The 105,350-nt window shown below is 39.9% G+C and overlaps 9 protein-coding genes across 14 annotated transcripts; 3 read left to right on the plus strand and 6 right to left on the minus strand.

Annotated features, from left to right (window-relative positions):
• The first annotated feature begins 7,578 nt into the window (after nucleotides 1-7,578).
• LOC140549874 (ferritin, heavy subunit) lies at nucleotides 7,579-12,269 on the plus strand. Its single transcript, XM_072673628.1, has 3 exons — nucleotides 7,579-7,993; nucleotides 9,354-9,500; nucleotides 11,090-12,269. The coding sequence occupies exons 1-3, from the start codon at nucleotides 7,826-7,828 to the stop codon at nucleotides 11,381-11,383; spliced, it is 609 nt and encodes a 202-aa protein (XP_072529729.1). The 5' UTR covers nucleotides 7,579-7,825; the 3' UTR covers nucleotides 11,384-12,269.
• Nucleotides 12,270-13,188: 919 nt separating this feature from the next.
• Nucleotides 13,189-15,621, plus strand: myod1 (myogenic differentiation 1). Its single transcript, XM_072673629.1, has 3 exons — nucleotides 13,189-14,185; nucleotides 14,399-14,477; nucleotides 14,626-15,621. Exons 1-3 carry the CDS (start codon nucleotides 13,676-13,678, stop codon nucleotides 14,859-14,861), a joined length of 825 nt encoding a protein of 274 aa, XP_072529730.1. The 5' UTR covers nucleotides 13,189-13,675; the 3' UTR covers nucleotides 14,862-15,621.
• A 4,857-nt stretch (nucleotides 15,622-20,478) lies between these two features.
• Nucleotides 20,479-27,210, minus strand: tnnt3a (troponin T type 3a (skeletal, fast)). 2 transcript variants are annotated; one of them, XM_072673630.1, is made up of 14 exons: nucleotides 27,191-27,210; nucleotides 27,012-27,022; nucleotides 26,256-26,267; nucleotides 25,292-25,456; nucleotides 24,417-24,434; nucleotides 23,375-23,393; nucleotides 23,199-23,244; nucleotides 22,981-23,097; nucleotides 22,791-22,868; nucleotides 22,563-22,676; nucleotides 22,266-22,375; nucleotides 22,083-22,173; nucleotides 21,895-21,935; nucleotides 20,479-20,515 (listed from the first exon to the last, which is right to left on the minus strand). In XM_072673630.1, exons 1-14 carry the CDS (start codon nucleotides 27,208-27,210, stop codon nucleotides 20,479-20,481), a joined length of 879 nt encoding a protein of 292 aa, XP_072529731.1. The 2 variants fall into 2 exon arrangements, with proteins under 2 accessions (XP_072529731.1, XP_072529732.1); XM_072673631.1 differs by lacking the exons at nucleotides 24,417-24,434; nucleotides 25,292-25,456; nucleotides 26,256-26,267; nucleotides 27,012-27,022 and adding an exon at nucleotides 24,836-24,860 and having other exon boundaries at nucleotides 23,375-23,391.
• Nucleotides 27,211-30,870: 3,660 nt separating this feature from the next.
• prr33 (proline rich 33) lies at nucleotides 30,871-38,514 on the plus strand. The gene is made up of 3 exons (XM_072669511.1): nucleotides 30,871-31,108; nucleotides 31,536-31,585; nucleotides 33,872-38,514. Exon 3 carries the CDS (start codon nucleotides 33,887-33,889, stop codon nucleotides 37,274-37,276), a length of 3,390 nt encoding a protein of 1,129 aa, XP_072525612.1. The 5' UTR covers nucleotides 30,871-31,108; nucleotides 31,536-31,585; nucleotides 33,872-33,886; the 3' UTR covers nucleotides 37,277-38,514.
• On the minus strand, nucleotides 32,655-61,493 carry lsp1a (lymphocyte specific protein 1 a). Of its 4 annotated transcripts, none has more exons than XM_072669544.1 (14): nucleotides 61,165-61,493; nucleotides 52,169-52,315; nucleotides 49,483-49,870; nucleotides 49,238-49,380; nucleotides 47,762-48,014; nucleotides 47,468-47,608; nucleotides 45,233-45,274; nucleotides 44,662-44,705; nucleotides 42,342-42,423; nucleotides 41,628-41,768; nucleotides 40,551-40,649; nucleotides 39,580-39,672; nucleotides 39,335-39,443; nucleotides 32,655-33,687 (listed from the first exon to the last, which is right to left on the minus strand). In XM_072669544.1, exons 1-14 carry the CDS (start codon nucleotides 61,221-61,223, stop codon nucleotides 33,662-33,664), a joined length of 1,767 nt encoding a protein of 588 aa, XP_072525645.1. In that variant the 5' UTR covers nucleotides 61,224-61,493; the 3' UTR covers nucleotides 32,655-33,661. The 4 variants fall into 4 exon arrangements, with proteins under 4 accessions (XP_072525645.1, XP_072525639.1, XP_072525631.1 ...); XM_072669538.1 differs by having other exon boundaries at nucleotides 47,762-48,017; XM_072669530.1 differs by having other exon boundaries at nucleotides 49,477-49,870.
• Nucleotides 61,494-83,172: 21,679 nt separating this feature from the next.
• On the minus strand, nucleotides 83,173-84,462 carry LOC140549879 (troponin I, fast skeletal muscle-like). Its single transcript, XM_072673635.1, has 5 exons — nucleotides 84,433-84,462; nucleotides 84,125-84,253; nucleotides 83,640-83,729; nucleotides 83,374-83,550; nucleotides 83,173-83,262 (listed from the first exon to the last, which is right to left on the minus strand). Exons 1-5 carry the CDS (start codon nucleotides 84,460-84,462, stop codon nucleotides 83,173-83,175), a joined length of 516 nt encoding a protein of 171 aa, XP_072529736.1.
• A 2,263-nt stretch (nucleotides 84,463-86,725) lies between these two features.
• On the minus strand, nucleotides 86,726-88,771 carry LOC140549878 (troponin I, fast skeletal muscle-like). Of its 2 annotated transcripts, none has more exons than XM_072673634.1 (6): nucleotides 88,764-88,771; nucleotides 88,626-88,662; nucleotides 87,813-87,941; nucleotides 87,330-87,419; nucleotides 87,061-87,237; nucleotides 86,726-86,812 (listed from the first exon to the last, which is right to left on the minus strand). In XM_072673634.1, exons 1-6 carry the CDS (start codon nucleotides 88,769-88,771, stop codon nucleotides 86,726-86,728), a joined length of 528 nt encoding a protein of 175 aa, XP_072529735.1. The 2 variants fall into 2 exon arrangements, with proteins under 2 accessions (XP_072529735.1, XP_072529733.1); XM_072673632.1 differs by having other exon boundaries at nucleotides 87,052-87,237.
• An 8,602-nt stretch (nucleotides 88,772-97,373) lies between these two features.
• LOC140549881 (troponin I, fast skeletal muscle-like) lies at nucleotides 97,374-99,393 on the minus strand. The gene is made up of 6 exons (XM_072673637.1): nucleotides 99,371-99,393; nucleotides 99,221-99,260; nucleotides 98,916-99,044; nucleotides 98,519-98,608; nucleotides 98,252-98,428; nucleotides 97,374-97,469 (listed from the first exon to the last, which is right to left on the minus strand). Exons 1-6 carry the CDS (start codon nucleotides 99,376-99,378, stop codon nucleotides 97,374-97,376), a joined length of 540 nt encoding a protein of 179 aa, XP_072529738.1. The 5' UTR covers nucleotides 99,379-99,393.
• Nucleotides 99,394-101,889: 2,496 nt separating this feature from the next.
• LOC140549880 (troponin I, fast skeletal muscle-like) lies at nucleotides 101,890-103,028 on the minus strand. The gene is made up of 5 exons (XM_072673636.1): nucleotides 102,999-103,028; nucleotides 102,696-102,824; nucleotides 102,437-102,526; nucleotides 102,170-102,346; nucleotides 101,890-101,985 (listed from the first exon to the last, which is right to left on the minus strand). The coding sequence occupies exons 1-5, from the start codon at nucleotides 103,026-103,028 to the stop codon at nucleotides 101,890-101,892; spliced, it is 522 nt and encodes a 173-aa protein (XP_072529737.1).
• Nucleotides 103,029-105,350: the final 2,322 nt, after the last annotated feature.

The raw sequence follows: 105,350 nt of genomic DNA on the forward strand, positions 1-105,350 counted from the left end.
TAAAGGTTCTTCACACTCACACATCTCTGTTATATCAATTTGCAGCATCTTTTTTAGGAGTGTTTGTTACACTGAAAGTCCAGTCTTCAGTCTAACCAACATAACACAGCAACATGATGTGTTAAAAGTCTTCCTAGAGCTTTTTATATGTGAGCAGTGTACCTGTTATAGTGATTGAGCCAATGACCTGAGCCAATGACCTGATTCACCACACCTTGTTTTTTCCCTTTTATTCAATTTCTTGATTTTGTCATTTGATCCAGCAACTTCTTAATAAATTGAACCTGAAAAACAACTATAACTCTGACTCTAAAAAAGATCCCACGTCATCTTCATCATCAACAACAACATGGTCGTCATTTATCATTCTTCAATTCGTGCTGCATAAAACAAGGTATTATGTTACACACACCCAAACGCAGTATTCTATATTTGTCTCTTTAATGAGGGGCCAGCATTCCAAGGGCTTTCTGCCTAATCACAGTGCCTAGGACAAATGTGCCCTGGCCAGAGTACACAGACACACACACTCATACACTACCCCGCTGCACATGCTGGCCGTCAACAAGGCGGCACGCATTTCACTCACAACACTTTAACGACAACTTTACCAGAACTACAAAAGCCAAATAAAGAGTTTGAAGGGCACACTCCGAATCCCTGTATACAACAGCAAATGACCCCCTTAACGCAGTCTTTCCACTGTGGATGATTCTAGGGAAGGTGTCAGGTACCACCTATCAAACAGAGGGTGGACAAAGGGATCAGTTTTCCAGCTTTCTTGTGTTGTGATCACCCTTTGTATTTTTCTTTGCCCGTCTCACTGCCTTGTTCGACTGGCAATTAGCAGACCAGTGGGTTGGGTTATGTTGTGCTGGTGACGTTACTGAACATTGCTAACAGACAGCTGCTGGCCCTGGTAAAAGCGCAGGCTCATTGATGTGTTTACCAGGTGTGCTTGTAAGCCCTGGGCGGCCTCCCATGATCTGTCATGGGCTAGGTCCTGCCTCTGTACGCAGTCTCTGCTCATGGAGCACACAATCTGAAATATCTTAATTAAGGATGCACTAGTACATGGTGTAACATTAAATTAAAAGAGAAATCCCTAATGTCAGCACTGACAGAACAGAACCCTGTGACATTTATAATGTATGTATACACACACAAGTTTATATACACTTAGCTTGGGCATATATGTCATAGAAATGTTGCTTTTTGGTGTAGAAGCTTTTCTGAAGTCAACACATATACATGGGTTAAGAATATACATACATCTGCTTGAATGAATAAATCAGTGGTACTGAAAGTTCCTAAATGTCTTACCTCTTAACGTCCTACTAGTGATCATGATAGACTACAGCTGGTAGCTAAAAAGGGGTTTGTTCAACAGCTATCACTGGATGGAATAACACACAGTACAATGAAAAAGTCAAGGAGCTCAGTGCAGATCTGAAAATAATGATCTTAGATTTAGTCAACAATGTCAATTCAAACTGCCAATTCCAATATGACCAGTTTAAATAGTTGTACACAAGTACATGTTATTGGAAAGTGTAGCCACTTTGGTGAAGTCTGGAAGAAGATCCAAACTTTCACCCTCAGTTTACAGAAAATTGGTTTAGATGGTCAACAGCTGGACTAAAAATTTGAGCTCTTTCTGCCAGTGGAACTGGTACTGGTATTGGTGGTTGCACAATGTGGATGGAATAATGAAGAAAAAGGCTTCAGCCAACTTAATCAGGCTAACATTAAGCTCCTGAAATGGCCCTTCCAAATTCTTGACTGCAACTCGAAAATGTGATCTGTGCTAAACAACAGTTGGGTTTATGCCATGAAGCCAACAGAACTCCAATTCTACCATGAAGAGTCGTCAAATACCCAACCAGAATTCTGCCAGAAGCTTGTAGATGGCCGCCAGTGTCTGGTCAAGGCTGAAGGGCATTTAATCAAACATTAGATGTACTGTGTGTATATATTCGACCTTGTATGTATAATTTTGACCCTGGGGTTTTGAAATATTATTGTATTTATATTCAAGATGTATGTTGTATTCTTATTCTGCCCAGTTTTGCTATTTGCTCAGACACATGTACTTTTGGTAGACATATTTTTGTACTTATTTTCAACATTCAAAAATTTACTTGGACTTTTATGTGCTTATGGGCGGACTAGTGCTTCGTTAGTCACTGCACCACACCATGCATTGAACCTTACCAAATAATCTTTATATTTTTGTTAAAACTTTCTACAACTATCTGTGTAGTCATCTAAAATACATGACACTGGTAGAAGAAGAGTAGTCTTCTTTGGCTAAAAAAGCAATTTGGTATGAGACTACATTCAGTAATGTTATGAAGTGAGCACATAAAAAAAAACATCTACAATTTCTACCATCAGAAAGTAAAAAATGAATTAAAAGGCTTCTGCACTGCATGAGCTCATTTTCTTTTGTCTCATGATGAGAGACATGCATTAAAATGGAAAAGGCCACATTCTGGCACTGGCATACTGAGAATTTACACAAACACTCCTTGATGCCTGGGATCAACAACATCAGAAATAGCACCACAAATGAAATAATAAACCACAGGAAGACAGACAGACTTTACAGATCACCTCCATTAGACTGTGAGAAAGTCACAAACTAATATGGAACACATTCTTTTCGCAATGGCTAAACTGTGAGTGATGAGAGAACATAGGGATGAATTCAGTTTAATGATGATAATGGGGCACAGATTATTCCTTTAATGTCTCAGCTAGAATTTTAATTACCACTATTTAGCGGCTTCCTCACTGCTATCTGTAGTGGTGCACAAAGTGTAGTCACAATGTTTCAGTGCCAAGATTGAGGCGGTACAAATCCAGCACAAATGGTGAGTTAATCAAAATCATTTAGCTTATTAAGCAGTCCCAAAAAGAAGCTGGTAAAATTCATTAAAAGCTGACAGCAGCATCCTTTGATTGGACAGAAAGTGATATCCCTCAGAGAGAAACAGCTAAGCCCCTCTGTCTAACTGGGGTATGTTTGGATAGCATTTAGAGGAGGGATGTCTAGCCCATATGAGTCATTCCAGACTATCAATAAGTAAAGACAATCCTGTGACTCCTTTAGCCAGGGCAGACACATCCAGCACAGGCCTCAGCAGAGGCCTGAGAGCAGCCTTGAGAGCAGAGGTTAGGCAAGTCACATCAGCTGATCTGACTGACTTCTGAGTGGCATAAACAAAAATCTGGGTCCTTTTCACTATATTCTCCCAAGTGAAATCCACTGGTAATGCAATCTAGAGCTGGGGCTGTCCTAGCACAGAGCTGGGCTTGTAGTTATAATGGCGTGTCCAGGAGGGTCACCAAATTTACAGCCCAAAGCAGGTGTGAAGAGAAGGGCTCTCCCCGTCACTCACAGCCACAGTTAAACAGCATGTATACTGCAAGAACACATTCAACGATTAGTAGACTAACTCTGGATTCAGTTTCGGTCTGCTAACTGCTATGGTACTACTAAGCTGAACTGAAATTTAAAGATCAACCTAAATTAACCAATTTGCTCACTATCACCTAAATCTAACTTAATAGTCTACTATCAGGATCAGCTGCATTGGAGTAAGTGGAGAGATTTATATGAATTGCAGTATAGAAATGATTTCATTATATAGAGGGTAGCATTTCAATAAGGATCAGTGATCATTCATTCCTATAATCAGGGATCACAAAAACTACTAGTCTAAAAACTACTTCAAATCACAGTAGCATAACAAAGCAATTTTTATGGATTTCAAATAAACATATTTATTAGGGGCTCCATGCCATACTGTAAATATATGTCCAAATGTTTGTGGACACCCCTTCTAATGAATGCATTCAGCTACTTTGAGTTGCGCCCATTGCTGACACAGGCAGGCAAATGTACACACACAGCTTGTCTAGTCTATTGTAGAAAAGTATTGCCAATAGAATAGGACTCACTAATGCCATTTGTGGGCTAGATGCATATAAAGCCCCCCAGCATTTTAACTGTGGAGCAGTGGAACTGTTTCTGGAATTATGGCACTCCACCCAATACTTCTGGGATGAGTTGGGGAGTTGATGATGAGGTGGGGTGGTGATCATCCAACATCCTGACCTCACTAACGTTCTTGTTGCTGAATGCAATTAGCATTCCAACAAATATCCTTGATTTCAGAAGAAACAATGAATGAGTAGGTGTCCCAATACTTATGTACATTTAGTGTATGTGGATACATACTTTCAAATGAATATGCAGGCTTTAAATTAGTTTTGTTGTGTACTGTATGAGCAGTTTTATTTATTTAGTCATTTTTAGGTTTAGAAGCCCAACCTGGGACAGCACATTTGTCTCAGCTAGAAGCCTTTTCAATTACATGTGCTTTATTTGTGTAGGGCCTTCCAAAAATAAATAAAAATAAATAAATATTATTTTGTATACAATTAAAAAAACAACTAAATTGTTTATATTAATAAAGTAAAGAAATAATATAAATACATAAATAAATAAATAAATAATTCTTGGGATGAGTTGGGGTGGTGATCACCTAACATCCTGACCTCAATAACGCTCTTGTTGCTGAATGCAATCAGATCCTTACAGCAATGCTCCAAAATCTAGTAGAAAGTCATCCCTGGACAGTACAGATAGTTACTCCAACAGAAGCAGGACAAACTCTTTTAATACCCTTGATTTAAGAAGAAACAATAAATTAGCAGCTGTCCCAATACTTTTGTCCATATAGTGTACATACATACATACATACTAATAGCCTCTTGTGGCAATCAGGGCCATCAACTAACTGCATATTAAATCAAAAAAAATTGCTTGATAAGCTGCACTTGAATATAAAGGGGCATTACCTCTGTTTACCTTGTTAAGCTCTCTATAGTTCTCTGTTTGCCCTCATTTTTAAAAAAAATGCCTGAAAGTGCAAACATGAAAGAAAGAGGATGACTGTAGAGAAGACTGGTTATAAATGTTGAGAATCTTTTGACAGCTGCACCCAGAGACACACTTCTCCAGCTCAGCCAGAGACAAAACATGGACAAAAGGCAGGTGGTGTTCTACAGGGAGGTCTAGTAGTGTGCTCCCCAACAGTATGACAAACTTTGTCACTCCGTTCTTCAAGAAAAACACAGTTCTACAGTTCTGCATACCACACACACACTCACACACACACACACACACACACACACACACACACGTGTCACCAAAAGCTGTTTTCCCTGGGTTGGATCTGTAATTTGTTGCACAAAAACCCGGACAAGGTGATTATGTATATGTGTTAAGGAGCAGAGGTCAAGTCAAGGGTGCAGGTTGTGGTGACCCTGGACTGACCATAAGCAGGGTGTTCTCCTTTCTTCCCTCTAGGCCCAACGGGCCCCCAGGGTCTGCCCAGTCCCTCACGTCAGTCATCCAAACCCAGGGAGAGCACAGGGACATGGCTGTGGTTGAAACAGGAGAGGGATCACTCTGGGTAGTGGATGGGGGGATACAGGCCACAGACCGCGACATAGGGCAAGTGTTACAGGGGTATATTATCTTTAGTGATGTGATTGAGGCAATGAGGGGCAATGCTTTGTCTCTTATTTGAAATCTGTGTTTTTTCAGTGTTGGAAGAGCACAAATATTTGGGTGAAGGATCATGGTTGCCCAAATTTAGACTATTAGATATCAGAGGGTTAAAACACAATGACAAGTAGTGCTCAGAGGTGGGTAGAGTCCTCAAGTAAAAGTATTGTTGCTAAGTGGTTGGTAGGTGATTGCTATGGAATTTAATGATTGTCATTATAGTACGCTAGGTGTTTGCTAAGGTGTTGCTAAGGTTTTGGCTGTTGCATACTAAGTGCTTGTCAGATGGGTGCTACAGTGTTGTAATGTGATTGCAATGGTATTTCAGGCAGTTGCTATGGCGTTATTTAGTGGTTGCTAGAGTGTTCCTCAGTGGTTGTTAAGCAGTTGCTATGGTATGTCAGATGGCTGCTATGGTGTCTCAGGTGGTTGTCAAGTGGTTGCTGTGGTACCTATGTATTACTAATGTTACTAATGTATTTGTATCACTGTGATATAAGAAGGGTGAATGATGCCAAAGCCCCCTATTTATTCCTATCAGGTAAAATTCTGCAAAAAAATACAATATGCTGTAAAACAATATACTTGCACATTGCTTTGCATTTACATTTATGGCATTTAGCTGACGCTCTTATCCAGAGCGACTTACATGGTTACTCATATTACAGAGGTGGGCCAATGGAGTGTTAGGAGTCTTGCCCAAGGACTCTTATTGGTGTAGTGCAGCATAGTCACCCAGACCGGGAATCGAACCCCAGTCTCCCACATGGTGTGGTATCTCAGTGGCAGGTAGTGGTGTTATCTGTTGCGCCACACCAACCACTTTGCTATGCATAACCATAACTAAATGTTAATTACTAAAATATCAGTAACTGCAGAGTTAAAAATCAGGAGCTGCAGAGTTCTGGAGCTGAAACTGAAGTAAAGGTGAACCAGTCAATAATATTAAGAGCTCTGCATACAACTGTATTGAAGGGGGTGGTGGCTAGAAAGAAGCCATCACTGAATAAAACACATCAAAGCAGCTCAAAAGTGGGATGCGTTTTTTTTGTGATTTAGCTTTTTGTTCAATATTCAAAACATCTGTGAGGCACTGTCTATTTCTCAACAATCACCATCCCATATGTGAAGTATGGGGGTGGCAGCATTGTGTGTGGATGCCTTTGCTCAGTGGGGACTGGGCATCTTAATAAAACTGAAGGACAGATGGATGGTGCAAAATAAAGGGAGATACTACAGCCTGCTGTAGTAAAAAAAATACTCCATCAGACTTTAGGCTGCTTTGCCGCAAAAGATTGTTCTACAAAATGCTATTCTAAAGGGGCGTATGTTTTTCCCTTTGATAAATGATTTTAACAGCATATTGGATTGGACTTTTAAGGGGACTTTTGTAAGCACTGTGTCCAAGTAAATGTAATCAGTTACTGCTCACCTCTACTGGTGCTAATGAGAATTCTAGAAAAGTGACGGCTGAATTAGAAACACTTCAAAAATTACAATATAGGATTAGATTATACAAAAATAAAAGTAGAAAAAATAAATACATTTAATATTAAAATGTAATATTGTGACTAGCCAGTCATTTAACAGTCGAATTTGATTGCTGTAAATGGTGCTGAGACGTACAGCACCATAGTAGATGTGGATCCAGTGAACAGCTAAGAGAACCGAGTACTACGAATTATTAATTATATTTTGTGAATAATAATAATAATAATAATAATAATAATAAAAATAACAATTAAACATTATAAATAAACAATAAAAAGTAAACAAACAACAAACAGTAATACTCTAAAATATCTACACTCTAAAACGATATGTTGTTTTTTTTTTTTTACTGTATTTATTTTTCATTTTTTAATTGATAAAGTCAAATACAGACACAGGTCTGCTTATCAGTGAGAGTCAGTATTTTGTGTGGGAGCGGTGGAGGCTGCGGCTCCGGGTGCGTTTTCCTCCTGCAGCGCCCCATTCGCTCACACGCACCGGATGAACTTGGCGGTTTGAACGGGAAACGATTTCACGCTGTCAGCTCGGTTAAATCCCCCCGCTGGTTAAAACCCATCGTCTTCTGTAAACACTGCAGACATTTTGGTGTATTTCGTAATATTACTGCGCAGTTCGTCACTCTTCATGTGAGGAAATCAGATACAGTGAGCTGCAGACCTGCGATACGAGTGTATTATCGAGGACGGCGGAGTTCAAAAGTGCAGAAGCGCCCCGTTAACTTTCGGCTCAGACATGTCGGAACCGGGAGGCAAGCGATTAAAAAGCAGTGTGCCCGTTTGTAAAACGCACCGTGTTTCAGTCGGGGGCAGAGCCAAGCAGAATCTGCCGTCTGTGGTGGAGGAAGGTCTGTGTGGAGTTTCCAGCTTGCTCATGGAGTTAGCTTACCGTCTCCAAGCGCTGGTAAGAGGAGACAGGAGACACACAAGCTTCCACACCTCCTCAGATTCAGTCCGGTTACGCCTGTTTACCTTCTCAAAGTTTCAGTGACTGCTGGGACTGATGGAGGGCCGCTGGCTCTCACTGATCCGTGTACAGGCTGTAGCTCCGTGTTTGCCTTGCAGCCTAATAGACAGATCTGACAGGGACACAGACTGCTGAACATTATTCAGCAAAAGAATACATGTTAATAAGGAGAATACTGAATAAAGTACACCGAAAAGAGCTCAAATACAGTATATGGATGAATTCCTAAGTGAGGAACCGTAAAATCTGTCATTAGGCCTGTTTACAGTATCTTACAGAGTGTATCTTACAGAGGTCAAAGCTGAGGGGAGTTCTGGGTTAGATATTGTTGGAATGAAGATACTTTGTAGTAATTGATTTGTCAAAGACTAATAAATGGAAATAAAAATACAAATGAAGTAGATTAATAAATAAAGCATGTGTCTAAGTGAGAATCGTATAATTTGAACATAATGTTCTGCAATACAGTGAATGATCACTACACATTTCTCTTAGGCCCTTGAGGCACTAGACAGCTTCTTATGCCGCTTACAGCAATGCTTATATGTCCCTGATCAGCTGAATTAAAAAGACATTTTAGTGGGAAATTGAATTCAATAATTTATCATTCGGATCCAATGACCCCCGTGTTCATTATGACCTCCGACACTGTTTAAGGCCAATAATAACTGCTGCCAACACCTCAAAGGGATGTCAACTGAAAAGATCCTTATCTGAAAATGTAAAATATCCAGCAAAATGCAAAACAGGCTACTTGTGCATTTTAATTTGTGCCACGTACATTAGAAGTTTAAGTAGGTAGTAAACCCAACTCAAGAAGCTAAAGTAGAAGCAGCAATCTGGGGCAATAGAAGTAGAAGTTACCTTATAGCGAAACAATGAGCAATGCCTTTGATTCTGGAGAAGAGGGCAATAGACCCACCAGCTTCCCAAAGGGTAGCAGGGCAGTAAACAGTTTTTTGGATGGGGTTTAAGGATTGTTCATTTTTGTGCATTTAACTATCAAAGGAAAAGAAGCCAACCAATGGATTGTATTAGATCAAGATCATGTTTATATAGTTAGATTAGATTATCAAATTTATATAGTTAATGTGGTCATAATATTGTTGATGCCCGATAGAAAAGCTCCAAAACAATCAAGAAAAAGGTCTGTTAAACTGACTTCCATCAAAAGCTGATGATTTTTTTTTCCTTTTCCTGTAAAATTGATGCTTCGGAGACAGTGACAGAATGTTTTTATGGTGCTATTTTGTGTACAGAATTGAGAACTGTACTTTGTGTGTATTGCACATTTCAGGCTAAGATCTTTGAGCAAGATGACATGGCTTTGCCACGTGTGGCTGCATATTTCTATCTGGAGTCCACAAGGGAGCAGGAGCAGGCGGAAGCCATGCTGCACTACCTGTCAGAGCGTGGAGGACAGTACTGCAACAAGGATATTCAGGTAACACCTGCTAATTCCATAAAGGCTGTCTGTGCCCAGCATTGCTCAGAAACTGCACTCTCATTCTGAAATGATGTAGGACATTTTTCTAAGACTTTTTCTATTAGTAAAATGCCACTTTTGAAAAGGTTCTAGCTTCTTCCACTCTTGATCGGCTTCCTGGTCTCGCTGTCGGGAACCAAAAGTTTTCACAGTTATCCAGGGTTATTTTAGTGCCCACAGTTATTGCCAAAATGATATCCTCCTCATATTACCGAGACATCCATGTCTCTCTATACCTTTAAAAATATTGTTTTTTGGGAAGGACTCTTGGCTGGAAAGGCCAGTGGTTTAGGGGGGAAAGGGTCAGAGAGAGAGAAGGATAAACCCCTGTGGGCTTTGCAGGGATCTCTTCTCTAATGCCTGTCAGGGTATACGTTTCCCCTGAGTTCCGGAAAATTGGGGAGATTAATGTGAAAGCGGAAGGACAGTGCATTAATTGTAGTTCCAGATGTACACTGTGGCACTGGCGCTGCTGCCACTTCACCCTGGGTCCTCTCTTTTTTCCAACCTCCTCCTCTTCCCTAGTTTTATGACTCATGTAAAATTGATCCGGAGTGAGGCTGGTGAGGGTCCATCAGCAGCAATTTGGAACACCTTGTTATCCGCTGATGCATGGAGAGTCTAAGGCATGAGTGTATTTAAATGTAGCTGGGTGTGTTGTGCAGATCACTAAAATATATTTGTGCAGTAGACCTCATAATTTTTATATATGTATGTATATACATTTTTTTAAAGCTTCCTTTAAGACATTTACGACAGGCCTGATGTTTAGTGTTGGTAATTGATAGTAGGGGCGTACTTGATTTTTTCGTTCAATAAAACACTCCAGCATGCATGTTTTTTGTCCAGTAGATGAATTTGCAGATAGCCTAGTCCTATCTGTGTATTCTCATATATATGCTGTGATCTGACTTTTTGTATGCATGTTAGTGTGCATGTGTTGCTGTTAATGGTGTATCAATTTTAATACATAATTTTTTTTAAACAAACATTTAAAAAAAACTTCCTTTCTTTAAAGACACTCGCATTTGCCATCTGTCCTGAAAACCAGTGTCTCTGCACCGCATCTAGATACATCTATCTGAGTATGGTAGTGAGGATGAGGAGGGGTTTATGCTATTTACGCACCCACATCTAAATCACTTTTGTTCCACGTGATTTTGGGGCATTTTTTGTTAACATCTAATCTTGGCCGTTGAAATCACACTTTGCAGTGAACCTCAGAAAAAAAAAAAAAAAATATATATATATATATATATATATATACCTCCAAAACAGCAACTTTACAAAAGAAGGAAAAAACCTTCCTAACTTTCAATAAATGTCAATGTAAAAAGATTTTAGTCTAAGTCGATTTGGAGCATTTCTATTGGTCCATTCGTCCAGAATTACTTACACTGGGTACGGGGCAGCTACAGGGTTTTAAGTGATGGAGAAAAATAAAAAGGACATAAATGGAAATACATGTTTTTTAATGGTTACTACACATGAAAATGTATACACTGTGTGTGTTTGTGTGTGTGTGCTGTGTGGGCCTGGGTTTGCAGAGACCAGGGACAGAGCAGGTGTGTGCGCTGCTCCCTGCCCTGGAGCTCCTGCTGGGCCAGTGGAAGGAGGAGATGGCCATCATGGTGGAGCTGTCTCAGCTAGCACGTGAGCATGGAGACCCCCACTCTGCCAGTGTGCTCAAGAGCCACTTCCTCCAGCCTCTCGCACCAAAGATCAAGCTGCTAGGTGACCTCTTGACCAATGTTCGAAGGGTGGGCTGTACCAGTGACGGTGCTGGAGGATTCGGAGAGTACCTAATTGACCAGCTGTACGAGGAGCTGACCAGTGCTTAAATGTCCTGATAAACATCTTATTGATGCATTAAAGGCCTGACTAGTCATTCTTTCTTATGAATGACGGTTCTTCAGTACAGTTTGTTACTGTTAGAGCCAGTGCCCAACCTGCATGGTGTGTACTCTGTTTGAGGTCTGATAGAAATGATTTGTGTGTTTCTTTAATAGCACAAAAATACTTTGTATGGTATTAGCTTTCTACTACAGCTGAAGGTATTTCTCAAGTGGAAAATGGTGTGAATTTTACATGAAGTCACAAACAATATTGAGGTTTGGTTATTTTAGACTTTTTATTCAAGAACTAAGAGACATTCTGACACGTTTGATAAGTTTTCATTGGCTGGGAATGTGTTTTTGTATCAAAAGCCTATAGTTTGGAACAGTAGCTTGCCTTTCTTAATGAAGAATTGTCCTATTTTTTAAAGATTTAAAGAATATATTTTAATGACAGAAACTGGATCATTGAAGTGGTGTAGTATTTGACTGATGCTGAGTGAGTCTTTTGATATGGATTGTGTTTTATATACTTATTATTTTTAAACTCACACTCCAGTTATTTTCTCTAGAGCTTTGTTTGAATGTATTTGTGTTGTTTATCTTGGAGAAGAGTGCAGGTTTGAAAGAGCTTTAACATGTAGCTTGTCATGAATGGTAAATGACTCTTATATTCAAAGGTTTTGTTCATTTTGAGCTTTTGGGTGGTCAAAGTTAGAAATTTGCTTTTAAGGCTGATTGTGAAACCGAAGTGGTCCTTTCCTCTGTGTCCTTTGTGTGTTATGTATTGAATTAAGCCATAAACCAATAAAATAAAATAAAATGTAATAAAATTGAATTAACCTATAGTGGTATTTATTGGATCTCATGTGTATGAAGGTGGGTCTGTTGTTTCTTAGATAACTGTATGACTATTCTTAAGATGCTTCCTTTCTGATGAAGAGTAGTAGAGGCTGTGATTCTGACACATGGAGATGGATTATAAACCAGGCTCACTGGCTCATTACTGCCATCTGTTGGTGGAGCCATGATACTGTTCAAGGCTATTTCTGAGGCAAACTAAATAAAGTAGGCTAGTACATGTTATAAGTAGCCTATGAACCGAATGAACCCCTAAAATTAGTTTCCCCTGTCAGAACTTTTATTTATTGATTTGTTCATGTAGTCATTATTAGAGATCCCACTGAAATAACAGTGGACAAAAAAAGATTAACCAGCAAATACTAATCAGAAAAAGAAACGAGGAGCAAGAGCTATCTCAGAGCTCTGGACTCACAATTAAATCAGTCACAGTCACAAAAGTGTAGCTCAGCTTTTATGCCTTAATTGTATTTATTTAAATACTTAATGAATGTAATCAAATACTTAACAAAAACTGGTTGGTCTCTGATTGGCTGTGTATGTGGTGGTTTTGGTGAGACAGTATTGAGTGTGTTGGGCTTAACCTAGATTTTTAATTGTAAGATTTTGTATTAAAACTCCAAAAAATCTACTCTACTTTAATGTGTTTAATAAATATGTATTACCTGATTATTCTAATACTGTATGTATATATTATTACTCCATGTCTGGAGAGCTGTAGGCCTGTAGGCAACTAAAGTAGTAAGTTCTGTGTTTATTAGAAGTTAGACTCTACATTGAGGTAGAGCTTGTAAGCAGCACTGAACTAATTTTGGTTGCCTACAGTGTTTGAAAGTCCATCAGATATGCAGTGAAATTCTTCTGATAAAGCACTGAAGATGTTTTCATTCCTTCCACAGTTCCTGTCTTTTTTTATTCATTTACAAAGTAAACTAATCAAGTAGAGACACTAAAAGATCTCGACATTATTTTGGACTCTGAATTCTTACAGTTTGGCTTTTTCAAATCTGACAGATTTCTCACTCTAACCTTCATTGTTGTCTTTAGTTTTCGTCCGGCACAAACGACCCCCTCTCTACCCCCCACAGCATCGGCAAGCACGTCTATTGGTCTGCGGGTCAAGCCCAGACCACGCCCCTACCCTGCCGCTGGCGCATATAAACTGGCCTTAAGCCTCCTCAGCAACAAGTGCCTGCAGGCTGCACTGGGACAGGACTGGTGGAGCCCTACCTGCAACACTAACTCACTCACTCACTCCCTCCCTCGCTCGCTCGCTCACTCACTCACTGCAGACATTAAGAGTGTGTGTTTAAAACTACAATTTGACAGAGAGTGTCTGAGCGCGTTGGAGGCACGCGGAGGTCTGGGCTGCACTTTTTAAAAGCATTTGAAAAGTTTTGGTTTTTGGAGGGTCAGAAAAAAAAAAAGAAAGAAAAGATGGAGCTGTCGGATATCCCGTTCCCCATCCCGTCCGCGGACGACTTCTACGATGACCCGTGCTTCAACACCAACGACATGCACTTCTTCGAGGACCTTGACCCACGGCTCGTGCACGTGAGTCTGCTCAAACCGGACGAGCACGGACACGCGGAGGACGAACACGTGCGCGCGCCCAGCGGCCACCACCAAGCAGGCAGGTGCCTCCTATGGGCGTGCAAGGCGTGCAAGAGGAAGACGACGAACGCGGACCGGCGGAAGGCCGCCACCATGCGGGAGAGGAGGCGCCTGAGCAAAGTGAACGACGCCTTCGAGACGCTGAAGCGCTGCACGTCGGCCAACCCCAACCAGAGGCTGCCCAAGGTGGAGATCCTGAGGAACGCCATCAGCTACATCGAATCTCTGCAGGCTCTGCTGCGGAGCCAGGAGGACTCCTACTACCCGGTTCTGGATCAGTACAGCGGGGACTCGGACGCGTCCAGCCCCAGGTCCAACTGCTCCGACGGCATGGTGAGGACCCAGAGATCTCTGAGGACTTTCATTGAGCTGGTCAGCAGCTGTCACTTTGACCAGCTCAGGAGAAAGCAGCCCGTAGTGTAAACTGTGAAGGGGTTCGTTGCTATGTAGACTGTAGTGGGAACTGCGAGGTGTTTCTGATGTTGTTTTGATGATTTAATGCAATTAGGAGTAATTAATAATTCATGCATTTACATTTTCCTTCAGATGGATTTCAATGGTCCTACATGTCCATCTAGAAGACGAAACAGCTACGACAGCTCCTACTTCAACGAGAATCAGAATGGTAAGATCATCTACACACCACGAAAAAAATGATATATGAATAATTAAGTGTTTATAATTAAGTGTTATTAATAATTAAGTGTTTTCTAAACATCATTTATTAAACATGTAAATCGAATTAACTGATTATTTTGTCCGGATTTCTCTAGGTGATGTGCGGAGCAGTAAATCAGCAGTGGTGTCCAGTCTGGACTGTCTGTCCAGCATCGTGGAGCGGATTTCCACAGAGGCGCCGGCCTGTCAGCCGCTCGCCACGCACGAGCCCTCGGACAGCAGCAGCAGCATCAGCAGCAGCAGCCCGCACTCCACGCACGACGCGCCCGCGCTGAGCGAGACGGGGCCGAGCGCTCCCTCCCCCGGGAACGCGGTGTACCAAGTCCTGTAGAACACACACATATGCACACATATACACACACACATACACACACATATACACACACGCACGCGCGCGGTGTGGAGGAACCTTCAGGACTGTGCTGTTCCTGTGCGGGAGAACAGAAGTGGGAGAGCAGAACCCCTCCATTCATCCTTACTTTCGTTCTCTTTCCTCACACTCTTCTTTTCTGAGTTCATTTAGTCTCTCCTCTTTCTTTCTTTCTTTCTTTCTTTCTGTCGCTCGTCCTCTTCTTTGCCTTCACTCCTTTGCTGCATTTTATTTATCCTTTCATTCTTTCTTTCATCCTTTTCCTTCATAATTTCGTTGTACTTTTATACATTCTTTCTTTCTTTCTTTCTTTCTTTTTTAATCTCTGATTCTTCACTATTTAATCGTCTTTACATTCTTTCCCTTTCTTTCTTGTTTTTCTCTGTAGAAAATATGTAAAATTCCATGGTATCGATGACTCTGCAGAAGTCAGTTTCTTAAATCCTTTATTTATATGATTGTCAGCTGCAATATTGTGACCATATCTTCCCTTGTTGAACCTCTTTTTATCTGTCTCCTTCATCTTTTATGATTTCCTAATTATTCACGAGAGTAAAAAACACTTCGGCTATGAGAAGTAGAGGACCAGTTTTGTACATGTGTATATAAGAGCTGTTTTGTTAAAAGGAGAAGTGATCCAACCTAACTGTGTATTTAATGCTGCCTGTGTGAGGAGTTTGTTGTGTCCAGCGTTTATATTTATACTTCTTCAGTGAGTGAATGTGGGTTAATAAAGATAAGACTTATTTATACACACACCTGCGCCCGTCTGCTCTTTTCTCGAAGGATGTGGGAGAAGCTAGAACTGCATTTCTGACTGAGCTCTAAGAAAGTCTTTTAATTAATAAACTTTTAATTCGGGTTTTTTTTTTATCACAGCATACAAATCTTTAAAAATGATATTTATTTAATTTAGTTTTAAGTCTAATTTCGATGTATCGATTTAATTAAAATAGTGCTTTAAATTATAGTTATTTAGTTTTGCTTATAAGTGAAGTTTTTTTTAAAGACAATAATCTTCAGTGCATTTTAAATATCATTCATCAAAAATACACAATAAATGATAAACGAAATGGAGCTCTACACACAGCGTGTGTCACAGCCGTTTAATGAATCCTGAGTTTTCTCACCGCTTTTCTTTTTTCACACTCTGGACGCGTCCTTAGGTTAACTGAGTCCGTCCTCACTGTACTGACGCGCTGCCACTGCCAAACGCGTTAATACATAAATTAATATCAATAATAAAAGTGTAAAAATAACTATATGTCGGTGTTAGTGTAGAATTCTAAACATTGCTCAAATTGAATGTTTTTGTTCTGTAATTCACACACACACACACACACACACACACACACACACACACACACACACACACACACACACAGTCTGCTCATACACACTCTTGCATTTGCATTTAAGTTAGTTAGTTTTCTATACACATTTTACACACGCTCTGAGTTTCAACTGAGAGCTGGGGTAATAATAATAATAATAGTAATAATAATAATAATAATGATACTAATAGTAATAATAATAATGATACTACTACTACCACTAATACTACTACTAAGAATAATAATAATTAAAAGAAGTTCACATTAAAATCTTAAAGTTAAAATTAAAAGTCAGAGCTGTCAGACTTACGGAAATGGCACCAGCACCACCTTGTGTGAATGCAGCACAACACACACACACACACACACACACACACACACACACACACACACACTCACAGTCTGTTTGAGAACTTGTAAAGTAGACTTGTCCGGCGTGATGGGCTGTATTTTGCTGTATTGCCGCACTGTTAACATTCATTTAAAAAGGTGAGGAAACAGATCGCCTCGTTTTTTAAGAATAAATGAATAAATAAATAAATGGGAGTAAGTTGTTTTTACAAACCTACTGTAACTGAGATAAACGCTTGACTATAAAATAATGTATGCACACATTTACATGAATTCGGATGTTCTGGAGGCAATATTTCTTATTGATGTCTTTATTATTTTTGCTGTTTAGTATGTTCTTTCTGAAAACCTAATTTATGTAAGTGAGAAAACGTGCTTATACTCGTTACTTACTACTTTGTCAAATTATTATTACCATATACCTTCATGGTTATTATTATTACTATTGTTAATGACATTATACTAATTTTATATTGAACGTTTATAGGGCAATTACTTACGTTGTGTGTGTACAGTTCATTAAAAGATTATCCAATTGAAAAGTTTTACAATAATTATTCAATTGAATATTAATGTTTATATATATATATATATATTATTTAAAATATATTCATATATTTAATGTATTGATATTATATTGGCTAGATCTATTGTTTTTTGGGGGGTTCATTACTTCATCCTTACAGTGTTGTGTAGCGTATCATTATAAATAGTTTAAATAATTGTTCTGTCGTTGTGTAAATACATAATAATGCATTATTCTGCATTTTTCTTCCCTTCATATCAGTGTGAGCAGACATGAATATGACAAAAAAAGAAATGTGTATTTACTGACACGCATGGTAGCAATTGATGAACCTTTACAGACTGACACATGCAGTGTAATTATTAATGAATTAGTTATTTTTGTTATTCACTCATATATTCATCTGTTTAATCACATCAGTGCATTAATTAGCCGGGCTGATTCTCGTTCAGTAGGGCTACACACACTAATGCACTGTAGCGGGCAGGCCTGCGATTAGCTGAACACTAGGCTAGGCTGTTTCTGTTTTTTTAAGAAGACGCGTCCACTGATTTCAATGTGCTTCAGTGAATACAGTGTGCTGCCTGGACATTCCTGGACAATTCCTGCAGGCTAGTCAATTTAAAGAAAGATTTTTGTAGATTTAACACATCTTTATTATCCACTGCCACCTTCCACCTTTCAATCACGAGAATAGAAAGTGCATTGTTCAGTGTAATTCAGTCAGGCCAGTGTTCTCACCCACCACACGCTATTCATTTAAATACTCAGTACTCAGCAGTGCCAACACGTCTCTACATTCACAGTATATGGACAGGACAGGGCGTTAGCACCTGCAGGAGGCGCTGTTGGTAATGTCAGTGAAAATATTGCAGTGTTTATTATAACACATATATATTCTCACTTCATCAAGATAGACGTAGAGGCAGCAGCTCCGAATGCCATGCAGGGGGGACTTTATAAATGTTATTATTATTATTGTTATCATTAGTGTTATTATATGATTATATGATAAGATTATTTGATTATATATGTTATATGTAATGTTTTTGTTCTCTAATTCTCACACGCACAGCTGCTCATACACACTCTTGCATTTGCATTTAAGTTAGTTAGTTTTCTATACACATTTTACACACGCTCTGAGTTTCAACTGAGAGCTGGGGTAATAATAATAATAATAATAGTAATAATAAGAATGATAATAATAATAGTAATAATAATAATAATAATAATAATAATAATGATAATAATGATACTACTACTACTACTACTACTACTAATAATAATACTAATAATAATAATAACAATATTAATTAAAAGAAATTTAAATAAAAATCTTAAAGTTAAAATTAAAAGTCAGAGCTGTCAGACCTATTCTATTCTATTCTATTCTATTCTATTCCAACTAGCTGAGGCTTTTCTTGGGTAAATAGCAAAGCACTTTGTAAGTCGCTCTGGATAAGAGCGTCTGCTAAATGCCATAAATGTAAATGTAAATGTTATTGTAGTTAATAATCCAAAATCTAAACCCAAATATATATTTATTTAACAATGATTTAATACAAATGTCATTGTATAACAATAATAAATGTTTAGTCTCATATATATTTATAACAAATACAGAGAGATACTCACCCCCTGTACCAGTAAATGCTACCATGCCTTAACAAAATCACAAAGAAAAAAGTTGTTTATAGCTGTTAAGGTTGAAGATTCTCTGAAATCTTTCCAGGTATCCTGTATCAATTTTATTTTTTGTTGTAAAAAACAAGAGTAAGAACTGAACAGTGCCTGGTCTGAGTTAAGCGCAGCAGTGACTGGAGCTCAGTCTGCATTAACCAGCCATGTAAACACGCGAAGAAAGAAAGGCATTTATTCAGCTCATATGAAAACTGCTAAACTGTGAGGAAACACAGCTAAAGTGATTTCCTGATTAAACTGGGTGAACTGAGTGCAGACGGATTTTCTTCTCTTTGTAATGCTGCTTTAAACAAATGAGTGAAGTGAATTACCCTCATCACAGCCACCAATTCATTGTCGTGTGTAATTTTTACACAGAAAAGAAAAAATCAGAAGCTCCAGTGACGTCGATCCCTTCATTAGTGCTGATGATAAAATCATCAGGACTTAACAGTCAATCAGTTGTTCGTTTCCCCATGGCCCACCATTCACATGGAAAGATAGCCCAGAACTGGGATTGGTGCATTTTCCTGAAAGTTGTGCTTAATTGTACTTCTGGTCTATGCATGATTTACATTTACATTTATGGCATTTAGCAGACCCTCTTATCCAGAGCGACTTACAAGGTTACTGGTATTACAGAGGAGGGTCAGTGCAGTGTTAGGAGTCTTGCCCAAGGACTCTTATTGGTGTAGCGCAGCATAGTCACCCAGACCGGGAATCGAACCCTGGTCTCCCACCTGGTGTGTGTGTGTGTGTGTGTGTGACAGGTAGTGGTGTTATCTGTTGCGCCACACCAACCACAATGATATGAATCATGATATGTCCCCGTTTGATAATGAACATGATCGCGCGCAGTGTTGTGGTTCATTTCTGATACTGGTGCAGTTCATCCTCACACACAACCCGCCGATATATAGTCTAATACCTATCGTTTGTGCCATCGCGGAATCTAAAGCCAATCCAATGCATTGACAGCAACTGTACATTTAGTAGCCTATGATGAGGGAAAGGACACAGACTTTTTTATGATTTTTTAAAATTAATTTTCAATTTTTACACAAACAATTTAGGTTGTAGATTTAATGTGATAAAATGGTTTAAAAATTAAAACATGAAAAAAATTGTGTATATTTACTTTTATTTTTTTATTATTTTTTTTTACAGATAGCTACCTCCGAGGGTATTTGTGTCCAGCCATGGCTATTCGTCCATACTCACAAGCAGACCTATAGGCTATAGGCTATAGACTGTAGGCTATTCCCAGCCAGTCCTAGTGCAGGGGGAGGAGGAGGGCTAACCGATAAAGAGCAATGATAAGACACTGGCTTGTGCATTTTAAAGGGAGTCGTTGCTGAGAGTCTAGCGAGGAAGGACCAGGGAGGACTTTAGTGAAGATCAGAAAGTCATCGCGAGTGACAGAACTAAACATACTTTATTGATGTTCGGGCTAAATGACAACAGACCTACTAACAAAGGCTTTAAAGGCAACATTTTATTTACATGGAAAAAAGGAAATGAGAACCAAACAGCAGTCCAAGACGAGAAAGCGTGAGTGTGGATCTTTGCCAGCAAGCAGGTACAGAGACCTGCAGAGCACTGAGCAGATCTACGGCTAGTAAATATGGTAATAACACTATGACTTGGCATTCGTCTCCGTGCCGTGGGCCTTGGAGGTGGGCGCTTACTTTCTGCGGCGAGCTGCGGCTCCCTTCTTGCTGCTGTAATGGGACAAGAAAGCCGAGAAAAGCCACGTGAGACAGTCTCCTTCTATATAGCCTTCAGCACTTATCGGTCTGAGTGTCACGTCTCAAGGGGTTTCAGTGCAGTCTTTGGGGACCCTCATTCAGTCCACGGTTTTCTTGTGGCCACTGATTTCTCTTTTCTTTACAGTTGTAGTTAAAGGCCAAGGCATGTTTGGTGCTTCTTTAGATTTGTAGTAGAGCTATGAGGCTAATGAACAAGAATTCTGGAAGACAGACCCAGTCTTTCATTACTATTTAGTAACATTGGCCTTAAGCTCCAGTTTAAAACTAAAGAAGCACATGTTAGACACCAAACATGCCCTGGCCACTATGTTTGGAGTGAAGGGAAACTGTAAAATGGTCTTGCATCTGGAATGGAAATGTGTACTGACTGAGGGGGGGTCCCCACAGATTGGTTTAAAATGGCCTGGATTAGGCCTCATGCTGCCCAGTCCAAATCACAAACAGGCATTACTTACCTTTGTGAATGAAGTCAATGCAGGCAATGGAGGTCTAACTACTGACTTAAGGACTGATAGAAATCTACATGTCCAGATTGTGTGTGTGTGTGACCTTTACCTTAAAATCTACAGTGTGTGTGCTGAATGTGGAATTTTGTACAAACTTACCATGCATGTCACCATAGTGAATGACACATGAGGGTTGAATGATATGTTTTAGCAGGTGATAGGTTTGCCAAAACATTACATTTGCAAGCAGTTTGTAGTTAGAATGGAATGGCATGGAATGAGATGGGATGGAGTGGGATGATGGAGAATCACAGATGCCACTTTACTGAACTTACTGTTTCTGCAGTTCATCAATGCGATTTCTGAGAGAGACAACCTGAAAACAACACATCAACACTTTTTTTTAACAAACATGGATGCATTCGCACAGTGGGACCCGGATCTCACCTCAGCAATTGGAGCATCTCTGGCCAAGGCCTGGTGGATTAGAGGGACCAAACCCTGTAGTCTGTTTAACTCAGGTTAATTACTATTGCTACTGGTTGGTTTGTTGTTCTTACTTACTTGATGTAAATGGACCGTATAGACATTCAAAAGCAGTTTGTTTTCTGTTATGGTAATCACTTTTAAGACTCATTGCCCTGATTACTTCTTACTTTCGCTGTTGTTAAATCACCTCTTGAATTCTTCCTATGAATTAATGGTGTTATTTGACGTGCTGCTATATTTTACAAGGAAGAAGAGAAATGTAATGGTCCCCTTGTATGCCAGTCACCTGTTCCTCTCTGGAGCTTCTGCCCTTTGACTGTACTCAGCAGGCAGACACAGACCATGCACAGCAGGGGGCACTGCCCCCTGCCTCTTACTGAACCTGTAAGAACTTACAATTTACTCAGCTCCTCCACTCTCTTACGCAGTGTTGTAACCTGGAGGAGATCGAAGTTGTGTTTTTACATGTATCTCAGTGTCTCAGAGGTAAAGCTTGTGAAGCAGGACTTTAGAAAAATTTCATTCACGCCCGGGAATACATGTCTCATGTAGGATTGTCCACTTGAAATATCTCAACTGCTCACCTCATACTTCTGTCTCTTCAGTCTCTCCATGTGCTCAAACTTCTCAGCCTCCAGGGTCTTCATCCATTCATGCAGTTCCTTGGCCTTTTCCCTGAGGTACAGGACACATGACACAAGTCAGTGAGGTCTACGCTCTGCCTCCGTCTGCTTACTAAGTCTCACAATGAATGGGGCTCTGCTTACCTCAGCTTGTCCTCATTGAGATGGTCAATGTTGAGTGGCTTGCGCCTCTCAGCCAGGATCTTCTTCTTCTTCTCTCTCTCTGTCTGTTTCTTTCCTCTCTTGGAATCAGCCTGGAATGCCACAAGGTGTACCCGAAGGTTAGTCAGCTGGCAGTCTCACATGTATAGTTTATTTGTGTCTATTCAAAGCTAGTGTATAGTTTTGTTTTTTTTTATAAAAAACTCACTTCCCAGATCAAATTTACCATTTTCTCAGATTGTCTAAGACCTTTGACCAATAGGAAACAAAAAAAATCACCTTCTGCAGGTAACTGCTGTACTGGGAACCCATGCTGGACAGGGCAGACTTCTTCTTGGCCTCCTCATCTGCCTTCTTCTTAGCATCAGCCTCCTCCTTTCTCTGCCTCTCTTCCTGTTGAAGCCACCAGGACATAGTGTCAGTGTACAGTATGTATGTGCACATTAGAAACTGATAATAATATGTGTGTTTATGTGAGATCACAAAAACACTGGTGGGCACACACACCTCACGTCTCGCCTGGCGCTCTTTCTCCTTCTCAGCCATGATCCTCTGCTGCTCTGCCCTCTCAGACCTACGCTTCTCCTGTTGGTGAACACATCGAACACAATCGCGCTTTACTGCTTCTGCCAACGGCTTGCCTTTCCCCTCCCCATGCAGGACGCAACGCCTTCACTCTTCAGTCCCATTCACTTACAATTCTCTCCTTGAGAGCAATCAGCTCCTCCTCCTCCTTCTTCCTGTGCTCAAAGTGAGCATCGATCAGGGCCTGCAGCTCAATGAGGTCCTTGTTCTGACGCTTCTTCTGGATGTCCTGTTTGGTCAAAACATGGGAAAAACAGTGAGTTTTGCTTATTCTTACATTACGTTTACTCCAAAGAGCCGTTATGCGTCATGACCTCGTTCAATACTTACATCAAAGTCCACTTTGTCACCCTCGGGGATCCTGGGTGCACTTGGCCTTGAGTGAAAGTAAAAAAAATGAACGGCGACAGTTAACCAAACCAAGTAATTAATTAGACAAACATAAGCTAGTTAACCGTTTTTTTGTGGCGTTCGCAATGAAGCTACATGTGAAGGCAGTTACTTACTTGAACTTTGGCTTCTCCTCTGCAGGTTAAGAATGAAGAGGAGACAAGTACATATTACTGGGTTAGAAATGCATTCATGGTAGTGTATATAGAAAAGTGGTATGTCAAACCAAAATTCAAAAGTTGGTAGTAAAGTTACTAACAAATGAGTAAATGGTTCATATGAGTAATATGATGGTTATAACATTAGAAAGCAGAGAAAAGAAATAATACAAATGTACATATCATTTTAAATAAGACTCTAAATCTTTAAAGCTTAAGACACACATTAATACACAGACATTACATTAAATGCCCTTAAAGCTTTAAAAATCAACTGAGATTTGAGGTCATTAAGTCAAATATCAGCCTGTTCTATGTCTAACATGTACTTGGAGGTACATGATCATGGTGTTTATTGATTCATAGAAAAGTTACTCAGAGAAAAAAGTTGCTAACTTTAATTTGCCTTGACCTTAAAATGAGACAGATTTGAACATTTTATTTTTTATGTAATCCCCACACCAGTCAATGTGTGTCCATTTTGGATTCCTCCAAAATGATGGCCTTGCCTGGTGGCTGAGTTAGCATCTGGTCCTCCCTCTTTCAATGAGTCAGTTGTTTGTGCATGCCATGCAGAGGTGAGTGACGTAGCAAGGTTGAATCACGGTGTTAGTGGTTGTTAGCATTTAATATTCTTTCACCCTTGTCTTAAAGTATAATAATGTGAGGACACACTATAAATATATAAAAGAGCTGTGAGATTCCTACTATATTTTGCATACTTTTAAATACTTTTGATATGTATATATGTTATGTATATATTTTTTAAACCATTGAATCCATGTATTCTTTATGTTTTATGTCTTTATGTTTTTCTTTTATCAGATTATAGCCAATCGTTGCAGTGCTCCTTGCTCCAAAAGAACCTTTTGACTTGGAGGAACTGTAGTGCACACATTCTCCAACAGAGGGAGACTACAGACAGCTGAGACAAGTCCTTCTAACAAAAAAAAACAAAACAAAAAAAAACAAACAGGTGGTATATGTGTAATCAACATACCTTCCTCTTCAATGACCTCTGCATGCAGCAAGCGATGAAAGCAAGAGCAGAACAGACAACATTAGCAACAGCAGTATAGCCGTATATCCATCAGGTTACATTTAAACCTTAAGGTGATAGAATTTAACATGACATCCAGTACAATCATATAAAAGACATTAATTTATTTGACTTTTTACAGTGTACTGGAAAGGAATTAGAAACAATCCTTTAATGGGATGAGACATAAATAAACAATGCAATCTCTTATTTGTATATGCCTTCTCATTCTAATAGCTTTCCTAGATAGCTTGCTTAGAGATGAACATGCAAGTCCTTAAATGGGGTAGTATATTAAATCATGTAGATGAAGGGCCTGCTAAGTCAACTAGATCATTTTTATGACCCCAAGTAAGGAGGAGAGGAAGAACATCTGTAACTTCATTAAGTTCCATGAGGTTGTCCCTCACTGGCATTCTAATCAATATGACTGCTTTAGCCAATGCATGACAAGAGCACCTGTGAGCACTTTTTATAGCTTGAGCGCAAATACTAATGGCCTGTATCAACCACACTAAGGCACCTAGCGGCTTAGCATGTGACTTGTGAGGAGGCAGGCAGAGTCTGGTAGCTGTGTAGTACACTGTGCATTGTAAGATAAGATAAGATAGCACATCATATTAAGAGGGGACAGTCGTACATGACACAGCGCCCTAAGAGGCATAAATACATGTTTAGCTTGGATAGTAGCCAGGTAAGAAGAGGAGGTTATGTCTGATTGTGGGAAGAGTTGGGTTAAGGGGTATCTTGATTAGTCCACTGTAACTAGCATGTAAAAGGGTGGAGCGCACTGCTACTTTATGGAGAAGGATGAGAGAATATTCCATGCCACATACCTTCCACCACAGTCTCAGGCTCTGGTTCAGGTTCTGGTTCTGGAGCTACTGGCTCAGGTTCTGGCTCTGGCTCTGGCTCTGGTTCAGGCTCAGGCTCAGCCTCAGGCTCAGGCTCTGGTTCTGGGGCTGCCTCAGGCGCCACCTCTACATCTACTACCTCGTCGACTATACACGTGCAAGGGAGTGGGGTTTGAGGAAAGGAGGGTTATGGTGAGAGGTTAGTAGATGCGGGAAAAGGCACTGGGATTATTTGGTGTTGGAGGAAGAGTCTGGTTAATGATAATGGAATGCAAGGAACACCAAGGCCACCAGGTGGCACTATCAAAGGTAATGCAAAGTGTAGTACATGGTGCAGGGGTGTTGGAGGTATTATAGTGACCTGTTAGGTAATGGATGATACATAAACGGGGACCTAGAAATCACTTTCACTGATTGGTTAATGGCATTTTTTCATAGATACAATATCAGATATCAGTTACTATTGTTATTGGTATTAATTTGCTGCAGATTGGTCCTTTGCCAACATATCGGTGTTGTTTCTTGGTAGACAAGAGGCACTTTATTTTGCTAGTTTCAAACTTGGCTGAAGGTGTTTTAGCTACTTATTCAGTCAAGCTCCACAACTGATGTCAAATGATTGCTTTCTTAACAACACAACTGAAGCTAAGCATGTGTTTGCATTCGAAAGGATGAGAGGAAATGAGAAAGTGAGGATCAGTAAGCTGATGATGTGAATGGCTCGTTTTAAATGGTTTATGGGTCCATAAATGACAGCTAATGGGTTAAAGCAAAGGACAAAGAAAGGGCAATGAGATTAAAAACATGCAAGAACATATATACAGCATCTCTAGTACAAAAATAAACATCTCTGATTACACAGGAGAGTTTTCTGGGTGAAAATGCAGCATTAGAGAATTAGTACTGATGGCAATAAAATGCCATCTAATAAATTGTTGTATTTTACCTTCATCGCCGACTTCGTTTTTAATTTGGAAAAAGAAAGCAGTAGATAAGCACAATTATCAACTGTGCCAAGCTGTGCCCAAATCCGTGATCTGTGCACAGCTTGGGGTCATGCCAAGCATACAGTGTAAATTCCTCCATAGCTGATAAGTTGGCCCGTTCATTCATATGCATTCTGTCAATATTACCAAATACTAAGTTGAATCAATAGGTCTACTTTTGTCAACTTTTCAAGCCATGGAGTATGCACTTTAAATACAATACAGAGCTGCAGGAATTGTTGCCAGCAGGTTCATTTATGTTGCGAAGTGAAATGGTTTCTGTTTTGACAGTATATAGAGACACACTGTCATGTTCTGCTGGCAACAGTGTCTGCAACCATGCATAAGAAATTAATTGTACATTCCTTATAGAGTTGATAGTACAGAAGCATCATTCATCCGACAGTGTAAAATCTGAAACTTCAATTTGCAACTGTGGCAACTTTTGTTGTGTGGTGTGGTGTTTTTTTTGTTTGTTTGTTTGTTTGTTTGTTTTTTAGTTTGTTTTTTTCTCACATGTGCACAAGTTTTTAGATTTAGATAGTTTAGACTAATGGTTGTGATCACAGTGTGGGAAGAGTACAGAAGTTGACTCAATTAGTAGTTGAAAACATTTGAACTAAACTACTAGCATTATTTTTTACAATTAAGTAAAATAAAGATATAGATATTATGCAATTAGCAAGTAGTGTGACAGTAAACACAGCAATACTTACCCTGTTGCTCACTGTGGAAAAAATCAAAGGTCATTTGTTAATTAAATATTTGGCCAAGTGTTACATTATATAATGCTAACAAGCACAATTGTGGTCTCTGTGTGTAGTACAAATGTTGAGCAGCCATACTGAAAATATGTGTAATCAAAAAGGATTGTTGTGAGGTAAAAGATACTTACACGTCTTCGGTGTCAGACATGATGAGAGTGGACTTTGAGACTATATGAAAGAAATATTTGAAAAAAAAGAGATTAGATCCTTTTGGCAAACTCACACACAATCCACCAAATAGCCTACTTGCAGATACTCTGTCTATATATAGCTTCCTCGTAACTGAACTTGCAGCCATAAAAAGGTTTCCTCCCCCAACCAAATAGACCCCACCCTTTACCACTAACCCAAGCTTCTTAGCTAATACTCATAGAACAAATATAGGATAAAGGAATAAACACAAGAAATATATATCTAAACTTGCAACACCCATTCAAGTGCATTTCCACTGAGTTTCTGTGTTCACTAAGAAAGAAAGTCAAAAGTAGATTAACGGCTATATACATTTTCCGAAACCCAAGCTGTGCTGAGCTGTAAGTGAGATGGCCCCACACATGGTTTTACAGCATGTCCTTTTTTCACTCTGACAGATTAATGGGGTTCTCAAAGTTCCAAGTTCCACTGTAAAGGTCAAAAGTTAAGCCCTTATATTCATCTGTAATACGTCACTTAATTTAGAAAAGAGTGAATTTGCTTAAAAAAAAAAAAAAAAAAAAAAAAAAAAAGAGATGATTTGACTCGAAATCAAGAAGGAACTTTTAAGATGGTTCTTTAAATAGTCATACAGAACAGATTTCTGGTCCAAAAAGGAACTATTTAATCAGTAAAATGGTTCTTTGAGTTGTCATATTTCTTTATAAACCTATTGCCTTTACTCAGGAACTTTAAAAGAATCGTATATACTTCCAAAAATATTTTTGTTTTGTCTTACATTTAGCATGTGTTTGTTTTATTTTTAATATATATATACTTTTAAAAATAATCTGTGATGCTTATTTTATACATTATAGACACTGAGACACTGAGGCTTCTTGGTTCTAAATATTCCATCTTAGACAGCTGCTGTAAGCGTCTTCCTGACATTATTCAGGATCCGGTTTCCAGTTCCAAGATCAAGTTCATTCTCTTGGAATAGTACCTGTAACACTAACTCTATTGCCTTATGTGGTCACACCATATGCAGAGACATTTTTGGCAGGTTTTATATGATTTCATCTAACTTTATATCATATCTTTGCCCTATTCATGTCTAATCCTATTTAAAAAGCTTAATACCAGGACAAACTTTCTGAACATAAAGGCTTTAGGCATATAGGATTACACAAACTGAAATAAGGCAGTTTAGGCATTTTCATAAAATTCTATTTTTTTGTTCAGATATTAAAAACGTTTATCTTGTTTACCTGTTCTGCTCCGAAACCTTTTAAATGAACATCCTCAAAAATGATTTCCAGACAAAACCTCCGAAGATGTTCAACACATGTACTCTGTTAATCCCTGAGGCCCTCGTGGAAAGCTTAACAGCCATCATCAAGCCTGCCTAGGATGTCAGAGATGCTGGCAATGTATTATGTAAGTTCTAAGCAGCAGAGGGCAATTTGCGGGACAGTGGTGCAGTGAGCTTTGAGAAGACTAACAGAAGCCAGCACCAGTGACCTGCCTGAACTTAGCCTGAAGTGATTTACACCGATTAACCAGTCAACACCAGTAGCTGTTACATCAGTTACTGCCACTGATCCTTCAAATTAGCACATGCGCACTTGCACACACTCACATTTACTCTTATTATTCACTTTTGGTCCCAGTGACCTTAGGGCACCAGAATGTAACCTTAGGGTACTGCCTTCTTTTTGCCTTGTAAATCAACAACTGACAGCAACTTCTAGGCTACTGTTTCTTCCTGAACAGTCATTTTTAACTAGCATTCACACAACAGCTCTCTGTGCACTTCTTAACAACCAGGCTGATATTCTCCAAACCTCAAATCAGAACATCTCAGAAAGCCTCAGAGATGTGGGCTTTGCTCTGATTCCAGGTGCTCCCATCACCTGAACGATACTGTGGGCTATCCTCTGCTTTAAAGCATGCCCATTGCAATGCTTTCTGCACATGTATATTCCACTGTAATACGATGGGGCAGTGTGCCCTGTTCTCCACTTTTTTCTTTCTAACTCTAACTCTAACTCAAACACATATATACACATACACTCACATGTACACATATACACACTCAGTCCTCTTCTTTGCCTTCCATTAACATTTGTCCCTCTCACTCTATCTCTCTGTCTCTTGTCACTGTCTTACCTCAGAAAAGCTGAAGGAGCTCCCTGGTGGCGGAGACTGGCTGTAAAGTTCTGCAAACATCCAGGGCCGATTAAGTCCTTCTGTTATAGTGACACTTGATCTACGAAGGCCTCCCATTGGCCGAGACCGCTCTGTGGGCCGGGCAAAAGAGGCCAGGTCTAGGTCCTGGCCTAGGCACTGAATAAGGAGATGGATGGATTGAGGGAATGTGGAGGGAGGCACAAGTTTGGAATGGAGACAGCATCGCTATATTTGCTATTGCATTAGGCAAGCAAAACGAAGGCTACATCTGAAAGTGAGTGGGAGAGGCATTTGAAACATGGAGGCATCAGGCATCCAAGGGGGTCGTCAGAGACTTAGCATTGGGTGTTTCCTGAAGGAAAGAAATTGCAAATGCACAGATGGCATGTGTTCAAAAATGGGAGGCAAGAATTCATACCACAAGGGGTGTTGCGTAACTCATCTAACCTCATATAAATGCGGATGCCTTGTCAGTTGTAATGAATTACTCAAATAACAACATGGGGGGTCTGTCCTGCGTTGATTGAAACTAGTAGCCTCAAAATTCATGATTTAGCAATAATCCACTTCAGTTCTTGTACTCTAGAGAGTAGAGACTCTTCACCATCTGTGATATCAGATATCATACTGATATCACTTTCAGTAACTACTAATTATTGAGTTACTACAATTAAACTAATGTGCAAGTTGTGATGTTTAGAGGATAATGAACTGACGTTTGGGCTCACATACCAGCTTTTAGAGTGTAAAGAGTTAATATATGACAAAAATAAATTGATCATAATTTATTTAACACGCTAAGGCATATTACTCGGTAACTAGAGGTATTTCTATACAAACTGGCAGGGTTATTCTCTGGAAATACAAGTTTGTAAAAACACTTTCGGCCTCTTTTTAAGAGGTTAAAGTGTTTTTTATTAAATATTATATGTGTATATATTATGTATTTCAGATATTGTCCTCTGGATGAATGAAGTAATTATTCTAGCCTATAGGAATATGTTAATCTGAAGAGTGGAGCTCATAATATGACTCAATATTTTGCTTTGCTTTGATTATATAAAATTATATAATGCAGTACAAACAATCCAAGAAGCTTTACAGTGTACACATAATGCAAGGGCACTTAATGGAGTAATAAACTGTACTTAGAAAAACATCTAAAGAATCTGTAGTATATTTCTGTATTTGCCAAAAATGGGATTTGTCTTAGTTTTCGTGTAATTTTAGTAGATAGTCCCTAACATTGCTTTCTTGATGTACAATGTCTACAATGTCTGTAGAAACACCTCCCATGAGACATGGGGCTGATTAGTGAAGTGTGCACTTGGTAAGTAATCATGTCCAGTGATATCACACCCTTTTCACACCCGGCCTGTGGTGTCAGGTTCTCTGAGGGCATGGCTTCAGCTACCACCACTGTCCTGCAGATGGCAGTGTTCTTGTAGTCTCTGAGGCTTTGGTGACTTGAGTGGGGAAGGTGGGGGACATGGAAGGTCCTCTGGATACCTCCTGCCTCGCTGGCGGTCCCTCTGCACCATCGCTGCTCGGCGCACACATTCTAAGTAAAGGGCTCTGGTTTTATTTTTGGACTGCTATGGAGCCATTGCCTTCCATTTGGAGGAAAGGACTCGCTGAGCTCAACATGAGCCTCTTGTTCTGACACTCCAGGCTGGGAGAAGCAGGCAGCAGCCGGTCGCCCCTGAGCAGCAGAAACACAGGTAAAATAACCCCAAAAAGCTTTCAGCCTTTAATCATCTGGAGGAGCGCATGTCAGTGTGTTGATGTCACTGTCGCTGAGTGGTCTTGTGGTGCTGGAACAGGTGTTGTGGGTGCTGTAGCCAGCCCCTCAGCGTGATTCCTTTGTAGAATGCTGTATTGACAGCTCTTTGGAAGATAGTGGTATTTTGTAAAGGTGCAGTGTTAAGCCACTAAGGCTGGAATTAGTACTGGAGATGGTGGTCCAGAAGATTGATGTTCGATCCAGCTCCTACAAACCAGATGTCATTACTGGCAATGAAATATGTGACTACATGGCATTTCTGCGTAAAATTCACTGTTTGGCTTAGTGCCCCCATGACTACTTCTTTGTGATGGATAGTGCTTGCTTGCGTTCTCTGACTGAATATGATTATTTTGTGTTTTAAGGGGACTCTGTCAAAAGTGAGCCATCTGTCATCTGTTAGAATCATCTCTTGGTAAGCTGTTGTGTGTGTTTCTATTTTTAAGCTGAGTGACAGTCATGAAACCTGAGTAGATGAGAATACCTGCTTTGTTTGCATGTTTGTTTGTATGGTAATTATTAATTATGTATGTGTCTATTTATTTATTTTTGCTCAACAGTAATGCTAAGAATGATCATTGTGCAGGGCCTGAATCTGCTGCCTGGCTATTCTTATGCTTTCCTCTTTTGAACGTATGTGTTGGACTTGTTCCAAAACGTCTAACCTTCCAGAGCCTTAAAAGGATGACCCCGTCTCATGTGTCATGTGTCAGGCGACAGGTTCAGTTTCTGTGAGAGTAAGGCTCCTTTAAAACTCTTGTGACTGGCCTACTTTTGAACCCGAGTTATGGGAGCACTCTGCTGGCACAGATGCTTCCATTTGTCTACAATTTTCTTTTTTTTAATTCATGAAAAAGTTCATTACAAATTAATAACTCAGTTTGTTAAAAAATCATTAAGAAAATTAAAAAACAAAGAGAATTAAAAAACAAACCTAATGCCATATTCCTTTATCAACACTTAGCTTAGCCTGTGCAAGATTTCAGTATCCATAACTTAACCATAACTCACAGTCTTAATTCAGTTAAGCTTGAATTGGATAGTGCTGGCCATATGTCTGAATTTACAATTACATTTAGCAAATTTCACATGATTTATAATTCAGTTTTCGTACTTTTAGGATCAAATTGATTCGTGGCCTGATCTATAACTAGCCCATGCTATGTGCAGAGCACTGGGGTATTAGTTTATACTTGGCTGAAAGTAAGGCACCACAACCCATGACAAGGAGCAGGTGTCTCTGTCTCGCCTTTGCTTTAAGCCAGAAATGAGGCCAAGAAGATATCCAGCATTAGACTGGGTTAGCTCACTGCAAAGAGAGGTGCCATAAAATTAAATGGGCTCTTTCATTTACCCCAACTACTATTACACAAGACAGCTGCCAGCCATAATCACCATGAAACACTGGCGCAGAAAATAACTGAAAGATTATAAACTATACACATGCATAAAGATGCATAGTGCAGCAATAATGACAGTCAACATTATTAATAATAAAAATGGTTAAATTTATTAAACAAAAGATCAGTTTAACCAAAAGAAAGAGGCAGTGTGTATATATATTTACAATCGTATGCAAAAGTTTGGGCACCCCGGTCAAATTATGTGGTGTTGATTTTCACATATAATGTGATGTGATAAGTCATATTCCCTACAATAACACACTTCTGTACACTTCATTACCATTTATTGTCTGAACATAAAATGAATGTGGTGTGTGCACAAGTAAAAGCACATTTGACTAGGGGCACCCAAACGTTTGCAAGAGACTGTGTATGTATGTATATATATATATATATATATATATACCTGGTGGCTCAAAATATGCCCATTACTGACAGATGTTTTCCATGTGTATCATAAATGAAATCTTGAGTTTACATCTAATTTTGGAGACTTGGAGACTTCCCAGTTTGACATTTTCCAGATGTACTTAAAAGGTATTTTGAAGAGGTCAGTGCTCTCTGAATTAGAATGAGACTTTCCATGAAATGTGTTTATGTGTCTATGTGTCTACCATAGTCCAACTACAGCTTTGGACTTTGATTTTGAGTGCACCTCTGGACCAACTCCTGGGTTTTACAATGACCTTTTATTTCTGACTTCCTATTTACATCAAGATCATAACAAGGCTTGGCAACAAATCTATCAGTTTTGAATAATATAATTGCAAATGTTGCAGAATGAAGACATGATAAAAACATAATCAGACAAGACAAACGAACAAAAATACTTAATCTGATGCAGTGGTCTAAAAAAACAAAACAAAGACAAGTGATAAAACAATGAAGTAAACATCATGTTCTTTATGACATACTAATACAATTACGTATGTGAATCATGTGATAAAATAATCATTTTTTGGAGCATCTAAACCAAAATGTGCTGTAAGATGTTCCTTGACATTTGTCTGTGGTGTTTATGCATTTGAATTGAATAATGGTAAATAAATCAACCAGAAAACCATATCAGTGTAGCACGTGTCAGGCCCTTACAAGTCGCTGTGGCACAGGTGACCTGAAAAAGAGAAAAAACAAATGTAAATATTAATTCTACAGCTTCTTAACATGCAGCAGTTGTCACTAATATATTACATGTGACATTTAACAAATATGCTTCTTATATTTAATAAAAAAATCAGATAATTGGAACATCATGTTGTTATTTGTCTATATATGCTAATTTTGCCTGTCTGTTTCAGGGGGCTGACATTTCCATGGCTGTTAATATTGGCAACGTTGCCCAAGCAGGCCTGCTTTCCCAGCAGTACCCACCGCCTCTGTTTCCTAAACCTGGAAAGGAAAATGTCCGGCTCCAGAAACTACTTAAGAAAACGGCCAAGAAAAAAGCTGCCTCACAGGCCTCCCAGACACCAGTCCCCTTCCGCTCAAGCCTCTCTCCAGTAAATGAAGCCAGTCCTGACCTGGAGCACAGTGACCATTCAACTCCCCCCAAGACACCAGAGACACCCATTTATGGAGGTACACTGCACCCTCGATTTAACGTCAGGCCACTGTATCAGCATTCACCGTCCCCTTACCCTCACCAGCGAGGTTTCACTTACGACAAACCAGCAAGGTTCTCTCCACAGCCCTATCTTCCTCTGGGCTTTAGCGCACCGCACCATGTGGCCCCGCTGTTCTCTTATACAACTCCATCTCATTCTGCACCTTCTGTAACTGTTACATCTGTAACAGCTATAACTACCACAACTGAGATTGTCAGGCCTGCCGACACAAAACCAGGTGCAGCACACGTTTCTGCAGCAGTTCAGCAAATCAACAGTGTTGTGCTAGCTACACAGCTGGAGGCCAACTCAAGTCTTACACCTGCTTTCATTACTTCTAAAGCTGCAAGTCCTCAACCAACTGCTTTTGATAGCATCAAACCCTCAAAACCTATGTTTGATGTTCCACAAATTACAAATTACACGTCCAAGACTGCAAGTCTTAGAACATATTACACGTCATCACCAACACTAGAAAGGAGTAAAACACCTCTTGCTGAAGTGAAGCGAGGTCAGACACCAACATTTGAAGTTAGGAGGATTGTGACACCAACATCAGAGCTAAAGAGAGACAAAACACCAACCAGAGAGATCAGAAGGGGGCCGACACCTACACCTGAAATTAAACGGGGGGCAACACCTACATTTGAAATCAAAAGGTGTCCAACGCCTACATCTGAAATCAGAAGGGGTCCAACACCTACATCTGAAATTAAAAGGGGTGTGACGCCTACATCTGAAATCAAAAGGGGCACAACACCTACGCCTGAAGTCAAAAGGGGTACGACACCTACGCCTGAAATTAAAAGGGGTACGACACCTACGCCTGAAATTAAAAGGGGTACAACACCTACGCCTGAAGTCAAAAGGGGTACGACACCTACGCCTGAAATTAAAAGGGGTACGACACCAACGCCTGAGGTCAAAAGGGGCCCAACACCAACAATGGAAATGAAAAAGGTGCCCATTACAACATTGGAAATTAAGAGCAGCACTACCCCAACATCTGAGATAAGAGGTAATGCAACAGTAATGACTGAGACAAAGAGAGGACGAACCCCTACAAGAGAACGGACAGCAACGCTAGAAATTACAACTTCAAAAACTCTCTCAGGACGACCCAAGACACCCTCATATCATGTGTCACCTGCTAGGACCCCTGTAATAGAGATTTCAAGACCTAATCCACTTTTATTTGCTGTTTCCCCTGTGCATATGGAGGGCAGAAGATCCAAAACGCCAACCTCAAGTTTATTGGGGCCAAGTGATGAAACTCCTAAAGAAAAAGAGAAGCCAAAAGAAAACAATTTCCCAGTAGCTATACAAAATGGGGATGTTCAGATAAAACCATCTGAGATTTCAGCAGATACAGAGTCTTCTGAAAACATCAGAGAACATGAATTATCAAAGCCAAAGATCCCCACACAAGATGTACCAATGTTTACAGAGACCACAGGCTCCCAAAGCCAGATGGCACCTATACATGAAAGTCCTAAACTTGTAGCCCCTACAGCAAAGTACCCATCACCCAAAACATCAAACCACGAGTTTGCTAAACCTGTAGCATCTTCACCAGGACTTCAAAGACCAAGAGTACCTCCATTTGCAGGTCAAAGACCTAGAACACCCACATCAAAATCATCCAAATCAACATATTATGGATTAACCCCTGCTGAATATGTTGCTTATGGGGGAATACAGAGTCATACACCTGCGTTTGGTATCTCTAGATCCTTGTCCCCATCTACTGTGGTACCTCCTTCACAAGAACCCACACAAAACGCTCAGGGACAAGCAAAGGAACAATCTACTTTAAAAGAGGCAGCTAGGCCTGAGGCAGTGCTTAAGGAGTCAGAGACACCTGTGAGTAAAGTGTCACCATCTACAAATGCTGCATCTTCAGCTGTCTCAGAGCCAGCAACATCAACAATATCTGTTCAAGAGACACCTAAGTTACTAACATCAGAAGTAAAGGAAACAAAAGAAAAGGTCTCTGGGATTACAATTCCAGTCATTGTGGTGTCTAAAGCTGACACGCCATCATCAGAAGTATCTCAGGCAGTGACTACAGTTCCTGTGACACAGAGAGACAGGACCACAACATACAGCCCTGCTAAACCAAAAACACTGCCCCCTGACTCTGAAACTAAACCAGCATCAATGTCTGCACAAATTACAACATCTGACCAAAATGCAGACATTGCTAAAATCTCAAAGCCGACTCCAGCAGAAGATGCAGTTACTACAAAAATAAGCAAAGTGTCAAAGAAGCCATCAGCCCCCCAAAAGTCCTTATTAGAGAGGATTAAAGAGCAAAAATCATTAACAACAGTGGCTTCTGACAAAGCTGCAACGGAAAAGACACAAGATAAGCCTCTGGTTAAGCCAACAGATGACCAGAAGGACAAAGTGAAACCTGAGAAAAAAGATTTAGCAGAGGCTAAACAGAGCACCCTACAGGAGACTAGGCCTGCAGTTGAGGAGAAGGAGGGCAACAGCTCCCTACCAACAGCAGAGCCACTCCTGAAGGCATTTCAGAAACCAAAAGGCATGAAGTCAAAACTCAGTGGCTGGTCTCGCCTCAAGAAACACATAGTGGTGGAGGTAGAGGAGCCCACGTTTCCTGAGCATGAGCCAGAGCTGAAAAAAGAGGCCCCTGATGGCACTGCTCAGAAACCAAGAGAGCAGAAAACACAGGGCACAGAAGCAGATAAGATTAGTGAAACATCTCAGAGCCAAGAGGATAAAGACAGCCCCAGGGCTGCAAAAATGTGGGACGCTGTCCTCTTCCAAATGTTCTCTACCAAAGAGAGTATCATGCAACAGATCGAAGCCAACAAAACCGAGGAGCAAAAGAAAGAAGAGGCTAAATTGAATAAACCGAAAGAAATTCCATCCTTTGCCAGTCGCCTTCCAGTTCTCCTTTACAGCCCTCGGTTTGATGCTAGAAAACTGAGAGAGGCAGCCTCACGACCCGTGACTAAGATTTCAACAGTATTCGAGATGGGTCTTATAGGCCGCAAAGGCAAAGACGAAGAACCAAAAGACTTTAACAGAACCGCCAGAGGCTTCACTGCTACAAAAGCCATTGACGTGTAGCTGAAGAGTAGATGTTAAATGGCCAAGGATATTGTAATTTTTTTCAGTGATAGTGTACAGTTCTATTTATCACTCATTCAGTTGCCTTAAAGTTACTAAAACTATAATTAAACAGCAAAATAAATGTTATTTGTATGAAATACAGTGCGGAATTCGAATACCTGCCTCTCTGACATGTGAAAAGTCATATTAGTATGGGCAGGGAGAAATGCAAAACATGGGCCTTTCACTTAGACATCCCTCAGTGATTAAAACGCATTGATTTAAGCATTCAAACAGCTGCTTTTTTATTAATCTGCCATCACTGCTAGTGAGAAGTATGGTGAAAGAATCACAACCCAGCACGAATGCAAGCAGTTATTTTATGGCTGAAGCTTGCCATATGAGTTACGCTGCAGAATCCAAACCCGGTTAGATATCTTGAAATGGAGGTTGAGAGTTTTGTTTTTTTTGCATAAATGCATAATGGAAGTGTAAATATTAGGCATCATGGAATATTTATCTTCTTTAATGCTCAGTATTCAACATGGTGCTTATAAAAATCAAGGAGGACATGTTACCAAGCATGTCCTGTCCTTTTTCTTTTTTCTCCTTTATTATGTTTTTCCCGTTTTTATTTTATTTATTTATGTTTTTTAATAGACAATGCCAGTAAGGAGTAACTGATGGACAATGCTCTGAAAGTGTGTTCAGTAAAGGAACAGGATGGACAGGGTAGCTGAAAGTTGTAGGAGGGTGGATGGGTGGGATGGGGTGAATGTGACATAAAGTAGACTTGGAGATCAGAGAAAATTCAGTATGGAAGAGACATGCACAGTAAGTACTCAGAGCTTCTGATTCTACCACAAACCTTATGCGTGAACTCAGACAATGCATTGAGGTATCTTGGTTACTAGTGCATGTCTAGATGAAGCTGCATGCCTGAAGTGTTGACAGGCAGCTTTCACTGACGGACCCCTAAACTGAGCATAAAGCCACAGGGTTCTGCTTAACTGGGAAAACGATTAGGGTGGTTATAGCACAGAGCAGTGGATACTGACTGTCAACTCTAATGCATGGCCTTGAATCTTTGGTCATGTGAAAATCTGACCGTAATTTATTGTCTATTCTATTTTTTGCATGTATGTCTTCAAACGTCAGGCTGGGTACACATTCTCTGTACGAGCAGTGATGTGTATAATGCTTCGCCTTTTAAGGTGCGTTGTACTAGATGTTGTTTTATATTTATTTTTTTTAATAAAAACGCTTGATTTGGAGAGGACTCACTCTGGTCATTCAAAATCAAATACTTTATTCAGTACAAATTTAGAATCACTGTGCAAAGTCGTTCATATATATTGTAGCATGTAGCAAAAAATTAGAAAATCTAATAAAATCACTGTGTTAAATAATCGTCATATCATAAATCTGTATCCATTTTTGCCAATTCTTTCACTTTTTTATTATGTGTATCTGGCAGTTTTTCTTTACATTGTGTCAAAAAAGCTAAATTAATGGACTAACCGAGATGCTCCAAAACGAATTGGGTCTTTTCACACTGACTTCCATTGACAGTTAAGCAGTTTTCCTTCTCCTGCAAAGTTACTACTTAAAGTTGCAAACACTTCAGAAGAAAATGCATGTTTTCACAATTAGATAGACTGTAATCATAATAAAAGCCTGTAATAGGTGGTCATAACAGCATAAGCGTTAAACACAGCCCTAAATGGATGTCCTGAATCCTTGCAATGCACAGTCTGGCACGTGTGAACATTTCCAGCAGTCTTTATTTAAGGCCACTGAAGGCTGAGTGAGAATGCATAAGCATGTGTTAGAATCCTGTCGGCACCCCATAAATTTATATCCTGCCAGAGCTTAGCAGAGCTTTGTCTGAAATGGCTCAAGCCAGTATAATAAAATGCAAAGACCACTGCTCAAAGACATATGGGACAAGTAGATATAATGTCAGTGATGAGAGTGACAAAAAAAATCCATGGTAAACCTACAATGACTGCATTAAGATTTAAGGTTGGGCATAAAGGCACTCCATAATCTGTCATAGGTGATCAAGGGTCTTACTTGGTTTTCCATTTGTGTAGTCATCGTAAAGCTCATCATCAATAGAAATCTTCTCATATTTGCCATGGCCAGTCACAATGAACTTGTAGCGTTTACCAGAGGAGGTGCCCTGAGAATAAAAATAAACATCACATAGCTGCAAAGCGAGAATAAGGGGCCATGAGAAGCAGAGAGACTCAACTTTTCCCCTGTTCTTTTGTTGTTGTTGTTGTTGACGATGATAATAATGAGACTGAAACAATTACCTTCCCTGCAGGTCCAGACCGCCCTGTTGCTGAGCCTTCTCCTATGATCTCCCACATGTTCTTCTTCTGAAGCACATCTCCTGCTTTAACGTCCTGAGAATGAGCATGGAGAACAATAGTCTCAGAGACCTTTTTCTACCACATCCTCTGTAAAAACCAATGAAACCTAAAACCCAACTGAAAGTGCACAACTTAGGCAGAAGGCTGGTAGCCCACCAGAGGGCAGTGCAAACAGGGCTCTGCAACAGATCAACTGTGCGAGACAACCTCGCATACACTACCCACGGCATTCTCTTAAAACTAAAGGGCCAAAAAGAGTCCTTTGCAGCGTTGTGATCGAAAGAACATTTGGTTCCTTTAAGCAGTGGCTTTCAACTCCAGTGTTTGGGAATCACATGTACAGTGGTTCCCCACAGTGGGTACAGTATGGGGTTGCTTTGGAGTGGAAACGGCACCAAATTGAGGGATCATGATTTCGAAGGCCCAGTGGAAAAGCACCATTAGCTGATGAGCTGGATCAGGTGTGAAACAAGGCTTTGGTCCCCAGGTCTGGATTGGAAAACCAGTGCCCCAAAGAACCTTTTAATGCATGACTCTATAAATAGCTACTGTGTGCCCAAACCAAGAGCCAGTGCACGAGCATTCCATTCATAAACACACGTAAACACGTCTGCAATCTTTTCTCATCAGAAAGAAGGAAGAGACAGATTGAATTAGTCATCTGTTTTTACCTTAGGAGGGAAAGAGAGGGAGGCAGATGAAAGAAGCAGAGGAGAGAAACTGGAAGAAGATAGAAGACAAAAAGAGGCCTTGATTTATTCTTGTAGGGACAGATACATGCCACAGATATCGAGGTGCCTCTGGCAGGCTTAATACTGAAAGAGCATTGTTGTGGCTATACCACTGAGTAGTGGTGTGGACAATGGGACAATGGAGAGATCTGATTAGAAGCTTAGTCAGCTGATACTTACAGATGGTTTGGAAGTCATGTTTCTGTTGCTACCCTCTGGGCTCCCTTTCACCCACTGAGTGATGCGTTCAGCCACAGCCACCTTCAGTCCCTCGGTGTCCTAAAACACATATATAAAACACACAAAAAAGACACATAGAGGGTATTAGACAGCTAAGTCAATTTCAAACACAGAGTCAAATGCACTGGCCCTGAGAATATTACAAAGAAACATATTTTAAAGAAGACCTTTCTATAAAAGGTCAACAAATCTTAAACTCTCGACTGCTTTCCCCCCTTTTATTCATGTTCATGACAGAAATTCTTTCAGTGGACCTGTAGAGTCTTATACTTATCATTGTAATGTGGTCACAGTCAGCACAAGTGATAAGGTGTCAGCATCTGAGGCACAGTGGCATTATCTGAGTTCCAGTTTTGCTCAAATTTCTATTCAAAACAGACTCTTGCCTTTTACTCATACTGCCTAGAGGCGCTGGTGATGTTGAAGGAAATTGCCTGTCACTGATCTTCAGGCTAATAGCAAACTTTTGGATGAGCAGTGATATGTTCCCTCTTTGTCTTCCTTTATGGGCACATTCACTCACACTGGCAGTCTTACAACCTCATTCAGCTAATTAAAAGCTTGTGAAGTCAGCAATTCAATGGATTCTTGGGGTTGATTAGGGTTGTAGCTAAAGCCTGCAGAAAGGGAGATCTCCAGGAGCAGTGGCGCCTTGGTGACCACTGTTGTAAGCCTCCTTTGGCCTTGATGACTGCCTCACACTGCCTTGTCAAACTTTTACTCTCAAAAAAACCTCGATCCTCAAGCCACTCCATCACTTAATGAACAGTGTGGCATCTTTCATTGTCTTCTTGGTAAATTAAGTCAGTTTGTGTGGGGGTTTTTTGTCACTGGCTGCCAGTATTCATCACTTTAAAATAAAGTTGCCAAAAGGAGCTCTTGGGATTGAATGCCAATTGTTTTGTGGTTCTTCACCAAAAAAAGAATGGACAGATCATTTACAACCATCATTTAGGAACTTGTATTTTGAAGAGTGCTCTTGGATGCATAGAGCAGTGAGTATAGTTGCTCTCAGACCTTTGATGGGGTGCCTTTGGGTGTGCTCTGGTTCCAGGCCTCTCCTGCCTCAAACATGTTCTTTTTGGCTGCGACAGGTTCAGGAGCACTGGGCATGTCCACGGCAGCTGGTTTGATCATCTTTGGTTCTTTTGAGGAGATCTACAGAGCATAACAGATCACAGGATCTTTTAACATCAAAAAGCAGTAGATATAGAGGGAGGGTTCCTTGAGATGCATGAAGGCAAGAAATCTAACCGTGCCCCATTCCCTTAACACACTCTGACCACAAACATCTGCTTTCCTGGAAAACCATTACCTCAGAATATCTTGTGGTTGTTTGACTTAACGGGAAAAAGCCCCTTTTAGTACCAGACAAACAAATACAGCATAAAAATGTATGCGAGGAATTTCCATTTATCTCTAAAAAGTGTTAAAAGACAGACTACCCCTCTCACAGGCCAGGCAGGTGATGGCAGGTGCCTCTGAAGAACACTACACCACTTCAGGAAATCTATGACACTGTAGCTGGCACCAAAATTGAGGCATGATGATAGAGCTCCTGTACAGTCACCACTGAATCATTCCCCACCACAGTACTGCCCGTGCATCCTATGCAGTAAAGCTGATCCGGGATCATATTTCTTTATTACTATACAATTTGTCTGTCAGTACATGCCTGAGTTCAGACTGATCTACACTCAGAGCTCTACCTGTAACAGAGGAAACACTCACCTCCACAGCATGGCTGTACAACTCCACTCTGTCATCAATTTTAGACAGGAGTACTGGTGGTTGAGTCTTCTTAAAACTGTTGCTGTTTCCAAAACAAAGGCACTTGGTCAGGGCATGTGAAAGACTACACAGCATAAAAGCAGCATATAAAAGCTTTAAACCTCATCGCCTGGCCAAACGCCCAGATAGGGATAAGAGGGATTCTTGTCCCAGGTGGAATATTCCTTTTCCCCCACTGGCAATTCACCATGTGATAATGTCCCCAATGTGCAATTAGATATTTCAGCTACCATTCACTCATTATCATTTCAAAGCTGATATGCATCTGTCTGTGAAACAAGCTGTTGTTGTTGACTTTGAGGTGCAAACTGGGTCACCTTTTTGTTCTGACCCTGGCCAACAAAAAATGTGAATGTTGTCTATGTGTGTTTTCAAGCATTTTAAAGGACTCTTTCATGATTTTATAGGAAAAGCAGAAACAATCAAATATAAAATTTTTTCCCCCATACATTTCCTTTCATTTTAAAATTCCTTTGCCTAAGCACAACCAAGAATAACCAGTCAGTCCTTTAATTTGACCTTATGACCTTCTGGTTGCTGGCTCACCTCTCTTAGAACTAGTTTGCCATGCTTATGTATATACTGTAAATAGTACAGTACATATGGGACATATTGTTGCTATCCTAACCTAACAATGTATCTACAAAATGGTAAGTTTATTGGAGAATTTCATTTAAGTTCTAAGATATAAATCAATGTAATTGTGGACCATTTCAGTTGTGCAATTTATCATGAAATTCTGTCACAATGTAAACGGCAGCTGTAGTGCTCAAATAATGTAGAGAACTGGTGATGGATATTCTTTTATATGTATATATGATGAAAGGTGGTAGAAGCTGGGAACCTGCTAACATCTTGAGATGTTCTGGAGACGTCATAGTGGATGTGTGCTGAGAACGAACATCTCCCACATTGAGTATCTCCCAACAGCATAACAGTGATGCCCTAAAGGCCTAAAGACCGATGCCAAAGGGGAACAATGTATTTGCTGAGTGGTACAGAGTAATCAATGCTCCTCTGTGGACCAGTTAACCTCTATAATAAACACCTTCCCTCACCTAATACAGTCCATGTCATACTGTTAAAAGTATTTTGAAGATTCCTTAAGGCACCATATATGGTTCCTCCACAGTTTCAAATTGAAGAACCTCCTCAAGTTCCTCAAGAATCTTATGCTTTAACAGTGCATGACATCTCGCTAGTGTCATCCAAGCCAAACTTGTGTATGTGTGTGTGGAACTTCTCCGAGACTACAATACACTCCCAGCACCTGGCACAAACGGGGTGACCACTTAGATCTGGTAGGAAACTCTGACCCTATTCACAGACAAGTCACTTCATATGTGTAAGATATTAAGCAAGCGTACAGAGGGGAGACATGTGTTAGTCATTAGTGATATGGTCGGTGATTAACTTGCTCCTTTACAGATGACGCAATGCTTTCCCATGACAAATACAGCTCATAAATTGGAACTCTGAGCTGTCTTGCAATGTAAAACAGACAGATATGGTAAGTGGTGTCACTCTTTTAGCAGACAGACTATCTACTACAAAGTGTGCATTATAACAGTCATCTTCTTTTGCTGCTCTGATGGTTCAACCAATTGCACTCTTACAGACAGACTAAAGAGCCGACATCAACTCACATGTACGGACCTGTCTGCCATGTTGATGTCATCAAAGAAATGCTCAAGGCAATTGTATTCTGAGAAAAAGTATTCTTGCTGACGTCAACCACACGCATACAGTAATCCATAGGCCATTAGGATATCATCACTCTGTGCTTGACATTGCCTCTGCCTGTATCTCCCTTCTCTTTCTTTTGTTAAGTCACAGATTTGCACATTTGTGGACATTTTCACACAAGCTCTAAATAACTCCAGGACTTTTACAATTTTACATTGCTGCAAGCTGAGTGTGTATGGGCTGATAAGTCACTGCCTCAGACTGCATGGAGCCTGTTCAGAGCCCACCACAATATCTCACCAGCCACCAGAGGAAACACACACACTCCACATCTGGACCACGTTATCCAGCCGATAAATCACAGCCAACAAAGGTGATGAACTAACAGCGTACAGAGGTGACCCATAGCACCTATGTCAATGTTTACTTACAGACATTCGTCATTCAGCCAGAATGCCTTTAAGTTTTGATCTAAATAGACTAGCTATTTATAGGCAGCAATAGCATTCGTCCAAATGGGAAAAATGCAGGCAGGCCATACTTTAGGGTGACTGGCAGGGCTAAATACACTCACCTTTTCTTTAAAGATCGGTTTAAGGATTCTGTTCTCTCTGTGATCTGAAATGAAGAGAAAAAAACATGGAAAAGGAAAGCATTTAAAATGCTAAAAATATTTTGGAAAAAGTTAGTGCACATTGCTGGGGGTGTGAGTATTCCATTACCTCATCACTGAGGCGGTTTCTTAGTGTTTTGGTTTATTTGAATAGGAAATGATTCAATCACAAAGCAGAGAAATTCCTGAGAACTAGCTGTCCTACAATGGAAGCATCCTACATCCCCTACCATAAAAGGGAGAATTAAGCCTATTCAATCCATTCATGAGCTCTTCCCAGATTATATAATGGTGTCTTCTCAGTGACTAAAAGAACATGTCAAACTGCGAGCAGGTGAAAAGTTGCATTCATACGTGCATGAGTAATAATGTGTCATGGTGGAAAATGACCTAGGCCCCAAACAGTTCTTCCCCGGCCCCTTCACTTCAAAGCAGACTAACACTGTGCATGCTCAGTGGCTCTCATTTCAACCCCACAAAAGATCCCCTTGTGCGGCTGTTGAGCCTGCTGGCCTTTTGATTCCCAACTCACCAAGCATGTACTTTCAGCTGTCAATCTCTCCTCATGCTCTCTCTGAAATTACACATGCAAGCAGAAGGTAGCTCAGGACGACGAACACAGCCTCAGAAACACCAAACCAACCACCACCCCACAGAGCAAGGTTGGGAATGAACATAGTATAAACATGCATATTTCTCCTATTTCGGAATATAAACTGGACACTGAGAATGTGTGAATGTGTTCAGTGTGAAAGACCTGTCCAGAGAGAAACACATTGTGTACATTTTGAAACTTCAAGGAGTTGTAGCTTATGCTATTTAGGTAGATGCATGCAAGAGCCCAGCTAGACAAAGAGTAAGAGATGATGGTCACTGTACAATACAGTAATGCACTCTTAAAAATAAAGGTGCCTACATGGTTCCTGGCTTAAGATGTACTGTTTCAGGGACTTCAATTGGTTTACAACCTGAACATTATGTGGATGCACTTGATTTACAAAAATGGTCCCTCAAAGAATCATCCACTGAGAGGTTCTTTAATGAATCCAAATTAGTTCTTCTTACAAATGTTTATATTGGGGTACCAAGGTGCAATATTTGTGGTAAAGAGACGGCTACAAAAACTATATCCACATTCTTATCTGATTCTTCCAGGTCAGGGGTCAGGTGCCAAACTTTGAATCTTTGGGAGCCAGGCAGCATTGGTCAGATTAAAAAAAAAGTATTTCATAACATTACACTTACTTCAAAAATACAATTTTAAAAGACAAATGAGAATTGAATAGGTTAATGATTCTTTGAGTCATCATGGTTTTATAGAAAACTCTTTATATAATATAAGGGTACAGTGTAAAACTAAGCTTGTCCTCTCATCGGAGAGAGGGTGGGGTTGTGGTTAACAGTATGGCAGACCAAATAAGACATCCCTGAAGGCAAACTTTGGCACGTGACACTTTAAGCAGCCATGATCTATGGCATCCCTCCAGTGAGCCCTTTTTAGCTCTGTTTGACACCTTTATTTTTACGAGAGCATATAATACAGAAGCATAGTGATAAATTATACAAAGCAGTGGTCACTAACCCTGCTCTTGGAGAGCAGACTTTGGATCCAACCCTAATTGCCCCCACCTGACCCAACTAATTACTGCCTTCTGAAGTACTTGATTGGCTGAATGGGCTGTATAATATTTGTGTTGGACCTGCAGGAAAGTAGCTCTCCAAGAGGTGGGTTGGACACCACTGATTTAAACAGTAAGACAGACATACACATTTAAGCCAGATATTGCACAAAACCCTTAGCTTAATGTTAGAACATCATATAGTATTGTGGGTAACAACAAGGCAAACTGCAGGCCATACAATATGCTGGTCATACCAGGCTATTTAAATGAAACTAATAGAGAACACATGGTGACAGAATATAAACAATTACTCAAACAGTAATACACATATTAAGGCATAACTGAATTCCTTATGTCCTATAAGCTCATATTATATGTGCGCATTATGTTTATCCTTTCATGTGTGAAAGACAGTGAAAACACTTTGGAGCAGAAAAATGAGTGGACACACATCACTCAAATGAACCACACGCATGCGACTTACAAGTTTAAATGGATGCTATCATCTGGAAAAACAGTCATTTCATCATAAGGATTTGAAATATGAGTAGATGACAAGAGAAAAAGCTACTTACACACATAAACAGAAATGAGCTGTAAATGGTGTACATCATTTCCACATGAACAAAATGCTGGGGCGACTGTATGGTGGTAAAAAGGTTGGTGAACCCTAAACATCAGTCAGAGTCTAGTGGTGTAACTACAGAACAACGGAGCAAGTACATGAACCAAGCACATCAGCTTATTCTCATTTACATCACACTGCTGGACATTTCCAGGGGTCCGTCTGTCTCATTCTCTGTTAAGCAAAGTAGTTTTACTACATCATGTCACCTGTTAGGTTAGCTGATGTCCAGGCAACATGACTTCTTTAAACTGCTCCATTGACAACTCTGAGAACTAGAAGCTTTGGTAAAATCTAAAAGCATGTGATGTAAAGGTACTTTAGTGATGTAAAGTGTTCTTTACACTCTTTTACAAAAATGGCATCGCTCAAAGACCCTTTTGTGATTTTTTTGGTGATATAAGGTGTTTTATTAATATGGAAATTCAATGCGTTACTATATTTCATTGTACAACTAATGAAACTACTGTCATTTAAATATAGTGTTCAGTGCATGATTAAATGAAAAGTTTTTTTTTACCTTATTAGTGTGACTCTTTGGACTGACAGGGTTAAAGGAATCATCTCCGTCTTGGCTGGATGTGCTCAAGTTCTTCATCCTTTTCTCAGCTGCCTCCATCCTCCTCCTCTCAATATCCTCCTTCATCTGCCTCTTTTCATCCTGCAGATCATCCCATACAACTTATTATGAACAGAACACAAACTTATCTCTCTCAGAAATGAAGGAAGTCTCTGGAAAGAATGTCAGGAAATGGTTGTATTTTAATGGGTATAGAATGCATGTGTCAATGTGTTAGCTTTTCTGTTCCAGCACCTCCTCCTTCACCAGCCTCTGATGATCCTCCTCCTCTCTCCTGCGCTCCTCTTCCTCGCGCACTCTCCGTCGCTCCTCTCTCCTCCTCTTGAGCTCCTCCAGCTCCACCTCTGCCTCAGCCTGCCGCTGGCGGAGATGATCCAGCTCCTGGCTCTCCTTTTCCTGGTGGCTGCGGCGGATCTTCTCCAGCTTTTGCTCTGTTTCCTGATTAACCTCGGCCTTCTCCTTCGGCTCAGAGGCCTGACCTGTAGTCCTGCTGAGATGTGGGGGAAGGGGAAGATGAGCAAGAGGGGTCATATAATATCAGCCACCGCGAGCTGTGCTGGAAGTTCCCTGGAATGAATCCATATCTGAATACATGACATCAGCTACTTTATATAGCCACAACCTTCATGGAGTGGACAGGGATACATTCCTTCAAAAACGGTCCTGATGAGGTTGTATGGTTCCTCATTATGTAGGCCTGATTTGTTGGCTTAAGATTGCATGTTTATTTTAAATGGTCTGATGAACCATGACAGCACAGCAATGACAGCAGTACCATTTACTGTAAACAGTTCTGGTGGCTGCTGCAAAGGTGAAATATGATACAAATCAGGTTCCAATCTAGCCCTGTTTTCCATCCTTGGGCTGAATTAGGTGTGTCTCCAAGTTCAAATAACAGCATAAAGATTGTTGTATTTTTGCTTAGTTCTTAGTTAGAGTCTTTAAAATCCCTAACTGCAAGGCCACATTGTGGGCCCACACCCTAAATCCCTCTCAGAACTACATAACTTATTATTTTATTTTTAGAAATGCTTCAAAAATGTCTTTACAAATACATTTTCCTTCTACTACAAGCTACCAGTCTGTGTGATGTACCATGATGTATGTACGTTTTGGGACAGCAGCAATATCAGTTTAACATTAGTCAGTCTTAAGATCTTCAGATCGATAACTGGGGGCTCAAGCAGCTCATGTAGTAGAACTGACATTTAGAACTCGTCTACACCTGGTCATTTCTTGAATATCAGCAAGTGTTAACAGCAACTTGAAACAGCTACAAATCCAATCACTCGAACCACTTCAGGAGGTGGTCTGAGACGTATTACAGCCACAGGAAAAACCTCCCTATGAAGTGCATCGCTGGGCAGGTGACCCATGTCTGTGGGGAAGATAATCATGGTGGACAACAGCATGACAAATCATGCATGGTCGCATGTAAAAATTGTAATATTGTGTAAAAACATTGTAGTACATGTCAGCAGTGACTTGGATTTTCTCTTTCTCTTAATAACTATGCTGGACTGTACACAGGGTTAAAGTTTGTTCCAGGCAAATTCTTCAAAAAAGGAATAAATGGTTCTATGAATGATGCCATAGACAAAAATGTGCCATTTTTTATGGAGCTAAAACCGGTTCTTCTATCACATAAAGGACCTTTCGCAGCACCATTATTTTTTAGACTGCAATAACAGTCAATAACTCGCAACTCACCTCATAGTCTTTTTGGTTTTAAACAGCTGTGAAGTCGCTTCCTCTCCAGCAGTGTCCTCATTGTTGGCACTGGGCATCCTGTCTTGCTGCAGGAAAACTTTAGATGTGTATGAGACCTTTACTTCCTGTCTCCTTTCTTTCACCTGCAAAAGTCAGAAGGTTAAGCCTGATTCAGCTAAAAAAAAACCCACAAAAACAAAAATATTCAATTTAGAAAACAATAACATTTTGACTCTTGCCTTCACCTCAGCTTGTGGTCTTGGATCATCATCTTGCCTCTTGCCAACTACCGTCACCTCTTCCTTCCATTCTTCTGCCTCTCTGTCCCTAAAGCTGCTTGGTCTCTCTCCAAACTGCATCCGTTTCTCACTGCTCTTCTTCACCGGCCTATACTCCTCTTCTTCCTCTACTTCGTATCGGGCCTTGTGCTGTCGAGTTAGTATGTTAGTGCCGATCTTCTCCCCTCTATTTGTTGCTCCATTCATGGTTCTTTCCACCTCAAGGTCTTCCTCTTTGGGGCCGTTCTCCTCCTGCCTGGCTCGCCTGCCCCGCTCTAATCTTTGGGACCAGTCGCTGAAGCCTTCGTCCTCCTCCAGTGCTCCAGGGCAGCTGGGCTTCAGTTCGCTCTCGAAACTGTAGTTAAATGCATTGGTATCAGATGTGTTGCTTAACACAAGACTTTGCTTTAAGGAAAGATTTTTAGCGGAGGAAAATGAAAACAGTTGAGAGTGTGATTATGCAGGTGTTAGAAAAATTCTCACATTTCCTAGAGGAGACCCACATTCTGTCATCTCGGGCCAGCAAGGCCCAGGCTTTGCCAACTATGGTTTTTGGTGCCAAACCCAGTTTGAAAATCCATCATGCCTCTGAGACATGAACTGAGGTGTTGTAGCCACAATTAGAATGAAAGTAATCAAAATGCACAAAGCAGTGGAGAGGCTAAAAGCTAAAAGCAGAGCCTTTTCTGTAGGGGTCAGGAGTTTCGGTGATGGTGAGGGAGGTGTGCTGGTTTACAATCAGAGAGAAATGGACGGAAAGCACAGCAGCCCCATATAATCACTTCATGAGAATTGCGGCCAAGTTAACAGTCAGTGAAGCATGAACAGACTTCATCAGAGCAGGCACCATATGGAGCCCACACCTGTAGAGGTATATGGCTACAAATGCTCAGCAATGAAACTATGCACTGACGTCATTCTGCCCATCTATTAACACCGGTGTTCAGCTTCAAACACGATCCGAAAAAACAGATGTCAGAGTTTCTGAGGATGGCTTTGTTGTTGTTGTTCTCTTGCCACAGGCAACCAGATCTCACTATCATGCTATAAGTGAGGAAGGTGTGGACAACACCTGAAATGACTTAACTTCTGTCATACCAACACCTGATATGACATAATGCGTGATATGCAAACACCTGATAAGGTTGCAAAACCAAAGGTCATCATCAGAGTGATTCCAAAGATGCGTCACTGGCTGCTGGTGAAGATTACACATCGCTAAACATCACAACGTCTTAAGGGCATTAAGGGCAGGCTCACCTAGGAATACTACTAAAAAAATCTATTCTGATAGTAAACAAAGTAAGAAAATGGCATTATGTTTTTTTTTGCATGTCCCTTCAGATCCCAATGACTCTCAGAAGTACCACATTATTAAGAAGAGTAAGGGGATTAAACCATTTTAAGCCTGGTTGCATAACTCCAGTCTCCAGCAAAGTTTGGTAGCTGCCCTACTCAAACACACCGGATTCAACTCATCACTGAATTCATCATTTAGGAGAAAAAAAAGCCTTTTATTTAAAATACATTTTTCTGGGGGTCTCAGATTGGTCCAGCGGACTACAGATTTATGGATCATTGGTTTGAATCCCAGGTCATTCTGCCTGCCATCAGCAGCCAGAGCCTATGAGAGCACAATTGGCCTTTAGTATATGATCTAATACAGAGCCTCTAAACTCCCCTTTTTATAAACAAAACTGTACACATACAACTGTTTTTTCTTTTTTCTTAGTGGTTTTTGTCTTCTTTCAATGTAACAACATGCTTTCATTGCACCTTCAGAGGCCTCTTAGAGACTTAACCAAAGCAAAAGCACCTGCACTAGTCCAGCTCTCAGCAATATCTCATTAATGAAACAGGGGAAAGTGAAGCATGTCCATTTTATTGGCACCAACTGCATCCCTGACAATTCTGTATTCATTAAAATGTCCTGAAATTAAAATGTTTTTCCTCTGTCCAAGTGCTGCTTGAAAGGAATGCAGAGCAGGTTCCGGTAGATGATTAAAGCTTATTTCCACCAAATAAAAATCTGTCAAAATAAGACCAACCAAAGTCAGGTAATGGTAGGTTACATAAAAATAGCTTTGCTTAGCTTGGCTAAATATTTAAATGTACATTTGGAAAATTATAAAACAAAGCAAAGATATATTTTATAGCTACTTGGAGCTTTAACCTGGATGCATACAGGTCCTTGCAAGCGCTTGAACTCAGGTTCTCAAAGCCAAGACTCTTATATGATTAAAACATAATTACAGAGCACGCAAAATCAACTTGTTCTCTACTCTAAACAGTTTGATTCACAGGGCCCAGAAAGCTGTGTCTCTCTCTGCACTTCTGAGAGGTGTGGTCCATGGCCAGGCGGCCCATAATTATGCTTCTCTGAAAGTGGAAGCTGTACATAAAGAGTATAAGCTGTGCTGAGGGCAAGAGGGCCATGCAACCCTTCCCTAGCCCTGCTGTACTATACATTCTTTACTGCTTAGATAATAATAAAAGGGTAGCTATAGAGAGTGAGTGTGTCCGGAGGAGAAGGTGAAAGACAGTGAGAGAGTAAGAGAGAGAGAAAGTGCTGCAATTTCTGCTAGATGAATGCTGTATGAGAAGAAGATCAGATTAACAATCTAACCATACTAATGAGTGAAAGTCAACTTACAGGCACTCCTCAGTTGGTCCGGATCCATCCTGAGGAGACCCAGAAGATCCAGTGAGACTTCGTTCCTTCCGGAGAGCCTCCCTAGCCCTGCGCCGCCGCTCCCTCTCGATCTCCTCCGCATCCTCAATGCTGCGCTGAGCTGTCACTCTGTGGAGGGAGAAGCCACACTGTGATAAATGTTTTTCAGTTCAACCTAAACTAATGGCGTGGCATTATGGCAACAGACAGTTTAACTGTCAAATCAAATAAATACTGAATGAAACAATGCAAATCTGAACACATGGGTTACACAAACAAAAGTAACATTTTACATGAATTTAATGCAAAGATAAACAACCATAGAATGATGACCATACAAAGCCCTGTCAATCTTATTGTGAATAACACCTATAAAATGAACTAACAAGGAAAAAACAACCCTAAATCATTCATTCATAATTGTAGGCCCTAGGCCCTAGGCCTGGGTCCCTTTGACAAAGTATATTTTGTACATCAGATACCTGATATTCCAACATCCTGAAGGAGAAAGCGATATTTGACCTATTTTCTAAACCAACGACCGAAATGTAGTGTCGATTACAAAATAACCTCATCAAAGTCTGCTCAAAGCTATGCTATATGGTCAAAATTAATTGTTTTTTTCTGAAATCAAGGGTAGTAAAAACAAAGTGTATCCTGCTTTCGTCCAGGGAAAGCTTTCCACTAGATTTTGGAGTATCTGACAGGATTTGACAGCATTCAGCCACAAAAACATTAGTGAGGTCTGGATGCTGGATGATCACCTTCTCACCTGAACCCAGAAGTACTGGATGAAACATCATTCTTCCAGAGAACACAGTTCCACTGCTCCACAGCTCTGTATTGTGTGTGTGCATTTGCACATCTGTGTCAGCAATGGGTGCAATCTAAAGTAGCTGAATGCATTCATTAGAAGGGGTGTCCACAAACATTTGGACATTTGGATGTGCCTAGGTTAGCTGGCTTGCAACTGTTTCTTCATGACTGTTTAATCATTGGATATAGCATGTGGATAAAACCCACAATTTAAACACAAAACCCTGGTGATCCCACTGAGCTTTAGAGCGAAATGGAGAATGGCAGTCTCTCTTTGCTGGTGTGCTTAGCTAATGGGGCATACTACTTAAATGTTATCCTTAAAATGCAATCATAATCATACACTGACCTATAGTGCAGTGCAGGAACACTTTTTCCTTCCTGATGAGCTGGAGTAAATGGTCTATTCTCGCCACTGAAAACTCCCCAATGTGTCGGGATAGAAATCTTGTCAGATGTAGGAGGAACCAATCTCGTGGGACATAACAGTATCCAATGCAATGATGTGTTTTTTCCTCACTACACTCATACACATTTTCGACTAGAGCCCTGTTTCCAAAAATTTCCCTTCAAGGACATTTTGGATTACTACTAACTGAACAAACAGGACCAATAGGTTACCACATTTCTTTGTATTTTACATAGTAATAATAACCATATAATAAACTCCTTCCTTCCTAGTCAGCGTTAACCGTGTCTGTGTGTCTGACCATAGAGGAACCACTGTTCCTACTTTAATCAGCCCTCAGTCCAAAGCAGCTCTGCTCACTGAGTCATCCGCAGTGTCTCTAGAAGATTCTCTAAACAATGGCTCATTGGGTCTGCAGAACGAGAGAGAGCCAATGGAACATCTGCTTCTGGGTTCAACAACAGCCGTGATTGAGCAGTGACATCCCACACGCATACACACTGGAGATGCTGATGCGTTCGTGTGTTTATCCAACCAGTAAACACACACACATACACACACAGACATACATTCATGCACCACACATCATCCTTGGGCATGTGCAAGCACGTGTGTGTACATGTTTGCGGTTGTAGGAGAGGAGAGTGTGTTTACAGTAAAGCAGAAAGCCTTGTGTAACCCACCAGAATGAGGATAACTTGGGTAATTCTCAGCATTATGAGGGAAAAGCAAAATTTGTGAGGTAAGGTAAAAGTCATTAACTATAACTAAAGCATGCTCCTCTTCAGCTGTAAGGGGTATCCTATTCGTCTGTGGCTCAGTCCTGAGGGGTTTGTCGATAGCTTCCATCTGGGTGCCTTAGTGTCATATTACAATAAACAGCAATGTAGCTTCTGGATCAATTAAAGACATGCATAGGTCACTAATGGACTCTTAACGCATACCAGACTTGCCTACCAGTAGAGTCACCGTCTGCTCCAATGTCTTTACAGCTTGCCCCAAGAACATGTATTGCAGGGGAGCTCCATAAATTTCCCCATGATCACAAAAGGGGCTGTGTCACCCCCCTGCCGCTGCATTCTTGTATTAGCTATTTCGCTGTAAAGGGACATGCATTCTAGCCAGCTAAACGTCTTACTTTCCCCTGCTCTCAGCACTATAATATGTCTGACCAAGCCAAGTCATGTCCTCGGGCATTCTCACAGGAAGGGAAAGTAGCATGGGAAGTGAGGGTAAAGGGGTGAAAGGGTTACAAGCCAGCTGAACCACTGCAGTAGATGCACTCCCTCTCTCTCTCTGCGTCCTATTTTCCTTTTTCTTTCAGTCTTTGTTTCCATATTCTATGCAGTCAACCATAAGTCACAACAGAGACACAGCTGAGCAGTTTTAGGCTAAAGCAGAATTCACTTAGCATTTAACAGTTCACCCCAGTACCAAAGGAAAGCACCACCACAGCATGGAAACTAGCTTCAAAGGTCCACTGATACACAAAAGACATGTGGTGGGATCAGCCATTTCAACCAAAGCTTTTTTATAGACCCTTATTTTTGAAACCTCTTAATCAGTGTGGTGGGGTTATTTCATTTCTGGCACAGGCCACCTGTATGACGTCAACGTCGGAGATGAGGTCATCCGTCTCGCTGTGATTTGTCTAGCAGCGACAGGCCCACAAATCGCTCTATTCTTTCATTCTTGTCAGAACACACAGTCTGTCTCCGTTTAACTGAATGGAAGCCATTTTTTGTCCTCACCGACTCATTTCCAGTATAGTCTAAATATTCAGGGTGTAAAGTCACAGAACAGACCACTGCTTCTTCTCATGCAGTTCTCACTACTCAAGGGAAAAGAGAATAAAAAAATGCAAGAATCTGGCTTACAGTCGACATATATCACCTTTCCCGACACTCTGTTGACTCTGCTGCATAAGCATAATGCTGCTAAACCCAGGGGCAGAATAAATGGGGGGGCTTCACTTTTGCTGAGGGAATGCTTTTAGCTATTGTTTTATTTGCTAATTCACAGCAGAGCAAGCCTGAACATGTAGCAGGAGACAGTCAGTCAGTGGCTGCAGAGCCCAGCTGGTCACTCTTGCGTGTGTCAGGTAGAGACAGAAGTTGGCTTTGCGGATGAAAAATGTCATCAGCTGTTTGTATTATTGCTGTCAAACTGACCTATTGTACAATACATTTTACTATCTGTGCAAAGTGTCTATTTGGTTATAGTATTACTGCTTCACTTATTCCATTTGTGTGGTTTTATGTATTAAAACATCCATATCCACACCTATCTTTCTCCTTTTGAAGTAAACAGGCTAGAAAAGTATGCCAGAAATGCAAAATACTTTTAATATAAGTTAAATAACATTGTAATGTAATATTTTATCTGACCATTTATATTGACCCATTCTTGATAAGAGTCATGGTGACATGGTGTAAAGAGCAGCTGGCATCTGCAAATTATGTTCAAACATAAACAGCAAAATTATAGCAGGAGATACAAGGTATTGCCTTTGATGGCAACAATTGCTAAATGTCCTCTGTTGTGATTGGCTGCCTTGTATTGTTTTTTACTAAAAAGCATTCATTTTTACTGAACTACTGCTTATTTCTGCCAAGTGAACGGGAATTGAATCTACTTTAGATTGACTAGGCAGAATGAAATGCACTGGTTTTTGGTCATATGTGGACTACACAAGCCGAGGAGTGAGCAATGTATCAGTGTTTACATTGAACGTTTATTGAGCATTGCAACTTCCATGGTATGGGCCCTGTAAAAAATCAGTTCCACATGAATACAATACATTTGTGTTGAAATAAATATATATATATATATATATATATATATATATATATATATATATATATATATATATATATGATGTATATATATATATACATCAACACAGTTATTGTTTTTAATTTGCTTGCTTCTGACTATAATTTTATTGATGTTAGACTTTATACACATGTGGAAGTGATTCACACATTTGAGTCAAATCAATTCAAAGCTCTACTTTTTCAATGTGACTGAAATTATGAATTTCCTACCACTATCGCAGTGGGAACAGCCTATAAACTATCTCCAGATCCAGAAAACTGCCTCAGATAGAGATAGAGAAAAGCAACTGACAATATGAAAGATCTATCAGCTAATACAGAGCAGACTGGAGATTTAGAACCCCCCTTAAAACTAACAGGGAGACGCTTTATTCACAGTGCACGTTTAACAACAGTGAAGTCTGCTGGATTTATAGTTTGAAGGAATGTATAAGACAAACCCCACCTTCCTTTGGAAGTAAATGTAATACAGGAACATTTTGGAGCTTGGAACTCAGGCTGGTATTTATGCACAAAGAATGGAGAAGAAAATATTTACAATAGCCAACATTCACAGTTACCTGGAGACGGATGTGGGTTTAGGGACAGTTTACAACTGCAAGAAACACAGCAGGACATGTCTCTAATAAAACACAAGTAAACACTCAAACACGAAAGCAGCAAGCTCTGTTTTCTGTATCTGCTGTTAAGTATGAGCATTAGAACTCCAGCAGACAATGATAGCCAGGATTAGGCTAAACAACAACTCAATATGCGATTCCTGAAAAACAGGTTAGAGAAACGTAATGTTTTGGCCAGATTCATCTAACATATTCTTTGACTGCTAGAAGGTTGGTTGTCCCATCGCGGTTCAACAGCTTTTTTCCCTTTTCTTCCCAGGAAACCAAAGATACACACCCTCTACTCAAAGCGTCTTAATGCTTCTTTCTCTGTGGCCATTGTCTTCAGAAAAAAAAACAACAAGATAAATGCTCCTTTTTTTTTGTAAGTCGACCAGTGAGAGCTCTGACTTCCTCCCTGTTCCTACATGCAAGGCCATCTGAGGTTTAGGGCATGGGTTTTGTAAGCAGCTGAGCCAGATGATGTCATCGCAGTGAGCCACATTTTGAGAGTAAAAGAGAGTTATTGACACAGACTAACAACGCAAATGTCTCCCAGCTGACAGTGTACAGCTGAGACTCAACACACTGCTAACACAAGTCACTCAGTGTCCCCAGAACTGCTTCAGTGGAAATTCAGAGCACCACTTGAACATGTGGAAAGTCCCTATGCAATAACTCAGGCTAATTATTACATCTAAAAACATTATATTCAAACAGTGGTAAAAGGAGGGGTGTTATGACAGTTAGAGTGCATCCCTCTGCGCTAAGATGAATGGCAGCTCTCTAAAGTTAGATATGCCTTTGCAAAAATGCATCAAATCAGCCTATATTTATGCATCCCGTGCTACCAATGCTTGACACTTTGATGGTAATGTAGATGTTGCAGGCCATCACACTAAAGAGTGAAGGCTGTATCCTTTGAGCATCTGAAGACTTGAGTCAGGTCATGGTGTTCTGTCTGAGTGTCCAGACATCGACAGAGCAGAAACTATGAATTCTGCATAGCCCATTTACTCTGGCCATAGTCTGGAACCCCACAGGCTCCATTTGTCTAGCTGCAGGGGGGGGGTTGACAAAGCCCAGGTTTTGAATCAGTTTAGCATTTGTGTATTTTGTAGCGCTAAATCTACTTTGGTTCAATAGAAATAAATAAAAAGTAATATGGAATCAAATAATTAACTTGCATTAAAAGTTACCTGTGTTTTTTTTTCTCCTGTAAGGTTAACATTTTAGAGATCCAAGTTTTTGTTGCAACAGTGATGCTTTAGATTAGAGATCACTCCACCGGTGTGGTATTACAGTGACTCAGCAAAGTTCCGTTAGGGACAGCGAAATAAAACTCCCTGGAACACAGAAATTTGGAAGCAATGGTTTGGATCACACTTAGCTAAACACGGCCCGGTGCAGTGAAGCCCAGGACTGTTTACCTTTCCCTGCTCCTGCCTGTAAACCTCTGGAAAAACACCCTACCACTGGGTTGGCAGAGAGTTCATTGCCCCTTTTCCCTTAAAAAGGCTAAGCCCCCCACACCTCCCCAACCTGCATTCCTACTGCTCTTATCACAGTATCATAAACAGACGAGAGGACAACGTAAGGCCCAGGGATCATGCAGGTCATGGTTCAACACACAGTGAGAGAATGTATCAATGAGGGTCAGTCAGCAGTAACAGATGTTCCGCCTAGACATTTCAGTCCACAGAGATCTCTCTCTATTACAAACATAACCCATACCGCAGTGGCACATAGACTGCACCTCGTCTGACCTTGTCTTTCCTTACATAAACATTCTAGCTGAAATTCAGAGCTGGTTCTGGAAGCTGGTTCTGCATTCATACACTTATCTGGTACCTTCAAGTTTCCTTCTTCTTTATAATCCATGACTATCACAACACTGGGTTCAGATACCAGAGTCCAAAACAATTTCTTACACACACATTTTGGACACACATTGATCACAGCTTTCACCTGCGTGCTTCATGCCTGAGATCACTCTGTGATAAAAAGCTGGTGCAGACTGGGGAGCCTTCTAACTAGGCTGATTCAGTCCAGATCACTGTGATACATCATATGCCCCCTCTGGCAAATGCACAAGCTGCTTATTACTTGATGGGCCTTGAGCTCACAAACACTCTTTATCTGCCTTTCAGCCGCAGTTTTGCTCTCTTTGTTCCTTATCTGGTTTATTTTATGACACACTTCCTCGGCCCCACTGTTGTGGTAGTAATAAACATGACAGAGACCACAAATTTTAAGGCTGTTTGGAAGAGTTTCACTAACAGCTGCAATTGCTTTGCTTTAAGTTAGTGGAATTCCTTCGTATGAGTGCTCAAGAGCACAAAACGATCCATCTCTCTTATACTCAGTGGTACCAGCTGATTAGCACACAGCGCGGCCAGACATCCCTGCACTTTAACATCGTCCAGATCCCTTTAGTATCTGTTGCCTTCCAGGCGAGAGGCATGCTCAAACACACACAAGAGCAGCCATAGCTAAGTGGCTAGGATATGTACAAATTAATGGCATCTGTGCTAAACCACAGCAAACTCCCTTTACATTTGATTACCTCTTGCTTATTTAAATATGAAAGGTGAGCGTGTGAAGGACATGGTCCTGTGTACGCAATATTAAAGGCACTGTATACATGTCATCATTAGTAATGTGTCTAGTGCATGTCTGTGCAGTGATGACAAATCAGGCTGAATAAATGCAATTCGACTGTAAATCCACCTTGTCAACTGTGAGAAAGGACTGTTTTGGCAGCCCTTGTAAAGCCCTGAGAAATGGATCCACCCACTACAATGCCACCTGTGTGAAGCTCCCCGAAATACCTTTGATAGAGCACACCCGAGCCACCTGAAGTTCTGTCTCCCCAGATATGAATGCAGTAAGAGGACTGACTGACTCAAAGCACTCTGATCTCTCTTGATGCACTAAATTTTAGATTTTCAGCAAAGAGTAAGGCATTTTACTTCAAAGTATATGAGATGTATGTATGAGTCAGGTGATGATTTACTTAAATCTACGCTTTTCAAAATAGGTTGTTTGGAACTATGGAATAACCTTCAACTGTAAATGTTTGGGAAGGTGGGTAAGTGTGAAAACCCAAGTTTGAGGAGCCTCCACATAATCTAGGGGTTATTTACCAATTATAAGATTTTCCTAGAAGTGTACACATAAGCCAAAAGTCATTTAGGAACCCTTATCTATAAACCATATGCATTGACTTGTCCAAAGACAATTAATTTGTTGCATCCATAAAGTGAATGCTGTTGTTATACAAGGAAGCCCTAAACACCAGGTAGCCCCCCTTGCAGAGAGTCAGTTGTCAATTTGGCCACCTCTCATCCCCCCCAGGCATAGGTCACAGGGTCACCTCTCCCAAGATTTAATCAGGAGGCCTTTGCTCCCATCCAATACTCACCTCCAAAGCCTCTCTCCTCACAACCATTTGGCATCTCCTGCAGAAACAATAAACTCAACAAACCACCATGACAAATGCCACCACGACAAATGGCACCACGACAAATGGGCCTTCTAATACTGAGAATGGGACACCAAAGATGAAGGCTGGACAAGAGAATGATCTAATCAAACATCTGTGTCGGGTATAAAGTTTCAGAGTCAACTGTTTGTTGGTCATTGTGTCTTCTTTCAGCAAAGATTTCTCAAGAGTACACGGTAGCAGCACAATGCATTTATTGAATAGAATATGAGCACCTTAAAAACCAAGGTGCCAAAAATAGGTCTTTCCACAGAGAGACAAAAGGAACCACTTAAAGTACCTTTCTGTGGATGGTAATTTGACAAACCATTAATGTAAATGAAGATGTGAGAGTGTGAAGAACCTTTTTTAAAAAATCTGAAAGAACCTCCACATAATGTAAAAGCCATGGTAAGAACCATTGAATTGGTATACTGCTTTACATTATGTATAGGTTTAATCATTTTAGGGTTCCCTAAAACTCACAAATCTCATTTTTCAACAGTGGGAACCAAAACTGGTTCTTCTATGGAATCACCCAAAGAACCCTTTGTGGCACCTACTGTAAAAGTGTAGGCAAATGTGAGAAACAGTTAGGGGGTGTACGCATATCACTACACATTGTTCATTGACCTTTAATGCCAGGCCCATTCTTTAGTCATTAACCATGACCTTGTCTCCAGAATAAAGACGAATAAAGAGAGAGCACATGATATCACTGACACACTATGCCTCTAAAACTCCCACTATAAAGTCCCACTATAAACATGAAATCTTATTGAATGATTCAATTACATTACATTCAGAATAATTTATAAAGATTAGTTCCTTACTTTAGGAGGTTCTGCAAGCCCTGCTTGCTTGAGTTTCGTCTCAGGATTGCACTTGACATGTCTCTTTCTTCTTTCCCTCCCTGGACTGCAGTACTGATCCCTTCTGTCCAACAGCACTGTCTCTTTCCTGGACTTACAGAGCTGACAGAGCACTTCTTTGTGTACAGAAAAGCTTTGTACTCCTTTGTGCTTTTCTCAGCTTTGCTGGACTCCACACATACACACACTAGCGCTCTTCCTAAGAGTACTGAGGAACTTCCTCTCAGGTCCTCTCCTCTGCGCTGCCTGGTGAAAATATCATGCGAGATCCACACTGCACACACTCCTCTCTGAAAGACAGGCTTTAGTCACAGCCCTCCTTTCCTCCTCCTCCTCCTCCTCCTACTTCACCACCTCTCCTCCCTCTCTCCCCCACGTTCCTGCATGTGGTTCTCATTGAGAGAGCTCAGGCCATAGTTCAACATCTTTTCCCCCTCCCTTCACTTCTCTGTGAGGTCATGTGGCCGTCCCTGAGGGAAATGTAAAATGATACTCTCCACCCCATGCCACTAATCCACCCCCCTGAGCCCCTGGTCCCCTTCACAGAACTCAATCTCACTCAATCTCTCTTTCTCTTGTTACAAAAGACATGGGACCAGCAGAGGCTATTGAAAACACTTCAAAACAAAACATACGGCAAGAAATATGGGGCTTGTTTTTCTTTCTTTACATCAGCACAGAGTTACAAGCTCTACAAGTTCTGAAAATCAAAGGTCAAACTTCAAGTACCCAGTCTCATTTCTGTGATTCAGCACTAACCTAAACTGTCAGTTTAATACTTGTACAAAGGTGAATCAGCCTGTCATTTTCTGTCTGGTACTTTAATATATTGAAACAGAAAAATTGTGCAACATCGTAATACTTCACTCTGAATGGTTCAAGATGGGGGGGGAGTGTTCAACATTTGTGTAATAATGAAACTTTCATAGTGACCCTGATAAAAAGCAGCCCTCTTTTTTATTATACTAGGCATGCTGTATATCATACTCATTAAAGCTGCAATTAGAAACTACTACAAGAAATTGGGCAGGCTAGTTGTTATTGCTGTGCTGAGACATTGCCACCATCACTACTTTCATTAAAATGACCTATATATATCTCAAAAGGTTTACCAAGCCTGTCATTGGGTTTCTGTTGCTCTGTTCTTGATCAAGACTTGTAACATTACTGACACATTATGTAGCAATTTTACTCTAAAAGAACGGTTTCAGAATCATGTTGATGGTACCCTGCCTTGTAATACCAATGGCGTCTCTGTACTGCACTTAACAGTACTGTGTAGGCACGTTTTGGTGAAGTGGGTATGAGACCTCCTGTAAGAACTGCGTAATGCTGCGTGACCTAATTCATATTTGGGTAAAATCATGTAATATTACCCTACCCTGTCAGTTAACAGGCTTCTTTTAGATCCAGTGTTGTAGACTTGTCAGCAAATGCACACATACAGCTGTTCATGAGGGCTATATCAAAGAGCAATTTGTATTTACAACAGTGGAGTAAAAGTAGGTTACACTCCACAACTCTAGGGGGAGCCCAATAGCAAAGACTGTTCATCTGGCTCATGCTACTTGCTAAGCTCAACACTTTGTCAAGAAGGAGAGATGGCTGAGAAACAGCAAAAGACGATAATGTCTGAAGAACAAAGATTGAAAAAGTAGTACTTGGAGTAGGCAAGGGCAAAGAGATGTCTTAACATTTGTAAGGCATTTCAATGCTGAACAGGCGCCCTAGACTTGAAAGTCATAAAAAGGGATGAGGAGGTTGTTCTGTTTCCATGGGTATCATTAACTTATTTTTGGTGTTTTACAGAACCAACAGGTATTGAGTTGTCCCATTTGTTAATGTTTGTGGCAGCTAGTGCCAAATAGTGTAGCTGCACAGCACCATCAGTTTGCTAACCCACAACCTAGTTTATGTTAGTTACATTACTTGTTGTGTTGTTGTTCGTTCTAACCATATTTCATGGTATTTGTCTGTACAGTGTTTGTGAAGTGTTTTATGACCACAAATACTTAAAAAAAAACAAATTGGCTAGCATAGTGGGATCATTTAGATTATAGTTCTAAATGCTATGCTAGATAGTGTTACCTTCCTTCTTAGACAAGATAACATTCGTATACTAATTGCTTCCCCTTATTAAGTTAACCTACCCTCAGACAGAAGACTCTGTGTTTTGCCATCTTTCTATTGGTCAGCTAGCACTGTAACATTTCACCTTGGCAATGCACTTCCATGAATTTGCAGGTCAGAGCGTCTGGAGGGAGGGGTGTATTTGTTTTGCTGTTGAGTTCAAACATCAACCATGTTTCTACAGAAGCACTGATTCCTCCTTTAAGACTAAGAAAGCAGAAAGCACTTTCAGTTTGCCTCCAAAACATCTTGTTGGATATATTATGGTGGGTACGTGTAGACATCTTCTTCTATGTGAGATCTTTTCTAAAGTTTGCACAAGTCTACAGAACATCTACATCGTTTCACTAACACCAATCTTACAGCACACACGTGAGTAACTAATACCACTTCCTGTGTGTGTTTCGGCCACGGCTCATAGACCTCTCCCTAAAAGACTCCCATCCTAGCACTCACCCCTTTATGTCCAACATCTCCTGCTGTGTTGTGCCGCATGCACGCACACACACTCACTGACACACACAGGCCCCTTGATTCACCAGACCAACAACATTAACACTGTTACCATGGCAAAGAACACACCATTCAGGCCTGAAGTGCTATTAAAGTCCTGATAATGACATTTAGGACAAAGGAAACATGCAGCCATCAGTGTCCTACCTAGTTCAACATATTCATCCCTCCTTTTAACACAGCCCACCCATTCAGAGACAGAGAACTTGTAAACATTAGGAAAAACTCAGGCCTTAAATGCTGGGGTCTGCAGGGGTCCCTGTTTCCAATGCCTTTATCATTAGACTTGTGGTGAGAAGTCTTCCATTCTGAACAAGCATTTAAATGTTACAAAGAAGCAACCACATGTCCTGGTGAATTTGAGGAGGGGGTTGTGGGTGAAAATATTTTCTCTTGGAGGAGTTCATTGTGAATGTGAAAGTAATGGTGTCACTTTTGGTGAGAGCAAGAGAATGAATAGAGTCTGAACTGAACTGAAAGCTACATTTTCCTGACATAGAGACAGATCCACGAGTGTGCATTCTTCTGGCACTCGATCCAGGCCATGGCAGATTGCCCAGAGTAAGGGCATTATTAAGACACGGGAGGAGGATCATCAGACACTGCTTTGTGTGAATGTGTGTGTGTGTGTGAGAGAGAGAGAGAGAGAAAGAGAGAGCTGGAGTTACAAGGAGCGAGTCAAAGGAATAGGACGAGTAAAACAGTTGGTAAGTGTAAGTGTAGATTTACGCTTTTCTTCACCAGTTTATCTCAGCCAGTCCTGGCAGTGCTGCATGTACACAAACAAGAAGACTTACCTCATCTTTTCCAGCAAATTTGATGAAAAATTACATCACTCATTGTGCACCATCAAGGGCAAGAGCGTTGGGTTATTAATTACAGTAGCAAATATGCACGACACATTTTCTACCAGCTATGAGTTAATGAAATCTTCACTAAGAACAGGCTACCCTACTTACCCTACCCTACTAAAACCTTACTTCTCAAACAAGAAAATCAGACAGGTATGTGTTGCATGTTATTTATATGTATATAGATATCAATGATAAAATAATTCAGCTTCATTAGAAGCCATGATCAACCCAGTGACAACAACTACTGGCCCATTATACCAGGCTCCAGAATGGTTTCTTCCCTCATGTCATCAAGGCACTGTCCTCCACATACACTGACAATAGCACTGTACCTTTTCTAATTATATTTCTAGACCATCTTTGTCACTTAAACATACACTTCACCTGTCTCACCCATTCTACCAAGAAGAAAGGTGAAGCTTCAGTCTTTTTTAGAGATCTTCTTAATCCTTTAGGGAAAGCTGAGCTTGAGTTTCAAACACCAATTTATTCACACAGCAAATTTGTTCTTAAATTAAATCTAAAATCTAAAAATGACCAAATCTGATTTGTATGGTCATATGGAAGTCGCTTTTGATCTCATGTCATTGGTTGCCATAGTAGTGACACACACACATGATTACACTAACAAGGGAGGGGCAGGCATACCATGGCCATAGCAAATTCATACAACCATTTAATTAGGTAACCGCTCTCATTTATGGGCTTGGATGTTGATGATAACCATGTTATGAGATAACTATAATTATGTCTTTGCACAACTACAGATAGCTTTGTTATTAGATAGGCTATAAATACTCTAAATAACTATACATAGTATGTATACACAGTCATATCAGAAAATAGTGGGAATAACCACCCTTGGCTTGGATGACACTAGTGAGACGTTGTTGCATGGAGTGTATTAGATGAGGGGAAGTGTTCATTATAGAGGTAAACTGGTCCACAGTGGTGTGTTGATTGCTCTCGCTGGAGTTGTCATTTTTCTCTGGCATCAATGGCCTGTGGGGCACCACTGTTAAGCCATTAGGAAACAATCAATGTGTTAGTTCATTCTTGGTGGCTTCCCCATGGTGGCTCTAAAACATCTAAAACATAGTTAGTTAGTTTCCAAGATGCTAACACTCTTCAATCTGTACCTTATTACCATTCCCCTTCAGACATCATTCAAATCCTGTCCTTTGTCCTAACCCTAAACATTTACATTTACATTTACATTTACGGCATTTAGCAGACGCTCTTATCCAGAGCGTCTTACAGGGTCACTCGTATTACAGAGGGATGGACCAATGTAGTGTTAGGAGTCTTGCCCAAGGACTCTTATTGGTGTAGCACAGCACCCACAGTCACCCAGACCGGGAATCGAACCCCAGTCTCCCACATGCTGTGGTAGCTCACTGGCAGGTAGTGGTGTTATCTGTTGCGCCACACCAACACACAAACCTAGTCATTATCATAATATTCTGATATGACTGTGACAACTAGGATGTTCAACAGCTGCCATAGTGAAGTTTTACTGAGAATAACTACTGATTGCCTTGTACATTGAGTGCCTCCCAGCGGCATAAGAGTGGTGTCCCATGGGCCATTGATGCCAGAGGGGAACAATGACTCCAGCAAGGGGTACAGAGCAATGGACGTGCTACTGTGGAACCTCTATAATAAATACCTTCCCTTACCTAATACAGTTTATGCCATGACATCTGCCATGGGTGGTTATTCTGACTATTAGGTAGGTGGTCGTAATATTCTGAAATGACTGTATACGCATGTTAAACAAAAAGGTGCCCATGGTTATTAAACAAGTCAGTCTTTTGTTCTTTTTAAAATCCTCCTGAGGTCAGTTCAAGGAGGGAAATGGTGAACTGTTTTTCAGTCTGCATACATGTGTGTATTGAAAGCATAAAAATGAGTGCACAGCAGCTGCCAGTGGCTACACCTGCGATTCTGGCAAGAACTTGGAAGCAGGAAATTCAGTTGGGAAATATCTACGTTCCAAATTAAAGTAAAAAAAAAAAAAAAAAAAGATGCTTGTATGTCTGATTTCAGAGTAGCAAAATATTCTTATTAGTTCTGTTTTGCTCTTTCTCACCCAGGCACGGGCAATGGAGTTATGGAGTGGATAGCCTTGGCTTGCTCATAGTGTTACAGCAGAACTCTAACTCTACAGGCTGGTGTCACAGCTTTGGGATCATATGCTGTCCATAAGCTGTAAGAGCAACAACCAACATTAGATTGCCTTGACAAATCACTAGCTTGGAATGTTACCTATAGCTTCCCCAGAGCATCCCTCTTTGCCTAGGTACTAGACTACCACTGGGCCGTTTGTTTATCCAGAGTCGTACTAAAAGGCCTGAACTACATTCTCCTAGAGGACTTAGTGACTACATTTTAATCAACCACTTGAAGGTAAGTTTGGAGAGGCACCCAGGTAGGCCAGCCAGGAGAGGTTAGTACTCAGGGTACACCACTGTCTGTGGGGTAAAGCTGGCTAAGTAATATTGTTGTCATGAGAGAATCAGTTTTAATCCTTCAGCACAATCCCACATCTGTCTGTTTAGCAAATTATATTTCAGCGGATGGAGCCTCTGATAATACCACTGGTGAGCATTGAAAATTGAAAAATCATTGTCTGTTGAGCTACTGGCCCCCTCCTAGGTGCTGCACTCTACCTGAATCTAAGCATTTTTGTTTTCCACACTTTCAGTAGCTTGTGTTTTTTGTAAATTGGGTGAAAAGCAAGCTCCCTTACATTGGCTCAGAATATTCTGTTTATTGGACTATCTGTGGCTTCAAATTTCAGGATGGCCTCATTGACCCAGGACATCTTTGGCTTCATTTCCTTCATCAGTCTGACCAGTTAAATCCATGTTCTCCTAAGCTTGTAATGGATGGTGACAGCTGCTTTAGCAGTCATCCTCTTGGGTTTAATGGAGTTTTGGCAGGTTCTGTTGTTACTACTACTCTGTCATGTGCTGACCACAGTGAGACAACGTGGTCTCAGGTTTTCAGATTACTCACCATGAAGCAGGGGCTCACTCTGGGAGAGTTAAAATTGCGATAATAGGTAATACAAGTATTTTTGGGTAGAAGTGTGGATTCTCTGGGTCTTTTGGCCAGCACAGACATGACTCTCTGAAACTTAGGAATCCACCCTGTCCTTTAGGGGTGGATACATTTGCACACAATCATCAGGATCAGCTACTTTCTAAGGGGCCCACCTTGAGGGCTTCAATCAGGACCTACTGTATACCTGGTGGATCTGGCAGAGGCTGACACCCACATCTAGATCACCTTCAGCTCTGGCTTTTGGACATTGGAGAGCCCTTTTGATACATGTACTGTATGCCTGTTGTGGGAAAAGGTTTGATTGGTCTGATTGGTGTGCAGATAATCAACTCCTTCTGTTTTCAATCTCCTCCCGAAGTCTGTTGTCACAAATGCCTTTGGTTAGTTTATACTTATCACAAATGTGTTGCTGCAGTTACCCTCATTATCTTAATCAATGTCTTCCTTAAGGGCACATGACACCTTTACACCTAGAAGATAGCAAACAGACTTTAAATGGATTATACTGAGGACCACCTTTCTACCACCACCTATCTAATCTCAGATAAAACAATGGGAGAGCTACCTATGCTATCTGTAAGCAGTGGAAGACTGGAAAGCTCAGGTGTCAAGTTACTGTCTTATCCCCTTAGAATGTTAATTAGTGTATTGAACTGGCTTCCTTCATGGATAAGGAGGACGCTCCCTATTATCCAAGAGACAGGCCAATTATTTGTTGGCTTCAGTGACAAGGGCCCACTGTCAAAACAACAAAGTGGATAGTATAGAGATGAAGTTCCACCCAGAGTATTTCTCCTTCCTGGCACTGTTGAAGAGTTTTTTTGGGGGAACATCTGCACAGCAGTTAGTTGGTGACCACCCTGCAGGCTGTGGGTTAGTGCCCCTGGTGGATGTCATTTGCAACTCAAAGAACTTTGGAGGCTACATGCATCAGGTCATTATTGTACATTTGGCCCAACTGAGGAACATATCCCTACAAACCAGCTTAAATAACACATTTCAAACAAGTGCAAGATCCACTTGGGAAAAGATGGTCTTTTCTTGTGAGTCCAGCTGATTCTATACAGTTTCTAAACTCTCAGAATAAAAGCCTAACTGTCACTAAAGAGGCACCTCTCTCATTATGAGAGGGGTACCCTTAAAGCACTGTTTTCAGTATCTTTAGTTAATGGACATCATTTTACCATTGCAGTTGCTTTCCCCCTACAATTCCCAAACAATCAGACCTTTGAAACCATGCTGAACCTTTGAGGGTAGGCTACATTACACTGGTTGTACCTTGTGGAACAAAAATGGATCACAATGGATCAAAGGAGAGAGCTCAGAATGTTGAAAGGCATGAAAAGGGATGAGGATGTTGCTCTATTCCTGCTGAATCGGTGGGTAACATTGACTTATTTTTGCTCTTTCACAGAAATATGTCAGTATTGTTTTGTCCTATTTGTCCTGGGGGGGGGGCAAATAGAAGGGAGATGTGTGTTGGTTTTGCTGAGTATGAACAGTTGTTCTCCAGAATCGTGTACAGCACCTTCTATCACAGGAATTGTGATAGAAAAATGGACAACTGTGATGTCTCTGTGCTGGAAATGCATGATGGGGTTTGCCAACATGCATTGTTCAGTGGTGCCAAGCTAGAATAAGAACTTCAGCAACTCCCACAGTAAATAGTGAGAAAGTACTTTCTTGATTTTATTTGTTAAATGTGAGGAAAGGAAAAGCTTGATTTCTGAGTCTTTGTAAACTGTTTGTTCCAGTGAGGATAGCATTCAGCTACATGGTATTAACATTCTGATGTTACAAATTGGTGATTCATTCCTTCATGTTTGGTGTTGTTTAGATATAAATGAGACTATCACAGCTGCATCACTTATCACATCCACTTCACATTCTCCTCACATTCTTTTCCCATCCCAAACCCTTGGCCCTGCTCCCTGATTTGTGGTGTAGTTACAGCACAGCCGTGGTGCTCTGACATAAATAAACTCTCACATGTAGACCTCTCCTGCTTTTCCACCCTCCCTTTAGCTAAGGGCCTGCTGGGGATGTCATCACCTTCAGGCCTTCCCTCCCAGATCCACCTCTACACAGGGAGGTCCAGTCCAGACACTCTCTAAGGGAGATCTCTCCACTCCACACCCCAGGCACAGACAGAAGTGAAGTTGCTTTCAAGAAGAGTAAACGTAATGCCAGCACCTGTTTAAAAAATCACACCTCTCATTTATAGATTTGGCTTAATTTGGTGTACAAAGGGTCTGAGAATTCATCCGCAGCAGCAGTGAACGAGATAGCTGATGGTTAATTAGGGTTAGGAGGTCAGTTGTGTTGATACAACTGTGGGTACTTTTGTTGCCGTTCATTCATGCTTTGTGAGTATCACTATAATTATTTCATAGGCAAACCAAGAAGATCATTATGGATACAAACGCAATCATCCACAAGCTCATAATGGATACAAAGAAGATCATAATGGATACAAATGCTGACCATCCACAAGCTCCTTTTAGCTGTTGTAAATCAGGTACCCCCCCACAAATTGAACGAACAAGTATCTATAAATAACTTTGAAACAGACTAAAATGTATGCTATAATGAAAGATATTTCAGGAATGCTCATGTTGATATGGATGAGTGCTGGCTCCTGTAGACACAAACGCAACCTCTGACCTTCATCTTTCCCCCCTCTGTTCTGCTTGTTTCAGTTCAGCGATGAAAGAGAAACTTCTGCTGATCACAGAAAATAAATCCAGTCATTTCACAGGCCCACAAGGGTTGACCCAAGACTCAGGAGGAGGAATGTACAGTCCTGCACTCCCTCATACTCACACAAACACACACACATAACTTCCCACCTTCACAGTTCAACACTGCTACCAGTTACTCAGACACAAAAGAACATTACCTGCTGTTCAAAAGTCTGGAATCGCTATTTTTACATTGAGAATATAAACACAAAGACAGATTATCTGATATTTGTGTGTGATTCAAAATTGTAAGTATTTTGGAAACAATGAGAATTTATGATTTAGTCATATACTGTAATTCTGTTTTCCATAATTTGTGCCTATTATACCACCCTTTATGTTGTTTATCACTTTTGAAACAAAGTAAGTTTGGATGTTTGGACTTTATACAAATATAAAGCACTTTATATTCAATAACACTATATGTCCAAATGTATGTGGACACCCCTTCTAATGAATGCATTCAGTTTACTACTTTAGGTTGCACCCATTGTCAAACATGTATAAAGTACTAGAGACTCAGACTTGTAAAAGTACAAGTGCTCTATCAGTGACTTGAGTAGAAGTAGAAGTGTTCTTTAAGCTCCATACTTAAGTGAAAGTACTATTCAAGTATTCAATATTTTGTATACTTAAGGAGTGCAAGTAGTTTATTCTAAAATGTACTACTGAAGTACTGAAAGTAAAAGTACATGTATCGTGTTATGTAGTTATTACAGAAAGCTTTTAAAAGTTTGAGTATCCTTGTTTATATTATTTTAAATGATTAGCCTTAAGGACTGTCACAATTCCTTTGGCTGCTGTTCAAGTGCATGAATGTAGAAGACAGAGTCTTCAGTTAACTCTCTAAACAAACTTGCCCAAAGGAAAGGCTATACAGAATTGACTTAACCTGCCACATACAAGTGTTTCATATGTAAAAACAATTGGGGCAGTAAAACACTGAACTTAACTCGCTGTACACAGAATTACAACAAAAAAATCTCAGGCCATTAGGCCACATACAAGTATTTCTTATGTGGAAATAAAAGAAATGAGTGTGACAATCACTGGAAGTTGAAGTAGGTGAAGATGGTGTTTCCTCTGTTGGTTCTTTTATCTGGAAAAAATAAACTAACAAAGCTTGAGTGTTAGTGTTCTCACTGCAGCATGCATGCTCATGGCTTGATTGCTTGTTCTGCTCAATGTTGAGGCGGTTTCATCAAACCCAATGACGGTGCCATCTACCGCTCTGGTTGTGATAATGTGGGTTTTAAATGATTCATTTTTATAATTGTAACGAGTATCAATGCAGCGCGTCAAAAATGTAATGGTAAAAATACGAAACTCATCCAAAATATGTAGTGAAGTAAAAGTGGAAGTAGGAGAAAAAAATATATATTGTAGAGTACAGATACAGCATTTTAGTTCGTTACTACACACCTTTGTACACTTTGTACACACGTTACTATACATCTGTGGGCTAGAGGGGTATGAGTTGGAATGAGTTGGGGAGTTGGGGATGATGTGGGGTGGTGATCATCCAGCATCCTGACCTCACTAACACTGTTGTCATTGAATGCAATCAAATCCTCACAGCATTGCTACAACTTGTAGTAAAAAGCCTTCCCTGGACAGTAGAGAGTTCGTCTTTAAAAGCAGGATTGTCTTGTTATTCTGGAGGTGTCTTTATTTAGCTTTGCATTGATTATTTAAAAAAACATGATTAGGATTATTTTAGAATCAAATGTAACAAGTAAATACGTAATTCAGGTGCACACGTTCGAGTACATAGTACCTTGTATGAAAACATTTAGGTGTGTATAGCAGTATTTAGTGCTACTGTGCAGTAATTACAGAAGAATTTTACATAGTTCTTGTAAACAAATACTTATATGTATGCATTGTGCACATTTACTGTGTAAGGACAGAGGAACATGTGTGAAAATTACCAGATATATTTTACAAACTAATAGTAAAAGTACTACCAGACTGCTTCAGGAAATGCATGCATACCTGATAGAGAGGCGCAGGTAAGTCAGCACCAATGGCAGGATCGATAAGAAAAGGGGGCAAAATACAGCAATCAGCCATAAAATTACCACTAACAGGGGAAGTAAATAACATTGATTATCTCGTTATAAGACAGAAGCTGTCAAAGGTCAGGAAACATATGGGCAGGAAGTGAACAGTTGGTTCTTGAAGTGGATGTGTTGGTAGCAGGACAAAAGCCAAATTATGATAGACAACTTTAACTTTATTCAAATATAAAGTGCCTTATTATATTTTATTATATTATTTATGTCCAAATGTTTGCAGATTAATGCATTCAGGCACTTTAACTTGCACCCATTGCTGACACAGATGTGCAAAGGCACGTACACACAGCTTCTTATACCAGATAGTATACATTTGAATAATGTTACAAATGTAGCATCACCTTGTGGTACTTTCACTTCAGCTTGTCAGTAAATGCCTGTGTACAGCTGTCCTTGAGGAGCTCTAAGCATGATTTGCATTTACGACAGTGGTGTATAAGTGAAGTACACTCCCCAACTGTAGGGGGTAATGCTGCTTAAAGATGCTAGCAATGTCAGCAGTCACTTGTAATTACTACATATTGACCTATTAAAGGTACTTACTATACAGCACAAAGAATGTCCAAAACCACATTGGTTGTATATAGTTGAAAACATTGATGTAAACTTGTAAACTTTGTACAGAGGTCCCTGTCGTTACTTGTAAAGTTTGTACAGAGGTCCCTGCCGTTACTGAATAACATATTACACCTTAGTAATAATAAGTCTTAATAAGTCTTAATTAATAATAATAAGTCTTAATAAGTCTTTCTGCGTTAAGGGGTTACAATTGGTCCTTGATATATATATAGTCAATAACAACAGTATTTTTCTCATAGTCAAGTCAAGTCAAGTCAAATTTATTATATATAGCACTTTTTACAACTGTTATTGTCACAAAGCAGCTTTACACAATCAGTAATTAGTAAAAGACAAAAATAAATCAATAACATAAAAAGACATGAAAACCCCCCAGAAAGACCCCCAGTGAGCAAGCCAACGGAGACAGTGGCAAGGAAAAACTTCCTCAGAGCTGGAGGAAGAAACCTTGGGAGGAACCAAGACTCACAAGGGGACCCATCCTTCTCTGATCAGAACTATTCATAAATTATTGATAAAAGCTACCGAACCATCTATACTGTGATAAAATAATTATCATTAGTAATAATGTAGTATAACTTAATATAGTCATGGCAGTGATGGTCAGAGTAATGAGAGTAATGATAGTTAATAGTGGTAATATTAATAGTGGCAGATGGTTAAGAGCCCATTTAGGTTTTAACATGATCATTAGGCAGGTAGCAGTGGTAGGAGGGTGTGCCGTTGGTCTGGCATGGGTGGTGGTGGGGGGACGGGCCTGCTGGTCGGACTGGTAGATGGCAGCTGGTCTGACGCAGGTAGAGGGGACCCCAGCGGGCAGTCTTCCAGCAGGTCGGGCTAGTGTCTCTGCCTGCTATGGATACTGCTAGCAAGATATCACTTAAGTATGACAGGAAGACAGAGTATTGTATGTAATTCTGCAGAAGATTTGTACAAATGCCACTGGAAAGATGTTATCTAATAATCTCTATTTAATGTTCAGGGCTTTTGCAGCAAACCGAGGGAGTGTGGAAAATTGAAAGTAGTTGCAAAACCTTCATAATACAATGCGTCAAAAAACTCTTGAAGCATTGAGTTTAAGGATCTGAACACAACCACAGCTGTGCAAAGAATTTGTTCAGCAACACTCAAGACCTTCCAGCACAAACTGTTGTTGTATGACTCAGAGTCGCTTTTGCTGCTTTAAATTCCCGTTTGCAACACAGGCAGGATAACTAATCACACTGTTTAGGCAACTACCACATTACAGTAGCTCTAAAATATTCCCAACGTAAATGCAGCAAATACTGTGAACTTCTAAATATTACTATAGAGTGGATAATGCTGTAAATATTAGTTATTTAATTATTTAGTTAGTTACTTTACACACATATAGTGCAAGATTAATAAAAAAACAAGTATGATATTTACCAAAACTGTCAAAACAGTACTCAACCTAATAAGAGCCAAGATGTTTCCTCCAAACATGGCATTCCAACTTAAGCAACAAAGAATGGGCACAAGAGTTTGGACTCTTTGGACGCCTGCTCTGCTGTTAGAGCCTAGAATGAGATTCACGAACAAGATGCTGTAAAGACCTGAACTGATGAGTATTTCTTTGTCAGGCTTTTATGCCACATTCCACACACTCTCACTTTTTCCATCTATTTCAGTCCGCACAGGCCTGGCCTCACTGCTCCTTTATGGGCCAGACACTGGAGAGAAAAGCAAAAGCCATGTCATCAACTATCACCCCAGAGATTCCAAATACTTTACAACCTCATATCAACACATTTCTGTTGGATGATGTTTCTTCTAAGGCAGCTATATGCCAGCCCGAATAACACTGTGAAACAATCAGCTCATATCCCTCAGCAGTGTGGGCTGTGACAGAACAGAACCGGACATGGTTCTCTTGGTGAACTCAACACAACTATAAAACCAGTGATTTGCATTCGACATTGCCTTGCATAGCAACACTGCAGTGCAAGGTTTGGCCACTTTTACACTAGCAAGCCTTTCAAACTCGCCTGTTTCCCAGTGGCTCGTAAACCAGTCCTCAGGGCCCCCAGATGGTCCACTCCATTGTCCAATACCATTTCTAAACACACAGGGATAGAGCAAAAATGTGGACCGTCTGGAGGCCCTGAGGACCGGTTCGAGAGCCACTGATCCCGTCCTGTACAATCAAATGGTCTGGCCACTTTTGCACTAGCAAACCTTTCAAACTCGCCTGTTTCCCAGTGGCTCTCAAACCAGTCCTCAGGGCCCCCAGATGGTCCACTCCATTGTCCAATCTCAATTCTAAACACACAGGGGTAGAGCAAAAATGTAGACCGTCTGGAGGCCCTAAGGACCGGTTCGAGAACCACTGATCCTGTCCTAATGAAGATAACTAGCTTCAGTGTTTTTGTCCTGCCCGCTGCTGCTCAGCATCTGCTCAAGCTGCCCAGTTGCTTTAGATTTATTTGTCGACTGTAGAGCTGGCTTTTACTGCCCCCACCTAAAGCTTCCCAGCATGCAAGCAGTGCTTCACACACTGCCAAAGTAATGCCCCAATAATCAAGCACCAAGCTCTGGAGATCTTTAACTCTGCCATGCTTCGGGAACAGAAACAGTGTGCAGACGCATTCCGACTGGCTGAGATAACAACATGGAGGTGATACTGACTCGTAATTGGATAATCACTTGCCATGTGACTCACCTCCTGCGTTCTGGTGAGTGGGTGCAAATAGGGTTGACGTCATTGGAGGTTTACAACAAGTTTTCATTTGTTTGCTCTTCCAGACCACTGGCCGAACACTGCATGCAGTAAAACTTTAATGTGCTGAAAAACCTGATTCTGAGCTTTGTGTCCAATACATTCTTGGGTATGACTGCATAGTCCAAGAACATTTAAGGGTAAGCTTAAATAACTGAATTTTATTGTAAACCTTGAGTTTTGACAAGAAAGATCAATGTGTTTAGTTCTTAACCTGGCAGCAGCGACATCCGTGGATTACATGCTTGCTACAAAGCAAACTGAATAAGAAATCGTCAGATTTACACAGACCAAAATGTGAAAACACTAGACATGAGATCTTTTCTCTGCTGCCACCTTCTAGCTCATAATTGCAAACGTCTTTTTAACAACAGAGCAAAACATTGCTGAAAACTAGACCTATTCTAGGAATCTTTTTACAGAACACTCATCTGCTTCTCTGTTAGCCCGTGGTTACATAAATAAGCTACCGAGCCATTTGTTCTGTTTAGCCTCAGCACCATATGATATTCAGTCATATTGCAGATAAGGATCTGTTCTTCTTCCGAACCCTCCAGGAGCATGGAAGAAGTATCAACAAACTTATCACACAGCATTGTCTACATAGTGGTTTGCATGTTGTAGACGGGACAGTCTGCACACCTCAAACCAACAGATTAAACAGCAAACTGGTTGCCTTCAACCAATACCGAGGTCATGGCCCATCAGAGGAAATAAGGGACTATTCACATGAAGATAGGCCTCCAGAGAGAACAAGAATCCGCTGCCATCTCGATGTCAGAACCTTCTCAAAGCCCTCTGAAAATTCCCTCCAACATTTATTTTGCTTTAATGCCCCTGTATAAACCCCCAACACATATTTATAGGCTTAGATATTTGGTGAGAAGTGCCAGACGACGTGTTCTTTCTTCCAGAGCCACATTTTTGTGGGGGCCTATCTGAAATGTAGACGTCTCTTTTAACTCTATATTCCCAATGAGGAGAGGCATGAATGAAGATTAGAATGGCTCTGCCAGTGATATGCCAGATGTGATGTGAATGTGCCAGCTCAGTGCGTGAGATATGAAACACCTCAGATTAAACAAAGGCAGGTAAAATAAAGCGTGCAGCAGTTTAAAGCATGCATTTATCCCTTTAGAAAAATGAGGCATTCCTTCTTTCTCTCTTCATTCTGTTAGTCTTTAGTTTTTAGTTTTTCACAGGTATGATCTCAATAATGTTACCAGCTTCAAAAATGACTGAAAAGACAAACCGACAGCAGGTCTTGCACCAGATCAAATGACCTGATCCACTACACCCTCTAGTGGCTACATTAAGGAACAGGAAAGTGTTCATAAATCTAAAATATCAACCCATCAAACAGTAGCTGGAATAACAACCTATCAAACAATACTTTCCTAAAATCAGACACATTCTCACATATGAGCGTGTGCACACACACACACACACACACACACACACACACACACACACACACAGATATATTCCTGGTCTGCCCAGTTGATGTAATCTCTGTCTGTGGGAAAACTGTGCAGTATCAAGCCCCCCCCCCGCCCCGCGCACTAAATCCACAAGCAAGACACTTGAACATAAGCCGACCCAGACAAAAGCATACCACACACACAATCAATGGGACACACACACACACAAATATACAGACACAAACAGAGTCCACAACGGATGAGTTTACTCGAAAGAGCCTAAGGCACACTGAAAATACTGACAAATTCTATGATCTCATGCAGTCTGAGGAATGACGGGTGTGCTGGGGTTCAAAGTATAGGTTAATGTGGGTTATTTCCAACACATCCTGTGTAGCCGGCTCCACTGCTGGCGATAGCATCAGAGCGCATGCTAAAACAGGCATTAGGAACAGGCCCATGGTCCCATGACGAAGCTCCATATGATTTTGGATGAACTTTCAAGAATTACAAGGAATGGTATTAAGCCATAAATGGTTCCCAGGTGATGGCTCAGGAAAAAATGTGTCTTACTGAGTATCACTCAATACATGGCTGTGTATAAACTCCATGCTGGTCTAAGCTGGTTTATGCTGGTCTATGGTGGTCATGCAACTGGTGTGTGGTGCAAGTTGCCTTGCATATCAGTGTTCATAACACGGCATACTGTAGCTGTCCCGCAAAGCAGTGTACCTCCAAAATGTCTACTTTACTTATTCCAAGTCATTTTGGGGCATTTCTATTGGTCCATGACACACACAATGTAAAGAATGACAGACAAATGATTCCAATTTAAGTCAAGTTATCAAAAAGTAAAAAATAACAAAAATGGAGACACAAGGTTTTTGTGTGACAATATGTGTTATGCTTGTGTTAGTGGTGGTCAGCATATCTGTAAACCCACCAGTAGTTCTTTACATTGTATCAAAAATGTCCACCAATAGAAATGCTCCAAAATGACATATCCTTTTACATCAACTTTTATTGAAAGTTAAGAAGGCTTTCTTCTTTCTCTTCTAGGACATGCTGCATTTGCTGGTGAACAGCCATGCTCGTCTGTAAATATATATATTTAGCAGTGGGTTCATCAGTTCCAGTCCTGAGTCCAGCACAGTTTGGTCATTTGCTCAGAACATTGCTCAGAAACACCAGGTCATTACAGGGTTTAGTAGATGTTTTAGAGCAGGGAAATCACCAAACTGTACCGGAATGAGAATTGAAAACGCCTGAATATAAAATAGCCTTGGTTTTGGTGGTGCCAGCTGTCTGTTTTGTTTCTGTTTTATAATTTAATGTTCAACAGTCACAGTCTGGCCATTTGGAGTGGGTTGTAATATCAACTGCTTACAATGTACATGCTGTTACAACACTGTGATGGTGTAAAGATGACATATTGAGTCACATGAGGCATTCTGTCTGAGCAACGTTTGACCAGATGGTGGTAGAACTGACCTACTCAGTGCATCAAGAGAGAATTTATTCATCCAGCGAGGCCATCCATTAAACACCCTGAGCCAACACAGCCATCACAGCCAGCCACACACCGATCATATGCATGACTACTTCATTCCTTTATATATAAAAAAAAAACATCCCTTGAGTCATTTAGGCTATGTTGGAAATGTTGTGTGTTTTAATGTGTTGAAGACTTTGACATAACGGCTTACTGTTCCAGCACCTCATAAAGACTGCTTTGTACTTTCTGAAGTGTATGAGCTATGTGAGTATTGCTGTGATGTGTGTGTGTGTATGTGCGCATGTGCATGCATGTCTGTAACAAGCGAGAGCAGATGTTTTGTTTTTCTGACACTTATTTTCTCACACGTTCAGGCAGCGGAAAGAAGCCAGAGACTGCAGTGGGTCAGTGACATCATTGGCATAATAATGTGTTAGGCTTTAGCAAGTCTGCCAGATCAGCTTTTATTCCTGGAAATATGTGAAGTACATCATTCCCCAATGTGGCACCTCATGAAACATCCCAGAAAGCATTTCTCTTTTTCTGTTGTTATAAATAATAATTCTTTAATTAAAATTATTATCAATAGTAATGTTATAGTGCTGTATAGTATTAGAATGTATATTATCATATTTTTATATTTACAGTATATACATAGTATATATATATATATATATATATATATATATATATATATATATATATATATACATATATATAGATAGATGTATTATATATTTTATAATAATTATCTTCATCATTATCATCATCATCATCATCATTATTATTATTTTGCAGTTGTTTATGAATATTATAAACATTTACTTACTCTAATCAGGTTATCTAACAAATCAATGGCACATTGATTCCACACACCTATTAATGAACATAGCTATATAATATACTATATTTATTTTTCATCTGGCTACATGTGTTTTTTTAAATGCATATTATCATATTTTTATATTTACAGTATATACATAGTATAAAATAAAATTGTTAATGGTGTTAATTTGTTAAAAAAGCCTTTCTTCTTGCCTTCCAGTTTTTAGTTCTTCTTCATTTTTGGACACAAATGGGTTACATTCCTAATTATACCAGATTCAAACTTTCCATAAATTAGACACCATATCCCTTTACATTTCTAAAATGACCCCTCACATACAACCCCATTTTAAAAGTTTAGGGTGTCTGCAGCCCAAGTCTTATGCTCCTAACATAGCCTGGCATCCTCTTGCGTTTAGTGCTACAGGATCAGGAGATATACTTAGCAGGTCAACTCATCTTGGTTCTACATTTGAGCTTCTAGAGGAAACCTTAGAGCGACTGACTCTGAACAAGTGGCCAAAGAGGAGGCCATTAACTCCAGGCAACCCTCACCATACATGGAGGCACCAGGTGTCCGAGTCCAATCGAGGGAGACTGACTGCCATGACAGGGCATGACAGTGTGTCTGGAATGGTTTATACTTTCCACAGTGAAAGGTTTGGGTGTTTCTGACACCAGGTTCAAACAGCTCATTTGCAAGGGAAAGTAAAGGATCAAAAAATAGTTGTAAGCAGAACCTGGACTATGAAAGAGAGAGCAGTAGTTAGGAGTAGTTTGTTCATAACTACAAAGCACAGGTGTCATAGGACCATAGGTGCCACAGGCTACATCTTCCGAAACACACAATTATGATTTTGTAGTTGAATCATCAAATAAGACATGTCTCTAGTCTAGTCTGGAGACTGGGTGAGTTTAGGGCGTCTGGATTGAGGTTTATACAACCTTTTACATTTAGATACAGATTAGCTGTAATCATAACTTTATTTACAGGTAGAATTTTCTTTAGATTAGAGATCTTCAGCTCTGAAACGTATACCAGTTTCCAGTTCTAGATTTTGTAACCACTGCTAGGTATGACACTAGTTGACCAATCAGTTACATCAACCAGTGAGCACAAAATCCAGAAGTGGAGACTGCATTCAAGGGCCCTAGATGATGACCTCTGCCATAGATGGTTCTTGTGAGAGCCTCTAAAGTGTAACACTGTACTTAGTTCTTTTTGCAGTGGAATTAATTAATAAGAATCATACACTCAATAAGAGTTCATGCACCTTTTGTCAAGGAAATTGAAAAATCCCACCATGACCCAATATTATGCTTTTTTATTTCACACAAATCAAATGTCTGGCTTGTCTATGAAACAAGTTACCCTTCCTGAAATACAAGGACTGATTCCATAGCTCGAGCTGTTTCTCTAGATGCCTGGAAAATGATTTTAAATTATATTTGTTACCAAAATAAGCTTCTCTAAGAGAAGAACAACTGTAGAAAGATTATTCCTGACTTGAGGATATACTTACAGAGTGAAGACCTACAGCAAGAGTGCAGAAGAGGATTTATAGACATACAGATTGAGACACCTCATCCTGTAGACTGTGACAGTATATAGTTATGTAACTGGTCTCAGACACTCTGCTGTAAATTTGGATTGTGAGGCTATGTAACCAAAGTGCTCCAGTTTTAGCTTGAATTAAATATGTGTGAGGGACTATTAAAAGACCATATCTCAATCTAAGGCAAATGTATGCTTTAAAAATTTACATTTTATTTTTTTTTTTTATATTTCAACTTAAATGTTAATAAGTGTTGACTTTCATTTTTCTGTTGGACAGTAATGTTACAGATGCACAGTGTAACACTTTACCCTCTGCCAAAAAAAAGTGTGGGCATCCTCGGCCATAAAGCACATTTTGTTTTATTATAGTTATTATTATTATTATTATTATTATTATTATTATCATAATTATACTATCATACTAAGTAATCAAACATAAAGCACATAATTTTCAGCAAATCCTAACATCTTTCATTACATATAAAACAATAAAACATCAGTGTGGCCTGTGTAAAACATTGGACACTAAAGATTCTGATTTTTAACCTGAAGCTTCAAACATTGTACAAACAGTGAGTTAGTAATGATTAACTCACCACTAAGCAGCTGTCTACAGATCTGATTTGTCAGCTTGTAGTTTCTGCATGGAATGGTAAGAAATAGATGTTGAAGTCCAGAACTGTAACTGTGAAGGCCCAGATGAGATCTGGAAGACTAAGAAGGCTGTCAAACAGAAGGGTTTCTTGTATGCTGGTAGAAGGGTCAACTAAAATCCCCTATATGAATGTTCAATTTAGGTTCAGCTTAGTTTAGAGTTAAGAGCTTAGTCAAAAGGGTGTTCCATCATTTGAAGAATTTTACAGAACATCTAGAGAAGATGGATTTGCTGTGAACTGATATCAGAATAAAACTGCAAATAGGACTGCAAAAAGAACAGCTTGCCAACAGTGAGGCATGGGTGTGGATCTGGCATGTGGTATCTATCATGAGGCATTGGAAAAACTGCAAGTGGAAGGAAGAATGAATTCCACAAAATATCAGCTAATACTGGAAGTAAATGTCAAACCATCTGTTTACTGAGGGCAGAAACTAAAAACAGGATAATAATAGAAAATATACCACAACACTACCATGGACTACCTGAAGACATAAACTGAAGCTTTTGGAATGGCCCTCACGGTTCCTGGACCTAAACTTCACAGAATGTGTGGGTGGCCCTTAAACACGCTGTACACTCAAGACGACTCATGAATATCTCAGAACTAGAGGCCTTCCATCTGCATAGAAGAGTGAGGGGAAATTCCAACTACAACAAGCTATGATTTCTGCCAAAGGGTGTAAACTCTGTAAAGTTTCCAAACCTTTGCACAGGCCAGTAACTATGGATTAGAAGATGCTGAAATGATTGTGTTTCATGTTTGATTAGCTACGAGATTGTGTTTATATGGTTATCATGTTTGTCAGTGTAAGGCAGTTTTTGCATTTTGTAGGATGGTGTTTTGGCTCCATGTTATGGAAAGATTTTGTGACTATGACAGTCATTGAAACATGAGGAGTTTATTGCACTTGTCAAATTTCCAGCTGAAGACTGAAAATATACTGAAGGGTTACAGTGCAACCAAGCTTTCAGTTAACCTTCAGAACCTATGTTCTTCATATGTTTCATACTATAGCAACTTAGTAATTTGTGAGGTTGTGGGACATACCATCTCTAAAATATTCTAAATGTCTATATATATATATATATATATATATATATATATATATATATATATATATATATATATATATATATATATATATATTTCCATGGGCATAAAATGAAAGGCACATACATGGAATACAATACGTCATGACATTTAAGTGTGAAAAATGTTGGGGAAAACCACCTTTATTGGAAAGAGAGTGGGGGTTACAGAACTACTGCCAGAGAAAAATTAAGACCAATCAGAAAACAACAGCCATCTTAAGCCTCGGACTCAAACATCTTCTTTCTGCCATCCATGCCAGCCTTATCCTCAATGTTCTTACGCCAGTCACCAACTTGTTCTGCAGTCTGCGAAAAATAAACCATGACGCGCGAACAGCAAATTGTTAATGTCTGAGAAATAACCAGAGGGGAAATGTCCCAACAATGAAATGACCACAGTTTTAACATCTTACGCACCTCTTCCTTGACCTCCTTCTTCACTTGTTTCAGGTTGGCTCTCAGATCCAGAGACACCTTGTGCTTGGAGCCCAGCAGAGCCTGAAGCATCTGATCAGCAGACATGCGCACCTTTCTCAGCACAGGCTTCTTGAACTTACCCTTCAGGTCCTGAACTTTGATCTTCAGGTCATCGATCTATAGGAAAGCGTCCAGTCAGACACCAAGGATTTGAAACTCATAGATTATGGAAGTAATTCATTTGGATTGGGAGTTATGGTGTTTACCTCCTTGTTTGTCTTAATAACCTTGGCCTCCAAGTCATATCTCTCCTCATCAATCTTTTCAATGTTCTGGTTGAGCTTCTTGAGGAAGTCCTGAAAGAGGAATAGATATAGTTTAATAGGCTGAAACTTGGGTTGTGATTACATGCTTTAATACAAGCTGCATGCACAAAAATGCATCTAATGCTAAATTATGTGGAAATGTTTATCAATGTCATAATTAATGATGTATTTCTTTCATTAGACAATGCAGGACTCCAATAGTCTCAAAGTAAAAACAAATGTTATTTTTTAATTCATGTAGGGAAAGTACCATCATTTTAATACCTTGATCAGTGTTAACAATTTAAAATACAGGCTAAAAAGCACAGTGTATTATGTGCAGACCTGTGTAGACCTGGGGGTGCGGCTGGAGTTTGGCTGGCTAGAAGTTCTTATACAGAATTCCATGCATAACATAACGCATAGAATCTGTCTTAGATTCATACCTGGAGCTCCTGTGTGGATCCAGGCAGATCCAGGGGTGGGCAGTGCTCATTCATGTAAGTTTCCTTATCAACCACAAGCTGCTTGGATTCAGCCTCCAGCAAACCGGCAGCAATGGAGAGCAGCAAGCTCTAAAGGAAAAAGAGAGGAAAATGCATGGATACACTTGAGGATATATATGTATAAGAATGTAGGGAATTTGGACTCTTTCTTTTGGTTTATTAATCACACATTTTATATGCTGTTTAAATTATACCAAAAAGTAAATAACTGTGAAAAGAATTTAGCTGTTTTTTCCCACTAAGTTTACCTTCAGGTTGTACCGGCGGGTGGATGTCATCTTTTTCCTGTTGGTAAATAAAATTGTGTTGTAATATCACTGCAATTAAATAAGCTATTGCACCTCAAATCTATGCATTTAGGGCTGTTACTTTACTTGGATAAAATGTCACATTATATGTACAGAAGGGTCAAGTGATTAACATAAATAAAAATATTAAATATGAAAATAATATTCATTGCAATGGAAAGCACTTACTCCGACATCTTGGCGGTTTGTTGTGTTCACCCCCTGTAACAAGATATAGAGACATATTACACAGGCCCAGCTTTCAAACCTTAACTGTTAATTTTTCAGACCTTTACTGTAACTGTCATACTGCACAAATCCCCCCCCCCCCCCCCCACCCCCCAAGGCTTGCACTGCACACGCCTTAACATATGCCCGAGAAAGCCAAATTTAGCCAAGCTGTATCAGATGTCATCATCTGCAACCTGGAGCCTTCTTAAAGGTTGACAACATCAGAAACCATTAGTCAATATATCAGATTATACAAATCAGCCTAGCTATTAGCTCCAGTCAATTTAGTTTTTTAAAGACATTAAACATCGATACACTTTTTTGAAGCCAGAATTTAACACCCATTTAAAAAGCATTTCAGGTTGTCAGAGCAGGGCTGTAAAATGATGCACTTTTTTAGTACTACAGAAATTGTTAGATTTAAATATTTAACATAACCAGAAATTAAAACTGTAGGCATACACAGATGTTCACAAAACATCTGAAATGAAAGCATCTTCACAAAAATAATCACGTCATTATTAAATCTTATGTCTTTCTGGGAAAGCTATTTGCATGCTATAGAACAGTTTCCAATGCATGCAATCAACTCACTCTATTCAGTCAATAGTGTACAACAACCAAGACTGCCTCGGACAAGAGATATTCCCAATGTACAGCAATATCAAGTCGTATCTATTAACCAACGGCTTTAATTAATGATTTAATTGCCATCCAAATTCATTAAGCAGTGATTAAGGCAATATTAGACAATAATTTAAATCTACTCTTCACTATAAAAAATGGTATTAGCATACCCCATGCAATGCTATAAGCAATTGGAAAGACACCTACCATAGGTGCAATGTTGTTTTATTTACATATTTCTGTTTACATACCTTGTATTGCTCCTTAAAACCCCAAACCTTTGCAGTAATGGCGTAATTAGTGTTTTTCTTGTCTTTATCTTATTAATTTTACCAGAAAGATGCTCACCTATACACGAGAACGTGGGCAGAACACACTTGGCAAAAGGACAGGGAAGACTGGCAAACCCCAGTGAGAGGAAAAATTAAATAGGATATATAAGGGGTCCTCTGATGGCTCAGCACATCCCTGGAGTCCTGTTTATGGAAATGGATTCCTCCCTAGACCAATAGGCCAACGAGCTCCTGAAATACTCCCAACCCAACTACGACACGCCTTGTAAAATTTCCTTCAGGAGGTCTTGGATGAGTGCTGGGTCCTCTTCAGGCAACACTGTCAAGGGAGTCAAAGCTCAATATACTTGGATGTATTACAATAATTAATAAGAGAAAAGGAAAGCCCTCTTGAGACAGAATCTGTGTTTTTTTTAGTGCAACAAGGAATTTGACCCAATAATTAATCCTGTCTAATATCTAAATAACATAGTGAGCAATTTCAGTCATTACCTAAAATCAATAATGATACTAATTAGGATTTGAATGTTTCAAAGCCAGTAGCCACTGTAAAAAAAAATGTTGATATGATTCCTCCAACCTTTTCCATGAAAGCATACTTTTAAGAATGTCTGTGTAATTCTGTTCAAAAACAAAGTAATTCTCACAAAGATCTGAGAACAGTAGATATTTAAAAGAGAGCTGAGAGTAAAGAGCAAGAGTAAAAATAGAGAGACAGAGATGGAAAGAAGCAGAAACTGCCTCAAATTGATGAGGTTAATGTGTAAAAGGGATTTGGCCTCCAGAGGGCATTAGAGAGTTAATAAGCGGAAAAGTTGCTCCATAGTGAACTTTATATCAGCCCTGAATCATCTACACAGAACCAAAAAAAAAATTAAATACAATTAAAACAAACCAAACATCATAACGGTTTTCATTAAGATAATTTAATGGTAGTGACTCTGCAATCATATAAAGTTCTCCTTCACAATATATATACTGCAGAAAACAAATGCTACTAATCAGGCTTTGGCACCGGCATAAACAATGAAACTATTGCAAAAAGGAGAGACACTACACAGCCCTGCAGAGGGCCCCGAGTAAACAAAGAAATGTCCAGAAATTTAGGCCTCGCCCTCGAACATCTTCTTCCTGCCATCCATACCGGCTTTGTCCTCAATGTTCTTACGCCAGTCACCAACATCTGCGGCCTGCACAGAAACAAACAGCATATAGTAAGTCCATCTGTCCGTCAGATTCATGTTGTAGATGTATTGTATTTGTATATCCAGATAACAAAAACAACAACAGGAAAAATGCTGAAAAGCTCTGCCATTACACTGGAGAGAGCTTAGTATTCAGCCAGATCTCTCAATTCTTACTGCGCTCACAAAATAGAGCATTTTTATTCCCAGCACAGTTTAAATGTACTCCATTACATATTGTGCACATGACCCACCTCCTCTTTGACCTCCTTCTTCACTTGTTTCAGGTTGGCTCTCAGATCCAGAGACACCTTGTGCTTGGAGCCCAGCAGAGCCTGAAGCATCTGATCAGCGGACATGCGCACCTTCCTCAGAGCAGGCTTCTTGAATTTGCCCTTCAGGTCAATGACCTTAATCTTCAGATCCTCAATCTGCAGATGCACAAACAAAGCTGTGGTTTGGGATTCGGAAACACCCAAGTAAAAAAATACACTGTTGTCCCACAGATAAACAATCAAAATACCTCTTTGTTTGCCTTTGCCACTTTGGCCTCCAGGTCATATCTCTCTTCATCAACCTTGTCGATGGTCTGATGCAATTTTTTCAACGCTTCCTACACATATGTTGAATTAGACAAGAGTCTGATTATACATAGTGGTTCTTTGTTATTGCACTCTAATAAAGGTAATGTTTGAGAGTGCGCTGCTCGTGCTGGGTATATTATTATTATTATTATTATTATTATCATCATCATAAATAATTAGCATCACTAGCAATTCCATCATGTGCAGTAATTACTTCATCTAAGCTATGATAAACAGTGATGACTATCATAATACCCCAAATAATAGAACTTAAGACTATATATAAAATAAAATGATAATGCACTTATTTACTATTGCTTGCCAGGCTACATGACGGACCAATGTTTAGTCAATGTTCTTATTTGCTGGAATTCAGTTTCTTAGATTAGATGGCTTCTTTAGGATATGAGAGAGTAGTATACCTGCAGCTCCTGTGTTGAGCCAGGGAGGGACAGGTCAGGGCAGTGCTCTGCCATGTAGGCAGCCCTGTCAACCTCAATTTGAGCGGTCTCCTTCTCAAGCAAGGTCTTAGCTATGCCCAGCATCAAACTCTGTGAGAAAGGAAACATTGTGATTCAGTTATGCATTTTAATTCCTCTCACTTTCTCTCAGTGTACTGTGCAGGTTTAAGGCACTTAATCAAATCACTTAATAAGTATAAACAATAAGTCATAAAATAAGTAAATAAATCTTGCAAAGGAAACTTTTCTGCACATTTTAGACATAATTCCTATTATTGTTCTCAATTTAACATTTTTTAAAATAAAAACTATAAATGAACACATTTATTTACTATATTTACTTTCATAAAGGATTTTAATACATATTTATTCATCAATATTTATTAACACATACAATTAATATACATATTTAATGTGCCATTAAATGTATTATTATTTAGGTCCTAAAAAGTAAAAATGATGCTATAGAATGTAAAGTGTTAATTAGTTAAATAACATTAACAGCTCACCTGATTTAATATAATTAAGCACTGACTTAATTATAAAATCAGGTTTTGGGTAATAACTATAAATAATGTTGTAGATGTTTTACTGACATGGTGACATAAAACTACTACTTTTTGTATTAATAGTATTTGAATTTATTCTTATATTATCTAATATTAGTGTTTTACTAACCCAAGAAACACTTGCTCTTAGATAGACAGACAGACAGATAGACAGACAGGCAGGCAGATAGATAGATAGATAAATAGATAGATAGATTATGTTTACCTTGAGATGATGCCTCCGGCTCGATGTCATCTTTTTTCTACATTAAAAAAAGATTGTACATATACACAGATTAGCAGCTAATAATAAAATAAAACACTGAAAGCAGAGAAAATATAATAAGTAAAATATTATACATACTCAGACATCTTGGCAGCTTCGTTGTATTCCCCCTTTTAAAAACAAGAAAGAAAGCCACTTTATTCATTTGGTATTTCAAGAGCCCTGTTCATTTTAGTATTTCACAAGCACCAGCAATACTCATTCGTTCAAACATCCATGTGCTCATTAAAGGTATACGAGATGGCAATGCTTAACCTTAAATCACAAGCCTGTCAAGCCCTCCTCTGAGCTCACCCATTACATGCCAGGGAAACAAGTATGCGTCTCACCTTCTGACATCTAATATCTGCCTCCCCTGTTAGACTCCAGAACAATCTTTGGAGATGGCAATAAGAATATGACACCCCCACCTTCAAATCAGGGCAGTGCATCAGATTCCATCAATGTTTTCTGTACCCTTCATACTCACTAATACTAGCTTGTTATCCACAGAGCTACAGGAATGTCGAACAGAAGGTTCAAAATCCACTGAGGCAAAGGATTTCCGCTGCTGCTGCTATGTTGAAGTCTATATGCTGAGCACACACTACACTTTCTCATGATTTTCATTTTTAGGTATTCTCCTAAAATTCCCATGCCATATTTCAGCTAATTTTTTTTTTACATTTTATCACCAACACACAGGTTTACATGCAAGATTCATACATGTAATACTAAATAATGTTAGTCATTCAAGTCCATTTTCATCTAAGCTAATAAATTCATACACCTAGAAGAATACTTTTATTTCATAGAATATCTTGCTAGATCACTAAAGCAAGCAAATTATGTTATTTTGAAGGTTTATTTTTCACAACTAAATTTCACACAGTTATTAAATTCTATAGAGATATTAACAACATCACTAGCCCTTAAGTGTTACCTTCCTTACATATCCTAAAATAATACATCAGCAAGACAAATGGATGCTCAATCTTTTTAGACTTTTTAGACCCTTTTTCTCACCTATCTGAGAAGATGTGGCACTGGGACTGGCTTGATGGAGGAATGGTTCAGGGAGGCACGCCACTGGCACTGAAACACTGGCCTTTAACTGTTTATAAGGCTGGCAAGAACCAGCAATAGGGAACATCTCCACCCCTGTTTATGGTCATCATTATGAGCACCAAACACATCAGTCTGCCAGGACCTGAAATATCCAGGGTATCTAGTCTCTTCCAATTACTTTGCCTAAAATAGATAAGACAGGGAAGACCAAATTTCCAGATGTCTAGGTAAAATAAAATGTAAGAATGAAGTCTAGTGAAATGAATAAATCCAGCATCTGCATATACAATTAGTTGTAGTATAGTCTAAAGAAAAGCTATATGTTTATTACAAAAAAAAAGGAGATGTAGCTCATAAATCAGTTTGGCCTAACTGCACATACACCTGTCCCCAGGATACAGGATAGCCTACTGCTACTGATGATTTATACCACAAGGAAGGCTTTATTTTTGGAAATAGGTAATATTTCACACTGGAAGTATTTTGAAAGGATATTCACTTTGAGACCTTCCATTCAGAAAAGCTTGTCTTACTGAGCAGCCCTTGTTTGAAAGCTTTAATAAAAGTATTTGAAAAAGAATGACAAATATGAGCGTGTTTGATTTGATTTGTTTGGATAGTTTGGAAACCTGGATCTTGAATTTAATGTTAGTGTCATGATCTCAAACCAATAAAGCTCATATTTGGCATTATCTTTTAGTGTGTGCAGGTGGAATCTTGCATTGTCTTTGTGGCAGACTGCCCACTGTGCTTTTGGAGTGATCTTAAGGAGACACCATATCATAGGGAGACTAGCAACAGTCTAGTAGCCTTTTCAAGCTTCATGCATCTCTATAACCCATCTTAAGTTGCTTTTATTAAGGGGGCAAAGCACCTGTGAAACCCACACTTCCAATCTCATCTCAATAAATGAAACTTCTTGTCAATTAGCTTGGAGAGATCACACACAAGGGTTCACTTACTTTTTCTACCCTGCATTGTGGATGCTAATAAAAGACCAACAGTAAAACAGGGTGTGTTAACATAGCTAGATTATGTTTATCAACATTTATGACTTAGATAAAGACTACTGTACTGGAGTTACTACTGATACTACTGACTTCTGATGTGTTATTGATTTTTTAACCCACTACTGCATGGTGCTTCCACATATCAACAACTACTTTATCTCAACTTTACTAAAAAACAGTAAAATAAAATTCACATTTTACCATTTAATTGTGGAAAAGTGGGGCTTTTACTTTGAAAAAACAAATGCTTGATAACATCACATGACCAAGAAATCATGTCCTTCAAGAGCATAATAATTTCTATCAGAGGTAAGTTACAATGGTAGCAGGCAGTATTACCAAGCTCTCTTAACAAGCCAAAGCAAGTTTTTAATTTTGTTACAAATACTGTTTGCTTTATTGCTGCCTGTTGTCTCCTGTTCACTTGACCTGAGCAAGGCAATTCTCATGTAAAATGCTGCCCTCAAAGGGGGAGTCTAAGCCAGTGCACAGTAGACAAAGCTAGAAATGGTAAGGAGAGAGGCAGGCCAAGCAAATGTGCCCTGGAATCACACATTTGCGATACTTCTAGCTGGACCTAAGCATGTCTCTAACACTGCTGCAGTACCAGATTGGTCTTACATAACTTCCACTTACATGCACAACACATCACTGGTCTACATATTTATTCCATATTACTATTATTACAGTAACTTAGTTTGGACCTTAATCACCCAGCCTTCATGCACACATTTATACAAGTACATGCACAGATTTTTATATTTTGTATGTATTGTCTTTGTACTTATTGTCTCTGCAATCTGTCTCATGTTTTGTCTACTGTCCTTGAACTATTGTATCATGTCTTACCTATTCTGCAATAGAGACCTAGCCTAACAGTGTTTCGGTGTACTGTACAACCCTGTATTAGTATAATATTCACAATAAAGTTGAACTGAATTGAATTGAATTAGTGATCATTCGAACACATCATACCTGTAGGTTTAATGCTGGCCAACAGATGTCAGCATTACTTTCAATATCTTTGATCCTCCAAGCTCTGCATCATCAGTCCTTTCCAGATGTTTCCATTGGTTTCTGTGTAGGAGTATGAAAACAATGTCTTATAAATTAGCTTCACGTTATCTGAGCTAAACAGTGAAGATGCCTTTCATAGCATAGCAGAATAAATCATGGCACTGGAATAAATCAAATGTTTAGCAGTGTCAACATGCCATCAGTAAAGCATGTGTCACAGAGACATTTGGCATAGCACAGAGAGTACACACTTATAGGGAAATAGGGAAAGAGAGAGGGGCAGAGGAAAAGAGAGAGGGGTAAGGAGAGAGAGAAATACAGATTAAGGGAGTGAGAAATTTAAAGTTGCTGGAGTACTTGTTAAAATCATTGTTAACTAACATGCTCTCTTAAAGCCCCACTGACATTATCACATTGAATAAAGTAAAATCATTTCTATTAAAACTGATGATTGACAGGTGATGCTCTTGAGTGGTGCAGCCTACTATCAGGAATTTGGGTTCCGCCTTTAATCTATCCTAGCAGTGAACACACACATACACACCAGTGAAACACACACAGTGGACAGTGAGCACACGTGTCCGGAGCAGTGGGTAGCCATTGTTGCAGCGCCCGGGGAGCAGAGAGGGTGAAGGGCCTTGCTCAAGGGCCCAACAGTGGCAGCTTGCCAAGCCAGGGTATCTAACCCTCAACCCTGTCATCAACCCTCTTTTTACTCTGTGTGATGCTAGTCAGTGCAGGCCTTTGAAAGCTGATCTAAGAAAACTGTTAGTTAGCGTTCTCCTCAAAGTGCGTTCAGCTGTCCAACTATATTGCATTAGGTCACCTGAGAAATCACTGATCATCTAACAGCTCTAATACAGACCATCTCAACCTCCTCAACCTGATGATGATCCCAGTCTGCAACTGGATCTTACCTGGATTAGGCTGAGATTAAGGGGGCAGAGTGAGAGTTAGGTTTAAGTTTTGGGTTAAAATTAAGGTTAGGGTTTGGGCCAGGGTGATTATTAGGAAATCTTAGCATCTTCAAGATATTTAGCTTGGTTTATCTAGATCCTTCACTGCTGCTACTGCACTGATATGTTGATTGTTGATGTGTTACTCATCCTCTGTTAAGGGTTTATTGATCATCTACAAAGGACCACTCATAATAAAGTATTACAAAAATTGGTGCATGTTTTCAGCAGACCTTTGAACTGGCAGTGGAAGCCCTGTCTTTTGCAATACCTTCAAACCCATCACAAACATTTACGTTTGATATTTATTTAGATAAAGTTACTAAAAGCATGGTTTTAATTTGGACAGGGCATTAAAAACAAGTGATTACAGTAAAAGATTAGAAACAAGCTGCCAGTGTGTCTAATCAGGTAACTTCAGAGGACTCAACCATCTTCTTCCGGCCATCTATGCAGACCTTGTCATCAACATTCCTACACCAGTCATGGACAGTGTCCTTGTCAATCAAAAGAACAACAACAACAACAGGAAAAAGGTAAATTGAGGACTAGGCCAAACCTTAGGATCTCACTAAAGACATTTCCTCTTCAAATAGAAATTCACATTGATTTAATGGTTTTAGGTGAGGTTTACTCATTTTCTTTGACTTCTTTCATCACCTGTTTTAGATTTGCTCTCAAGTCTGAGGTGGCTTTGTGTGTGGAGCCCAGCAGAGCCTGGAGCTCTTTGATTTGATTTGATCAGCAGATAAGTGCACTTTCTTCAAAGCTGGCTTCTTGAACATGCCCTTCAGTTCAACCACTATGCTTTTCAGTTCCTCAGTCTGGTCCAAGCAAACCGATCACATGACATATTTGCTACTGAAGCTCCACCAGTGCATCAGATTGGTGAAACATACTATGCTATTCAGTCACCACATATTGCAGTACCTCCTTTTTAGTTTTGGCCATTTTGGCTACTGAGTCATAGCGCTTCTTGTCTACTTTATCGATCACTGATAACACAGATCGTACAATCCAGCATTAATAAACACGACATTTAGAGGAATGCTGATATTCCATGAAGTTTCCTTGTTCAGTCCAGTTGAAGGTTTGTTTGGGTTTCACTTGAGCCAGGAAAAGACATCACAGACTTATTTACAAGGAATATTCACACAAGGGCACCTGAAAGTCTGCCATAGATTCCTCTAAATAGGCCTTCATTGCAGTCTCAGAATGTTGTAGGCTGAGGCGACTGCAGCCATTAGCAGCATTCTGTTAGCAATGGCCAGAATCTAGCTCTGCCAAACATGTATAAAACACTACATTTAATCAAAGAAATGGAATGAACTCAGCCTATTATATCAGCTCCACTTACCATATAGAAGCACTTACTTAGTTAATGGGGTTTTAATGCCAGAACAGCTCTGCATTTTGCAGTTTGGATGGATACTGTCATGGGGGCAGACATATGCTTTTAGTCCTGTAATTGATAGGAACTTGATCCGTGTTCCAGCTTTGGTTTGGGGGAGGTCCTTTATTGTTGGTTCTATACAGAGTCTGTGTGGGGAACTCTCTCCTACTAGAGGGAAGTGTGTTAACTTGTATGTCCAATGTAGAATCTACTGTATGTGATCTCGTCCCATCTATTTTTGAAGTAGGTTAACATTTTACTACTTATACTTGGGTTGGACTCAAGAAGCCTGTCCCACTCAGTTCGACATCTGTTCATAAAGTAGGAGGTCAATGCTGGCTTAGCATCGGTTGGTGGGGTCTTGCATGCGTTAGCCGTCATCCAAGTAGCTTTCTTTTCTGTCTGGTCTGCCCTTTCATTGCCCGGGAGACCGCAGTGGCCTGGGATCTAGCAAACGATCACATCATAGTTCAGATTTTTGAGTTGGTATGCTTTTTGCAGTATGGCAATTATGGTGGGGTGGTCCCACTTAAGAGCTCTTGAAGGGCTCTCGAATCTGTGCATTTGTTCGCCACTGTGCAGGGATGTTACAGCTGGGAAAACACTGAGAATGGCTTTGCAGAGCCCATGCTCATCAGTTCACAATAAGGACTAAAATGTTTGTCCCCTCTGGCCCGCACTGCACATACCTAATTACTGTATGGTCACTGTTGCTGACAAATGCATGGAAACACAAATAGCAAGGAAGAGCGAGGAGTATAAGAAAGAAAGGAATGAGGGAAGGAAATAAGGTTTGAAGGGGAAGGAAAAGAAGGAAAAGGAAGAAAAGGGGACAGAAAAGAGGGAAAGGGATTGGGAGGGAAGACATAGGAGTAAAATTAGGGGGAAAAGGGGAGACTGTGAAGAAAGAGAAGAAAAATGAAAAAAGGGGCCGAAAAAATGGAGAGAGAGGAAAAGAAATGAGGGAAGGAAAGGGGAGGACAAGTTTTAAAGATTTGCAGATGCAAACTGAAATACCCTTCTTTCTTTCCATCAAATCACACTATTCCTAAAATCAGCCATCTCTGAGCTCAGGGTTAAAGTTAAAGTAAGAAGGTTGAAAAAGTTAGGCTTGTCTTCTTGAAGGACAAGTAAAGCACAACTGAGGTCTCGCTGAACAACTGGTGGGTTTCTGGGGAAGGTGATGTATAGTACACTAGGGAAGACCTCTTCTACAGACAGAGGGGAAATCACTTCTAAATTAAGTTAGGCAGTATGTGTTAGGGGCAGCTGCCCAGCTAAGGTCCCTCTCACAGGGTTATGCGCCTCTTCAAGGACACATTATAACCCAACACCTTGGCATGTGCTACGGACCCTGCCATTTGAGATTCATCTGCCTCATTCAGACAGTCTCAGGAGACAAACTTGAACCAAACTAAGGAGGCTGCATGGGTGGACTGTTTAGATTTACTCCTGAAATAGGTGAAGAGACATAACTAGAGAAAGACAGCTGTCTGGAATATTTTATAAAGTGGATATTGCAGAGACTTTGATCCTACTTTTGATTCCAGAGTCTGGGTGGTATCTAAAAGCTCTGAAAGCACATACTATAAAGTAACAATCATGTTTTCCCCCACTCCTTCTGGAGGTTCCCGTATAAATGGATAGAAAGTACAGATGCCCAAAGTGAGGTTAAAAAAAAGTACAAAATGTAACATCAAAGGAATGCTGTAATAATATTTGCTGCTGAGCTGCTCACACAGGAGTAAGGTTTCAGGATATCAAATCATCTCTTCATAAATCAAGGAGCGCACTGTCATATAAGCTGGCTCCACAACATGTTAGATTGCTGCTAGAGCACTGAATTAAGGTAAGCTTTATTTACATACAATGATCATTTGAAAGGTTGTGTGCAGATGTCTTTGCTAACAGACAAGTTAAGTACAAACCTACATTAATAGAATCAGTCTCAACAGTCATTAAATCAGAACCTCAGAAATGAACTTGTCAGAACATTCAGGCCTACCTTATTTCTACAACGCGGGAACATCACCCATGATAATTTTACAAGAATAGTCTTGTAAATTAATTTAGACTGGAAATAGGCTTTAATTTATACTCATTCAGTGCAATTATAACGGTTTTCAACCTTCATTACTGCAGTGGCTGCAGTGGTCACATAGCCAGATAACATGGAATTCACAGAATTGGAATATTGTAAAGACACACCAGCTGAAAAAACCCTGATATAAGATCAAATTTCTTTCTAAAATCCTTATATCCGGTGTTTGCCATAGATTCCAATCCAGAAAGAAATATCCAAATCCTTCAAACCTCTCTTTTGCTGAAGCCAAGACAAGCTGGATGTCAAGTGTTCTAACCTAGAAAGAGAAGGCGGCAAAGATGATCCAGTTCTGAGACTCCTACGAGCTACTGAACTGCACCGAGTGTTTTCATAAAATTTAAATGATGACCAAGCAAAACATTGCTTCTCTTTATGGAACTAGCATTTCCCACAGAGCAACAGAACAGCATCTGAAACTCCGCCTTCAATTCTGATCCTTAAAATGTCAAAGAAAATCAAAGAATGAAGGGACCCTCTCATGTGTCCTGTCATGCTCCACCTAGGTCTATCCTTCTACCAGGTTTAGTTCCATCAGTAATTTAAGAACTGAGTAGAATAATGCCTCGAGAAGCAACTACTGGATTTACAATCTACAAATGTTAGATAAGAACTGGAGCTAATATATGCAAATATTACTAATAATACATAAACATCACTCACCTCTGGTATTCTGAAAAGGTGCCTGAAGCTGGATGAAAAAACACGGTTCTGTAAAGGATAAAAAAAAAATGATTTAAACAGTTTAAACTGAATTAAATTGAATCAGAAAGAGAATGACGGCTGTGTAACTTACCTTTTTTTGCAAAACCAACCAGTGGCATAGGAGTAGAAAGGATTTAGAGACATGCTGAGACAAGATTATGACATCTTCAGTTGTAAATTCAAGATGCAAGTAAGACTGGGGACATTTTTGCAGCATCACAGAAGAATACATTTATTTGGATAAGAAAACTCACATTCGGGCTCATTTTAAAAGACTGCTCTGTGAAAAGAGCTGCTGAGTTTAGAAGGTAAAACAACATCTGCTTGACCATATGTTAAAACCTCTGTCTGGAGAAAAATAAAAAGAGTCCATGGTATAGTCGCCCTCTGAACAGTATAATGATAGGGAATCAGTGGTGACACTAAGGAGCTAAACCACACAAGCTCCGGTCCATTCCTTTAAGCCTCTGACTCAAACATCTTTTTCCTTCCACCCATGCCAGCCTTGTCTTCAATGCTCTTACGCCAGTCACCAACATCACGCAGTTCCTTATCCTGTGAATAAAAAAGGAAAGAAATGGTTCAAGCTAGCTGTGTGATTTCACTGTGTACAGCACAACAAGTAGGAAAGCCCCTCTCTGCTCCCTTGAAAGCAAACTGAATGATGAACCCCGGGAGGCGAGTGGGTGCTAGGCTAAAACTTAACCTGGCTAAAATCTTTTTAGCTAGCTAAGTCATCCGGTACAATCAATAATAATAATAATAATAATAATAATAATAATAATAATGATAATAATAATTACAGTGGTTGTGTTTGTCAAAAAAAGCTATGTTATGCATTTTGGCTCCTGAGCCACCATGGTCCCTTAAAACAGCTAGCTTATTTTAAATAGGCATATGAATCAGAGGCTAGGCTTTTTTTTTTTGCCCAGCCAAAGTCACATACCTTACTATTTATAGATTGAAGAACAACTTAAAATATTAAATAAATGTTTTCTAGGGCATATTTAGTTAAGAGTGTAGTAATTTCAGGTAAACACTGGACATTAAAACTAGAGATGTCATATTGGTAGTGATGCGTGTAATGCCAATACCAACAGAAGGTGCTAATCAAACCCTGTAGCAAATCTAGACTGAAATAGCACACACTCTGTGTGATCTGTCTTCCTTTGGGGTAGTAAAGTGTTTGAGCATGATTGTCTACTTTTAGAGCTTGGCTCCTTTCAGAGCTTCAAAAGATTTTAAATAAGACAAAAATCCCATATTGATGCTATATTTTCAAATCAGTGAGTGAGAGCTGAACCTGGGGTTTAAAAATAATCTTACAAAACACTGACCTCTTCTTTGACCTCCTTCTTCACTTGCTTCAGGTTGGCTCTCAGGTCCAGGTTAACCTTGTGCTTGGAGCCCAGCAGAGCCTGAAGCATAGCATCAGCTGACATGCGCACTTTCTTCAGGGGAGGTTTCTTGAACTTGCCTTTGAGATCCACAATCTTTATATTCAAATCCTTGACCTGAACTCAGGGAAAAAGTACCAAGACAAGTAAGAGAAAAGTTCATGTCATGTATCCACTGAGGAGTGTGAGGAGTGAGAGAAAGCTCACCTCTTCAATAACCATGTTGGCTTTGTGTTCAAGGTTGTATCTCTCCTCATCAAGAACAATAATCTTGTCATGTAGTTCTTTGCAGAGTGCCTGATGATGGACAAAAAAGTACATTTACTTAGACCAGACCACCCAGACTAGTGGTCCCACTAATAGTGCTTTGACTAAATCTCCCATTTCATGCATTTTGAGTTTCTTCAGCTAAACAAATGTATTAAGATATGCTAAAGGTACTGGATGGCGCTCATTCACTCCAGAGAACTCCAAAGTGCAATCTGTGTGTATAAGCACCTTATTGATAATAACAAGGCTGTCTGAATGCTTTTGGACTGTATATCATGAAACTAACAGAATGATGATGTAGTGTAGTGTAGTGAAGTTGCTGATGGTGTTTTACCTCTAATTCCGCCTTGCTGTGGGGCAAAGAAAGAGGGGGGCAGTGCTCTTCCATGTACCTCTTCCTCTCCTCCACTTTCTCTACTGCCTCAGCCTCTAGCAGGTCTTTTGCTACCTGGAGCATTAAGCTCTGGGGGCAGATATTGGTAGATATGCGATCAATTTGCAGATAAATTTCCCATAATAAAAAGCAAAATATGTTTTTTTAAGCATATGAACAGTGTTATTCTTGGATTATTTAGCACATTTGGCATCACAAAATGTTCATTTTTACTTGAAATATGAGATTATACACAGGATTTCTACCTTCAGGTTGTGCTTTCGACTCATGGCCATCTTTTTGTTCCTGGTATTAAAATAAAGTAGATGTTTGGTGTTTATTTGTTACTAAATATACCTGTACATTGAGATCATATATTATGTGCTAATGAGTCAGTTAGAGCCAATTCTACTTACTCAGTCATGTTGGCTGGTTGTCTTTATTCCCTGTTGGAAGTAATCAAAGAAAAGATGTATTGATGGTGTTTGTGGTACATTTCGCTGGGGTTTTAGGGAGGTATTTTGTACAATCTAATTATTAAACAAAACTTTTTTTAGATGTGATTTTGGTGCACACCGCAATAATATCTAGGGTTATTGGTAGGCCAATCTGTTATTTGTGTTTAAGTTTATGTAACCTAGACTAAATTAGTTTCAACTTGTCACATGCTAACACCCTTAGCAGCAGTTCTAAATCTGAGAAGGCTATGTCCCCCCAAATCCCTCCTTGACTGATATCATAGGCTTTTCTCAAAGAGGTCACTGCAATATGATACCACAACTGGTACCACAAGGGACAAGCCAGCCTTATGGCACATCTCAAAGATGACCAAGACATTAGAGCATGGCTCTGAAATAACTACATGTCCTTTATTCCCTTCACAGCTGAGTTCATGTCCAGGCTTTCTTTAGCCCACTTCAAGTAATGCAGCAGGCAGACTGGATAACTGATGACCGAGTTACTAATTACCTGCTTTAGTGCCCTCAAACGACCACCTCATTCCTTAACTACATGCTTAGAAAGCTGCGAAGACAGCAGGGCTATATAAAACTTCTTCACCTTCTTTCAAAGAAGAAAATAAAGGCTATTCTGGGAAGCCACTGCTTAGGCAGAGAAGCATTAAGAAAAAGTCTATCATAAAATAAAAGGTAAAGCATATATCACATATTAGCTCACTCGTAAAAGAACTGGAATTAACTGATGGGTGTATAGTGAGAACAGTTTTTTTTTCTACTGGCAGCTGGCTTAAACTAATTCGCATTTACTTACACTTCACTTGACTGTCATTTTGTCATTTTGTTGTTTTCTTGTCGTTTGGTCAAAACACTGTTGTAAACAGGCAATTACACACAACTACATGTAGGTGTTGACAAGAAGAATAACATTGGGGTATCAGTTTTAAAATGTATTGCAGGAGGAGGTATTGCCTTTCAAAGTGTCACATCATCACTATATATATCAAGCAAGTGCCGTGGCCCACCCTGATCACCCTTCAGTACAGTGGACAGATACCTCAGTAGCTCATCTTCATCTTACCCAAGCTTTTGCACATTTAGAAATTGGTAAAATATTAACCAAATATCATTTGCACATAAACTAATCCATACATTGCTGTTAGTGGGAGCCATAAACGGTTGGATTTCTTTTTAAAATAAGATATCAAAATTAGTGATTATCAAGAATTTCTTAATCATTTTGCAGTGCTCAGAATTAAGACTAGCAACTGCTAATAATGAATAATTCTAACAAGTCTTCTTTGATGACTTAAAAGCAAGACACAAAAACAAAAAGAGCAGCTCTCACCTCAGACAGAAGGAGGAACAAGGCTGACGTGTGAGGATGGGCAACTCTCAGGCAAAGACACAGCTGAAGTGTAAAGAAGGTATATATTGCATTCTCTGATCGCACTGTAATCCTGCCTTTCTCTTTATGGAAATGGATTACCGACCAAACCAATGAGCTGACAAGGTCATGAAATACGGCACTATGGCTTCCTTCCCTGCTCCTCCAATATAAATAACCCATCCTTCAAGATTGTTACTCAGGCTTTATCATTTAGCTTTTACTTAGCAGATGCTTTTGGACCTGTTTGGTAATGAATGGGCCAGCAACAGCTTTAAACAGTGGTAGTGCAGTAAAACTCACATCAGCATTCTAGAAACTGGAGCTTTTTGTTAATTCTGCTGAATAAGCATGGATAGTCTACTAGTCTTACCTTAGCCAAAGGAGTCTGCCTGATGGCTGAAACATCCACAATGATCTTCCATCCCTTGAATCATAATGAATGACCTTTCAAGATATTAATAAGGGGTTAATTACAGTATTGTAAACACATTGACTAGTTTGTATTGGTGCAGTAGGTTGTGGTGATTACCTTACCTTTTTTTCTGGAATTCATACAATCATTAGATACATAAAACATCAGGAAATATTCAATTTGCATAATAATGAAAATGTTAATTTGCTTCCATTTTTACCCTTTGCAGTTTTCAGTTCTGCTATTTAGTTTGTCAACAACTGGTTGTGTATGATTACCAGATGTTGGATTGTTCAGCTGTTCTTTCACAGCTTTGGACAAATAGCTACCATACGCCGAGTGGACAGAGGATGTTTTATCCCAAATTATGTATTTTAATGGAAAAATTAAAATAATGTCATACCATGAAGTCATACCAACATCACTGCAGGTTTTCTAAAGTAAAGGGTTTCAATATAAATTAAGACAATTAACAAATGTATTTTTCAAAATCCTTTATTCACGTTACGCATTGGAAAAATGTCATTCCTAAAACAAATGTTTTGTGACGTCCTTTACAACCAGAAAAACATGTCTTGAGGTGTACAGTTCTAAATCTTTTACAGAATATCATTAATTACAGTTTTGTTTGTACCTTTCCTACATTTCTTATCAACGATTATGTCCATGCTCTAAAATTTAGGCCTCGGACTCAAACATCTTCTTCCTGCCGTCCATGCCAGCCTTGTCTTCAATGTTCTTACGCCAGTCACCAACATCGCGCAGCTCCTTGTCCTGGGTCATAGAGGAAAAATTATATTATTAATCCCAATAAATAAATATAGGATTTTGAGTCCTCAAATTTGTGCCAAAAAGAACTTGCCATTGATATAAAGAAATCTAGGTAGCTCACAATAGACCAAAGTCAAAAGGAAGTGCAGTTTAATAAAAATGTGCAGATCAGCCAGCTAGCACCCACCTCCTCCTTGACCTCCTTCTTCACTTGTTTCAGGTTGGCTCTCAGATCCAGGGACACCTTGTGCTTGGAGCCCAGCAGAGCCTGAAGCATCTGATCAGCAGAGAGACGTACTTTCCTCAAAGCTGGCTTCTTGAACTTGCCCTTCAGGTCCTGAACTTTAATCTTCAGGTCCTCAATCTAGAGTCGACCAGAGAAGTAACCACAGGAACAGATGATGCTTTGAGGTAAGTTAAATAGACAAGGTCGTGTAAGAGAACTTGACCGTACCTCCTTAGTGCTTTTGCTGACTTTGCTCTCCAGGTCATATCTTTCCTCATCAATCACGTCAATCTTATGGTGAAGCTCTCTGCACAGTTCCTGCCGGCAAACAAACGTATTATTTCAGCTGCAACATTTTTGACATTTTAGAAAATAGATCACGACAAGACTGCAGATTTATTCTAAACCTTACATGTTTCAGTTCAGCACAGTAAAGCGTATGCTTACTCTATAGAGAATTGTGTTGTTTGTGCGTTTACATCAGTACCTGCATTGCTTGCATGCCTCCTGGCAGAGATAAAGGTGGGCATGTATCTGCCATGTATCTTTTCCTCTCCTCCTCTTTCTCCTTTACTTCCAACTCTAGTAAACCTTTAGCAATGGAGAGCATCAAGCTCTGCAGGGACAGACAGACAACCTTAGTTCATCTACATTTTATCCCAATAATGCTGTACAGTGCTGTAGGAAGCAGTAGACTCATTTATTAATGACTGCAGATCTCTTAATAACAGAGTGAATAAATGAACAAAGCTATTATTTAATCACTCATGAGGAGAAATGTCAAATGTACCTTCAGATGATGCTTGCGACTCGAGGACATCTTTTTCCTTAAGAGTTTGGATTGGAATGATGAGGATGTCCAGAAACAATGTCAGGTAAACCATAATGTATGCATGCACAGAGACAACTCAGGCTGGTATTACCGTATAATACACATTACAATCCACATTACAATCCACATTTCCTTCTACACACACAAACTGCAAATCTGCTATTTGAGATCCAACTACAAACATGCACCCACTGTCCATTTATATGAATGGTGGCAATTGCAACATAGACACAGAACAGGGTAAAGGTATACTTACTCCGACATCTTGGCTGAGTTTGGTTTTCACACCCTGTAGCATAAAGGGACATGTGGGCAAGGGGGGCAAGTGAGTGTTACACAGTACAACCAATGAGTAATAATTGACTCAAAGATGAGAAACAGCTGCAAAACCCAAAAACAAGGTATCTTAAATGAGAAGAGTGTATTTTATATCAGCACAGCATAGATGCAGAGTGTTACTGGCAGGTTTAGTTGAGTAATGCTCATGTAAATGCCATGGTATGTTACAACTGTGTACATTGAATATCAAATTTCATCAGTCATTTTGACCAGAGGAGGACGGGTCCCCCCTTGTGAGACCTGGTTGACCCCAAGGTTTCCTTCTCCAGCTTTGAGCGAGTTTTTCCTGGCCGCTGTTGCCTTTGGCTGGCTCACCAGGGGTTTTATGTTTTGTTGATCTTTAGTTTCAGTACTAGATTTCCGTAAAGCTGCTTTGCTGCATCAGTTGCAAAAAGCGCTACACAAATACATTTGATTTGTTTTGATTCCATTCGATTTGCTCTGGAAGCAACTGTTCCACATAGATGAAATCATTTGAAAAAGAAAGAAAGTAAAACAATTCACGTCCCTCTTTGTTTGTCACTGAACCGCCCAGAACCATGTTATATTATTTCATACTGGCAGTTGTAGTGGTGTCTGGATAGGGCATGGACTGAGGCCAGTGGGTGGGGTTAGGCTAGGGAAACTGAGAGTTTGTGGGAAGTGGGAATTGGGAATAGGAACAGGGGAGCGGGGCGGGGTTTAAATCATCTTCAGAGAATCAGTGGCTATATTTGGGTGGGTGTGAAGTTCTTCAGCTTGGGGGTTGGTTAGGGGGCTGTTATGGTAAGTTTGTCTCTAGGCGATTATCAAAAAATATGACACCTCTTTAAGTTGGTGCCCACCCAGTCTTCTAGAACAGTCCCAAGACGGCTGAGGCATTAAAGTGCATAGATCAGAAAGTGGAGGAAGAATTTAGCAGTCTTAGCAGCTTATCAGCCACGTCTGTTACAATTAAACTCAGAAGAACTGACCCAGGGGTGAAAAGGAAAAAACAATCATATGAAACTTAATGAAGTATGCTGTAATATTTCTTTAACTTATTATTTTTTTTTTTGTATCTAAATTTGCTACAAAGCAAAAATCATCACCTCCCTCACAATACCCAGGGGGAAAGGATCTAGCCTCCACAATGCACATGACAATGGCATGTCGTAAGTGTTCACTTTGGCGATAATGTGGGCTAATCTTCTGTAATCTTCTTCTCCACTCTCACAAAGCTTCCTGCATACACCTTTGCCTTAAGCTATGGTTGTGATGCCTTTGCGGGACTCGTCACATACCACACAGATCAGAAATGCCATCTAAAGCCCAATATTTACATATCAGGAATTTTGCAGTGACAAGAAGATGAGCACATCCAGATCACTTGTCAGAGCCCCACAGTGTGAGGAATTTAGCTTCAACGGCTCAGTTCAACACGCAATCCATCACACAGCCGATGTGTGCCCTTATGGGTTTAACACTTCTTACAGCCATCTGACTTTCCCCAAAATATGCCAAATACGAGTGCCACATATGCGTTTCATTGGTCATTGTAACAATGTAAATATAATAAAAAAAATTACAGCTTTCTAAGCCAGCTTTGCACATGCAAGCCCCTTCACCAAAAGAGCAGCACACAAGGAGTGCCACTCAGAACATCTGTTTACTGCAGAGAAAAAAAACTAGGAAATCCCTAACACACCTTGTGCGCACAATAGACCAGACACAAATTAGACCAGACTGGACAGTCCCCACTGCCAATGCGCTAATTCAACAGGTCAAATGCAGCGCAAGGGCTTGGGGGACAGCAGCAATGGACAGAAAGGCAGAACGGAGGTTCTCACCTGTGAGCAGAAGGAGGTGTAGTGGAGCGCACAGCCAAGAGAATGGGGGGGAGACTGGAAGCGCTGCAGGCAGCTGGCTTTATGTGAAGGTATATATTGCATTCCCCAATGGCCAAGGAAATCCCATCTTTCTCTTTATGGAAGTAGTTTCACTCAGAGGCCA

This window comes from Salminus brasiliensis, chromosome 2 (genome assembly GCF_030463535.1).
Source record: "Salminus brasiliensis chromosome 2, fSalBra1.hap2, whole genome shotgun sequence".
NCBI classification, from domain to species: Eukaryota; Metazoa; Chordata; class Actinopteri; order Characiformes; family Bryconidae; genus Salminus; species Salminus brasiliensis.

What these genes read in the sequence shown, in the direction of transcription:
- LOC140549874 (XM_072673628.1), top strand. Translation starts at nt 7,826, where the DNA reads ATGTCGGAACCGGGAGGCAAGCGATTAAAAAGCAGTGTGCCCGTTTGT. An exon ending in CTTACCGTCTCCAAGCGCTG is followed by an intron (nt 7,994 to 9,353) that starts GTAAGAGGAGAC and finishes TGCACATTTCAG; the next exon opens with GCTAAGATCTTTGAGCAAGA. An exon ending in ACTGCAACAAGGATATTCAG is followed by an intron (nt 9,501 to 11,089) that starts GTAACACCTGCT and finishes CTGGGTTTGCAG; the next exon opens with AGACCAGGGACAGAGCAGGT.
- myod1 (XM_072673629.1), top strand. Translation starts at nt 13,676, where the DNA reads ATGGAGCTGTCGGATATCCCGTTCCCCATCCCGTCCGCGGACGACTTC. An exon ending in CCAACTGCTCCGACGGCATG is followed by an intron (nt 14,186 to 14,398) that starts GTGAGGACCCAG and finishes ATTTTCCTTCAG; the next exon opens with ATGGATTTCAATGGTCCTAC. An exon ending in CTTCAACGAGAATCAGAATG is followed by an intron (nt 14,478 to 14,625) that starts GTAAGATCATCT and finishes GGATTTCTCTAG; the next exon opens with GTGATGTGCGGAGCAGTAAA.
- lsp1a (XM_072669523.1), bottom strand. Translation starts at nt 61,223, where the DNA reads ATGTCAAGTGCAATCCTGAGACGAAACTCAAGCAAGCAGGGCTTGCAG. An exon ending in GGCTTGCAGAACCTCCTAAA is followed by an intron (nt 52,316 to 61,164) that starts GTAAGGAACTAA and finishes CTCCCTCCACAG; the next exon opens with AGTGACAGCTCAGCGCAGCA. An exon ending in AACCGATCTTTAAAGAAAAG is followed by an intron (nt 42,424 to 44,661) that starts GTGAGTGTATTT and finishes TTTTGGAAACAG; the next exon opens with CAACAGTTTTAAGAAGACTC.
- LOC140549880 (XM_072673636.1), bottom strand. Translation starts at nt 103,028, where the DNA reads ATGTCCTCGAGTCGCAAGCATCATCTGAAG. An exon ending in GAGGCATGCAAGCAATGCAG is followed by an intron (nt 102,527 to 102,695) that starts GTACTGATGTAA and finishes GTTTGCCGGCAG; the next exon opens with GAACTGTGCAGAGAGCTTCA. An exon ending in AGAAGGAGGTCAAGGAGGAG is followed by an intron (nt 101,986 to 102,169) that starts GTGGGTGCTAGC and finishes TCTATGACCCAG; the next exon opens with GACAAGGAGCTGCGCGATGT.
- prr33 (XM_072669511.1), top strand. Translation starts at nt 33,887, where the DNA reads ATGGCTGTTAATATTGGCAACGTTGCCCAAGCAGGCCTGCTTTCCCAG.
- LOC140549879 (XM_072673635.1), bottom strand. Translation starts at nt 84,462, where the DNA reads ATGACATCCACCCGCCGGTACAACCTGAAG. An exon ending in CCCGCCGGTACAACCTGAAG is followed by an intron (nt 84,254 to 84,432) that starts GTAAACTTAGTG and finishes TTTTTCCTTTAG; the next exon opens with AGCTTGCTGCTCTCCATTGC. An exon ending in GATCCACACAGGAGCTCCAG is followed by an intron (nt 83,730 to 84,124) that starts GTATGAATCTAA and finishes TTCCTCTTTCAG; the next exon opens with GACTTCCTCAAGAAGCTCAA.
- LOC140549878 (XM_072673632.1), bottom strand. An exon ending in GCTCAACACAGGAGCTGCAG is followed by an intron (nt 87,420 to 87,812) that starts GTATACTACTCT and finishes ACATATGTGTAG; the next exon opens with GAAGCGTTGAAAAAATTGCA. An exon ending in TCAAAGAGGAGGTGGGTCAT is followed by an intron (nt 86,813 to 87,051) that starts GTGCACAATATG and finishes GTTTCTGTGCAG; the next exon opens with GCCGCAGATGTTGGTGACTG.
- LOC140549881 (XM_072673637.1), bottom strand. An exon ending in ACAGCAAGGCGGAATTAGAG is followed by an intron (nt 98,609 to 98,915) that starts GTAAAACACCAT and finishes GTCCATCATCAG; the next exon opens with GCACTCTGCAAAGAACTACA. An exon ending in CCAACATGGTTATTGAAGAG is followed by an intron (nt 98,429 to 98,518) that starts GTGAGCTTTCTC and finishes CCCTGAGTTCAG; the next exon opens with GTCAAGGATTTGAATATAAA.
- tnnt3a (XM_072673630.1), bottom strand. Translation starts at nt 27,210, where the DNA reads ATGTCTGACACCGAAGACGT. An exon ending in GTGACAAAGTGGACTTTGAT is followed by an intron (nt 23,098 to 23,198) that starts GTAAGTATTGAA and finishes TTGACCAAACAG; the next exon opens with GACATCCAGAAGAAGCGTCA. An exon ending in TTGCTCTCAAGGAGAGAATT is followed by an intron (nt 22,869 to 22,980) that starts GTAAGTGAATGG and finishes GTTCACCAACAG; the next exon opens with GAGAAGCGTAGGTCTGAGAG.